This window comes from Lissotriton vulgaris, chromosome 7, assembly GCF_964263255.1.
Source record: "Lissotriton vulgaris chromosome 7, aLisVul1.2, whole genome shotgun sequence".
Taxonomy (NCBI): domain Eukaryota; kingdom Metazoa; phylum Chordata; class Amphibia; order Caudata; family Salamandridae; genus Lissotriton; species Lissotriton vulgaris.
The window spans coordinates 1,671,473,778-1,671,584,470 of record NC_141695.1 but is presented as its reverse complement, the minus strand read 5'-3'; the positions used below and the strand labels follow the sequence as shown (position 1 = coordinate 1,671,584,470).

Sequence of the window (110,693 nt, the reverse complement as noted above, 5' to 3'; positions counted from 1 at the left end):
AGCTGAATACTGACTACAGTGGACACTACTATAAAAATGTTATAATATTACAGCAATTACACTGCAACAACAAAGACCAAGCTGAAGGCTGACTAGAGTGGACTGTTAGACCTGGCACCATTGGCGTGGCTCTCCATTCCATTTTTTTGCTGTTGCCTTTTGTGTTTTTGCTATGTTTTGCTTGTTTAGATGCTTTGGGCACTTTGCCACTGCTATTCAGTGCCAAAGTGCAAGTGCTCCCTATTGTAAAGTGTTGTAATGGATTAGTGACTCCATGATTGGCTTATTTTATTTACTTGTCAGACCCTAGTACAGTATACCATGTGTGCCCAGGGCCTGTAAATCAAATGCTGCTGGTGGGCTTGCAGTACTGGCTGTGCCACCCACAGAAGCAACTTGTAAAGTGTAGCTCAGGCCTGCCATTGAAGAGCCTGTGTGCAACCTGGGGCTGACATGTTGACTTGGCAAGTGCACCCACTTGCCAGTCCCTAAACCTTCCCTTTTCTATGTTACTCACCCCTAAGGTAGGCCCATGGTACCCCCATAGGTAGGGTGCATTGTATGTCAAAGGTAGGACATGCCCTGATGTGTGTGGCATGTCCTGCTAGTGAATTACAGCCAATTTCGTTTTTCACTATTGCAAGGCTACCTATTCCCATGGGCCAGAATGGGCAGTTTGATTATAACATCTTGTAATCCTAACGGACTCTGGGAACTAGGTAGAAATTCGAGTTTAGTATGCCTGACCTCAGAATGTTAAACTACATCTTTTAGTGAAGGTGGTTTTTACATTCTGTGTTTGAAAATACCACTTTTGGAAAGTAGGTATTTTCTTGCCTAACCATCCAGCATGTCTCAGCTAGGTTTGTGTATTCCATGTCTGGTTTGTGAGTGACAGGGGGCTGGAGAGGGCCTTGGCTCCAGCAGTCTGATGGATCAGGGCTGGGCTGAATAGGACCTGCATTGAATAGAGAGTAGGGGCGGAGATTTCCTTTTACTGACCTGAGCCCTCATGGAATAGAGAGTAGAGGGGGAGATTTCCTTTCAGCTACCTGGCCCAAGTCTGCCCTCAAACAAAGCTGACTCCACCTCCTGCCAGGAAGCTGCACCCAGGAGGACAGAACTGGTTATGACTAGGTACAGACACTCTCTGCCTTCAGAGAACACAGGATTTTGCAGTATAAATATTGGGGCCCAGAACTTTAGATTCACTTCTGGGAATCAAGACAAACCTTTGCCAAGGAGAAGAATCGAGGAAGCTGAAGGAGGAGACTGCCCCTGTGCTGTTTTGTTATTTCAGGGGTATGCCTGCAGTGGTTATTTTATTGCCAAGGATAGGGGAAAAGGACTTTTGGGAACTTTTCATAATCTTGAGGAAGAATCTCCAAGGGCTTGAAGTGTGCTTGCCTCCTGCCTGTAGTCTCAGGAATACAAGACTTCACCACCAGCTTCCTTGAATCCCCTTGCTGGGAATTCTACCTGCAGAGAGGTGCCTACTATTGTTTGGGCCCTCTGAGAAAACTGCGTGTCTCTGGGAGCTGGAAGCACGACACAATAAGGAGAAGTGTGTCGCCGCCGCAGCAGTTGCCGTCGCATCGCCGAAAAAGCGCGCCGCCGCAGCTCTTCGCTGTCACATCTCCAACGAAGCGGGTTGCATCACCAGAGAATCGTGTCGCCGCTGCAGAGGTTGCTGTCGCGTCACCGGAGAAGAGTGTGGCAGGGCCTGTCGTGGCCCAGAAGTTACCAAGTTCACCGCACGTAGAAAATAATGCATTTGGAGCATGAGAGGATGTTGAGGGAATTGGAATTGGAATTGAAAGCTAAAAGTTAGAAATTTCTCCCTCTGGTGGCAGCGCACCGTCCATGCCTGTAGAAATAAGAGTGTTTATTCCCAAGGATGTCATTTAGGAGTTTCATAAGAGTGAAGATATTGGGCAACGGTTTAAGGCCTATGAGGTAGCTATGACCTCCTACCGGGTCCCTGAGAAGGATTAGGGAGCCGGGGTGTGGGGGCGATTCCTCAGTTATGTGTGGGATACCTTATTCGAATTGCCTTTCGAGGATCAGAATTCTAATGTGAAAATGAAGGAAGCCTTAATGACCAGGTATGGGTTGACCCCTGAAATTTATAGACAAAGGTTTAGGAATTGTAAGAACCTGGAGTCTAGCACTTGGGTAGAATATGTGACTTTTTTTTGCAGAGCATTAGATGGTTGGGTGAAGGGTAGCAAAGTGAATGGTTATCAGGGGCTCTATGATTTGTTTGCATGGGAGCAGTTGTCTAGTAATTGTTTTCCAGAGTTACGCCAGCACCTTTTGATAGCTAGCTGACCAACCCTAGGAAGCTTGCTGAGGAGTCGGACCGCTGGGTGAGTACCCGGGTCCACAAGGATCATGATACTTTGTCAAAGGTGGGCAGGAAAACAGCAGAAGAGTGGGGGGACAAGGGTAAACAGAGGGAGTTCCAGAAAGGGCCCCAAAGTAATCCCCAAGGGAACCAAGGGAAAGGTTCCCAGCCTCTCCCTGTGAAGAAGCCGAGTCAGCGATGCTGCGAGCGCAAAGTATGTGTAGTATTAGCTCGTGAGTGTTGGTTGAGTGTGCGGTATGCAGAATGTATGGGGGTGTGTGGAATGTTTGTGATTGAATGTGTGATCGAATGGATGTGTTAGTGGAACTGTAGCTAGTGGGAGCGGTGGAAGCTATCTCCGGTGTGCTGTACCTTTTTACTGAAATAAAGATCTGAGGACCACCTACTTCTTTTGGACTTCCTTCGTTTCTACAAGGGCGACAAGGATGGGATACTTTATCTGAAGAGTCTTGGCTGCATGAAATGGACAAGGACGTGGTTTTGAAACAAGGTGAAAAGTATATTGTGGAAGGTTGGCCAAGAGAATCTGTTTTGCGAGGAGAATGTTCTGCGTTTTGGAAAGTGAAAGAGGAGTTGTGCATATCAAAGGGTATTGTTCTGAGAGGGGATAAAATTGTACCACCATTTGGGTTGCGAGATAGTATCTTTGAGAGGAGTGACAAGGGTGATGGTAGTATGTCGAGCACCAAAAGGAGAATTAAGGAGTGTTTTTGGTGGCCAGGGGTTGACCCCATGGTGGATCATTGGGTTAGAAATTGTAAAATGTGTGGTGCTAGTGATAACGTTGTTAAACCTTTATGTGTGCCTTTGACCATGGTTGAGTTACCTGAGAATACATGGCAAAAGGTTGCCATTGACTTTATGGGTCCGTTTTCAGCGATGTCATCGAGGGATTGTTATGCTATAGTTTTAATTGATTATTTTTCCAAGTGGCCGGAGGTAAGGATGGTTAGTGGTGACTACAGATGTCGTTATTGAATTTTTGGAAGACGTGTTTTCAAGAGAAGGTGTACCTGAAACTTTAGTTTCAGACAATGGACCCCAATTGGTATCACAGAAGATGCAAGAGTTTTTAATGATGATGGGTATCAAACACATAAAGTCATCATTATATCATCCCAAGGGAAATGGACAAGTGGAACGCTTCAATAGAGTGGTTTAGCAAGTAATTCAGTTGGCTTTGAGTGCAGGATTGTCTTGGAGAAAGGCTTTACAAGAAAGACTTACGGCATATTGAGTTGCCCCTCACTTGGTTATGGGGAAGACGCCTTTTGAGGTGTTGAGAGGAAGAAAACCATCTACTGTGTTAGTTCCTTGGTGGTTGAGGAAAAGGAATGACAGGGAGATTTGTAAAAGGGATGGATTGAATGAGGAAAATAGGTCTAAGCTTAAGGAATTTCAGGAACGTACAGTGCGTTCTCGTGGGGGAAGTTACTGTTGGCCTGTTGTTCATGTAGGTCAAATGGTTCGAGTGAATAATCTGAGAGGTGTTTTGAAAGCTGGAAGTGTATGGTCCAAGCCTTTGAGAGTGAGGAAGGTGTTGGGTAGTGCGGTGGAATTGGAAGAGGAGGCGGTGTAATTTTTACCAATTAAGTTTCTGTGGTGATCGGAATAGTGTTCAGAAAGGTGTCCAGGGCAATGATGACGGGTGTAGCGGTTACATGTTTGGAAATGATTGTGGAGAAATTAGTGGTAGGAATGATGGTGAAATAGGTAACGTTAGTTTTGGTTCCAATGTGGATGTTCATGTGTCCGGTGCAAGTGTTACCGGTTCTGGTTACAATGTAGATTCTCATGTTCTGCTTCGTGGTAGTAGACCGAAGAGGTTGCCTGCTCGATTTGTTGATTTTAAGTTGGGATAGATGTTCAGGTCTATGGTGGTTGTCTCTTACCTTGTTTTTGTAGCTTATAGATTGCTGTTATTTTTTTTGTGTCTAGGTGATGTGTGTGTGTGGGGGGGTGGGTGTGTGTGTGTGTGTGTGTGTGTTTTTTTTTAAGGGGAAGGTGTGTGGTATTGGCTTGTGAGTGTTGGTTGAGAGTGCGAGCGTGAGATATGCAGAATGTATGGGGGAATGTGGAATGTTTGTGATTGAATGTGTGATCAGGTGGGTGCGTTAGTGGAACGGTAGCTGGTGGGAGCTGTGGGAGCGGAGGAAGCTATCTCCGGTGTCGCTGTACCATTTTACTAAAATTAAGATCTGTGGACCACCTACTTCTTTTGGACTTCCTTCATTTCTACAGTAAGAGTTTTTTTTATTTCTTTACTCTCCATTTTCCCGTTGTATGTCACAATCCACTACCCCACCCCCCCAGCCGCCCCACAGCGTTACCTGTGCGAGCTGCCACTGCTGTACCCTCACTGTGTGTGAATGTGTGCGTTCATTCCACTGTAGTGATTAGGCCGTGCATAGAGGGATACCCCAACTGCACTGGGTAGCCCTGCCGTATATTTCATCAAACGCTTCCCAGAACATGGCACCAGTAAACAACGTATTCCCTGCTGCAATTCATTCTACCTACATCTTGAACAATTGTAATTCTGTGACTTTGGTAATGATTTACTATTTTAAAATTCTGGAAATTAATAATAACGATATTTTAAACGTTATAACTTTATGTACTTTACATGTAACGACGTATGTCTATTGTAAAGTGCTTTAGTAACTTTGGGCAAAATACACACTGTACAAAAATGCATAAATAAACAAAAAATGTAAATAAACCTAGGGTTCAGGAGTAGAATGCTACCCTCCATAAAGCGCCTCAGGGGTAGTAATAAACGCCAGACATGTTGACTTTGTCAGCTCTTGTTTCTAACCCCATTCTTTCCCAGTACGTATGAAACTACACTGTTTGTGAGTGGGTACAGACGGCGGATCTCGAACCACAACTCGACAGCAAGTGATATATGCCAAGTCGGTACTAGGTTCGTAAAGACACAGATCTGTGTAAGAAGTCAGAACAGTCCAAGAAAATACTTAAGAATGGAAATCTTTTTCAACTGCTGGTGTGAGGCTGACGTACCTCGCCCTTCTCAAGATGGTCTCCTCGAAGGGCTGTGTTGTTCAATAACTTCCTGGATTGAAATGAACGAAGGACGACGCGTTGCCATGGGGACGTGCAAACTCTCCCTTTTTGGTCCAATCGGGGTAACTTAAGGCGTAACAATCAATTACCTACCAATAGAATGCTCCCAGAACCCGGAAGCTGGTGATGTTCGTCAGAGAGAGACTTGGAACGCATAGCTCCGCCTCCCGTGGCCAATGGGAGGAGTGTCCGCACGGTGGAAGGGCGAGGCGCTAGCTGCTGGGGGCCCCGCACTGCTGATGTTCCCGTTAGCGGAGTAGTGACGTCAGACTCCGGTAACTGGAGCATCTGACCCTTAACCTCGGCCCGGGATGTGCCGGCCCCCGGGAACATGAGGAAGTCTCGGAGCGCTGGTTCCGGCCCCCAGCTCACCGGCCACTGCAAGCGAGGTAATTATATAGCTGAGCGGAGTAGAGCTCAGTATTGTAGAACAGAAGGGAACTGAAGGTTCTAGAGTGGGAGGGGCGTGGGGGTCTTATTGAGCTTAGAAGAGAGCCTTTATGACGTGGAGATGTTGCATAGAGCGCTCCCTTCTCAATCTCCCAACCTAGTGATGACACTGGAGTGCAGGTGTATCTTAAAGTTTACCTCGACATGCTTCCGACTGGTGGGCGTGTTTGATACATGAAGGTAAGGTCTGGGTATTGCTGAGCTGCATTATGGACAAGGGATGTTGAGGAGGAAAGTCACAGATTCGGGAGATCTGCCAACAGAGCGAGTACAGCCCTCTTATACAAATTCTGCGTCTCTGGTAGAAGTACACAAGGGGTGACGCTGTAACATCAGATACTGTGGCCTAACCTGAGTCCTTGTTCAAGCTGGACTGTGCATTGAGGTCTGTAGACAAGTTTTGGTACTGGTATTGTACCCAAGAGTTGTACTTGCAAATGGTCCCATGTCATGTGTGGCACCTTCAAAGAGTACTCTGTTGGTTGCCTTAACGATGCTGCATCCAGTACTTGTAGTTTCACTTTTAACAATGTAAGTGTGGGTTCAGTAATACCAGCATGTAAAGTACTCTTTTCTTAAAAGGCAGCACAAGTGGCAACTATGTTTACCTATTTTTGCTCCATCTCCAGCTACTGGGACATCCTGCCCCAAGCTCAAGAGTTAACCCATGTTGCTAGATAATAGCTTTTCTATTAAAATTATCCTGCTACTGTAATTGATTATGTTGAGTGTTCAGGAAAAGGAAAACCAAGCAAATGGCGATTGTAAATAAGTTGTAGTTAGTTTCAAGCGAAGTCTGATATATTATTCTGATAGTTACATAGCGCCTTCTCATTCATAAGCGGCGTTCGAAAAGGTTATGTTGGCATGTTTTTACTTATCGTTAATTGACAATGATGTAATTTTATATACATAACGTGTTATTTTCCTGTTGTTAATGTCAACGACACTAACCTGCCTATTGCGTAAAAACATATTGCATTTAACGTAGATTATTTTCGTGATGTTTTCCATTTCAACCATTGTAAATTCTGTCTTTAAGCTAGACAATGTTAATATTATTTATAATGTGCATGTTTAGTTTAATATCGAAAAACATTTGGGGGATTTCAAAGTCAAATCAACTTTATTCAGTTTTAGGGAAAATACTATAAAAGCATTACAATACATAATTAGCAACATCAACAATCATGCAGTCAAAACGTATTCCACCGCATCATAAAATAAATAAAGTGCATAACATCCCAAAGCCCTAAAGAGAGGGCACTAAACTCCTACTTGGCCAATCCCTATTCCCAAAATCATGCAGAAATGGAAAAACAGACAGGTGCTCTGCAGTCAGCCAAAAGCTGCTTAAGTGCATACAAATATAGTATAACTTAGTGGTACTAGGAACCTAACGAAATCAAAACATTTTTTGCGGCCTAGCCATAAAAATATCACACATAAAAAGGGGAACAAAGCCCATATACACATCGTTATATCATGTTCTAAACACATGAGCACACGTATATTTAAATATGCTGACTAAAACCTGCAGTATAAAAATTAAAACAGACTGCTATTTATACTTAAAACTCACACAAAACAACAATTAATCCAGTACTCAACCCTCCATCGATTTTCCTACATTTAACTGCCTCTTTAAAAAAAAAAGAAGCTGACTGTAACCAATTTCAGAACTGCCTAGTAGCTGCAGATAGATTAGCGCATCTCTACTGTGTGGACACATCACGACAGCTCTACTCTAGATTAGACTAATTTAAAGTTTACTTAATTTTCTCCAATTACATGCTTTTACTTCCTCGTTTCTCTTTCTCTATATCTCAAAAATGTCTTTTATGATTATCTCCTATGGATTTTGCATTATCTTATGTTGTAATCTTATGATGTACCATTTTTTTAATGCTCAATAAAACTTTCTTAAACTGAAAAAAAAAAAAAAAAAAAGTTTACTTAATGTAGAATAAGAAGAGAGGGGGTGTAAAATCTGCAAAAAAACATAAAATGGAACAAAACTTGGGTAGATGACCCATCACAAGGGCAGACCAGGATGGAATCGTCCAGAAGACTGCAGAGGAGATCTCGGCATGAGTTGGTAAAGGTATATTCAACAAAAATATACAAGTTTTCTCAGAGTTCAGAAGCAGCGTAGCTGGTGATTAGCTCTTCATAATACTTCTTTAAAAAAAGAAATAAAATGGATACAGGGGCTAACAGAAGTAAAATACAGCAAACAAAGAGATAAAGAGAAAGAACATGACATACCCTCTAATGGGAGATACTGAGACATGACTTTTGACCACCGTGTTCTCCATCACAGGTGTAGTAAAGGAAGATACACAGTCCAGCTGTATAGTTAGATAATCCTTTATTGTAGATTCCTTCTAGAATAGATGAATAGGAGAAGATAGGAAGTATAGGTAAAAACCCCACCAGGAGCAAGCTCTAAGCAGCTCAGCCTGAGTTGATCAACTGACACTGTGAGCCAGAGAGAGGCACTGTGAACCAGAGAGTCACCCAGGCATTCTATGATGTCATGAACATTCTATTCAGCGAAGAACAGCAGAGAAGTAGTTTACTACAACAGGCAATGCACATTGTAAAGCAAAAGAATATATAAGAAAAATACAGCACGCCCGATATGCTACCTTCAAAAGGCAGTAAAAAGATGAAAGAAAATCAAATCCGTGACTTATGAGATTGGCTTTAACATGTAAGCCAGTTAAATAACTTCAGTTGGAAATCTAGTTCAAAACATCAACTTTAGAAATGCTTGTTACCTGGGTCATACCGATTTTTATATTTTTTGTTTAATTGTTTCGTCTGGTATGAATCACAATGAGTTTTTTATGTATCTTAACAATATATCTGCAAAATCTTGATGTATGTGTAGTCTTTGTGGCAACAAAGTAGCTACGTTGCTTGCTGCTTTACACATCTGAGCCACATGCAGGTGTCTCACAAGTTTAAAACTGACTGCATAGATTTAGAGCGATCGGGGAAACATCTTGACAATTTTTCTATGAGCAATGCTGATTAACAAGTATAAAGTTTTACTATAAGAAAGTCAGATAAAAAGTGCTTCAAACCAGGTATGCATTAATTTCATTCTGATCCTTCTGGTAGGCTAACACTTTCTAGTGATTTTTGTGTTCTAAGTCTGTAATGTATGTCCTCCGGAATAAGTCATGTCAACAATAAGTTTTCTTTCATTTATACAGTTTTTAATATTCTGGATTCTAATTTGAGACCATCATATTTAGATTAGCAGCGCTGTGCTCAGGGATTAAAGTTTGATGTTCACCAGTATGTTCCAGAATGGCCTTATTTTTGGGAGAATTGTCCAAAAGCAGGCACATCGGGATCTGTATGTTTTGTTGCGTGGCCTAATGACTAACATGATCGTTTTGTGATGTTTATGTCTGAGTTCATCCAAACTTTGTCACCTGAGCAAAAATTACCTGGGAAATTCACTTAATTGCATTGTGCCTATAAAATGTTTTAAATATGTAAATTGTAGAATAATTTTTTCCTCAGTTTGTTCTCATTCCCAGACTCAAGTTTAGGGCAGGATAGTGGAGTTGCCAAATTGACTCTCATCCCCACCATGGGTGGGTTACAGTTACTTGTAGAATAAAATGAAACTGAAAGCAAAAATATAACTTTACTGATCTACTTAAACTAATTTTCTTCGGGTTGCTGTGGGAATTGATCTTACCCTTTTGATACCTGGTCTAATTCCTCTTTAGAACTGAGACCTGCTCTAGGATTGTTTTATATAGCTCATGTGTGCTGCTAAATCCACCTCATCTAACACATTCTCCAAATTTCACAAACATTCTTTTACCCTATCTCGGGTATATGGTTTGCTTCTGACTGTGAATGTTCATCCCCTCGGGGAAAAAATGTGTGTAGTAATTGTCTACACTTCACCCTCACATTCCATTTAGTCTTCCTAGGCATACCCATAGTAGTTTCCATCCCTTCTCTTCCCAAAAAGCTCGAAACAGTCATGGAACTCAGCTGTGTCCCTGGTTACAGTTCCTGCCTCTTTTCTGCTTTGACTGCCTATAGAGTGCTTTAAGCCCCCCTCCTTGCTGTCCAAGGAAAGGGCCCTGGACATCTGTAGAGGTAGACCTGGTGGATGTGGCTTCAGATTGTCTTCGGTTGGGTTAGCAGTTGAAGCAGCTCTCACAAAGAAGTGCCTTGTTGCCCTCTCCTTGCTATCCAAGGAAAGGGCCCAGGACATCTGTAGAGATAGACCTGGTGCATGTGGCATCTGGCTGCGTTTGGTTGTGTTAGCTGTTGAAGCTACTCTCGGCTCTGAAAAAGAAGTGCCTGGGGTAGTCTCTTTGCTCTCCAAGGAAAGGACCCTGGACATCTGAAGAGACAGACCTGGTGCACGTGGCCTTTGACTGTCTATGGTCGTATTAGCAGTTGAAGCCTCTCTCAGCTCTGACAAGAACCCAGGGCCCTATCCATGCTGCTTAAGGAAAGTGCGCTGGACATCTGTAGAGATAGACCCGGTACATGTGGCTTCTTACTGTCTATGGCTATGTTAGCAGTTGAAGCTTCTCTCAGCTCCGACAGACAAGTGCTGCCTGGGACCCTCTCCATGCTGCCGAAGGAGAGTGCGCTTGATATCTTTAAAGAATGATCTTGCTTCTGATTGCCTTGGGTTGTGTTGGCAGCTGGTATTTGGTCTGAACATCGTGAGCAAGGTCGATAAACAGTGCCCCTTGTTATTTTGTTCTGGTCAGGCCTTCGCACCTAATCACAACATACCTACGCAGCTATTATTTGGGACAACGTACTTTGGTGTTATGTAAGTACACAAATAGGTGGCACACACTTGGAGAGGAACCTTTCCAGGGAGAAGAGCGAGACAGCACCTATGATGTAGACTTACTCTCTGTAGGCTAAGGTATGGGGTCTGCTGACAAAGCCCAGAGATCTTTTGATACATAATAATACTTATTCTTAGCAAGGGGAGGCAGGTTAGGCTCAATTGTCTTTTCTCCATCGTCTTTTCACGGTGACCTCTTCTTTCTTGATATATGGCCTAGTTGCTATGCTAACTGTATTTGTACTATGCATTTTCCTGCTTGGTGTGGCAGGTATACTGCATGTTAGGGCACGTTAGTTAAAATAAATATTTTAAACTGTTTTATGTCTCTGTCAGATCTTATTATGGACAAGTACAAGAGTGAGAGTGAAAGGGTGTGTCTTGTTACCGCGATTCCTGAGAGATCTGGGAGTGTTGTGTTCTGGGGCGTCTAATCACTTGTTTCTCTGTGAGTGAGTAGGAGAGCAAGTGAGACACTATAGCTAGTCGGTCCTGGGCTCATGGGTACTAAGGTGGTAGGATGACTCGGTCCCTATACACCAAGGTCCTATAATCCTGCGCATAGTTCTGTTCTTGGGCAGAATCCCTGCAACATCTCTCATTAGTCAATCGTTCTGTCTGTTATCCAGACAATTGCATTCTAAACATGCCCAGTCTGCATACATAACTCTCTAATGCAGCATCCTAACTTACAGACTAACTAGTCCATATGGTGACTATATTAAAACGATGAATACTTTCACTAGGAATTTAATGATCAATAAAGTGTCCATTACAGCCTTCTTCTGCTCATCCAACTGAGACTGAAATAGTCAGGCAGCTGTGTGAAGGTGATAAGTACAGGGCCATATCGCTTCACGTACACCATGTATTCAGTTCCTTTTCCAAATCATTGTTATCAGGTGTGGCAGTTCAGTTAGATCAGATGATTACAACAGCTCTGAGAATGTAGTGATTCATTAAATGGAAGCCCAGGGCAGGATAATGTGTGAAAAATGTACATCGAATGATCGCGTGAAGTAGGCAGGCTAAATAGTGGATGCAGTACGTCAAGGGGCTGACAGCATTGGAGAGGTCTTTAGTTTGGGCAAGAGGCACATATATTGGAATAAGTACATGTACATTATGGAATGAGTTATGGAGAAAAGGAGGTGCGTGATACAAGAGGGTATAGTATGCGGGGGAGGACGGAGAGCAGTGTTAATATGGTGCAAATAGAAATGTTTAAATTATTAAATGCTATTTTTTTTATTTTTACTATAAACAAGTTCAGTTTCCGCCTATGTCTTTTATTTGCCACTTTAATGTACCAGCTACAAAAAGAATACCTCGCGTAAAATATATTAAACTTGCATAACAGTGACTTACTGTTATCATTTTGCAGCTCAGCGGCACGAGTTTTTCAACAGATCCTTTCATAAAGCATTTGGTTTCCGCAATACAATGTATGCACTATTTGAATAGCGCAAACTTAGCTGGAGGGCAACAAAGCACTGTGAAGGAACAAAGGCGAAGATATATTCAGTACATAAAAAGCTAAGTTGAACATTTCAATGTCTTTCCAGTCTGCTTAAAGGCCTACTGTAATAAATTAACAGTAAGACTGGACTTGTCTGTTTAGCGTCTGGCCACTAACGTCACTGCAAAAAGCACGAGACACATTTTGGGGGATGACGGGGTTATACAGATGCAAATTATGAGCTTTCCAGTGGGAGTGAGCCTACAGAGCAAAGGGAGGTATGAAAGGCTGGAGATGATGTGTATACTGATCTGGAAATAAGATGGTGAGCAGTGGCTGCTGAGATCAGGTTTGCAACCTTCAGTCACAGGAAAGAATCCTGAAAGGACTATCTTAACACTTCCTTCTTGAGATCCTCTGGTTCATCAAGAAGAACAGCTGTTATAATATATAACCACAAATAGTTATCGTGTGGTGATACTCACACCACTGGCTATACACATGAAGATCTGTTTCATTCGCATAGAATTGTTCTTGACCCCCATTGCCATTGCAAAAACAATGCTCCCACCACTACTATGTCGTTTCTACCTTCAGGTCTTTGAGTCTCGGAGCGAAGGACATTTTGAAAATCTCTCAACTACGCACATCAGAAAAGGAGGTTTCCTTTGAGACTTTAGCACCTCTTCTCTTGCACATAATCGGTCTATTAAATTTAAGATCAGACTCCTCAGTGAATCTGAAATTTATGAACTCCCATCTGTCACGAGCCCTTGGTATTCGTGTCCCTTTCATACTTGTTCCACTATTCCAGAGGCTGGATCATGGTAAATAGTTTACACTACACTTGACAGTCTTTAAACCATTTCCTCAAATTAAAATCAAGAAATAGCTACAAAACCGAAGGCGGGTAGTCTTTTTCTTTCTTACCCAGATTAGAGTTTATCATTCATTTGTCCTTAAAATGGAAAACAAATCATTAATCGGGCTAAGAGACTTGGGGAAGCCACTGTATTTATATAATGAAGTCCTTGGGAGAAGGAGTAGCGGAGCTCCTCATGGAATACATACTATGCATACTTGTAGGAACTGGGTTACACGAGGCACACATGAATGTTTACAGAGCATATGGAGAGGGTATATATGATTGTTCACATAATGGTAAGTGAATGATGCACTTTAGTTGGGTTGTAGAGTCGGGTCGCTCGTGGATAATGTTGCGTAAACAGAAGTTTTGCATTCCAGCCACATTTGCCAGAAAGAGGGGTTGAGTATGGGAGATTGCTGCAGTGTATTGCAGGAGCTGACAGCGAAAATAGAGAATCCCGGTTTCTCTGCCCTCTGTGGTGCTCCAGCCCTGCAAAGGTTGTGCTGTTCAGTGGTGCCTGAGGAATCTTTTTTTTCCTGCAGCAGTTGTTTTATTTTACAGCCTTGACTGTTCTGCAATAACTATGTGCCGCTCGAACAGCGTGTGGATTGCTGTACTGTGCTTGTGGCCGCTCTGGGGTAAAGAACTGCAGCGGAGCCCTTTCGTTTGACTATCCTGCGACCTGGGAGCATTTCGGCTCGGTCACCTCGGCAGGGGGAGAGCCTGAATCGTCATCTGCTTTGGGAGCGGGACTGCGAGGTCCAGAAGTGCTTGCGCCGTCCATCGCGCGCACCTGGTTCCTCTTCCCGCCCCCTTCTCCCTCCGACCTGCCTGGAAAGCCTTTAAACTCCTCACGGCCCCCGCTGGCGCGGGTGCCGCCCGAACAGCGTGTGGATTGCTGTACTGTGCTTGTGGCCGCTCTGGGGTAAAGAACTGCAGCGGAGCCCTTTCATTTGACTATCCTGCGACCTGGGAGCATTTCGGCTCGGTCACCTCGGCAGGGGGAGAGCCTGAATCGTCATCTGCTTTGGGAGCGGGACTGCGAGGTCCAGAAGTGCTTGCGCCGTCCATCGCGCGCACCTGGTTCCTCTTCCCGCCCCCTTCTCTCCTCCTCTATTTTAACCACGCCTGGAACGCGTACGCGGGACACGCGCGGACGACGAAGCGGGCGAAGACCGGGCCAAGAGCGGGCCCGTTTGTGCCCGTTTGTGCCCGTTTGTGCCCGTTTGTGACCCGGAGTGACCGGACCGGGCCATCCCTCCAACCTGTGTGAGTCTCTTTTAAGGGCAATGGCTGGTAGAGACAACAGGATCAAATCCTCGTTAACCGGAAGCCTGTCAACCGCCGGAGGTATGGAGAAATTCCTCATAAGGGCCAATAATATCATTGACAAGGAGATAGTCATCCTGGAAAAGCGTCTGTCAACTGAACTCATATCTCTTAAACGCTCATCCATAGGACCCCTTGCTAACGCTCAAACGCCCAATAGAAATAGCGACCAGTCTGCTATTATGGAGGTAACATCCCCGCCTAGAGAAGACCCTGGCACTTTGGCTACCCTGGCTACCACAATCGACACTGTGGCTGATATTAACTGTGTCCCTGTAAGCAATAATGTTTCCCTTTCATCCCACTTTGAAGTGAGTATCACTGAAAATAAGAGCCAAGGGGAGAGAGAGGGTGCAGTTAGGAAACGGAAAAGAGTGTATAACAAGAAAGAAACCAAAATGGGAAGGTCTGTAAAATCAGCCAAGGTGCGGGGGGAGCCACCTCAGACCACTACTAACCCCCATGATGTCTCCCCCTCGGGTAGAGAAATATCTATGGAATGGGCTGTGGCCTTACTAAAATCAATTACATCCCCATTAGAGGCTAAACTGGATAGGTTTTATTCCAGAATATTCAACGTAGAGAAAACTACTGCCTCCATTTTAGCCACCCTTAGTAACCCCCAGTGCCAATATATCCCTCCCACTATCCCAACTCCTTCGATCCCTGCACCCCCTAACCCGAACCCGAACCAACTAAATATCCCCCCACTGAATACCTGCTTACCAACTCCCTCCATGCCCAGTAATTCAACCGCAGAGAACGTGGCGAGTCATCAACCAAGTCAATCTAATCCATCAGTCCCTATGGTTGAGGGAAACCAGGGTCCCCCGAATGAGGTACACAATACCCCTAGACCTAGACGGCCTGATCTTCCACCAGAGGCTAACCGGTTTACTGTCATCCTAGCTGGAGTACCACCACTAGAAACAGGGGAGTCAGAAACCTTTAGCACCCTGAAAAGCCGGGTAATCAAATGGCTTAACTGGAATAGACCCCTCCCGGCCCACCTACACAACGAAATTATTATGGTCAGGAGGGTTCCCTGGATAGGCAAGACCCCTAAAAACATCAATGGTGACTGCCTAATCGTTAGTTTCAGAGACCCCCGTACAGTGTCCCACATATGTGCAGGCTTCAACAGATCCTTCGATTCAACCATCCAGACCCTTCCAGTTTCTTATTTTTTCCCACCCACTAACCTTCGCCACCACCCGAGAAGAGGGGACTGGACCGTTGTGGAACGGAGGGGCAGGCAACGAGCATACGATGCCAGACCACCTAGACAACCCCAATACGCGCCCCCAATTCCATCCCTTTACGGATTACAACCGCTTTAGTTGTTTAGAAGGCCTAGAGGGAGTTGACTGACTCCACCCTGTCTCTTCCTCCCTGGAGCCGACCCATGTCCCAGCTAACACTGAAGCCCTACCTACGGTTAAATCACCAACCCAATGCTTGGAAACCCTTCCTACCCTTCCTATCCCAGCTATCTCCACCGAACCGGACCAGATTCCTCCCGTTATGGCCCATACTACACCTTCCATCCCATTTATCCACACCAATACAGTACAGGACCCAAGGTCAAAGGGATATTCAATGGCGAGCTGGAACATTGCTGGGTGGCGGCAAAAAGCTTCAGCCCTGGGTTGGAGGGAGCACATAATGGACTTTGACATCCTATGTCTGCAAGAAACGTGGTCAGTGGAAGATATTTTCTATGATGGTTTTGTTTCATACAACTGTAATGCGGTAGAATCTGTAATGGGGAGGGCTAAAGGTGGATTACTGATCTTATTATCTGTACACCTCCCTATACATGTAAGGAAGAGTCATATAGTGGGGTCCCATTCGCTAATCCTGGAAATATTGGTCGGTAGGGACAGAAATTTATTATTGATTAACCACTACAATAACATCTTTGACCCTTCCAGTACTACTGTTGTAGATGAACTTGAATCTGTTCTGGACTCAATTCTTTGTAAATCGGCTATATCCTATGATATTGTTTGGGGAGGAGACTTTAACATTAGAACTTGCCCTCTCTCCTACTCAACTACATGTGGATATGATGGGGACAACGGGGAGAATCTACTACACTTTCTACACTCTCCATACGGTACCTCCCTTAACAACTTGATGCTAAAGTCTGATGTATCAATTCACCAACATGCCCCTGATAATGAGGGTAACTTGGCCCCCACCTTCACGGGGAGAAATACTATCTCTATCATTGATTTTCTGCTCATTTCCAACTGGTTAGCTCCCCATTGTTCGGTCCCACAGATCCTAGACCTCGGTCTGAGTGACCACAATGCTCTTACTATGATCATATACTGTGAGCTCTCTAGGAATGTACTTTCCGGTAGGGTTGTTGATGGCATTATCCCATGTAGGCCAAATGGAACACGCATCAAGTGGTGTGGGGAAAAATCAGAGAATCTACACCGTAGTGTTGTGAAAGCTGGCCTTAATACGATACTTAGTTGCCTTGATACTGAAGCCCCACCAGAACAATCCGTAAATAACTTTGAGAAATTGGGTGCCATAATTAAGCAAACCCTTACCACCAAGAAGGCCCAAACTAAACGGGATACACAGGGTTGGTTTAACCAAGCATGCATAAGGGCACTAAAAGCCCTTAAACTTGCCCTCTCCACCACCCCTAGAGACAGGGAAGCAGTCACATCCCTGAGGGCTAACTACAAAAATGAGCTAAAACTCAGGAAACAAGAACTAAGAGAAATAGCCTGGGAAGATCTGAGCAAAGCTGCAGCCCTCCGGGACAGCAAGCTGTTTTGGAGTACCATCAATAGCCCATTCCTCCAAAAAGAGGAATTTCCAGTTCTTACCGCCCAAGTTAGCGAAGATGGCTGGGTGTTACACTTCACAGGGATCTTCGACCCAACTGGAGAACCTAATGATAATTCTCATGTTAATTATATTACCCCAGTTGAAATTCCGAGAATCACGATCCACGAGGTGGATATGGCAATAATGAATAGTAAAGGGGGAAAGGCTCCGGGCCCAGATGGGGTACCAATCGACCTATATAAATTCGATCCAGCCCTCTGGAGTCCATTATTGACCATAGCTTTTAACGCCGCTATGGATAACAGGGCCCCCTCTACCTGGGGTGAATCCATCATTATCCCAATCTATACGAACGGGGATAGAGGAGAGGCTAAGAACTACCGCCCTATCTCCCTTCTGGATTCCTCACTAAAAATCTTGAGCAGGGTCCTGTTAGCACGTTTGGAAGATTGGGCCTTAGATAATCACATCCTTGCTCCATCCCAATATGGCTTTAGAAAGGGCCTTGGTACGATTGAACAATGTATCAACCTGAACCTTTTAATAGGGAAATATACCAAGGCCAAACCGGGATCTCTATTTTTGTGTTTCGCGGATCTTTCAAGCGCATTTGATCTGGTTGACCATGCTTTGTTATGGTCAACTTTATTGGGTATGGGAGCCCCCCCTGACATTATTCATTTTTTAGCCACACTTTATTCTAATTTATCTGCCCAAATTCGCTATGGTCCAGCGGGGGAGTGCACACGAAAGATTAGAGTGAGATCTGGTATACGACAGGGATGTGTATTGGCACCGTTGCTATTTTCGCTCTTCATTAACTCGGTTGAGCAAGAATTAAAGCAAATCCATGCTGATGCCCCCCAAGTAGGAGGCACTCCCATACCGGTATTACTCTATGCCGACGATACTGTCCTACTCTCTAGGACTCCTATAGGCCTCCAAAAACTGATGGACGGGTTTTATGATTTTATACAGAGAAGGAAACTTAAAATCAATAATTCTAAAACCTTTGTCATGGTGTGTGGTAAAAAGCTGAAACTTTTTAAACCCTTTTGTTTTAAGGAAAACCATATTGAGACTGTTACCAATTTTTGTTATTTGGGTGTTACTTTCAATGACAGAGGATCATGGGCCCCAGAGGAGATAAATGTCAAAGCCAGAATGGGGAAAGCATCCCTAGGCGTCTTCCGCTTTGCATCTAAAGTAGGAAGCCGCCGTATTGTTGATATGCTGACTATATACAAGCACAGATGTACCTCGATAGCATTGTATGGTTCGGGGGTGTGGGGACACTGCAACGTAAGAGCCCTGCAAATTGTAGAAAACAAGTTCCTCAAACGGCTGCTTTGTCTCCCTTCCTCGGCATCCACTGTTTTAACCCATTCGGAACTAGACCTGGATTACCTGTCCGATCTAACCGGATTAAGGCCATTGTTGGTATGGAAATCCATCTTTACCAAGACTGAAACTGCCTTCACCAAAGACATTATCAAGGACTGCTTACTCTTGGATAAAGTTTTAAGTATCCCATGGTTAAAATATGTGATCTCAACTGTGAAGGATCTGTTTGACATGGATATTTGTAATGACCACACCTGTCTGAATTCTCTGAGCAAACAGGAACTAAAAAACGATTATCTGAGGGCGAAATCTGATGCACGAAGTAATGCTACCAGTGAATATTCTACACATACTTTTCATTACTCACTGAAAGATGATAGTCGTGGTATACCCATGTACCTTAATGTTATCCACAGACAGTCTCATCAGTTTGTTCTCTCAAGGTTGAGATTAGGTATAGCACATAACCTGGTGGCCTTCCCCACAATGAAATCTCACCCAGCTATTCCTTGTCCATGTGACGGTTTTACTACACAAAGCACACCGCACTTTTTACTACTCTGTCCTTTGTATAAAGCGCAGCGTATTTGTTATCTTAAGCCTATGTTCCTTAAATACTCCATGTATACTACTGGTAACGCTATGAGGCTTTTATTCTCACTTTCAAGTCCAGATATATGTTTTTTTACTGCCACTTTCATTTTGAAATCCATTAGAGCAAGACTTAGTATGGTTTTCCCGTAAATTATGTGCAGCAATTCTCACACCATATGCCAAAGCTCTCTTTGTTCTTCATTTTGCTTGTCATGTATATGTAACATTTTAACTGTATACTTTTATGATGTTTTTAAAACACTCGAATAAAGTTATAAACTGAACTGAACTGACTGTTCTGCAATAACTATTTAATTTGATGGAAGTATGTATGCAGACTATTACTACAAGCTAACTATTATACTCTAAATGTACCCACAACTGCCAGATACATTTCCTCAATGTGATTTGCGTTAGAACAGATCTGATGCATAAGGTGTGGAAGCATACATTAGTGGCTAGCTTATTATGGGAAACTGAAGTTAAAAGTTTGCAGCTGGTTGTGGAGAATTTGATTGATTGCACATTGGAACATTGTACTGCAAGCCTGCATCCTTGACTTAAGAAAGAAAACCGAGTTAGAGGTTTTTACGCTGTGCATGATTCTACCGCAGAGGTGTATTACAATGCACTGGTTGTAGTGGGATAGACCTGGAAGTGCGCAATGATGTATGTGAGTGGGTTCCGGCAGAGGAAGGAAGGAAAGCGCTGGACCCCACTGATGCTAAACTAGGGCAGACAAAAGTAAACAAGGTTTACCGGGCTTGAACGCATTTTTAAAAATTACTACACAGAATATTAATTTGGTTATCTAGAAAGAGTGATTTATTCCGAAGACAACTTTGCCCTACTCTAGTGGTGCATGTAATAAGGTATTATACCAATATCTAAATATGTTCGATTTAACTTGTAAGGCTTTAACACTAAGTATTTATGATCTATTGATTATTGCTTTGATATGACATTTTAAATTAGTAAAATATTTAAGAAACATTTAGGAATGAAGTGTGTAGATGCCACTTCAGATTTTGAAATTCCTAACTCCAGATTGTAGCAGCAGGTGCTCAACATGATGCGCTATATTACTTGCCATCTATGGCATACACATTTGGATTCAGAACGCTTTTAAAATTAACATGTGTTATCTGCCTCAAACTGAATTGATAGAATGCTTTATTAAACTTGATGTGGGATTTTTCTGCTGAGAGCGCAATAAAGTGTATTTCTAACTACCCAATGGTGGTGGTAGGGGTTTTTAGGTCTCATTGAGCCAGCACATGCGCTGCTCTTCGAGAAATTTAGTGTGTGGGTTTTTTAAATTACTGCCACAGGCTTTTGATGGCCTAGCGCTTACGTTCACGCGAGCGTGCACGCGCGCAGCCGCCATGTGGGTTTCCATCAAGGCTCATTAAGCCTTGCGTGCCTCAATGAGCTTTCACTTTCGTGCTTGTTTTCCATCTAATTGTTTTGGATTTGATTAAATTCAAGTCCTAAAGCTGCGATTAAACTCTCTGTTGCCTTTTCTCCTGTCCGTCTCTCTGTCAACAGCGGCGCTGTTTGTTGAAGGCTGCTCAAATAATGTTATTTACACCTTTACAGGCTCAGAACAATGTCGCTTTTTGATTAGTGAAAGATGCGGCCCCATTCCTCATAACCACTTAAAAATCCAATGCATTTGTAAATAGCCATTTGTTCGTGATTGCAACCTGAAAACTTGTCTTTTTTCCATTAATCCAGCCACGCCGTTAAGTCAGGGATGCGGGCTGAATCCGGTATCGGGGAGCGAATGTGGGTGTCCTTGTAAATAGTTCCGTGCAACGGCAGGGCACTCGCTGGTATGTAAATCCTGCAGTTGTCTCTCCGTTGCCTTTTCTCCTGTCCGTCTCTGTCAACAGCGGCGCTGATTGTTCTGGACAATTGAGGTAGGACGTGATAAATGCACCCTTTTTAAAACACAAGGTCGCCTTCCTGCTTCATCTTGCATCGACAGTGTTGCTCGTGTTCCATTTTCCAAGACTCCAGCCAGCTGTTTACGTAAACATCCAAGCATCATTGCTGCACTACACATCAATAGCCAGTAACCAACCAAATGCTTTTGTTTGCCAACTCCTGTGCTTGACATAGCGTGCCACATTGTGGCTGGTGTTCATGTGTCTCTATCTGTGTTAGTGCAGCCAAATACAGCACACCACACCAAACGCATGCGTCGAAAACAAGCCATACCGATTGGCTTTACGAATGCTTGGTAACACTGATTTTTATTCAACATTAAATCAGTAAGTAATCTATCCCATTCTTCTTTTCACATTACTTTCCTCTAGTCTACAATCTCTCTCTGTTACCCCCTTTCTGTCACACATCTCATTCTAAGTCCCTTGACTGCATGCCTCACGCGTCATATCCTTCCTCTCCAGCGCTGCTGTTTCACTTTCTCCTTCTGCATGTGCATTGCTTTCACCTCCTACACTTCTCCATGCCCTCTCACTATCTCTTACAAACACACACACACGCACGCTTGTGCGCTGCATTGTATTTTCCAAGGTGCTGTTAATATTTCAACAGTTGTGTACCACCTTCATTCACTTCTTCATAGAATGCAATTGACACATATGTGGCCATACCCCTGTGCGCTCTGCAGAGAGGCCAAAGATTGGATGAGCATATAGTTTCAACACGTCTATTACACAGTAACAGATACTGTGGGAAATCAACTGTCTTCAACCTTGGCAGCTGAGTCCACAATCATGTCCTGTCATGAACGTTTGTTCAAACCATATACACACCCAGACACCTAGATGTGACTCCGTTTGCTGTACGCTCTATTGTAAGCTCACCTGCTACATGGAAACAAACATTGGCATAGCCAATAGGTCTCGCTTTTGGGACCTCATAAGTATTTAGTTATGCATCACCAATTCCTTGGTGCAACAACATCAACTGTTGCAGGGCTAAACACTTATAAGGTCCCAAAGGCGAGACCTATTGGCTATGACAATGCTTGTTAACAGTGTGATAGACAAGATCTTGGATCAATTGCACAACAGACTCCTGCCCTCTGAGCTAGTAATAACAAGTGCTCTGGCACTCGCCGATAGTTGCACCATTGGGGACTAAGAGATTCATGGTATGACATTCAACCTTATCGATAGAAAGTACTCCTTTTACTCACCAACACTCAATTTACAAGTTGGGCTAGACAGAATAATCTGCACTGGCCGCTCAACTCCACAGTGACCTAAGTAGACTACTTATGTAAGACTCAGTCGGATCGCAAACCCTGTTGCTAGCCATACAGTGGGTTCAAACAGAGGGTGGTGATTGCTACATGGCTAATTCAGGTCACTGAATTATAGCGCCCCGTTTTCGGGGATACAACCGTATTTTAGCAATAGTGAGGGATTGGTCTCCAGTGCATTGGTAGAACGGAGTGCCTTCAAGACAATAGTACATGGGCTCTATGTAAAAACTTTCATGGAGCTAGACTGATTCTGTTAACGGGACTAAAAGATCAGGAGTGAAAAGTTTGTGAGCTTGAGATACAGCCTGTAACTACTTATGTGTGTTGAACTTCTAGATGAAAGGGATGTACTCCAACTTACCGAAAAGCTTGCATGTTTTGACTACAGGGCACATCAAACCAGATCACAAAGTGAGGGGAGCAAGGAGGGATGCTTGTTGGCCTGGCTATTGAAATCTGACTCAGGCGGGGCTTAAGCAGCTGGAGTACGCATGATCAAGGGTGCTATGATCCATTTACAGGTAGAAAATAATAGTGCATTTGTAGAGTATTATTCAAACCTATATAAATCGCACAAGGTGGTGGCTGAGAGGGAGATGGAGAAATACATTGCGAGATCGAGACTTGAGGCACTTCCACTGGATACAGCTGAAGATGAAAATGGCTTTTACAGGAATGGCCATGGACAAAGCCACAGGGTTTGACAGCTGCCTGGCAGAATCCTACCCACCCTTATAGAGTTTCTGGTGCAGAACTTAGTTATTCTGAACAATACTGCAAGAGCATGCTCTTGAAGCACTAATAGTGCCCATTCTTAACCCTGGTTGAGACCCGATGGAGTACATGCGGTTATCAATACGGACTACAAAATTCTAAGTAAAGTATTGGCTAGCTGATTACTCCAGCTAGTCTCGATTAAGACATCCAGATCAATGTGGGTTTATGCCATGTAGTAACAGGATGGTGAATATAAGAGATGTGATCTGAATGTTAGATGAGTCAGCAACCCTACTCCGAGAGCCTTGGTATTGGCTATAGATGTCTTAAAAGCATTTGATGCACAGAGCTAGACATTTCTATTTTCTGATTTGGAGAAATTGGATTTGCCTCTGTTATGCTGCTGGTCCTCCATGAAATTAGGTATGAAGCAGGCAGAATCATAAAGATACTAGAAGAATTTGGCAGGCTCCAATACATCTAGACTTTAGTTGAGTAAATGTCCCCATGGCTTGCCAGGGTTCAAGATGGGCCGCAACCTTGTTTAACCCCTTGCATGCTGATGACGGCCCCCATCCATCATGCACTATGGTGCTCGTGTGCTGATGACGGCTGGGGGCCGTCATAAACCCGCCCACTTGCGATTTTGCCGCACAGGTGCAGAATCGCGGCAGCATGCAAGGGGTTAAATATCTGAGCACGAATGTACCACAACGAGACTGATATTCCAGACGAGAATATCAGATCACCACTAGCAGCAACAAGGGGAAACGTATCCTTTTGTAGAACCCTGCCACTATCGATTATGCCTTTATCCATAGCCAGTAGGGTAGCACTCTACCTGATACTACCATGTGTTCTTTTTTATTACTTTGAAACCATGCTGATTTGCATTGCTTGTTTTTTCCAGAGAATTGTATGCAATGCTGGTAGACTTGATGTGGGGCCCCTCTGCACTGACAAAGTTGAGACTACCAACAGAGGAGGGTGGTTTAGTTGCACCAGACTATGATCTGTATTATCTAGCTGCAAATTTGTAGGGCTGAGTGGCTTAAAGTACAACCTAGGAGAGTAGTTCAGAGTAGTTCAGATGACCCATCAACAGAGAACATGCTCAACATCCTTCTTACCTCCAAGGTCAAAAAGAGGACTTTACTTTAATCGAAAGCTATTTTTACGAACTATTAGGCATGCTGCATTAGGCGTACACAACCTGATCTAAGCCCACCAATATAGCACTAGGGAGAGAAGGGTTTGGGAAAGGTGGTGACATACACAAAGGTGGGACTCTCAAACGATATTAGGACCAGATAAGGGCCACATATGATGTGTACTTTGGCCTGAGGGACCAGGATCGTGTCTTTGCTATACTGGGTGTTCATTGATATCTTTAAATGCTCTCTAGAAAGCTTAGAGTAAAATATGAGGCTGATTGGGCAACCATATAGAAGATCAGGAATGAGCTAGTATTCGGAACACTGCAAAAAGGGTTTCAAAGAACAGCCATTTAAAATTGTTGTTTATTTTCATACATTGAACCCACATTACTTATCGAAAAATTAATAAACCTTACAAAGTTGGCAGTCAGGGGCATCAGTATGGCCTAATTTAATTGTGCTTTTTTCCAAGTGGCATACGTGATGCTTAAGTAAACACAAGGACTAGTAACATTGCCTATAAATAGCAAGAGTGAGCTTGGCATTTCCCTGCTTAGATCCTTGGAATTATTAGATTTCTTCTGAACACATATGAATTAAACGCACACAAAGCCAATGCCAGGTCACAGGCATCTGGCTGCCAACATTTCGTGGCCTGCAGAATTTGTATACGTTTAAAGGGACACTGACCAGCAAATGAATTTGCTCACCAGTTGGCTCCAGTAAATCCGTCAACGCACTAGCCCTAAGTAAATCTTCCTCGACTTTGTGAGCGAGCAAGAAGACCTTTCAAGGTCTACCTTACCCTGCCATACGGGCCTCTTGGCGTGTGAGAGATTATTCCTCAGTTCGGCTTGCTTTTCTGGGTAATGCTGAGATTCGATCAACTGATCCAAATCTGCCTGTCTTGTGATCCTGACATAAGACTATAATAGAGTTGCCAAGTTGCTGCATTGCACATGTGATGCCATGCTCGTGTCTTCAGGGACTTTTTTCTTTTTTTAATTTTGAGCCATTAATGCCTTTCTTTTAATCATGTGAAGATGAACCTAGAATCCCTCTGAACCACTGGACATTCTGTAAGGTTGGAGCCTTTGAAACCCAGCAGTCAGGGGCCTCGGTATGGCCAAATTTAATTGTGCTTTTTTCCAAGTTCAGATAATGAATCAAATTGTTCTATAAATTTAATATTTTATCATGGCACAACAAAGAATGGTTTCATCACACTAACAATAATTAATACATCAAAATTTGTATTGTGGTCAAAATATGTTTCAGCATGTATTCACAGTAAGCACATAAGACAATAAATGATCCAAATAGAGTCAACATTCTTTTTCCAAATCTTTTGTTCCTTTATTATTCAAGCTTAGACACTTCTTCTTTTGATAAAATCATCCAACACATAGCCATAGCCAACGCGTTTCGTCTCTTTTTTAGAGACTTCTTCAGGGCTTTTAGTAGTGTATATGATCCTCTGAGTAATATGGTATGGAAATGGTTTGTTTAAATAGTGTCTCTTCTGTAAGATCTGGTAATCCTCAGGTCATACTCATTGATTCACTTCCCAATTGTATGTTCAAACTAATATTTTAGCTCCAAACGGTGATGAAATAGTTTGCTTCAGCCTGATAACCACACACTCCTCCTCCGGTGTGAAGGGTATTTGTAGGTTGTTACTTACAAGTTGTGGGGGGTGGAGGGGGTAGCGCTCCCAGGTTTCGTGCACCTAGTCACTAAACGACACTACCGGTTAGGTAGAGTGCGGGTTTCATTGGTCTCTGCCCTTTGTAGCTTGTTAGTGTTAATATTTAATCATTTCTGTCTGAATTTAGTGGTGCAGGTATTTACTTAGTAAATACTTGTGTGCCTTTCTATTATATAGTGGTTCTGTTATGTGTCAACATGAGAAGTAATGTATGCAAAAACAAGTCTGATTGTGGGTATGCCCTTCACATGGAGCTACTTTACATGTATCTGACTGACCGCTCCTCAGTTTTAGCATCCTCTCAGGCGAGTTAGGGACAGGCAGTCCTATACTTGCACAATTTAGGAATTATTTTATTAATAAGAAAGTCATTTGGGTTGAAGAGAGAGGAGTCCAAACAAGTCTAGTTGCAGTTAATTAGATGGTAAAAAATATATGTCAATGCCGACCAAGAAGGCTATTAACGGAGCAAGTGAGAATTATTTGCTGGGAAAGATGCAGTGTGTACTTTGTTCAGTGGTAATAGAATGAGATGAGAATAGATTGGATTTAAATTTCTGGTGGGGGACAGTTTGACTAGAGGATGTTAAAAGTGAGAATGATCACTTGATGGCTTATTTAGTCCTGATTTTGTGAGTCTCCCATATTGCAATGCATTGACTTCTTAGAATTAACACATATGCATCTTTATTGTTTTATGCATAACATCAGCAAAAACTACCACCATTTCATAAATCACAATAAGTGTATCCAGCAATTCATCCAGGACATGCATCATCTGTATAACTCTTCAACAGCATTGGCTACATGACTGAGCAGCTGGGCCTCTCTCGCCCCTCTGTCCCCTTCACTACTGTAGTGTCTATATGCATTCCTGTTCCTGAGCCAGTGCTTTTTTTTTTTTTTTGGAAACATTTTTATTAGCATTTTGCCTCATGGAAACAAACATTACGCATGTCAATGTCGAGCAACACACCCATTCCCCCCGCTCCCTTATCCATTTTCCCTTCTTTTGAGCAACAACATTGTTCACTGTGTCACATGGTTCAGTTAAGAGTCTCACCCAAATCCGCCACATTCTCCACATCACATTCTGCACCCATAAGAATGAGGTCTCAAACCCTCCCTGCGTCTCATAACCCTCCATCCAGCCCATGATAATGCCTCCATTTACCCCATACCCTGCCAAATTTCTTGGGGCACCCCCTCGCCTTGTACGTAACTCTCTCGGCAGCCATATAAAGATCCATTCCCCTCCTCCACTCCTGTATTTGCGGCGTATCTGGTGCCCCCCACTTTCGGGCCACATCTCTCTTGGCCACCACCAAAGCCAGCACCAGAAAGATCAGCAGGGGTCTCGCCAAACCCACATCATTCGTCATTCCCAGTAGGGCAAGTTTGGTATCTGAGGGTATGGTGGTCTCTAGCACCTCCCCCAGCTCTGTCAGGACCGCCCCCTCAGAAGAGTTGAATATTCGGGCAAATCCAGAGAGTATGATAGAAGTCTCCTGTTCCTGGGCCAGTGTTGAGTGTTAGACTATGTCTGTCCAATGAGGAAGTGTGTTGGGTGAGTATGGGCTCCCAGTCGAGGCCGTAATAAGTTCTCCATGGTCCTCCCACTAGTGGAACTTCACCGAGCTGCCTCTTGTTTCATGGACCACTATGTCCGACTCCATACAATGCATCATTCCAGTTACCCATTGAGCCTTAGAAGGGCTTCTTAGACTTCTTGTTCCTCTAAAGGTATTCGAGAAAGCAGTGAAGATGTGGCTAGTAGGTGCTTTGGAAACTGCATTATCGTTTCCAGTGGGAGTCGGTGTTTTTCCTCAAACACTGGATTGATGTAGCTAACATCCAGATCCAAATATGAGGTGTGCTGTTGACTTAAGAGCTACAATTAGTGGAGCCTGAGGACTGACCGTGGCTCCAGTTAGGACGGTGTTGCATGAGAGAATGTGTGAGAAGGGTAGACATTATTCTACTCAGAATGTACCTTTATGGGGTAGAATGTGCTACATTTTTGTAGATTTAACAAGTCTCTTGAAAGAAGAGCCGCATGCGAGGTGAGAATTGAGCTGAAAAGAAAACGTTTGGCTCCTCTGAGATCATTGTTGGGGGAATTATCACTGGATCTTCAAGTTTGTGGAAATGTTTTGGAGTATGTTGGGATAAACATTAGAGTGATTTCTTCTTTGGGTCCAGCAAAATAGAGTTGTCTGTCATTCTGATTTGTACTTCAGATAGTCATTCTTTTCTGCAGTTTATTGTGTTTTGCTGATGATCTTGAATAGAGATGGCTTTGGACTGCATGTTTGTGAATGGCAGCCCAAAGGTCCTCCATTCGGGTTATGGGTTGCTTTGTGTCAGGCTAGTTATTCGTGGTCTGCACAATTTTGGGACAGATAGGAAATCCTAAGTATTGCTGCTGTTCCAGAAAAGGGGAAACCAGATACTACTGCAAGCACACTGAAATGCCATGAGCCTCCTTTTAAGCTGCCTTTCAGTGGTCAACATGGGTGAACAGTCGAAGCGTTGTCATGGAGGTTGGTGTGGGGTGTTTGTCTAGTTCTGGCTGCACATTTAAACCTTACAATAAATAGATTTGTTATTTTAAAAAAAAAATATTTTTATTCTGTTCGGTAAATATACTTAATAACTTGAATAAGTCGTGCAGCATCAACAGTTTTGTTTGACTTTGTTCCTTAAGGTACTCTGCAACTGAAGCGAGTTCTAGACATAACGTGTAGTAGAGTCTACATACTCCGATCTTATACCCTGAGTATGGTCATGTGCAGTCCAGGCCTACATGTGTTCTTTTTTTCCATTTGTGTGGGTGGTGCCATGCGGCTGGCTGAGGTTGCCGTGTCCTTTGTGCCACATGTGTTGCCAGAGGTGTTGTCTGGGCTTCATGAAGAAGGGGCAGGCAGGTACACAAGCCCATCCTTTGGACTGACCATCTGAGGTGGGTGCGGAAGCAGTGCACACTCGACTCTTACTTTAGGAAATGATGCTGTTTACAATGGCGGGGAATGCCACCCACACAGGATAATCAGCCAGTTGAATAAACAGCAATGCAGGAGTCAGGTGCACATGACTCCCATGATCATCTGATGAGGAAGGGGATGCAGCTATTCTGGGTGCAGGTGCAGAGGCCTCTTGGAGATATTGGGCTCAGAACATCATGTGGCAATGTAGGGTTCAGATACAGTGGCCGTTTATGGTAATCTGGTGCACAACAGGATGCTGACATCGGTGTGTTGCAGATTGGCCATAGCTCCTAGTCTTGCCAGGATCTGCTTTTCTCAATTAATCATGGCAAGAAGCTCACGCTGGACAGGTAGATTCTCTCTACTCCAGAATTTCTACAGTTAAATCCTTTTAGTGCAGCTGAGTTTCTTCTTAACAGTGGGATCTAATCCTTACTTCCAATAGGGAGATTGACAAAGTCGTACCTCCTGGTTCTCACCGTGCTCTACACTGTTGTCTAGAGCTCTGAGTAAAAAGGTGAATACTGGGATCACTTGAGCGGCCAGATTTCTTCCAATCCTAGAGACAGCTCATTTTCCCAAATGTCCAGTTAAGTGTAAAGTTCACAATAACCTTTTCGAAATAATGAATCATGGGGGAAATGCATTATCTGTTTGGAACTGAAAAACATCTATTGGAGTTGCTGTGGGCCACTCACACTCCTGGGACCCGGTGCCACAGCTCCCTCTGCATCATTGATTACAGTAATCCTGCGTTGCAACTGTTTGGTGGTAAAACGGGTACTTTCCCTTGTGTGGGTTCCATGTAGGCAGTTCCGCTCCGTGCACAAAGCATATCATATGGGGAAGGGGCAGGCAGACAATTTTTCTTTAAACGGTGTGCCCCAGGCCAGATTCCAGGCCACTATCTTCAAGGAGGTGCTCTCTGTCCAAATCACACCTTGACTTTTGGTGCTGGTTCAGTTTCAGTTATTTACAACAAATGATCTCTGCTGGAGAAAATGACTCTGAGATAGGCATTGAATTTTGCAGTGTCTTCATATGAGAGGTGGGAATCTTAATGAGCAGTGCAGGAGGGCATGCAGGTTCATGGAAGGCAGCTAACTTGGCTGCAATTAACCTGCTGGAACACCCTACAATTTATATATATATTCAGGGATGACTCCAACATTAATACACCACCTCATGTTACTCACGTTTATTCACGCACATCCAGTTAGACTTCAAATAGAATCGTACAGAATCCAGCTATAACACACTTTATGGATTTCCCAGGGAAAGGCATGCAGGCACATTCCTGACTGGAGTCAAGTAAAAATAAAAAAGCGTAAGTCTATTGCTAGGACCAACCACATCAATCATTAGTGTAACCGATTGATCATGGGGACAGTTGTACCCTACGCTGGGGAGTCTGCACTGCTTAATTTCTTTCGGTGTTTGCAGGTGGTGGGCAGCAGTACTCATTTGGGGACCAGGACTTTGTTTCTTGTATCTGACTTTGTCCCAGAGGAAGAGAGAGAAAGGAAGAAAAAGGAGGAAGAAAAAATAGAAAAACAGTATCAAAAAAAGGAACTTGCCTGAGTAGGTAAAGACTGGGAGTGTAGAGTGAAGATTAGGCAGTCTGTGTTCAGTAACACCATCAGTGTTTGGCATCTGTCTCTTAAGACTAACTTTGGGCTCCTGAACTTATTACAAACTAAGCACTCTTGATCCCCAAGTAACCCAACCCGGTTTAGCGCTCTGTTGGTGAGCAGCATGCATAATCTTGAGCACTAAGTAAGAGTCCTGTATACAGGGTTTCCAGAAATGTGAAATGAGCAGGTTGTCACACTGACACTGAGCCAATTGACTTTCAACTGTACTTTGCTCCCCCTTTTTTTACCATCTTCAGCAGGTGCAGTGATCCACAATGTTATCTCCGCTTAATTGCTATGATCAAGATAAAGTTTTAGTAACTTGCACCCTCTTTCTAGAATAAAGCAGTTGGGACTCATGGTAGTGTGCATTAGTCACGCTAATGTATGTATTGATGCCCCTAGTTTTGAAAAGGTAAACTTTATCCCTTTGTACTGCTGAGCACCTTTCATCTCTGCCTGGTTACTTCATGTGCCAGACCATCATAAGGAGGGATTTGGGGCTGTACCTTTTTAGGTCTCCTCGCCTGCGAGAGCTATTGTATATAAAAAAAAATCTAAAAGGGACTCTAAGCCCCGCCCCTCATTTCCATTGGGTAGTGTCAGCGTTTATGGTAAACGCTGGCTTCCCATTGGAAATTAGGGTTTTGGTTGCCACCCTGTCCGTTTTTTGGACGGCCCCTCCGGACACCATTGCCTGCTTTGCGGCTGCCGTGAAGAATTTTCTTATCTGCTTGTTTATTTAGCAAGCAGATAAGAGAAGTCTTCACCACAGCTGTGAAGCAGGCACAGAGCTCAGAGGAGCACAGGGTCACGGGGAGGACAGGGGGATCCCAGTAGACTCAGTGGTTTTTCTGCTGAGGCAGCATTTTCAGCACAATGCGTGCCTGCCGGGATAGGAGATGTGCCTGATCACGCTGCCTTCATGCCGCATTCTGCCTCTTCTCCCTCGGCATTGGTATGCACAGTGCCCTCTCTCCCCCAGTCCCTCCCCCGCCGCCTCTCTGCCTCCCTCCCATGACTCGGAGGAGCTCCCCAGCCCGCCGTAATAACCGCTGGGAGTCGTGGCTAGGAGACTTCAGGCTCTCAATAAAGAAGGTATTATATCTGTGATATACTCCGTGTCAGCCTGGTTGTTTATAGGGAAAACAGTTAACATAACCGGAGCTCGCTTAAAAATATACGGAAGTCCGGTTGCCTGTTTCGTTGCAAATAAGAAGTTGGGCTGATGCATTTTCAGGGTATATTTGTTAACAGTAAGGATTCCCCTTGCTTCACATCACCCTGTAAGTAGCTGTGAATAATGAAGTTTGATATGTGGACGTCATGGCTCCGAGAAGCATTGTAGCTCTGCACAGAAAACTTGAGTCATGTAGAAAAAGCATCTAACGCATTAGAGCTGCAAACATCATTTCTTGGGGGAGTTGGTGAAGCAAAACCGCACGACAAGTTGGCGCAGTGGTCGAATTACATACTCGTCCAGAATCATCATGGGTCAGTTGTCGAAGCGTTGGGGAAGAGGATGTGGCCTTACGGCAAGAGCTGCCGACTTTGAAGCTGGGGAACCGGGTTCGAGCCTCAGTGTCGGCTCAGCATTCTGTGATTACCTAATCTCCCTGCGCCTACCAAGAAATAAATGTGTCCTAGTGTAACATAACAGGTGCTCATGTGAAGCGCTCTGAGTTCACGCTATATAAAATTGCCCAAAAAAAACCCCGGGATTAGAACCCACGCTTTTAAATTCAAATGTGCGTTGTCTTTATTAAAAAACTTAAACAGGAGACGCAACATCGCTCTTCAATCTGTATGGATACGTATATTATTTATTTTAATACAGCCTCGATGCAATGACAAAAAAACAACAACATGCTAACGGCTTGTACCTTCACACCAGGAGGCGAGGGGTGTTTACGAGGGCGGTGGATGCAGAAATCTAGAAAGCCGCCCAGCAGATCAGGTAACTTTGAAACACAAATGTGTGAATGAAAGGCTTTGCCAAGGTCTGGTGACAGTTTAAAATTACTATTACTGTTTGATTGTGCTGGTACCTCTGCCCATAGCGCCATCCATCTGTGTGCCCCAATCTCGTCCTGCTGCAGGTCTGCTTGTTTTCGCAGCCATTTTGTTTGTTGTGCCTCGTGGACAGCCTCCCCGCCCCGCTAACGCCTCCCAGCTGCTCCTCCCTCGCCCCCTCCACCTTCTGTATATGACAGATGCCCTCCCGCGCAGCGTTCACACGCAGTGGTCGCGCCCCATGCGTGCCGAAGGTGCGCCAAAGGTAAGCCCGTCTAGGCCCATCCGCGCCTGGACCGTGCCCAGCGCCAGACCCCCTGTCCCCCGCAAAACCCACTCCCCCCGCATTACATACGACGCAGCCACCCTCTCAGCACTTAACCCTGGCCGACTCCTTAACTGCGTCCAAGCCGCCCCAGGACACACCCATGGACCATTCACCTGCAACTCCTGCAAGTTTGACTGCATCAGAACCCTCACCAAATCCACCAACACCAAACCGAGTCCCGACACCAACCACCTGAAATGTATCCTTCTTAACACCCGCTCAGTCCACAGGCACGCCATTCAACTTTGGAATCTTCTCGACTCCACATCGCCGGACGTCGCCTTTCTAACAGAAACCTGGATGAACGCCTCATCAACACCAGACATCGCCATAGCCATCCCCGACCGCTACAAGATTATCCATAAAGACCGCACCAACCAAATAGGTGGAGGCATTGCCATTGTTCATCAGAACACCATCCGCATCACGACCAGTTCCGACGACAACCTCGCAACCGCCGAACACCTCCACTTCCAGATCCACATCGACCCCAAGACCACTCTGAGGCACCCTTATCTACAGACCACCAGGACCACGCACACAATTTGGCGAAGACATCGCGGACTTCATCAGCCCACAGGCTGTCCGAGGACTACATTCTACTAGGAGACCTCAACTTCCACCTGGAAAAGGATAACGACAACAATACCACCACCCTCCTGGACAACCTCGCAAATCTCGGACTCCAACAACTGGTAAACACGCCCACCCACTGTGCCGGACACACGCTAGACCCAATCTTCACATCCAGCAAACACATTTCCTTCAATCATACCTCAGCTCTCCATTGGACAGACCACAGCTGTGTGCATTTCATCTACAAAAAGGCCACGACCCACAACCAACCACAACCTATTCCACGCAGAAACTGGAAGAAAATCACCACCGACCAGCTTTTCACATCACTACACCAATACCCTCCTGCCTACTCATGTAAATGTAAATGTACATGTATTTATATAGCGCAAATCGCCTACATCGCAGGCATCTATGCGCTTGCTTAGGGAACCCGTCCTGGTATTCCCCTGTGAGATACCCCAGCAGGGTATCCACAAGGTGAAAGCCAGGCATCCCGCCGCGAGGGGCCGTTGTGGAGATTAAGCAAGCTATTGCCCAGAGTCGCAGAGTGTGAACCCGTGAGTCGAGTAGGCACCGGAGCGAGAATTATCGAGTCCGTGGAATGGTTGAGCCCAACCCCCGTCGGGGCGGGAAATTGAACCCTGGTCCAGGGCCGATCTCAGCTTCCGGGTCTGCCGCCTCTAACCCCTGAGCCACACTTCTCCCCTCATCAGACCCAAACCAAGCAGCCACCAACCTTGCACAATGGATCACCTGCAGCGCCGACGAATTAGCGCCCTTGAAAAACAATCCCACCAAACAAGGTCACAAAAAAGCCCCCTGGTTCAATGATGAACTTAAGAAATCGAAAAAGACGTGCCGCACCCTCGAGAAAGCATGGGAAAAAAAACAACCACAGAAAACCTTGCCACTTTCAAGAACGCCACCCGTAAACACCATCAACTGATCCGATCCACCAAGAAAACAGCATTCAAGGATCGACTCGACGAAAACGCCCACAGCAGCAAGGAACTGTTCAACATCGTAAAAGAATTCACCAACCCCTCAGCAGGCACCAACGACATCTCTCCCTCCCAAAACTTCTGCGACTCCCTAGCCTCATTCTTCCACAACAAAATCGCCGACATACACAACAGCTTCGTTATCCAGTCCGGAGACCAGTCCTCCTCACCCACCTCTGAACCAAACCCCCCTCCCAACATCCTCTACACCTGGAACCCAGTCACCACTGAAGACACCATCCGCCTGATGAACTCCATCCACTCAGGATCACCAACGGACCCATGTCCCCACCACATCTTCAACAAAGCAGACTCCATCATCGCTCCCCACCTTCGAGACGTCATCAACTGCTCCTTCAACTCCACCACCTTCCCGGAAAGCTGGAAACACGCCGAACTCAGCGCCCTCCTGAAGAAACCCACAGCAGACCCCACTGAACTTAAAAACTACCGCCCTATCTCGCTCCTCCCATTCCCTGCCAAAGTCATTGAGAAAGCCGTCAACAGTCAACTCGCCGCATTCCTCGAATCCAACAAATCCCTCAACCCCTCACAGTCTGGCTTCCGAGCCAAACACAGCACAGAGACCGCCCTCAACGCAGCAACAGACGACATTCGAAAACTATTGGACAATGGTGAAACAGTTGCTCTCATCCTACTTGACCTCTCCGCAGCTTTCAACACTGTCTGTCATAGCACCCTTATACAACGACTCAGCAACATCGGAATTCAAGGATTAGCACTGAACTGGATCATCTCGTTCCTCGCCGGAAGAACGCAAAGAGTCCGCCCCCCCCCTTTCAAATCAGAGGCCACCGAAGTCATCTGCGGCGTACCTCAAGGATCATCACTCAGTCCTACCCTCTTCAACGTATACATGAGCCCCCTCGCGACCATCGCACGCCAACACAACCTCAATATCATCTCCTACGCAGACGACACCCAGCTAATCCTTTCCCTCACCAAAGACCCAAACACCGCCAAAACCAACCTACACGAAGGGATGAAAGAAGTGGCAGAATGGATGAGGAACAGCCGCCTAAAACTGAATTCGGAAAAAACGGAAGTCCTCATTTTAGGATCATCCCCCTCCGCCTGGGATAACTCATGGTGGTCACCGGCGCTAGGAAACGCCCCCACTCCTACGGACCACGCACGCAATCTGGGCTTCATCCTAGACTCTTCCCTATCGATGACCAGACAAGTCAACGCCCTCTCCTCTTCTTGCTTCAACATACTACGTATGCTCAAAAAGATCTTCCGCTGGATCCCCACCGAAACTAGAAAGACAGTCACCCACGCTCTGGTCACTAGCCGACTGGATTACGGAAACACCCTCTATGCCGGAACCACCGCCAAACTACAGAAAAAACTCCAACGTATCCAAAACGCCTCAGCCAGACTCATCCTAGATGTCCCCCGCAGAGCTCACATTTCCAGTCACTTGAAAGACCTCCACTGGCTGCCCGTCGGCAAGAGAATCACATTCCGACTCCTTACCCACGCACACAAAGCCCTATACGATATAGGACCCGAATGCCTCAACACGCGCCTTAACTTTTACACCCCCACCCGCAATCTTCGATCATCCGATCAAGCCCTCGCCGCGATTCCACGCATCCACAGGTCCACCATGGGGGGGAAGATCCTTCTCCTACTTAGCGGCCAAAACCTGGAACTCCCTCCCCTCCCACCTCCGACTCACTCAGAACCACCTCTCCTTCAGAAAACAACTCAAAACCTGGTTATTTGATTAGTAACTTCCCCCCTCCCTCAAGCGCCTTGAGACCCTATGGGTGAGTAGTGCGCTATATAAATGCCGAACTTGAACTTGAACTTGAACTTGGTGTGTGAGGTGCCAAGATAATAAATCGTTTACATCCCCCCTCCACCCAGGCCTCCTTTGGCCCTTGAAGTTGTTCCCGGAGGAGTCTTCGCACAGGCTGCAGGGGCCAAAGCCCACCGTGCAATGAGTAAGTCCTGCGCCGGTGCCACAGGTTCCTCTATAGAGAGGGTGGTGTGTGTCTGGAACAAAGATTCAATTCACAATTGTTTCAAACACCACCCCTGCCCACTCCACACACACGCAGATTTCAGCTCTTTGGATTTTTTAGGGCTGCACTGCCTTCAGTTTTTTGCTGATTCAGGATGCTGCTGACAGCCTAGTTCCCCACCTCCCCTCCCAAAAGAAAAATATATGTGCCCGAAGACAGGGAGCGAGAATAGACAGCCCCCTGGGGTTTGTCTGTGCTATATAATACAGCACTTTATTTATTTATATTGTGCCCCCCACCACCATATTTATTTATATTGTGCCCCCCACCACCATAATAGCCTTTTGGCGCTTGAAGAAGAATGTTACTTATAAGACCTCGATAGATCTACAAGACTTGACCATCATTATTAATATTTGCATCCTGTACTGTTTCTAAGCGCTACAAATAGCACATGTCAGTGTACACTAAGGCTTTGATTGCTATCTGTGGAGTCCACCATGTATACGCCATCCCGGAGTTTGGGGTCACCTACCCAAGGGCTCTTACAGATCTCCAAACTAATTAAAAACCGGGAGGAGTTCGAAGGTTCCAGGAGTTCCTAGCACTCTCACTTCCGTTGAGGCTCAAAGGACACCATGTATAACGCTCCAGCCCTAGAGGCCACTTGGCGCTTCATGGAGGACGGCTGGCCTCTCTTCCTCCCGGTAAAAGTCTCTGACAATGTCCTTTAGATTATCGGCTCCTATGTGATACTGTGCCTTGGCGCCAACTAAATGACTTTGTTCGCTGTGTGATCCTTGTATGATACTAACCAGGCGCGCAACACCCATTAGGCTCACCGTGTCTATCAGAAGCCAGGACACGCTGCAAAATTCTAAGCCAAAACACCTTGTATATATATATATTTTTTTTTAATAAAACCTATTTTATTTGTCAATTTGCATATATTGTGCAGGGCTTTGCACACCAGAGTCATCTGCCAAATCAGACCAAATATAAACTTGAAAGCAATCGACTTTTGCAGGATCAGCAATACAGTACAAGAGAACATTCAATTATATTGATCCCCTCTCCCAACCCCCTCCCTTCCTCTCCCCCTCCGCTAAAGATCGCACTGATTCTATACAGTCTCGTCCACAGTATTAATAGGAGATCAAATAGTCCTAATGAAGGCACGCACACCCTCCCTGCTCCCCCCCTCCCCCTCATCTATACTGGCCCAGAAACTTAATCCGGCATCGGACGCTCCACTATCACTGGCGGCTCCAGCCATAGGCCCCGATACTCCGCCCATCGTTTCCATATTTTATAGTGTTTGCGCGGGCAACCCTTGGCCACAAATATAGGTTGCTCCAGCCCCATGCAAACGTACAGACCATTTTTCCAGGCAGCCACAGAGGGGGCCCTTGTCGCCTTCCACGCCTTAGCGATGTCTCGTTTTGCCAGTGTAAGGAGCAAGAGATGCCATTTGTGGGCATTGCCACCCACCCCCTCCATGACATGAAGCAGAGCCAGCTGCAGTGTATGTGTAAGCTCCCAGCCCAGTACCTCGGAGAGACATGCAAATTCCCCCCTCCAGAAGTGATCCAGTGATGTGCACTGCCAAACCGTGTGTATAAACGTGCCCTCTTCCCGACAACAATGAAGACACTCCTGGGACGCAATCAGCTCCGCCCGCGATAGCCGTGTCCTAGTAAAGTAGACCCTGTGGAGGTATTTGAATTGGACTAGGCAGAGCCGTATCGCTATGGCCGCCCCCCACGGGGCTGCCAGGGCCTCAGCCCAATCCTCCTCCTCCAGCCCGCCCACATCCCCCTCCCAGTCCCCCTGGAGTTTCTGAAGTGTAGGGGAGCAGTGCGTAACCAGGGACTGATAGATTCGAGAAATCTTCTTTTCCCGTAGATCCCCCATCAAAACAGGTATGGACTCAAGACCCTGCAGGCTGGGGGGGGACAGTGCGTGGCGGAACTGCAAGTATCGATAGAATTGTGTCTGGAGCATATGAAACTCCCTCTGGAGGTCCCGGAAGGACTTTAGTACCGTGCCCTTCAGAACGTCTCCCAGGGTGGAGATACCAAGGGCATCCCATCCCCGAAAACCCGGAAGGGCCGCCAAGTGGGGCAGGCGCCCATTGTTTTACAATGGGGTCTCCTGAGTCAGGACATTCCACCAGCCCATGCGCCTCAGCGCCTGTCTCCAAACCATAAACACCAACCGCGTGGCTGATGGGAACGCACTACGCAACTGCGCCGAGTACAAAAGCGTATGTAATGTGTGATGTCCCATAAGGTAGCGTTCTAGTGCGTACACCCGGTCTCCCCTATCACCGTACCATCACTCATTGAGGACCATCAGATGCAAGGCCTGATAATATGAGAGGAGATCCGGGGACGCCAGACCTCCATAGTAGGTGGATAAGAAGCATGTACGCATAGCCACGCGCACTCCCCCCCCCCCCCCCCCCCCCCCCCCCCCCCCCCCCCACAGAAACTGCCCGAGCACAGAATTCACCAGCCGGAACCATCTTGGCAAAAACACCTTATAATTTAGCAACTTATCATCTGTCACTTTAACATAATTTGTCAGTCAAACTCCGATCCCTCTCAAATAAATGCAACAATCACAAATGCATACAATCCAGTTTTTTTTATCAGTATAATATGGATAACCAGTCCTATTGCTTTGTGTTTTTGTTATTTTCTTCACAAATTCATCTAAAGTCTGATGGTGCATAATTGCTAATATATACTGTATACTTTTTAGAAAAGAAAAACAATATAACAAAGAATATCATATACAATACTAAAAGCACTAAATGTCACTGCGAGACCTATTGCATTGTAAATGCTTGTTAATGCAGTCTGCCCTTTGTGGAACATGTTAATATTTTTTTGAAAATATCTGTATTTTATTTACAAATTGTGTAACTAAAACTGCTGGACAACATGCAATAATATTGAGGAGTGCCCAGTTCCATAGGCCTATTGGAACACCACAGTTGCAGATTGATATCAACTGGCAGGGCATGGATATTCTCTACACGGATGCTTACCGCAGATTGATCCCGAACCACACACAGCTCCCTTGCTAGTCTAGATCAGTCACTTCAATCTGACCCATCATAATGCAAGATCCAATTAGAAATGTTATTCCCCAACAAAAACTTTGTTGCTGTCTATAGAAGCAAGGAAACACCACTTTATTGACCCCTTTCCTTCTAACTCCAGGGAGTAAAACATTTAACATTCATACAGAAGAAAAGTTTTGTTTTCGAACTTGTATTCAGTTTTGATTTCTTGTGCTTTGCTGAACATTATTGTACAGTGCATATGTATATTGTAAGATTTTCACTAGGAGGCACTGTAAGATTCAAGACATCAGACCTTAAAAAGAAAAATAAGACATTTGGGATTTTTCTGCATCCCCAATGATCTTTAAAGAAAGCTCCTGCTTTGAGGCAGTGTTTCTTGTGTAACATATATTTGCACAAACAAAACATTTCATGACAAACAAGTATTCTTTGTTTTCACCCTAGTTAAATTAAATATAAATATTAATGGAATGTTTTAATGCTGAAGACCAAAGTTCCTCACCAGTCCCATTAGTTGGATACATTAGCACTGTCTCGACAAAGGGTGAACCTCATTACTACCAGTTTAATCCCTCAATTCTGCACTCTACAATTGATCAGATAACTTTTGAAAGAGTCTGCAACTGTGTTGCACCACGTGCACTGCATGTTTTTTTTTTTTTAGAAAAGTTTGATTTGTTTCAGCAAGAAAATGTATGTTTTAATTTTGCTAATTATGTAACAGGCAATGTAATATGTGGCAAAGGTGTCAAATTAAAAATTAAACGGTAGGAGTTCAGAATAACCTAATTCTACTTGCGAAGTCTAGAATTCTTAAGTCCACATCAATGCACCTTTAAGATATGCATACAAAAAGTACTTATATCAAGTTAAAATAGTATATCTGTACTTGTGGAGTTAAGAATAGTGAATCTATAATTCCGTTCATGATATTTTGGTAGTTGATATTACAGCTGCAATATTTTTGTAGAAAGTTATTTAAAATGTGATAGTCTGGTTGTTTACTGACCGTGGACTTTGGTGTAGCATTCTAAAGTAAGAAGTTTGGGAGATCGAAACATAGACCCAGAATTAGGCGTTGGTGAGCAGGTGTGTAGGATTAGACTCCTGGTAAAAAGGTTGGACAAAGACCATCATCTTCCTGTTCATTTTAATGCTCTCTTGGCTGAAATTTACTCCGCATCTTTGTTTGTACACCGTGCTCTTCTGGTGGTCTAAGACCAATTAAGTTCTTTGTGGACAGCATAGATGATGCCAATGGCAGAACGATTAAAGATAAGGCTACATAGCTGTTTAGAAAGTGTTTATAGATGGAAAGGGGGACATTTATGAAGGTTAGAGATGGAGGCAGAAGCTAGAAGACAACAAAATTATACTGTGATGAGGAGACATATCTTGCTTTTTGGACAACTCTGAATCTTTTGTCTGTTTTCTTCCTGAGAATTAAGCAGTAACCACTCTGGCCTTCTGGAGGAGTAAGAAGTTGTCCTCTCTGTGGCAGGAGGTGGGGCAATTAGCGCCTTTGCTTCTATTGAGTTTTATTGTGTTGTGCCTGATTTATTTTTACGATTTTACAGACCCTAATTTCAAGAGGAGAAGGAAGGAGGCAGAGATCCATCAAGCTATCCGCCGGGTGCCCAGCGACGTTGCGGTTCTCAGGCGTATGGCAATCAGTGAAGGCGGGCTTCTGACAGATGAGATCCGGTGCCAGGTTTGGCCAAAGCTCCTTAATGTGAACATACAAGATCTGCCTCCTACACCGGGTTAGTGAAAGATTTTCTCATGCAAATATGAGTGGAGGGGCAGGTGCTTGGAATTATCACAGTTTGGGAGAGGTAGATGAGAGTCTCTGTATGTACTAAATGGGCAAATACTTGGTGCTGCCATGTTTGTGAGGGATACGAATGGTTCCACAGGCGTGAGGGAATGTTTGGGTGCAACTGTACTGTGTGAGGGGACAGATTAGAGTTTGATGCCAGATCATTGTAAGATATGGTCTGTGTTTCCCCCCAGTACTTGAAGAGTGTGGATGGTAATTTGGTGCTAAGGTAATATTTGAGAGGGCAGGTTTTGATTCTTAAATGCACCCATGGGATCTGCCTCCGTGTGAAAGGAAGATGTACAGGTGTGCCTTGCTTTGGTATGTTAAAGGCATTTTCTATAGAATAATACAGGAAATGTGCTCAAACAATGCCCCTCTTGGCATAAAACTATTAGCAGCTAAGTTATTTTATTGCACTGTCAGGTGAGGACCTGCGAATGAATAACAAGGATTATGACCAGGTGTTAATGGATGTCCGCCGTTCGCTCCGCCGCTTTCCTCCAGGTGAGCTTTTCCAGGATCCCAGCATTCTCTTTTATGCTGTTTTTAATAATCTTTTGTACTGTTTTGCTATTGCTAACTTCCAGTTCCAACTCGTTTTTGGTGATGCCTAGAGGATAAGGACATTTTCTGGTTTAAAGGATGCTAGGCTGTATGGAACAATGTGGATACTTTTCATGTAAAATAAAAGTGACCATGAAAATGTGGATTTACTGATAGTCTTTGGTTAAGTCAGGGGTTTGCCTATTGATGTTTTCATGGTTTTGAAGTATTAAACTGCCTTTTAAGGGAGCACAACTCTCCATATTTAGTACACAGACAACATATTGCTTATGCTGAGGCTCACAGGGGCATGAGCATTCTGGGACTGCCTGGGATGTTTCTAGTTGAATCAAAAAGAACTTCCACCAAGGTCTGCTGCCCTACATGTAAAATCTCCTATGTGAAATTCAGATGAAGTTCTTTCTTTGAAAGAAAAAAAATGGGTGGCAAAAATGGTGTAGGCGTCGGAGTGACCGGTGAATGGAACAGAATTCTAATAGAATATGTTTTGATACAGTCCGTGCAGAGGATGGCTGTCACCTTTACAGAGCCTTGAACTGACTGCATGGGAGTAAAGATGCTACTACCACAAAGTCTTAAGGGATGGGTGGTGGTGAACCTGTTATAGACCAGTCTAAATAACATTAAACATGAATAGAATAAGTTGAGTTCAGACAAGAGTTACAGACACAACTGCGATCAATAATAAGCTTGCGTTGTATGGGCTAAGTTGAGGCCATATTCAGCGTTAGAGATGGAAGGAGACCTGCTTTAAGTCTTGATGTAAAGAACTTTATCTAGAAATCTGAGGATGCAGAGGGATTCCGCTAAGTCAAATGTGTTGTAGATGGTTTGTGAGGATGATACGTTTGTGGTAGTCGATGTGGGTTGTGGCTGCTGAGCGCTGAGGCGTAACTTTGTACGATGAAAACTCTTGTCTTGAGAAAGGGATGTGATCCTAGAGTCTCTCTGAAGATTCATTTTCCCCTCCCAAGGTAAATATGCCAGATTAGAAGTAACCGTGCAATGAGGTTTGGTTGTCTGTGGTAGAATTGAGATTGAAGAGTTGAAATCTTTGTTCCAAGGAATGAGAACCATACATAGGTCACTTTGATGCTTCTTCTAGGCATGCCAGATGAGCAGCGATCTGGACTTCAGGAAGAACTGATTGACATCATCCTGCAAGTGCTGCAACGTAACCCCCAACTGCACTACTACCAAGGGTACCACGACATTGTAGTGACATTCCTACTTGTGGTGGGAAAGACCATGGCAACGGCACTTGTAGAGAAGTTATCCACCCATCACCTCAGGTGGGCATCACTTATAACCCTACATGTGTGGGGAGTGGGTGTCGTGCAAGGTTAACAGGTCTCTTTACTCCTAAATGTGTAGTGAAACAGTCGGGTTGGGGAGAAAGGGCTAAACGATGCAAGGGAACCCACCAGAGAAGTCAGTACTATGAACACAGGAGTAGGGCAAGGCTAGAAGAGACCACAAGTGAAGGTTTGTCTGCAAGGGTTTGTGGGAAGAGTACAAGAAGGAACTTTAACTGATGTTTTTAGTGGCAGATTTGTTTAGGGTGCATTAAATCTAATAATTGGGTCTGACTGCAACTTCTGTGAGGAAAGCCTGTGATATGGATGTGTGAAATAGGTGCAAAGTACACAGCAGTCAGATCAGGAATTTCCACACGTTCTCAGCTTCACATCTGTTTGCTTGCAGGGATTTCATGGATCCAACAATGGACAACACCAAACACATTCTAAATTACTTGATGCCCATCATTGACCAAGTGAACCCAGAGCTGCACGACTTCATGCAACGGTGAGTGGATGTGCACTATTGTCCTAGTATTACTGTTGGGTTTGAGTGGCAGACAGAAGTGGTTTTTATGTGTGAAATGGTGTGCTGCTGTGTCATTGGTGCAGACGAACATGCTGCAGATCCCCACTTAGCTTTGTTAGACTGGTTGGCAGACCGGTGCACAACTCGTAACCTTGTTAGCAGTAGAACTTTTCTTTAACGTTCAACTCCCCACGTGTCCGAATCACTTCTCCCTTAGATGGAGGTCATGTGCCCCATAAACAACAAGTTTGAATTAATAGAAAATGTAGCATTACCCTTACATGGCCACCAGCAGTTTTAAGTCATTCAGATGACCTGCCTCATCCTTGTGAGTCAGTGTCATTGTCCAGATTCATCATGCACTTATGGCTAATAATGGGCCTACTTCTCTTTAATTCCATGATCAGTGACATGTCCTCCTGGCTTCTGTGTTAAGTCTGTGAGTTTAAAGGATGGGTGTGTTTACTTTCCACAACAGCCACTCCTTCGAGTTATGAGCAGATGATTATCAGTGCAGTGAGCTCTTCTTTGAACTATCCGTAGGGTGACTCCCTCTGGGTTCTCAAGCCTCTTCTGCAGTGAGAGCTACTTCTGCTCAAGGAAGTTCTCCAGAGCTAAGAGCCGATTGTATTACTGTAAAAGAGTGACCACAAATGTTAACATTTCACTATGAACAACCTAAGCAGGATTATCGTCAGTGGGCACCCAAGCTTTTCAGACTGGTATCAGCAGAAATGTCAGAAATCAGCAGAATTAGATTAGATTGGATTAGATTAGATTTAAATGTCTTCAACTGATAAATTATGGATGCTCACCGTAAGATTGAGGATGTCTGATAGGTCAGTAATGCCCACCATTATACCAGGAGCACTATTTTGCCAATCTTGGTCACCATAATGGCCACGATGCCCACCATATATCAGTCGTGGCCAATATGGAGGGGACAGGTGTATGCCACAGGATTCTCAAATTATACCTGTGGGGCCCTCCTGTGGATCAAGCCTGGCACTTCATTTGTCACAGAGGAATCGATTATAGACACCCAAGGCCATTCTGTATTGGTGAAGGGTCACCAGGATGGGCGCTCTATTCTGCTAGGATCTCTCTACGCACCAAACACGGACCAAGCCCTCTATCTACATGCACTTACACATACCCTTACATGGTGGGAAGGGATTCTGAGGCTGCTTGGGAGGGGGGGGGTTAATAGTGTAATGGACACTTACCTTGACCTCTCCTTACCTCCGTTGCCGCGTATGCTTTCCACCGCCAATGATTGCATGTTAACTAATTGGCTGCGACAATGGCATCTAGAAGACGCATGGCGCAGTCGCAAGCCACTGTTGAAGGTCTATTCCTTTTACTCTGCTCCTCATCCACTGCCCTCCTACCTAAATGTAGTGGTGGCTACACGCTAGCTCCTCCTGACTATCTAGGATGCACACACTCCGATCATAACCCCCAATTCTGTAGTAGGGGATCTCTGTGTATAGTCATAATCTAGTGAATAGTCCCGCCCATGTGCGTGGACCCCGGAGCAATCAAAAATAATCTCTTAAAGTGTCGAAAAAATGCAGAACTGCACAGACACTTAAGAGAGAATTTAAAGACAGATAATGCAGCCTATAACCAGGCTACACTGTCCAGTACTTCAACTAGAAATTCCACCAAAAATCCACAAACAGCAAAGTCTGTCCAGATTTCCCTTGCCTCAGCAGCAAAAACCCTCTGGAATGATAGAGAGGAAGACCTGGACAGACAAGCTCCATAGGCTGCCATTATGTGGCTCAAAACAGGATACTGTGCCTTTAAGAGAACTTTCCAGAACTTCACAGTATCCCAGAATGCACTGCAGGTCCCTTTTACTTTCAGTTCTTTTTTCCGGCTCCTGCAAGCAGGACCCTGGAGCATTGAGCTCTCCCTTTTCAAGGGTTTTTTTGGTGATTTTTCGCTGCTTTTTCAAAGTTAAGTGCTTTCTAAGTACTTTGGTGCCTTTCTCCTTGGTTTTTGCACTCTGTTTTTTGTCGAATATGCCTGCATTATTCGATAAATGCCCGGAGTGCTCCAGGAAGAAGGCCAAATCAGATCCCCATGAGGTTTGTATCCTCTGCCTTCCATCTTCCCACGTCCCAGAGGAGTGTGTGATCTGTCAAGGCTTCTCTGGCAGGACCCTGAAGGACAGAAAGAAGATCAGGCTTCAGGGCCTCGAAGAAAGAAGAATTAAGGCACAAGGTGGGTCTGGAGGGGCTTCATCTGCCCATGCTGAGGCCTCTGGGGGGCTTCCCAGGGGCAGGAAGACCAGCAAGCGTGCCCATTCTCCGTTTGAGTCGATTGCTCCGACTACGGCGTCAAGAGGATGACTACAGTCTGTTCCCCGTCGTCGGGGGCGAAACGACGTCGACGCTCGGCGTCGAAGGACCTTACAAGGCCACCATCGAAGTCTCCTGTGAATATTTCGTCGTCGTCGAGTGATCGACGTCGAAAGGCCCGGCGTCGGCGCTCGCCGTCAAGGCGACATCGCCGTTGGCGAAGAGGAGACGATCGTCGTCGAGGAGATCCTCGTCGTCGAGGAGTGGATCGCCGTCGAGGCACAGGTCGCCACCGAGACGCAGATCGCCGTCGAGGCGCAGAAGATCGCCGTCGAGGCGCAGAAGATCGCCGTCGAGGCACAGAAGATTGCAGTCGAGGCGCAGAAGATTGCAGTCGAGGCGCAGAAGATTGCAGTCGAGGCGCAGAAGGTCGCCGTCGAGGCGTACGAGGTCGCCGTCGTCAAGGGACCGACGCTCACCGCCTGGTCGCCGTTCTTCGACTACAAAGAATAGTGGAAGGAGACCTGACGCCATGGGAGGTTCTCCAACGTCCCAGGCTGGTAAAGAAGGCGGTTCACCGGGCTCGGTGTATTCCGAGGTGTATACCCCGTCACGGAAGGTGACACCACCGCCTCCATTGCAGAGGGGTCCCCCTCTGAGGAACCCTACTCCTCCTCCATTACCTCCACCTCAACCTGGACCTCGGTTGCCAGAAAAGCCGCCTCCGGTTCCTCCGATGTCGGTCTCGTTGCCTAATCTTCCGACCCCTCCCAAAGGGACACCTAAGCCGAAGGCCCCGGCCAAGCCTAAGTCACCTGCTCCGGTGGAACCGGCGGATCGCCCAAGGCCGAGGAAGTCACGATCACGCTCCGGACGGAGAGGAAGATCGAGGAGTCGACGCAGATCCTCCACCAGATCAAGGCGTCGCCATAGGAGAAGGGGATCTAGGTCCCGCACGGACTCCTCCGGACTCGCTCCTACTCACCGACTTTGTCGGGCTCCCCAGGGTCCAGAATGTCTCCGGTGGACGACATAAGCACATTCCAGGAGGTTCTCCTGAGGGGGGCTGCAAAATTGGGTATCACGGTGACGGCTCCAACACCTACGACGTCCGTGATATTCGAAACGCTTCACAAGAGGCATTTGTCTCGCCCTCTCCTACCACTAGTACCTGGACTGGTAGAACCTGCAGAGGAGCTGTTCCTCACACCAGCGGTAGTGAAGGCCGCTCCCTCCCGGCTTCTGAAGACGTACAGGGCCCCGGATTCGGACCCGGCCTTTCTGAGGATAGATCCGGTCCCTGATTCGGTGATAGTGACGGCGGCCAGGAAGTTACACTCTACCTCCCCGTCCTCCACTGTGCCTCCAGATAAAGAAAGTCGATGGATCGACTCGGCTGGAAGGAAGGCTTGTGGGACTGCGTCCACGGCCATGAAGGCATCCAGTGATCAGGAGCTGCTAGGCCGCTATGACCGGGCTCTGTGGGACTCCCTGCAACAGTTTGTGGAACTTCTGACAAGAGGGAGGACTTCCAAGAGATCCTCAAGGAAGGAATGCTGGTGTCAAACCAGGTCATCAGCGCAGCGGCGGATGTCTCCCTGTTGGCTGCCCATGGTTACTGTCATGGGATCAATCAGCGGCGCCATGCTTGGTTTAGGCTCACGTCACTCAAGCCAGAGGCCCAGCAGCGGGTGGCCAATCTGCCTTTTTCCCGGGAGACCTTGTTCGGAAAACACGCAGATGACGAGATGGCCCGCATGAAGGCGGAGGGGGAAACCCTTACGGCTGTGGGCTTGGAGAAGCCGAAAGAAAAGAAGTCCTACCGCCCATTCCAGAGACGGTTCGGTGCACAGGGAAGAGGACGAGGGCAGTCTTCGGGACAGCAGCAGCAACAACAACAACAGCAGCAGTTCCGGAGACCCTTCCAGAAGCGCCAGAAGGATAGAGGGGGACAGCAGTCCTCTACAGCGAACAAGGGCCCGGCCGGTTCGCGACCCTGAGCTGTTACTTCCCCTTCATACGTTACCCGCTCCGGTGGGGGGGAAGCGTTCAATTTTTTCTGGCAGAGTGGAGAAAAATTACTCAGGACAAGTGGGTGCTGAATATTGTTTGCAATGGTACAGTCTTCGGTTTATCAGCCCGCCTCCAGCGATCCCTCCGGTCAGCTCACAGTATCAACTACGCGAGCTCCAGGCGGAGGCAGATATCCTGTTAAGGAAAAGGGCAATAGAAGACGTACCTCTGTCTCAAAGAGGAAGAGGTCTGTACTCCTGGTTCTTCCTGGTTCGCAAGAAGGACAAGAACGAGCTCAAGCCCATTCTGGACTTTCGGCAGGCAAACAAGTTGATTTGCAGAGAAAAGTTTTGCATGCTGTCGTTGCATCAGATTTATCCTCAGTTGCAACAGGGAGACTGGCTTTGTGCAATAGACCTACAGGATGCGTACTTCCATGTGCCCATTACATGCAAACACAGGAAGTTTCTGCGATTTCAAGTCGGCACCAATCATTATCAGTACACAGTACTGCCATTCGGGCTGAAATCGGCGCCCAGAACATTCTCGAAGTGTATGGCAGTGGTAGCGGCACACCTAAGGAAGAACAAGGTGTTTGTCTACCCGTACCTGGACGATTGGTTGATCAAGGCCTCCTCCTTCTCGGAAGCTCAAGCACACTTCCAGAAGACGTGCGTTCTCTTGAACAAGTTGGGGTTGCACATCAACATGTCCAAGTCTGTCCCGACCCCGGTCCAGTGCATTCAGTACTTGGGAGCCACCATCAATACGCTGTCAGCAAGCGTGTCTCCTTCGGAGGAGCGACAGCAATCGATCCTCCGGAAGGCTCAGGCCCTTATGACCGCTCCATCTACAACAGTGAGGACGGTGTCTTCTCTACTGGTGTCGATAGCCTCTTGTAACTTCCTCACTCCTCATGCACGGCTGCACATGAGACCTCTGCAGAAGTGCTTGGAGGACCAGTGGGACCAGAGGAAAGGATCTTGGGACGACAAGATACGACTGTCTCTGCATGCTCTTCAGTCTCTGAAGTGGTGGTGTTCAGCAGAGAATCTCCTCAGAGGGGTTCCCTTCCACAAGGACATTCCCACGCAGACTATCGTGACGGATGCTTCTCTCCACGGCTGGGGAGCGCATTCGGGAGACTTACAGATTCAAGGAACGTGGTCCCCGATGGAGTCCACTTACCATATCAACTTCCTGGAACTCAGAGCTGTTCACTTGGCACTGAAGGCTTTTCATCCGTCCTTCCAGACCAACTCTCTGCTTGTACAGATGGACAATACGACCACAATGTATTACCTCAACAAGCAGGTGGGCTCGAGATCACGCACCCTGTCACAGGAGGCGCAGACGATCTGGCACTGGCTTCTGGCCAGAGGATTGACGATAACGGCTACCCATCTACCAGGTGTGAAGAATGTTCAGGCAGACGCACTGAGCAGACTGATTCAGGAAAACCACAAATGGGTCATAAACGACGAAGTACTAGGAGAAGTCTTCGAAAGGTGGGGGACTCCAGATGTGGATCTGTTCGCCACCGCCGAAAACAGCAAATGCCGAGACTTCGCCTCCAGGTACTACCAGCAAGGGACGCTGGGGAATGCGCTATGGATCAACTGGTCAAACAGCTTTATGTACGCTTTTCCACCCATTCCCCTGATTCCAGCGGTACTCATCAAGCTGTCCCAGTCCAGGGCACGGATGATCATGATTGCCCCGGAATGGCCCAGGCAGCGGTGGTTCACGGACCTACTTCACCGGTCTCTCCTTCCGCACATACGGCTGCCGTGCAGGCCGGACCTTCTCACGAAGTTCGGGGGCAGATGTTGCACCCCAACCTCTCGTCTTTGAGTTTGGCGGCATGGCTCCTGAATGCAATATGGCCATTTGAATCTGCCCGAAGATTGCATGGACATACTGAAGGAGTCTAAGCGACCTTCCACTCTGACTTCCTATGCTTACAAGTGGAAGAGGTTCTGTATCTGGTGCAAGTCCAAGAACTATGACCCGACGGCGTGCAAGGAAGACATCATCCTTCCTTACCTTCTACATTTGGCGCGGTCTGGCCTTAATGTTCATTCCATTAAGGTTCATCTCACTGCATTGACTGCCTACAGGAAATGCCCTTCACAGACTTCCTTCTTCCAGATCAAAGATTTCTTGGAAGGCTTGAAGAAAGTATTCCCTTCTGTCCGGCTTCCTTCGCCTTCATGGGAATTAAATGTGGTGCTGTCCAGATTGATGAAGGAGCCTTTTGAACCTATTCATAAGGCTTCGTTGCAGCACCTGTCCTGGAAGGCGGCGTTCCTCCTGGCCATTACATCGGCCCGCAGGGTGAGTGAAATTCAGGCGTTGTGTTGCCAAGAACCTTATACTGTATTTCATGCTGCTAAGGTTGTTATGCGTACTCACCCTAAATTTCTTCCCAAGGTTATTTCTGATTTTCATGTCAACCAGACTATAACTTTGCCTACGCTTTTTCAGAAACCTTCATCTCCAGCGGAAAGGTCCTTACATTCCCTGGATGTTAGGAGGGTGTTGAAATTTTATCTGGATAAGACCAAAGATATTCGTAGGTCAGACCAATTGTTCATCAATTATGGATCAGTCAGGACGGGTCTTGCTACCTCTAAGCAGTCCATCTCTAGGTGGATTGTGTCCTGCATTCAACTGTGTTACCAGAAAGCTAATAAGACCTTAGGGGGTAAACCTAAGACTCATTCCACCAGGGGCAAAGCTGCCACGGCGGCTTTGCTCCGTAATGTTCCTATTGCAGAAATCTGCAAGGCCGCCACTTGGAAGTCGGTCCATACCTTTGCTAACCATTACTGTCTGGACATGGATGCCAGGGCAGACGCTCAGGTTGGGCAGGCTTCTCTGCGAAATCTGTTCGCACAGTAGTGGTGTTATTTCTCGTTTCTCCAACGCCCCTTTGGTGTGGGGATGGGCTTGCCATTCTATTCACTAGATTATTTATGACTATACACAGAGATCCCCTACTACAGAAGGAGTCGTCTCTGTCCTGTAACTCCAGTTCTGTAGTAGGGCTATCTCTGTTATAGTCATAAGCGCCCGCCCTCTTCCCCGGTGGAGAGAGATATTCATGTAAGGAATGCTACAGGTCTGGCGTGTTACGCCTTCAAAAAGAACTGAAAGTAAAAGGGACCTGCAGTGCATTCTGGGATACTGTGAAGTTCTGGAAAGTTCTCTTAAAGGCACAGTATCCTGTTTGAGCCACATAATGGCAGCCTATGGGGCTTGTCTGTCCATGTCTTCCTCTCTATCATTCCAGAGGGTTTTTGCTGCTGAGGCAAGGGAAATCTGGACAGACTTTGCTGTCTGTGGATTTTTGGTGGAATTTCTAGTTGAAGTACTGGACAGTGTAGCCTGGTTATAGGCTGCAGTATCTGTCTTTAAATTCTCTCTTAAGTGTCTGTGCAGTTCTGCATTTCTTCGACACTTTAAGAGATTATTTTTGATTGCTCCGGGGTCCACGCACATGGGCGGGACTATTCACTAGATTGTGACTATAACAGAGATACCCCTACTACAGAACTGGAGTTACAGGACAGAAACTACTCCATCCTACTGATGCAGTGGGGAGCTATAATTCCTCCCATACCCACATGGTGGTTACAACCAGCACTCTTAGAGGACCCACATTTTCGAGCCTCATTAAGCTCCATGCTGGACTGCCACTTTCAGCACAACACAGGCACGGCCTCACATGGCCTGATCGAGTGGGACGCCTTCAAGGTGACATTAAAAGGCCACTGCCTAGGGGCACATTGGACTCACCAGAGACACCACAAATCTAGAATGCAAACTGCCGGAGAATCAAGCAGCTGGGAGGCTGGATGACTCGGACACATTGGCCAACGCAAGGCGCGAACGCATGATACTAGTAGAACGACTGCGTTGTCTCATTTATGCAGCACACTCTGCATGCACACATGACAAGGTGAAAAAATCTGGGTGTCTACTGGCTTGGCTGATCTGACAGGATCCTCCCCACAAACCTATAACAGTGCTGCTCTCCGAGGCTGGACCCCTCCTCTAGACAAACTGCATTTACTACAAACTTACCCGTCACTACACAGCTATATATCACTCACTCACAGACCCCTGACAAGTACAGGATGTTTTTATCTGACTTACCAGTACCTACTATTCATTTGGATACTTTGCTGGAACTAGACCAACCACTAACTATATCCAAAGTTTGAAATGCCATCAGAGCATTGGCCAATGGCAAGCACCGGGCCTAGACGGTTTGCCCTCCAAATTCTACAAAGCCTCCACCCCACACTTGCTTAAGATATATGATGAAGCTTTATCTTTGGGGACGCTTTCAAAGTCTCAGAGGACAGCGATCGTTATATTTTTGCCAAACCCCATAAAAACATTAAGTTCACTCACCAGAATAGACCGGTAGGTCTTGAAAATAGCTCGACCTGATAAAATCTGACTCACCATAGCGAGTGAGTGAGTAGATTTTTCGAGACCTGAAGTCGTTCTTATGGCAAAGCTCCAGAGTCTCCATCTCCCAAGCCTTTACCGGGACTACAGTCCTCAGAAGAAAGGCTTTCTGGCCCTCAGGAAAAACCTATCAGACAAAGGGTTTTGGCACCTCTTCATTGGTCCATCCAAATTGAAGATTACCTGCAAAGGCCAAACACATGGCTTCTCTGAACAATCTGATCTGCAGACTTTCCTAGTTAACATATTTGAATCTTGCATGGATTATAGCAACTACAATCCTAGATATGCTTATCACTGCTCCATTGTACAGTTATGTGATAGGCTGATAGCAGCTAATAGTACATCGTTCAACCTCGTACTCTCTCTGAGCATCTTCAGTTTTGTATAATGTAACCTTTTGTTCTCCACCTACCTGGGTTATGACCATATGACATATGATGTAATCATCTTCATCAAAACTGATATGTCATTTCTGAAGGTGTAACAGGGCTCCGTGTACCAGTGCCCACTAACAATTATTTCACTATATGTTGGTTATTTCATCAGTCTATGAACACTTTCAGCCCACCATATTACCTGGTCAAAATACTGAGTTGTTCCAACCACTTTGTCTCACCTCCTTGAATTCTGACTCTACTGTTCTGTTGCCAAAGTATTGCTCGCTCTTTTGCAGGTTTAAGGTGACAAAGCGGGGATTACCACTTATTGTCGCATATCTTTGAATAATGAAATGTTAAACTTCATACTTTTAGTTACCCTGCCTGCTGGGTTCACTTAGCTACTCAACTCGTAACCTAAGAGTTTTAGTTTATCTGCTGTCTGTGGTTCTATTGATGCTTTTTGTGTTATAAAGGGTATGTCGTATTTCTGATGTTCAGTATTCTATTTTGTCATTGAAACAGTAATTTCTTACAACCCAGATATCTTACCATACCTATATATGTAGGCTGTTTGCTACTCCTATTTATTTTACTTCAGGTGTAGAGGGTTTTCTAACCCCCCCCCCCTCCCTCCCTGCATGAAATCCCCACTGCTCGATTCACTGCACTTTGTCTCATCGAGGCTCATCTCCCTGCTTCAAGGGAGAACATTCATTTTTGGTTATTTAATGTTTGTCTCCTCCCTCTTCAATCTAACTAGGTATTTTCTATGTTTCCTCTGTAATATGTGGCACCCCTTCAACCTGCTGGGAAATTCTCTCCTGCACCTTACACCAAACAGTTGTTTCTCATTGCTATGCCCGTCCAACACATGGCTTCATTGAAAGTCATCTCAACATCAAAGGCCTTAACCACCCGGTGAAGCACAAAAAGGTTACTGACTCCTGCCACTCACTTAAAGGAGACTTTGTGTTTCTCCAAGAAATCAGCATTGGTTATAAAGAGGCATTATCCATGCGCAGTGGATGGGTGAATGATCTATCCTGCTCGGTGGCAATCGCTAAGAACAATGGTGTGCTCACCTTAATCTCAAATTCTGGGCAAAACCTTATTGCCTCTGGGGAGAATGATAATGGAAGGTGGCTGATTACTCTGCATCAATGCAGTGATGCTGAACTTTATGGTGTAAATATCTATGCTCTTAACTGTGATGACCCACAATTGTGTCCCACTCTGTCGGCTAAACCAGCACTAGTACCACCTAATGCATGAATTCTTCTTGGAGGTGATGTCCGTTTACTGATTGATGTTATCTTAGGCAGAAACTCCGTCTTCAAATATATATATATAGAGTCCCTAAAGCATACAAAGCAACGCGATCCCTACGTACATCTCATGGCCTCATAGTATGACGACAACCACCGGTAACAACGTCACTGTTTTTCTCACCCCCACACAACAGTTTTTCGAGAATTGACTACACACTAGTAGCCACTTCTCTCCTACAGGACACCTTATCCTCCATGATTGAACCATCACAATTTCTGACCATGCTTCCATTTTTATTTTTATTAAGGCTTCAACCCCTGCAAAGCTCCCCACCCACCTCAACTGAATTTCATATATGGCATATGATCGCAGAGGTTCTAGAGAACTAATCAGATGTGCAAGATCTACATAATAACTAGCATTGTTCATACCATATATAGAGCACATCAGTCTCTTCACCGTCAAGCTAAGGGACACTTTAAAATGTTTCTTTAGAGGCCAAGTGATCAATAAGTTACATGATAAGAAAAATATAAAAATAAAATCATCCTTGAACGGGTTAATGGCTGGCATTAAAGTCAATGAAATGTTATACAGGCACTCTAAAGAGTCCTCAGCCTTAGCAGCACTTAAAGACCTCAAATATGACTACAAAAAGAAAATTAGTAGTCGTGCCCACTTATGGGTTCACAGCCAGAAAGGTCAAAATAATATTATACCTGAATAAAGCTGGTAAATCACTAGCAGCCTGCTTAACATTTAAAATAAATTGCTCTTTTTTTTTTTTTTTTTAGTTTTATATAGCGCAAACTAGACCCGAGTCATAGGGTATCAGAGCGCTTTACATGAGCACCAGTTTCGTTACATATGGACACATGCATTTTGTTTTTATATGCACAGGGAGATTAAGTGATTTGCCCAGAATCAGGATGTTGAGCGTCATTGCCGAGACTCGAACCTGGTTCCCCAGCTCCGAGGTCGACCGCTCTAGCTGTAAGGCTACATCCTCTCCACTCAACCTTAATTTTGAGAATTAAAGACCAGCAGGGAGGAGTAAAAACAAATAGATTGATCTGCTCAAGATGTTTTAGACATTCTACTCTAAGCTATGAACTCCCTCGATAACCACTCCCAAAGAGGTATGCCTAAAATGCCTTCAGACTCTTCCAATGAAAACCATCACTGCCTCATATAATCTAACTCTAAACAAGCTGATAGAGAGAAGTGAGATTCAGGGTGCAATTAATCTCATTCAATCTGGCAATGACATGGGTGCGGGTGGTCTACCCATCAATTTCTATAAAACATTTGCCTCTATGATAATAAACCCGTTGGAATCTGTTCTGAACTACTTTGCCTCATCCAAGGAAGTCTTGGTACTACAGCTGAGGCCAAAATGTGGTCATACCAAAGGAGGGGAATGGTCATTCCGAACCACAGAATTTTAGACCAATCTGCTTAATTAGTATGGAGACCAAAATCTGTGCTAAAATTCGAGCTACATGCTTAGCATCCTTGATCACCAAGTTAGTCCATGTTACTCAGACGGATCTTATCAAGAGCAGGCCATCTCTTCTGCATTCTCTTGCAGCTGCCACTATAAAGATGGATGGAGAGAAAGCAAGGTTTCTTGGCTGTACCTGGAGGTTGCCTTATTTAGGTATAAACTAGGCAAACTCTACATTAAAGTGGTCATGTTCCTGTATTTTAACCTTTCTGCGAGAAGTCAAATCATTGGAGCTATGTCGGCTTCTTTTGCCTTCCAACAAAGCACCTATCAAGGCTGAACCGCTCTCCCCTCTGTAATGTCTTCTAGCCATAGATCCATTAACTGTTAATGCTAGACAAATCTATTGACATTGCAAACCTAAAATACGGGCATATGGACTTCAAAATGGCTGCCTATGCTAATGATATTTTAACCTTCACAGAATCCCCTGCTATCACTATGCCTATTATTGTAACCATTATTAATACATTCTCTGGCTTCTCTTGCTACTCCTGGAACAAGGATAACACTGAAGTCTTACCTCTAAATCTCCACTGTTACCCTTCCTTTGTTGGGAACCCACATTTCCAGGGCCAATCTAAATTAATCCAACACTTAGGGCCTGATTTAGATCTTGGCAGAAGGGTTCATCCGGCACAACGGTTCTGCATATCCCATTCGCCAAAATATAAATCCCTTGGGATATAATGGAATTTGTATTTCGGCGGACGGGATATCAGTCACAGTTGTGATGGAGTAACCTATTCGCCAAGATCAATATCGGGCTCTTTGGTATTTGGTTTTGTAACAACCTGGCAAAATCCATATCACAGAACGAACATGTAATAATTGATAGAATTAAGGATTCATTGACTCAGTGGTCACCTAAACATATCTTGGTGGGGCAGATTAGAAACGCTGAAGAGGTCGGTGACCCCAATTAGTCCATTTCTGGTAAGCATGCTCCCTGTCCACCTCTCCCACTCTTTTATCTTAAACATAAAAATTGACCTCTGATTTTCTCTGGTGCATGAAGAAACCCAGAATAAGTCTTTAAAAGCTCAGGTTTACTTTCAAAGAAGGTGACTGCAATCCACCTAACTGGTTCAATTGGAACTTGGGACCTTCAATGGAATGTTAAAAACATGGTTATTCAAACAGGTTTATGGTATTACGTTCTAATTAGGCCTTAATCGCTCCAGCTATTATTAAGAGCCAAGAAGCCTACTAATATTAATAACATAACATAATTGCCAGATGGTGTTCCTGACGGCGCAGGGCGCGATGGATTAAAGCGGATCCCAACCGGATGCCTGCTTGGATTAGTATCGAACGATATCAGCCACCCATTTCCACTAATTGTGAATTTGACTATGCTTCATCACACCTTTCCCCCACTCCAACATTATATTTAAAGACACAATTAAAGCTCTACTAATGGTGGATAAGGCTCTTTCCTTAACATCAACAAATCCTACTCCATTTCTCTATTAAATAAAAAGAAGCTTACTCGGAGGAGCTACGTCAGCAAGCAAGGTGGCTGCTTAGGCTCCCGGCTCCGTCGACCCTCGTAACCCGCCGCGATATCCTGCATGTTATCCTGACTTAACGCCTAGTCTCTGTGTGCATGAACTCTCCCGCACTCCGATGGTGAAATCCGGAAACTTTTATCCGCTTGTTTGACGGAGTTACATCAAGTGTAAGTTTGCGGCCTGCTCCAGCGGTGAAGCCGGGGCCTGGAGTACTTTCACAGCCGGGCTGTAGTGCAACAACATCGGCCAGGAGACTCAGGCTGGGCCCGGTCGACCAGAGTGGAGGCTTTGTTTCAGCCCGGATTTGGTGGCGGTCGTCTTCATTGCTCAGTATCGACGGAGGAGTGAGTCTGCGTGCTACTGGCTGCGGGTGGGGGCCCCCGTCCCGCGGCCCCGGTTTGCTCCCGCCAGGGTTCGGTGGTTCGGGGTCACTGGCCTGCGGCCTTAACTGGGTTGACCGTGGTTGCGAACAAAGACTGGTCACCCTTCGCATTTGCACGTTCGAGATCCTGTCTATCACCCCCGTGGGTGCCGGAATCACCCGGGGAGGTGATAGTGATTGATATCGAGCACGAGATTATGGATCGAACGGTGCATGAGCCATCGCTGCGGTTAATACTGGCAGAACTTTGGGCATTCCGCTCACATGTGGATACTTTGCTGAGCAGGTTGGACTCGCGCCTATCTGAAATTCTCCTGGTGGAACCGGGCCTGGCCTTATTGTTGAAACGGGATTCTGCAGCCATTCAAAACGCGGCCATTTTGACTCTGTGCGAGGACCCCGTGAAGAAACGAGTTATGGAATCATCGGATGGTGCCCGGGTGGACGCTGTTCCGGAGGATGGCATGGTATTGCTGAACTTTTCACAACTGCCGGCTTTGGAGATATCGTCGGGCGTTCCCCTCCCGGAGACTTTTGTCTGTGACTTTCCATCTCTTTTTTGGTCATCTTCTCCTTTCCTGGCGACGCTACGACTCCTGTTCAAGACACATTGGGACTGTTCATCTCGGAGGGAGAGTTCGTCTGCATCTACGGTTCCTGTGGACTCACTGCCTGCTGGTAGCCAAGGGCTGATTTCTATTGACTCTTCTGTTCTTTATTGCTTTGTGTGCCTCTGGGTCTCGCTGGAAGGGGTTCGTTTTTTTTTGTTCGGGAGGGCCAAGGTTAAGATCGGCTGGATCGGGATGGGTTGGCATGGCTTTTACAAGTGTTGGACCTGCAACTGTTTGCTCTAAGAGGCTGGGCGGTGTCTCACGGTACCCTCTAATTTCTCTACATTGCTGTCATAAGGTTATCTTATACGGATAGGGGGTGGCTGTTTCAGGCAGGGGGTCTAAAGGGGCTGGGAGCCCACATGGATATGCCCTCCTCCGCTCTTCGTTCTCCTACCTTTGGGGTTTTAGTTGTTAGGGGCGACAGGCACGCTGCTAGTGGGGTTAGGCTGTAGCCATTTGCAGGGGTGCAGGGTAGGGGGGGTTTATTTTGCCCTTTTTATTTTCTATGGCCTTTCTTCTTTCTTTTTCTTCTTGTAGGGTCAGTATAACTACGAATCATTCGGATTCTTATCGTATGCTTGTACTTTGTGCTTTCGCTTTTATGATATCTTGATTTGTGGGCGGGCAGGCTTTGAGTATTGGCGCAACATGGGAATGTATATTGTGTGTTCTTTTGTACCGACCTATATGCTCTGGCGCCAAATCTCCACTATAGTGGTCATTACATGTATATCCTGTTTTTACCCTGCCCCCGCTTCTCATGTTCGATTGTTTGATCCTCTCTTATATAATATAAAAATGAAACCTCTGTCTTATCCTGAACTCCGACTATGCATTCCAAATACACGCTTTACTCTTAATCTCTGCTGGACCTTTGGGTTGTCGGCTAATGAGCTGTGTCGTATTGTGCTATCAACAAATTTTAATTTGTCTAGCGGCCGCCCCCGCGGTTGTAGGCCCATGCTTGTATTTCTACTGAATGCTAAAATAAAGGTTTTTAAAAAAAAAATAATAAAAAAAAAATAAATAAAAAGAAGCTTCAAACAACAATTTCCTCCACAATTGGACCAAAATCAGCTAGCAAAGACATCTCCCTAGTGGCAAATCTCTTTGCAGAAGCCAAACCCATAAGCTTTGCTGCTCTCTAAGAGAAACATGCCCTTTCCAACTTGGATTTCTATGTTTTCCTAAACGCCAAAGTGCAGATTTCCAAATCAGGACCTGTTTAAAGGCATCCTTTCTCTCCGCTCTCTAACGTATGCATGCAGGAGACCATGTGGCATCCAAGATCTAAAATCACGTGCCCCCCAGCCAATTCAACCCCGACTTGCAGAGTAAATGGTCCACCTGCTTCTCTGGCATTGGTAAATCACCTCCTTCATATGGAACCTGGCTGAAAAGTAGCTCCCATTTACTTAAAAGCAAATGTATTCCATCGTTAACACAACCAAACTTTTTGCATCACCTCTAGTAGGCTCTTTAAACTAAAACGAATGGACTCCGACAATTGCTGGTCATGCAAATCAGAGCGTGGAGATCTAGAACCAATTCTTTTTTTACTTAATTTGCTAACTTCGTAGTGGGAAGATATTACCTCCCAATTGTGCAAATATTTTATCACGCCCATCTCATGTTTTCCAACTATTATTCTGGGTCCATATGCATCTGTCTCCAATTGTGCTCCCATACTTGGATTTGCTCTACTTATTACCACTGCCCTTAAGGTCATCTTCTTAGATTGGAAGTCCCATAACAACGTCTCGTCTGCCCCACCTACTTTAGAAGCACACACACGGTTCAGTTAAAATCCGCTGGTAATCTCATTACCTCACAATACATATGGAGAGAATTGGACACCTTCATACACAACACCCAGTAGACCCTATTGTCCTTTCAAAGCCCAGCATCTCTGGCTTGGATACATGTTTCTGGTTGGGCTTGAGATCCTCCTTCCTTGTTCACATAGCTCTCTCCTTTTCTTTCCTTCCTCTCTTTTCTTTCTTCTCCTACTCTTTTGTTAATCATCTTACATGGTTGGTGTATTAAGACTTTAGGATGTATGCATTCTCTTGGACTCTACCCGTCATTTTAGTCATCTTTCCTTTGAATGCATAGCGAGCCTAACAGCTATAGGGTGTTGTGCTATTTCTAATTATACTTATGTTACATTTATTTAATTGTCTTCCACCATTCTTAGCAGTTTCATTGTTTGTCTGGTTATTACTTTGTGATAGCCTGCTCTTCAAATCAAATCAAAAGGTTTATTGCATAATTAATTAAAATTATTACAATTTTCACATAATAAAATAATAATACGAAATTTAATACATTTTACTAAAATTCTTACTCCTCCACAGTTATGAAATATTATAAAAATGGTGTTTAAAAGACTTTTTTCCTGCGATACTCCTCCTATCTAGGATTCTCAGCGTGATTTTGCAAATTCTTAAGATCTTTTACAAACCCTCGCATTAAGGTGTCCATAATGTCCCGCTTCTTGGCCTGTTCAATTTGACTTAGGCGTTTTTTCACCTCAGCCAAAAATTTGGTTCCCCGGCATGCCATAATAATAGAATTCCCTCCCAACCAACATGTTACAGCTTGTCTGCAGGTACGGATCTTTAGTTCGTTAAAGGTGAATTTTAAAAGTCGTTGTCTCTGTTCCATAAGTGCTGGGCAGACACACAGAAAATGGGCTAAAGATTCTGTTTTGTAGCCACATAGTCGGCATTACTCCGTCTGGTGGACACCTTTCCAGGATGGTTGCAAGTCCTTCGAGATATGCATACCCATCCTATAGTCAATAAAAGCTGTTTTTAAATACTCGTTGAAGTGGGAAGTTAAATAAACTTGTGGTTTTCCTGCTATAGAAGAGTTGATAATGGTCCAGCCATGCCGCTGTTTTATGAATGTACTTTTATCTTCTTGAAAAGATTTAGTAAGTCAGCTTCCTTGCCACACCAGGTGACCAGACCGTAGGGCAGGGTGGGTAAAATTTGGGCCGACATGACTTTCAACAGGTGCTTATAATTTGGACAGTCAATTTTTGTTTTTAGTAAACAGTAAGCAAAAGTTAGAGTTTGGGCTTTTTGCTCGAATTGCGGTTTTATGCTCCATTTGTTTTGCTCCCTGGGATATTGTAATTCCAAGATACTTATAAGACCCTTGTTCGTCCACCTTTGCCCCATTCGCCATCCATGTGTACTTAAGTTTTTGGGGGTCTACCAGGCGGACCACTTTTGTTTTTTCTTTATTTAAGTCCAGGCCTTCCTGTTTCAAGTATGCTGCTAATTTATTTAATGCTCTTTGTAATCCAATTGGCGTTTTACTCAGCAATACTATGTCGTCTGCATATTGCAAACAAGGAATTCAATGATTAGACCGTGATGGTGGGTGAACTTCTTCCGACTCCAATACAATTGAAAGGTGGGAAAGGAAAAGATTGAAGAGAGTAGGAACTAAAACGCAGCCTTGTTTTAGTCCTTGGTGCATTGGTATACTCCTCGTTGTACAACCTCCATTTCCCAGTTTCACTCTTGCCAAGGTATTTTGGTATAGAGCTTTTGTTGCCTCTAAAAGTTTGGTCTTCATACCCCAGGTCTTTAATTTTCCGCTCTCTGTTAACCCAGTCGAATGTAGATTTGATGTCGACAAAACAGGCGTACAGCCGTGCTCCCTTTGCTACCGATCTGTCTATTAGTAATGACACGCATGTCAAATTGGTGATTGTTCCCATTTTCATAGCCTCTTAGGAACCGGGGAATTCTGTTTGTTTCTTCAATCCAATCTTGCAGGTTTGAAAGAATGCAAGAGGCATAGAGCTTTGCCTCCACATCTATCAAAGATGTAAGCCTGTAATTTGTTGGTTTACGATGGTCACCATGCTTATATATTGGGTGAATAATGTTGCCCTTCCACGACGCAGGGACCTGGTCTTCTTTGTAGGTGTGATTGAAGAGTGGCGTTAGAGTCTCTGCCCAAAAGGCCGGGTCATGTCTGAAGATATCATTTGGCAGCCCATTTAGGCCTGCTGCACCTTCTGCCTTTAGTCTTAATATTAATTTGCCCAGTTCCCCTTTGGTGGTTAATTCCGGAGTTATGGTCGCCTCTTTTAAAACCTCCTCCGACTCCAAGCCTTTGGTATCAGTGTTATTTGTATCAATTGGTTCTTCCTCGTTTGTGTTTATTGCCTGTAATCCATTTGTAAGGCCTGCAGCTGTTGTGCAATATAAGGTTTGTACGTGCAGGACCTAAGAATCCGCTCCCACACCTGCTTCCTGATGAAGTTTTGCTCCTTTATTTAGATCATTAATAATGCCCCAAAAGTCCCGACTGTTATCCTGCACTTAGAAGTTTATTCCACAACTTTTCATTAAAGGAAGACTTTGCAACACCCAGTGACTTTCTGTAGGAGCTTCTGGCTTCAATCTGGTTCCACTTGTTTGTCTGTAACCCCAGTTCTTTTTTGGAGGGCTAGTGCTCGAACCTCTTTAGCTACCCTTCTTTTTTTGTTCTTAATTCCGTATTAAACTAGGGCTCCGTCTTGAGGATAAACTTACTCTGTTTCCCTGGTGTTATGGGGAACTTGTGAAGCAAGTCCGAGATCAATTCCTCCCAGTTTCTTACGAGGTCTTCATCTTTTTGTGACCCCTGGTCAGATATTCGAGCTTTTGCGGCGGACTGAATTTTTTCCAACCCTTCTCCTCGCCATTTTAATTTCTTTAAATTGAATTTTGAAGCATAATGTAAAAGGCAGGGCGTATTCGGTGCCAGGGTGAGCACGGAATTCAAACTGGTTATTTGGGGGAAATGATCACTTTCTGACCGTTGAGCGATTTGAAATACCTCAATGCCTGGGATTAGCTCATCGCTTACTATGGTATAATCAATTGTGGAGTGGACCCTTCCACTCAGATATGTAGTACCTGCCGGCCTGTCCCCCCTTGTGTTGCCATTTAAAATCGCCAGACCTAGTTCTCTTATGTTGGTTGAAAGCCTGAGTCCACGGCTGGACGATGGCGCGTTCCTTTTGCCCTCTTTTTGCCAATTAGATCACAGTTGAAATCCTCAGAGATGAACAGTGGACGTCCTGAGTACGTTCTTTGCATCAATTTTATCAGAGATGTTAAGCTTGCATGTTTTTCTTGATGTAACTTCCTGTCTGGGTGAATGTAAACGTTGATAATTAAGATTTGCCACTGTTCGAGCCCAGCTGTCAAAGTTTCATAAATTCTAATCACTTGAGCCCAATTTAATCCCACATCCAGTTCTTCTGATTCCCAGTTGTATTTTAGGGCTATATAGGTTGATAAGCCCCCCCGTGGGTGCCCGAATTTTAAGAGTCTTTCTGCCAAGATATGGTGGTCCTTAAATCCTGATATTGCTGTGGGTGGTAATTTCCATGACTCCTGAATCATGATTACATCTTGTTGATAGAAAAAGGCTTGTGTGTCGTGGTCTATCTCCATTTCTTGGAAGCCGTGTACGTTCCAGGAACAAAATGAGTCTTATTGGTTTGTTTACACTCTGTATTTCCTTCCTTGTGCAGGATTCCCTAGAGGATTTTTGCTCTGGGTTAGGTAACCTTATTGCTCAGTACGGTGGGGATCCAAGACCAATCCATTCTTTCCCAGCTATGCTGACTAGTTCTTTGCTCATTTTCTTTCGGGGGTGCCCCATCCCTTGTACTTGATGCAACCAGTGAAATGGCACGAGCACCTAGTAAACAGGAAAAAGAAGGTCCTCTTTTTCCGTTCCCCTTTGTTTCGTTGCGGGAGTTGTTTTGTAAGGGATAAGGATATCTTAGATGTTTGTCGGGCAATTGATATACCCCATGTTTCGAAATGGGGTTTTGTGGAGAATATCTTATCTTCGATGGCCTTTGAGGCCCAAGTTGTTACTGTGTCTTCGTTGTCTGCATTATGTCAATTTTTTTGTAATTCGACGGCCAGGAGGTCCTGTGTTGTTATCTCTCTTAGTGTTGGAGTTGCGTAAAACAGTTTTAACAGGTTGCCACGATTGAGGGTGTCCTGTGGCCCCTTTGTGGATATTCTGGGATAAACATTAATTTGTGATCTGGTGATTCAGGATGGTAGAGGAGTTCTTTGGACGATTGTGAAAAGCCTGCTTTTAACGATACAGACTTGATGGATTCATTAACAAGGCTTCTTTTGTGGGAGGCTTCTCGTTCCTGGTCCGTTTTCACTACCTTCGTTGAGTTTATTGTATTTTGGTTTTGTAAGGAATTATGTTGCTCGTTTGGAAAAGGTATAGGTTCCCTTTGAAATAGCGCGCAGCTACGTTCGTTTTCTGAAACTGTAACGCACATGCGGGATTGTACCAATTTAGACTTTGGTTCTGATAATCCTCCTTGTTTTTCGTTTAAGATTATACCCAATTTTGCAGGTGTTTTCTGCATGCTGGTAAACACTGGGCCTTGGTTGATGTCTGTTTTGGGCAAACTTTGTGTGCCGATATTTTCTCCCACAGCTCGTTTTAACTTTGTTTGATCAGAGCCTCCGTTATCAATAATATTGGTAGGGTAGGGCGGTTTATGAACTTCCGTTGAGGCTGATCTCGTTTCTCTTTTATGACTAACGACTGTAGTCGATGAGAAGCTTGTGATACTGTGTTGTTTGGAGGGTATTGTTATGGCTCCCTGACTTGGTTCTCCATCCCTCTGGGAGATTTGAATGCCCATCTTGTCTGGCGAATGAATTAATCCCTCCTTTCCGCCCTGTGGCGTGATCAGCAATGAAGCGTTGGATTCCTGCGAGGTATTTGTTTTGAAAATCGGGAAAAGTTGGCTAGGTCTGTGTTTTGTTGCTTTTTGTACTTTAATCTGGCTTTCCTGGCTTTTTTCTTTTGTCTCTTGGTTGGTTTTTCCTCCCTGAAGGATTTTTGAGTGGGCTGTGTTGCTTCCAGGTCTAATGCTGACTTTTCTTGCCCCGCTTCCCTCAGGTTGTATTCTGTGACCATTTGCGGATTACTACTTATGAGCTCGTTTCTGCTCGTCGTGTTAACTGAAGGCGACATTCCCAATATAAAGTCAGTTTCTTTTTTAACCGGTTTGCGGGACTGTTTTACCTCCCCTAAGATGTCCGACAGGATGGCCGGCAAACTTGCTAACTTTTCGATTATAATTCCGCATCCACAGTTGCACTGTAGTTTGTTAAAGCAGGTGTTGGCATCTGATTTCCCCTGATTTATTACTAGTGACGAAATTGAGTCCAATTTTGAGTTTATGCCCGCAATGTGGCCCGCCACTAAAGTAATAAGGTCAATCTGCACCTCCATTTTGTTCGATTGGTAGTTCAGTACCTTAATGGCTTGATCTAAGGAGCTTATAATGTCCTGGTCCATGATGTAGATGGCTGATCTCCTTGGGTCTTGCTTAAATCTTTAAGATCTGCCTGATAGCCTGCTCTTAAGCACCTGACATTACCATGCATTAATATTTTGTCTGGTTGCCTTTTTATATAACCCTAAAACTCAATAAAATCACTGGAACACAAAAAGGGCAACATGGGTGGAATGGAAGTATCTTGAGGTTGAATTGCATTGCAGTTACCTATACCTGAGTACTAGTGACAACAGGAATGCCCAGTTTTGGCTGTTTGCTTGACTCATACTGCCACTGGCAACAAGGATGCCTTGTGGCCTTCACTGGTCTCTACAGGAAGTGCATAAGGGGTAGTAGAGGTCAAACTGATACTCCTTCCACACTCCTGACTCATCTGAAGGAGCAGCAACACAGACTCACCAGCCTGATCTGCTGTCTGATTTGATCTTCTTCTACAAATTTAAAAGAGCCCTATTTTCAAAATGTGATTTCCTTTAGTTTGCCCCATCTAAGAGATGAAGAAAATGCCTGAAATAGAAAAAGCTACTAACACTTGTTTTGTTGTATGGCACAGGGCAGAGGTTGGCACCATCTTTGCGCTCAGCTGGCTGATCACATGGTTTGGACACGTGCTGTCAGACTTCCGACATGTCTTGCGGTTATATGACTTCTTCCTGGCTTGCCATCCACTGATGCCCATTTACTTTGCAGCTGTGGTAAGTAGTTAATCTTTTGTTGCAAGAAACATAAAAGTTAGTGCAGGGAAGGAAAGGAGTTGGGAAGTATGTTCATGGGATGAGAAGCGACTCCCAGGCACATGGAATTGATGTGTAACCAGGCTTAACACCACATTCATGTCTTATATTGCCCTCAATTCTGTGTTGCAGGATTCCAGATTAAACTTCAAAAGCCCTATTGTTTAATGGATTTAAATATCTATTGTGCGGTCGCTAAAACACTTTAAAATTAGTTAATGAAATAGTACAATAAATGTACACAAATTTGAAGAGAATTGAAAGAGTAATATATAACTGAGAACCATGATAACTGGAAAGAAAGAAAATCATATGCTTATGACAAAAAATATGGAGCCGGCATTAAACTGCAAAATAAAGTAATCCGTGTTTCAAATCCTACAATCCTCCTTGTAGTGAAGAAGGGAGATGAATAACAACGACAATTTCAAATGCAGTAATAAGAGAAGTGAATGTTTCATTTTTCTGTACGGCAGTGTGCCTTGTAACAAACTATGAGCCATATTTTTCAAAAAGTAGTAAATCTGCGTCCCTGCCCACTATCATCGAGCTCACGCCAACTCTGCCAAAATCGATGGCAGCCTGTGAATCCTTAAGCCTTGCTGCTTGGCCACAGTCGGCTTTGCCATCTTTTTTTCTTTCTGCCCTGCTACCACCACTGCCTGTCCTGTTGCTTCTCTGTGAGGGGCTAGGGATGCGGAATTATTTAACCACAGGGGGCGTGACTGAACCCCACTGACCCTGTTGCGCGCCACCTGCTGAGCCACTATCTTTTTCAATCAAATTTAACAGACTAACGTGTTCACTTTTCAAATTCCATATTCAACTATACTAATTCACCACTAATCCTTTATGGGATTTCGGAGTGACGTGCTTCAACACCCCATCAGGGGTAACAAGAGCTATATGAATGCAAACCGTTCTTCCCCTTTTATCCCTTCGCTATCCTTCTCACTCCAAATATCTGACTAATATCCACCACTGAGATTACTTTCATATTTCACCATACTAATTCACTACTAATCCTTTATGGGCTTCCAGAGTAGCGTGCTTCAACACCCCATTAGGGGTAACAAGCGCTATATAAATACAAACCTTTTTTCCTCCTCAATCCTTCTGCTATCATTCCAAATCCAAATAACTGACTAACCTATCCACCACTTCAAATGTACTTGCATGTTTCACTATACTAATTCAACACTAATCCTCTATGGGTCCCGGAGTAGCCTGCTACTCGCCGAAAATGCGCTTTGACGCCTCGTCAGGTGTAGTAAGCGATATATAAATGCAATTACAATCCTATTCATTATTACTTGCATTAGCTGCCAATGCAGCCGTGAACCTGGTAGCCACCAATGTTTCACCTTGCATTTCAGCTACATTTATTGAACTCCCACCAGCAAATACAGTTTCATTAGCAGAATTGAGAAAATATGGCAGAAGGACAAGGAGGCACTCACAAAAAAACACCAAAAAAAAAGAAGAATAAACAAGACCATAACCAAGAAGTCATTTTCAAACCCAGCCATATTTAAGGGAACGGTATGACATCCTTAACATGGGAAACATTTTCACATATTTGAAGGCCGTTCTGCAAACATATTACTTAAGAGGAAATTGTATCTTTGCCCTCTCTGACAAAAGGTGATGATGAGGGTGAACCCTCACTGGTAACCTGATCAATAGGTTGTACCGCAAAACTAATGTTACACTGCTCAAGGGCTTTTAAACACTTAGGGAATAGAAGTGATCCACAAAGAATAGTCCATACTGCTCTATTCTGATGACCATGGCTTGTCCAACCAAACAAGGTGCCCAAAACGCCAACAACATATAATTTAGAAATAGGACGGGTGCCAGGCTTAAGTCTATTATAATTCATGAAAACATCAGTAACTTGCTTATCAAAATGTCCCTTTTTAGAGGTAAAAAGATGATTGACCGCAGAGACAACGGTGAAAGATAGGCCCCATGTGACACAAAGGCGTCCAATTGGTTGGCAACAACCCTAGCAAGCCCTGGGTAAGGTTTACTGTAGGACCTTGCAGATATTCCTGGAGCTGCAAACCTGTCCACAGGAGCAAAATCAAAGCAAATTAGTTCACCCTCCGGGGTATGAACGGGAACATTGCAGGCCTAGACCAAAACAAATTGAAATATCGAATGGCTATGGTTTTTCAGGCAGCATTTTTGTTGTTTTCAGGAGAAATAGGAACTTCATGAATCCACTAGCAATTGTTTTTGGTCCCTCCATTAGTCTGCTTTAAAGAATAAGTGAGGTATGCAATTGGGAGGCCTGGAAATGTGGATGTCGACAGACCTGTTCTGAGACACTTCACTTCAAAGATCAGTTGGTAGGGTGGTTGGGTGTGTAAAAGACTCACTAGAAGCAGAGTTCGAGCAACTAAGAAGGAACTTCAGTATCAGGGTCAAGTATATTATTGTAGTGTGCAGTTATTTTAACATTCATTCAGGGACCTACTATACATTTAAATTGGAGAGGGTGCATGGGGCATCCCAGAGGCTGATATTCTATGGGCCATATACAGCAGGAAGGGAGTGCAATTCTTGCTTTGATGTGTAGGAGCAACCTTCACTCATTGAATGGTCCAATACGATCCAGGTAGCTGCACTTACAGAAAGGTGCGGAGATGTGCCCATATGGACTATGTGTTTATTGATGTAGAGGCCTGACCTCTACCTGCAGCTCAAACCTAGGCCGGCGAGTGATCACAACCTGCTTGTATATAATGCAACTAATCCTCCAGTGATGCACTCATCCACCCATCATTGACCCCCAGATTTCCTCTGAATGTGACAAATGGCCCAAAAATGATCAGGTGAAAGCCAGAGAACTATACTCATCTAGTTCCAGCATGATTGCATTATACTGAGCGAGAACCTGGGGGGATTCTTGAGGGGAGCCTTCACAGGTGAGTATTACTTGTTTCAGTCCTTTAGGAAATAAAGAACAATTATTTACACTCATAACCATTCCGGGTTCTGCCCTAAACCCAGAAAAAAGGACAAGTTGTATTCGTTTCATGGAGAGTGCTAGACCAGGAAAGCACTTTTTGTACGGTAAACTGGTACTGGGCTTAAGGAAAAAAATATAAGAAACTGCCCGAGAAAAAAGAGATGTAGAAAAGAGTATGCAATGTTCTGATACTGACATCTAGGGATAGGAAACACAAAATATGTGCAGTGCAGGTACCAGGGGCTGGGTGGGCAGTCCAGAGAACCTCTGCATTAATGTTGAAGCTACAGAGTGGGTTGAGCATTTTACTGCCCTGTACTGCCATGGGGTCAACCCTGGCGTACGCCCGACCCATCTGAACATTGCCTGCGGGGGCCATATCCCAGTTACAATGTTAGACGAATGTCATTACCCACCGATCTTGAGGTAGCAGCAATGTGAAGTCAGAAACCAAACAAAACAGAAGAACCGGTCATGGGTTTGTGTGATCAGTTTAACAAGGAAACAAACATATGCGCCCCGCTGCTTGCCTCAGTCTTTAACGCCTTTCTATGCCGTTGGTACAGCTCAGATTCCTGGAGATCAGCAGTTAATATTATAACCAAGCAGTGGCGAAGTCAAAAGGTTCTGTTTTATGTTTTGAAAGAGCATCTTTAATTACTAATGAACTGGGATATTCCCAATCCTGTGAATTCATCTACCGATAACCTAGTTAAGGATCGCATCTGGGGGTCATTAGAACAGCGACATCAAAACACATTCCTTTTTAGGACAGCTGTATGTTGTTCATTTGGATAGCATGATTACAAACGAGGGGCAAATCTGGGTTATGCAGAGCAAACTAAAAGTAGGAATATGTCTCAATGCTCACCTTTGTTCGGCATGACTGTATTTTTGGAAAGCACTATTATATAAAAGGGATTTATTTCAAGGTTAGACCTGACAATTCACAGGCTGTTGATGCTCTGAATGGGCAATTTTCAGTTTTATTGATTGCTGCTAGAAATATTATGCTGAATTCATGTTTATTATTTTGTATCTTGACTCTCATTCGATACTTGATATTTTGGAGTTCTCCATAGTGGACCTGGAGAATAGAGCCTCCTGTGAAAATGCTTGTTTTTTCTGAGGGAAGAACATTTGTCTCTATGGCAAAAGCACCTCCAGGAAGCTTTGAGGTGATCTATCTACCCATTTTGGAGGAGGAGTTCCTGTTTCCCTTTGGCTGGAGAAAATCTTCAACCATGTACATGGTAGTAATGCATTAGAGAACAATTTGAGAATACCCGCAAACATACATGTTTGTGGGCGTTCCTGAACTGCAAGACAAACCATGCCATGGAAAGTTCTCCATATTTTCCTTTGCAGAATTAAATGGATTTATTCCCACCATGATTCCCTTCATGAATTCCAGGCTCCTCTAACAAAGGAAAAAATGTACAGCTCTATCCCATCCCTCTCCTTTCCATTGCCTCCATTCCATCCTCCCTTGGTTGCTATAGGACGTTGGCTCTTTGTGATATATCAATAAGTTGATATACTGTGTATAGAGTCCAGGGGTTCCCTTATGAGTGGAACATGGGCTTGCTATGCAGTCCCAGAGTGCTCTACTAGGGGATAGTGCAGTTGAGCATCCTTGGGCTTAACACAGAGGAGTGCAAGACGTTTCCAAAATACACACTATGATTAATAAATGACAACACGACTTAAGGAGATTCACACCAATTTATGAAAATACCAGGTACCTTTATATATGATTTGGCATCAGAGAAAAATCGTTCAGGTAAGTACGTTTTTAAATCTAAATGCTTTTCACTTTAAAAAGTGTACGCTATGCAATTTCTGAATGTTACCTTATGGAAGGAAGAACAAGTTCTGCACACAGGTACAGTACATTGACTTACAGGACCAATCTCTCGGAGTTAAGGTGAGAGGTGGGCAAGGTCCAAGGCAGCACCAATTGTACACCACCAGTGGCACGGTGCAGGGTTCAAATAAGCATTGAAAGCCCAATGCGTTTCAATGGGGACCAGTCACTGTAAAAAGAGGCTGCAGGCTCTGGCTAGGAAGCCAGTTGGGCTGTACCAGCAAGTGGTCTCAGCTCTGCAGATGCTTGGGGACACCTTTGGTCCTCTTCGCCAAGGTCCAGGGGCGATGGGTGTAGGGGTGTCCTTAGGCATCGGGTTTTTCCTTATTGCTGTACTTGCAGGCAACATCGGGGAGTCCAGGAGGGATGAAACCACAAAAGACTCTAGCCCTGGGGGGATAGGGGGCTAGGGAACCTTGTTGGTACTGGTGACCCACTTTAACTTTGATCGAAGGCGACGGGTGCAGTGGTGTCTTTTTGAGTTGGGCTTTGGCAGTTCTGGAGGCCTTAAAGTCTTCTCGTTTGGAGATTCTTTAGAACATGTCCTCTGTTAATGAGAGATTTTGAGTTTTTTTCAAAGTTTTATTTTATTGCCATTAGAGCCCAGTAGCACAGGGCTCTAATGGCAATAAGTCTTAGCAGCAAAGCTGACAATATGATGTATTTGGTTCAACATGTGAATAACGTAAAGGAGGACAGTCCAGACAAGCCATTCAGGCTTCGGCTCCAATTCTGCAGGAAAAAGGAACTCGTATGGCAGGCTGTGATTCCCCGTTGACGATTCTCATTAAGGGATGTTTTGAGTCTGTATTGGGACAAAAGTGACTACTTGCAACTGAATGAATGAATGAATAATCGACTTGTAGAGCGCAAACAATGCCCCAAAGGGATCAAGGCGCTGATGGGGGAAGCCGGGTCAGGGAAAGATTAGTGGGCAAAAAAGCCAGGTGTTTAATGATTTATGAAAGAGGGGATGTGACTCTAGACAAGAGATTGATATAGGTAGGGTGTTCCAGAGTCTGGATGTGGCCACAGAAAAGGCTGTTCCTCCCCACTTTGCCTTTCTGAACCTGGGTACTACCAGTTCTTGTTGGCAGAAGGCAGCTGCCTGACAGGGACATGGTGCTGGAACTGATGTTTTATGCCTTCTGGGCCAAGGTTAAAAAGTGCCTTATGAAGAATACATAGGGCCTTAAACAGAATTAGTTTTTCAACAGAAAGCCAATGCAATTTTCGAATGGTAGGGGAGATCGAACTAAATTTCTGAAGATCTCAAATCAGTCTTGCTGCAGCATCCAGGACAAGCTGCAACTTATGAATGGATCTCTTGTAAATGTCTAGATAAAGGGCATTGCAATGATGTAATCTGGGCAGGATCAGGGCAACTGCTGCATGTTTCTGCGATGGAAGAGCTGAAGAGGGAAAGATCTTCCTCAGGTCCTTGTAACTCAAAAACGGGATGATACCGTTCTGTTCACCTGAGGGTCGAAAGAAAGCTTGTTGTCAATTATGACCCCAAGATTCTTTGCTGAAGCAACAGGATGAGGGCATGATACAAGCATTTCTGGCCACCATCAGTGGGTCCATATATTTTGTTGGTGGTGGAAGACCAGAACTACGTTTTTGTCCCCATTAAGTCAGAGAAAGTTGTTTGCCATCCAGGAGGCAACAACGTGCCTGCAGCTGTTGAAATTAGCTGCTGAATCCTATAAGTTTTTTGTAATGGACACAATTATTTGTGTGTCGTCCGCTTAAGATAGGGCCTCCAACCCAAAGGCTCAAATCACGTTAGCTAGGGGAGAACCATCTATATTGAACAGGGTGGGATTTAAGGAAATGCCTTACGGGACTCCACAGAAAGTAGATATAGGATCCGAATAGAATTTGCCATCTTTACTTTCTGTAACCGGTCTGTAAGGAATGAAAGCAAGAGCTTTAAGGCAGAGTCTGACATCACGATTTCCTGAAGATGATCAGTCAGCCTTGTTGAGGAGATGTTGTCGAAGGCTGCTGATCGGTCCAGCAGTATCAGCAATGTAGTGTGACCAGCATCAACCTGGGTACAAATGTTGTTTACTGCAGCTGTTAATGCAGTCTCAGATATGTGGCCTGCCCTAGATCCGTTTTGGGAGGGGTCAAGCAAATGCTGTTGCTCAATGTAGGTGCTTAGCTGAGTATTTAGGTCCTTTTCCAAAATCTTGGTGGGAACAGGTAGCAAGAAAATGGGTCAATACATTTTGGGCTCGGATGGGTCCAAGTTGGGTTTCTTGAGACCTGACATCAAGGCTGTCATCTTTGATGGTCGGAAAGTAGACTTATAGGCTAATTCTCCTGCATTGTAGTCTTCAAGAACCACACAGGTAAAATTAACCTCATGAAGGGGTATGTGTCCATGAATGGAAAGATAAGAATTTACTCCAAATTATCTTTAATCCCTGTACTTCGGAACCAGTAATAGCAGTTAACTAATCTGACCCAGGACTTCAGAACATCCAAGCACTTCCACAAGTTTTCAACCACAAAGTGGATGAGCCCAAAGGAGACTTTCACTGCTTTAAGCTCCGAGAAGGAAGCCAAGTAGTCAGGCAAAAGTTAAGGGGCTGTACCTCTTTCTGTGTAGGGTAATCTACAAAAACATTTATATGAGCTCAAGAAAGATATGCTCGTAGAGAAAACCAAATCTTTTGATTTGGTCTCCACTATAGTCTTGGCCAAAAAGGATGTCCGCTTGCATCTGTTGATTTTCGTGCCCGAGAAGCTTTATTTTTTAATGGTAGCCATCCCTTACCTAGAATAATAGAACTACTTGTGCTCCTGGAGAGCGGCATGGTATTTTCCACCTTTGATCTCAGACAAGCCTTTCATCAGGTTGAACATGCAGAGAGGTCTGTCTCTCGCTGCCTTCCTCCCGCCGTTTACACTATTTCAATACTGTAGGATGCCATTAGGACAAGCACCACTAGCATCCATGGTTCAGGGTCTCATGTTTCACTTCTTCTAAGACATGAACAAAATAGTAAAATGCTTCAAAGGTGACATTTTCGTCTTCACCAAAAAATTAAGAACAGCCTCAAGTTATGTATGAAGTTTGCTCAAGGTTACTGATGAAAGGATGACTTTGTATCTGAAAAATGTAAGTTATTCAAACAGGATGTAGAGTACTTATGACACAAGGTTTAGTAGCAAAATCATTCCTGGTTAAGGATATCCAGAATGTGCCACCGTCCGCAGACCAAGATTTTCACAGTGTTGTGTGAATACTACTATACATTTATGGAAAGCTTTGCCACTCTCATGTTACCCTTTTGCAAACTTCTAAGAAAAGATCAGCAAATAGTACTGAAAGCTGTAAAGATTAAAATTGGTATTGTTCCAGTTTTTAAATAGTTTTATATAAAAGACTCCACAGGTAGGAAGTAATACCCTGTGCCTCCAGGACTTTTAGTTTGATGGTGCAGATGGTGCAATGATATGCTGTCACAGAGAGGGAACATTTGTCCTGTGTTTGGGCACCCAATCATTCCAATTTTTCATCTGGATAAAATAAGTTCAAGTTTCTCACTGACTGTAAACCTCTTGTCCACATTTTGTTTCCAGCTGGAGGCTTAAAGTCCACTCCATGGTTTGCTAGACTGAGCTCTAAACTACATGCATACTGTTTCAAAGATCATTAGGTCCCTTTCCTCTTGCCACATTGGATATGTGGGATGTCAGCCCTCAAGGGATTGTGTAGGAAAATAGTTGATCAGGTCAATGATTAGCATTATTTTAAGAAAGGATTTGATAGACTTTGGGTCTTTAGCAAGGGTAAAAGGGCTTTTATCATTGTTCATTTGGGAAGTGTTCCCAATCCCATTTCATTACAGTAGGCTTATTTCAATTAAATATTTGCACAAATAATGTGGATTCAGTAGATCTCCACAATGTTGCTTTGTCACTGAAGAAGAAAGTTATCGTTTTTTTTACCTACTCAACAATATGGTATATATACAAGAACCAATTGTAAGTTAGTTGTATTAAATACAGTTTATTCACAGAGTCCACTAAAACCAAGACTAAACAATTGATATGATGTACTCTAGCTTGTGTATGAGTGGTCATGTGAATAATATGGGAAAAAGTGTATCAAAATAAGAAGAAAAGACGTATAATGATAGTCTCCTGGATTTATTCGTATCGGAGTCCTGGTGAAAGTCTATGGCGCCTTATAGTCTGCGTCCTTTCGACCGCAGATCATTTGGAGGTTTTCAGAGTAGTGGAGAATCTGTAGTAGGAGGGGGGTACAGTGGACCTTCCTACAGTCCAGCGGCCCCCATACCGGTGTGGTCAGTGTAGTCCGACAAGCTATGGCTGCCATAACACCATTCACTGATCTCAGTCTCCTGTTCCACCACACATCAAATGCACATATAACATATCACTGCACACCACCCACTGTGGGGAGTGCTTGGACCTCAATTATAGAGGACCAATTGTATTTTACTTGAGAAAGGTGGTGAATCCTAAACCAAACCTGAGTCTGTTTTAGAAGCCTGTGCATGCTGACTACATTCTTCTGCCACCATCTGTCAGACTTCCCTTATCTGGTATGAGGGGACAGTAGCCACTCTAGGCTTCGGGTGGCGGTACCCCCTCTGGATGCACTCTAACCACTAAAGCCTCACTGTACTGTCAAACGACATGGCAAAGGCATAGATCACCTCTGGAGGACTGACCGGTTGTCCAGTCAAGGGGTGGACAGTATAAAGTGAAAGCCTCTGCTCCTGAGAGAGCCTACAGTATAAAATTACAGCAGATCAACTCTATTAATATTATAGTTATGTTTTCTTGTCTCAAATTCTAATAGAGAAGGTGGGGCAAAGGGTGCCTCGGACTCCAAGCATTCCTTTTTTTTAAGATTGGTGATTAAATAGCGTACATAATGTAGGCTGATCTCAATCTTGAAATGACTGACATATTGGACTGAACTGAAAGAGAACTTTCGGTGATAAATATTTATTCCGTTTTTAAGGGCACCACTTCCTTCTTAAAGGTCGGACTTTAAAATTGTTTGTGCAGATTTTCTTGATTTATTTGTTTGATGCTGAAATTAATTTCTGATTTATGAAATTGTTCTGGCCTATATGTCTTCTGTTTAAAGTGTTTAAACAAATAGTATGGATTTCATAAAGCAATTCCGCAGCCTCTTTTAAATATTGTAAGTCCACTGTGGCCTTCATTGGTGCCGGCCCTGTTTTCCATCTTGTTCATTTATGTGGTACACGGCTTAAAGGTTTGATTGTGAAATGCTTGGGCCTGACTTTTTTTTCATGACCAGTTGTATAAATATTTGGTTTAGAAATGCTTCTTTGTGGTGTAGTGTGCCTTGTCTGTGGCTCGTATTATTCACAGTGTCCCTAAATGGTCTATGGCCTACATTAATAATGCATGGTGCTGGCAAACTTGTTCTTTATGCAGGGCACACCTTTTCGTGACAACCTAGTGACAGTTTGGACTAAAAAGTATTGTCCATGGTGTATTAACTTTCTTTGTATTATATATAACCGTTTTAGTTTAAGATGCATGAACCTGGAGCAATGATATTCCGGTCTATGGCCCACATCAATACCTGCTTGATTAATAGTTGCTTGTTCCTGGTGTAGAATAACTTTCTTTGGCCTACGCTTTTGAAGTCTGTTATAAGATGTTGATTTCTGATGTAGTCTGCCTTTCTTAGTGGGTTTCTTTATGAAGAGTCCCCTGTCAGCAGCCTGATATAGAGCACTTGGTTTTGAGTTTGATCATGGTGCTGTTCACCTGTTCTGTGGCTTAAGATGTCATGTTTTGGAGCTGAATGCTGCTCTTTTGTTGGAGTTCTGCACTAAGTTGTTTGCTCCTTTGGTTACCACAGATTGTCCTGTACCGGGAGGAGGAAGTTCTGGAAAGTGAATGTGACATGGCTTCAGTCCACCACCTTCTGTCGCAGATTCCACAGGACCTGCCCTACGAGACCCTCATCAGCCGAGCAGGAGACCTTTTTGTCCAGTTTCCACCATCAGAACTTGCAAGAGAGGCAGCCCAACAGCAACAGGCAGAGAGGTGAGTTTTTTAGGTCTCGCTGAATCAATGCGTAAGCATTGTTCGGCGAGATTATAGTAGGCTTCCGAAAAGTCTCCCCAAACTGCGGATTTAGTACAGTTCATGTGAGCCAGGCGCGCACACATCAAACACCATCGTCCCCAGCATCAGACTTCAAAGGAATGTGCTCCCCCGCCCCCCTCTTCAGACTTCAAAGAAATGCGCTCCCCCGCCCCCGCTTCAGACTTCAAAGGAATTCGCTCCTTCGCCACAGCAGTGCAGAGAGCTTGTTTCTTTATTGCTCTCACTTGAGGCCTTGTTCTGGCAAGTTTAAAATACCATTAAGAAAATAAAATCCATTTACTCCATTTGCGTCCCGTCCATGTTAAACACACAATTTTATTTTTCTAATTAAACGTTCTCCGCAGCCATATGCAAATCTGTATTGGTCCTGCTTCAGTATGAACAGCATAACATGAATTGTCAGGCCATGCCCACCCTGAGCTAGAAAACACCCATGGAAGGCTGATTTCCCCTCACTGGGCCGCCTTTAGGCCTCACCCACCCTCTCACCCTCATACACCTTCTCACCCTCACACACCCTTTCACCCTCACTCACCCTTACCCACCCTCTCACCCTCACCCACCCTCTCACCCACCCTCTCACCCACCCTCACACACCCTCTCACCCACCCTCACCCTCACAACCCCTCACACGCCCTCACCCTCACACACCCTCACACACTCACACCCCCTCACCCCCCTCACCCTCACACCCCCTCACACCCTCTCACCCTCACACACCCTAACTCACCCTCATACCCCCTCACTCACCCTCACCCTCCCTCGCCCTCACAACCCTCTCACCCTCACACACCCTCACCCTTACACCCCCTCACCCTTATACCCCCTCACCCTTACACCCCCTCACCCTTACACCCCCTCACCCTCACACACCCTCACCCTCACACATCCTCACCCTCACACACCCTCACTCACCCTCACCCACCCTCACACACCCTCACCAGCATAGCATAACAAAACATAGCACAGCATAACAAGACAACGGCATAGCATAACAAAACATAGCATAACAAAACCGCAAAACACAACAAAACTTAGCATAGCATAACACAACTCAACATAGCATAGCATAACACAACTCAACATAGCATAACAAAACAAAGCTTAGCAAAACATAGCATAGCAAAACATAGCATAGCAAAGCATAGCATAATAAAACACAACAAAACATAACAAAACATAGCATAGCATAACAAAGCATAGCAAAACAAAACACAACAAAACATAGCATAGCACAACAAAACATAGCATAGCACAACAAAACACAACAAAACATAGCATAGCATAACAAAGCACAACAAAACATAGCATAACAAAACATAGGATAGCAAAACAAAACATAGGATAGCATAACAAAACATAACATAGCATAACATAACACAACAACACATAGCATAACAAAACATAGCAAAACACAACAAAACATAACATAGCACAACAAAACATATAATAGCATAGCAAAACATAGCATACCAAACACAAAAAAACAATAGTAGCATAGCATAACAAAACATAGCATAGTAAAACAAAGGATAGCATAATAAGACAAAACATAGCATAACAAAGCATAGCAAAACATAGCATAGCGTAACAAAACATAGCATAGCATAACAAATCAAAGCATAGGATAGCAAAACATAGCATAGCGTAACAAAACTAAACATAGGATAGCAAAACAAAACATATCATAGCATACAGCATCATTCAGCACCACCACAGCATCACTCAGGGGCACCACAACATCACTATGCGCTACCACAGCATCACTGAACGCCACAGCATCACTCAGGGGCACCACAACATCACTCAGAGCCACCACAGCATCAATCTGTGCAACCATTCAACAACACCTGGTTCAAATATGTTCTCTCAATGATTCAAGCTTTATTACAAATGTAACAAAAAGATGTTAATATTTTACTTCTGTTCTTGGATTTTCGTCACAATAAAATACATTGAACATAAACTTGACACAAGTTATTTACTATAGTTTAAGCTATTGCAATTATAAATTACAATAACTTTTATTTAAGTAATAATTATTTTAAAAAAATTAAAAGCCATTGTTATTTGTAATATCAATACATGTAAGTCACATAAATACAACCCATATTGCATTACAAATGCTATTTGTCACATTTGCGAAAGTTAAAACTATTGGCATTGTAAATGACAAAGCTATTAATATCGTTATTTTCAAAAACAAAACATAAATAAAAAATGTCATTTACAATACCAATAGCTCAAACTTTCCTAATGCGAGACCTATTGCATTGCAAATGCTTGTTTGTTTTGTTATGCAGCTGTGTTGGAAATAATAGACACACTGAATCAAAAACAAAGGGACGGATGGCGCAGGGTGAAGGTGGAAACGGCTTTAGTCCCCAATCATAATTCCCCCCTTTCTCATTCTTCATTCTCACCACGAACTTGCCTCCTTTGAAGCTTTTTGTTTTCTCTCAGAAAAGGCACAGGTGATGGCTGGGGGCAGGTAGAGTGAATGCTTTTCTGGAATTTCTGTTGAATTCTTTTGATTGTTTTTGTTATTTTCATTTGCACAAAACCTCCTGTCGATGCTGGGTAGTTTTTTAATGCAGACCGAGTATTGTTCGTAAGGGCTACATCTCACCTTTTTTCAGCGTTTTCAAGTAGGACATATGGCAATGCTCTTATTTTTTTTACCTTTTTGTGTGTTTGTCATGTGTTCGGTGTTCAAGCATACTATGTATGGGGGAAAAATTCTATTAAAGATGTCAGGGGCCGTATTACACAAGGTGCCCCGGGGGCGCAGTGGGCGTTTGCGCCCACTTTGCGCGACACCCAGGCTGTATTACAGGAGGGGCTGCAGACGCTTGTGCAGGCCCTTCTGTATTACCGATAGCGCTAGTGGACAGGGGGCATTCCCTCATTTGCATGGGTGCGTGCCCCATGCAAATGAGGGAATCCCTTTGCCTCTGCACTGTGACATATTGCAGATGCGTGCGCAGGAGGCGCACTGACAGTGCTTCACCTGAGAGCAGCCCTCTGGCGGAGGGAAAGGGGGTCCCATAGACCCACGGACATGCCCTTGCTGCTCCCTACTGCAGGGGGCGCCTACACTGTGAAAACACAGAGCGGCTTTAAAGCAGCCGCTCCTTTTTTCACCTGAATGCGCTTCCCTGGGGGCAGCGCGCGTTTGCGGTTGCCCTGGGGGCAGCGCATTCACCATAATGTGGTGCATTTTGCTGGATTGTGCCCCATGCATAATATGGCCCCAGATGTTTCCTTCTACAACTGGCATGGCAATATTCAGTGGCAGTGTGGTCCATTCATGCCAGGCAATCAGACATTAGGTTTCTGGCTTTTATATCGGAGCAGTGTCACGCAGGTTTACAGGCCGCCTAAGTGTAACTTATCGCAGCAGGCAGGCAGTGTCATATCCACTCTGTCCCAGGCAAATCTATTTTAAACTCAGACTAAACAAGTATTGTTGGTATCTCTGTAGTTGAGCATCTCAAATCTTCAGTTTTCAGCATCAGTACCTCAAAACAGACATTCTCTCCATTGATACTGACAAGACGGGATTTATTCTGGTGCCTTCTTTAGTTAAATGGTAAATTCTCAGGGTATCGACACAAGAAGCCCAGGAATCTGTACCTAGCTCTGATATGCTTCACCCAAGTTCTTTTCTATGTACATTACACTGGCGTGGCCAGTGGACCATTGACCACTCTGGACTGTTCACTCGTGTGTTACTGATGTGCTACTCCTATTCTACTGGCCCTGATGCTCCACTGCACAAAGCCACTTTCCACATGTCCTGCGATGATCAAGAGGATCCTCACTCAACGACTGAGGGGTGTTGTTAAGAGATCAATAATTAATAGGGTTTCTGTTTTTCAGTTAAAACCGGTAATAAACCCTTTGAAACGAATGCTTAATTTTCTGTGGAAACTGGGTGACATTGAAGTTTGCTGCACTTATGTCGCTTGGGCACCATGTGTGGTATATCTGCAACCCCTATCTCCAAGCACTGTTATATGGTGGATGCTCTCTCTATGCCAAACTCACGGGCTGTGTGCATATGTCCTAGTGACCATCCCAAATGTCCCTGTGCCCTCGGGTCCTACTTCCAACTTATTGTCCATGTCATTTTTGGTAATATGGATCTCATCTAGAATCAGCTTGATGTTCTGTACACACTGCTGTACTGCATTTGCTGGCAACATATTTAACTGTACTTGTCTTTCTGCACAAGATGGAAAAAACACCAAAACATTGCATGGAAATAAAATTGCTTCACAGAATACAAAGATGAGTAGATGATTCAACCCTCATATATGCCTGGCTTGAGCACAACAGTCCAGGGTGAAACCTGTCTTGGGTTGCTTGTGTTTCGGTTCAGGGAGGACCTGGCCTGGCAGTTCAGGGGGTGTTTTTCCTTTTGGAGCAGAGTCAAGACTGATTTGCATATTATGGCTGGGCCCAAACTGAGGTGGAATATTGTACAAAATAACGATGGCCTGGGATGAGGCGCGAGTTGGGTATCAGTGGCTGAGATTCAAGCAGTCCGCACATCACTTATTTTGTACTCTTTTGTTCTAGGACTCTTTGTCACCTTTTGATACCTTTGGATAATGACCTTTTGTTATGCCATCTAACTGCCGTGTTGAGGATCTGCGAGTCATCCCTACCTTTGTTTAAATATTTCGTACATGCGCTGGCTCACCGAATTCTGGCAGGCACATTTTGCCTCCCAAATCAACTCATTGATGATTCCAGACAGGCTGCCACAATTTGACCTTTGCTACTTAATATTATCAATTTCCATCCACTGGGCAGTTATCGCATACTTATTCATTCATAGGCTAATGATATTGCTGGCTTTTTTTCTTGTCAGCAAACAGATGTATGTAATTTTTGTTTTTCACATCACCATTACCATGTACTCCAACAGAAATCATTGATGTTAGTTACCTAAGGCCACTGAAATTGAGCAGTTTTTAGCCACAGACAAGACCTTATATTTATCCATGTGCAACGTAATTCATATCATTTTTACTTAATTGTCTGGTTCCCGCCCCATGTACTTTCTACGTAAAATGAAACCAAATACAAAAATGCAGCATGCACGCAATAAAGGCCCTTACTATATAAGTGTCCTCCCCATCTTTTACCTCTTGAATTCTGTAGTCAGACTTTAAAGATGCAAGAATCTCTCACCTGATGCTGTTAATATCTATAATGCAGACCCCGACGGATGACTTAAACAATAGAAGTGAATATATTTGATGTAGATTGTATAAAAACACAATCCTGTCTCAGCGAACATTGAAAATATTGGGTAGATATAGCTACTTTGTTTTAATCATGCTTTATTGCATCTATAATTCACTCTCACTAAGACCAATTTATATTTACATCCGAGCGTCCTAAAAGTAGCAGGTGGTTCAAGAGTGTGTCAGCGTTTTTAAAAGGCAAATACTTTCCATAGAACCTATCCGGATTTATAAGATCCTCAGACGTTTCACAGCCCTGCAAGGCCTTTAGGTTTAGAGAATAATGCGTCCAGCAGTCCTATGATGAGAGTAGTAGTTGGTGGAACTCGTGGAGCTTCACTCTGCTGAATTCCGTTGTGTTGCACGAACACTCTGAGATTCCACAGAGTTCCGCAAGTGGGTGGAAACCGCACCGTGCACTGATTTGTAGCGCCAGGCTTGGTCTCTGCGCTTCAAAATTGGCCGAGCTGCACCATGCGGCACGCCAGGGTGGGCTGCTTCTTTGCTGCCGCGCTAATCGATTTTGTACTATAGTGGCAGCTTTCTCCGTGTGAACGGTTGTGAGCGGTCCACGTTGAGAAAATCTTGCCAGATGTCATCCTAGCGCCCGGAAATCGTGCTAGGGGACGCCAATTTTAGCTCGCCAACTTACTGTTGGCGAACCGCGCTTGTGAAATATCTGTCACTCAGCGGTTCGTGGCGTTTTGGCAGAATTCTGTGTTACAATCGTAACACAGAGTGTGCATAACTCCACTGGTGGAGCATAATTTACTGCCCACCCGTACATGTGAGCACAAAAACTCCCAGCTGTACTGCAGGAGAGTGGTACTAAAATACAGCTGCCTTGCATAAAGCCAGAGAGGTTATCCACAGTATTTTTAGTTAATTTATAACAAAAAAACACACTATTTTCCAAATAATTTGATCAATTATGAATCAATTCCTTGGAGTGATTAAATGCAATTAGGTAGGCAACAAAAGTTCATGCCGAAAAAATTCAATCAACCCTGGTATATAGCTCGGCCCTGCATTGCTGCATAGAACAGTTATACAGGATACCGTGGAAATTCTATCCAATGGTTTAGAATTGTAACTAGTGTCCATTTTCTCCCACTTGATTACTTTTTAGAACAGTTCTTAGCCACAGAAGAAAAGAGATGGGCGTCTGTGAAATAACTGTAGCTGTTCCGTGATGTAGCACGCATACCTGCCTGATGTAAATTAGTAGCAGTACCGCGAGAAGGCTGAAGAACGCAATCTGGGTTTATCCGTTCTACAGAGGGCCAGTCTCTGAGCACATTTCTAAGCAATATAGTGCTTTACAAAGTTAATAAGGACAACAATGCACGTCCATTCTCCTCTTATTTATCTTTGTACGCTTTTCTTTATTTTTTTATTTTTTTGTTATTTACACATGGGCAAATTGAATGTTCTTGTTTTATGATATTTTTTCACAAAATAAAATGGCATCTTAGGCAGCTCACAGAAAGTAGAACCTGTGTAGCCCGGATTTGTGCTATCCACTGCCTGATCATGAAAAAGTCATGCAATTTCTTTCATTTGTTGAAAGTAAAGACTCTCAGATGGGTGAATTAAAGCACCTACCACACAGCACCCACTACAATGTTGTACTAGGTTCCTAAACTTTTGGTTTTTGCAAAAGTCTGTCGTATGAATCTGTAGACTTAGTACAGGTCATTTGTCTAATTCTGTCCATGGGTATTTATCTCTGTGCTGCAAGGAATGGGGAAGCTCCCATATGCATGAGTTAAACAAAAGCATCCAGCTATGCACGCGAGGCAGAAGAACTGTCTTCTGCAAAAGTGGGGGTGAGCAGCCGACTGTAATATTTTCTGCATAAGTGGGGTGAGCTGCCTGCTGTAATGGTATGACGTCCTTGAATATTGCGTTTATTACTGTAAAGTTCTTCAGGAATTGGGAAGGGCGCTGCTGCTACAGGCCTGGAAGGGGGGCCTGGGTCTGCCTACTGGTGGGGGAGGGGGGATAGACACCCTATGCCTCCAGTAGGAGTCCTTAAGTTTTAAATGGCAGAAAGTGTGTGGTGGCGCTGCCTTCTATAAGAATAGTCGTAGGGACCTGCGGCTGACTACCGTACTACGGGGTCAGGGCTGGCTGATTAAAGTGAAGGGCAGGGAAACAGATTAGGCTGCCTACTATGATAGGTTGAGAATGGTTCTCCTTTTTCTGGTATGTGGAAGGTTTTGCCTGTTTGGTTTAGGGTTGAGACTGCCTGGGGTGAATATGGGGCACCACTATCTGCCACGAAGATTGTGCCATTCATTGAGAAATGGATGTGTCCTGTACACAGGAGCTTCCCATTGGATGGAGGGTGGAGTTCACATTCTGTGAAGGTAGGGGTGGGGGTCATTTGTGTTTGGGGAGGACATATGAGCTAATGTGGGAGAGGGAAGTCATGTTTGGAGAAATGTCATAATTCCTAATGTGTGGAAGGGTAGCCGTTGATCTAAGGAAGGTAGTCGTGTTCGGGTGGGGCATACTTTGTGTTGTGAGGGATGGAAGTCATTACTGTTTGGTGGTGGGGGCATACTTTGTGAGGGAGGGAAGCCATTAGTGTTTGGTGGTGGGGGGGTATTTTGTGATGTGGGTGAGGGTAGTCATTTGTTGGAGGAATGGACATACTTATTGTTGATCTGTGGAAGGTAGTCTGGGGAGGGGTATTCTTTGTGATAGTGCGGGTACTTTATGTGGCAGGATTATGTTTTCATACAATCTACATCGATTATCTTCACTTTTATTGTTTATTTAATCTTTTGGGGTCTGCATTATGGATATTAACAGCATCAGGTGAGAGATACTTGCATCTCTAAAGTCGGAATACAGAAATCAACAGATAAAAGATGTTGTCTTTTGTGTTTCGGGGTTGGTGCATACTTGCTGATACGGGGAAAGGTAGCAATTGCTGAGATCAAGAAGGCTGTCATTTGTTTTTGGAGAAGACATACTTGCTGATGTGGTGATGTGGGGGATCGTAGTAATGTTTTAATGTTTGGTTGATGGGTATATATTCTCATGAGGGAGGGTAGTTATTTCTGTTTGGCAGAGTGGCTTGTTTGCAAATGTGTGCCAATTCTGCGTAATGAGGAACTTTTGATGTGCCAGGGTTGGGGGGTGGCTGAGTATTTAGTTTGACCCATCTCCTTCTAACATTCCTGTTCCTCCTTGATATTTTCTCCTCCCCTCCCTGCAGGACAGCGGCTTCCACCTTTAAAGACTTTGAACTGGCTTCAGTCCAGCAACACCCAGACACTGTTCTGCGTAGGCGTTTCAAAGAACTGCTTCCAACAGACAACCATGCCAAGACTGTCATGACCAAACCGAAGAGCGCCCGCTTGGTGAAGCTGGCAGTGATGGGCCTCACAGTAGCACTAGGGGCAGCTGCCCTTGCTGTAATGAAGACTGCTTTGGGCTGGGCTCCTAAGTTTGAACTTCAGCTGTTCCCATGAGGAAATGTACTTTCACTTTGTATTAACCCACAGTGACCTAGGACAAAGCTCTGGTGTCATTTTTATCTTTGAAACCTGTGTGATGGAGTCCTGCTGACAGCTATCGCCTTGAAACTATGCACAATGACCGGATCTTATAGGGCACAGGAGTTTTCTAACCTCTTATACTTGAAGGTGCCCAATTATGCATTGAGAGCTATGGGCCAGGTGGTCTTAAGTATTTCAACAAAAGTGTGACTTCTCCCCAGACACTCCACATTTGTGTTAGCTCCTCATCAGTAGAGGGGCTGCAGTACACAATTCACAATGTGACCTTTTACAATGTGCCACCTCGTTTCTTCTGCCACTTTATAACTCAGTATTCCAGCGCCTTCACCTGCTGATTTTTGCACCTTAAACTAAAAGCTTTACATGTTCAGAGGAAGCGGAATTCTTTCCACATTTCAGAAGCGGTACACTAAACAAAGCCACACTGCCATGTCTACAAGGCTCTTCCTGTGCTTCCATCCCAGCCCTTGCTCCTTCCCTGCCCAATCTCTTCACCTCCCCCACCAAATCTCTCCTCCTTCCTTTTGTATAAATGTAAATAACTTCTTGCACAGAGCCCAAGGATGGAATCAATAAAAGGCCTGGTGATCTTGCCGGGGACGTGTTGTCTTCGTTGGTTTCTAGCCCAGTCCACATAACTGAGGCTCACATTATCCTATTGAGAAATCTGCTTCATCTTTGCTCCCTGATGTGTGTTTCTTAAATGTTCACCTGAATTGAGTGCATGCCTGCTAGAATTGTTTCATTCTCTAAAGGCTCTTGTTGGATTTACAATTATGCATTTTTGCTTAAAAAACACAACTTTTGTGAATTTGAACATTTGAAATTGGAGGGCAAACAGTAGTGTTGTAGAATTTAAACGTTTTGCCACAAAGTAGTGTTAGACCACACATATCCATTTGTTGTTGTGATTCTGAACTAAATTCAGAGTTCTTGGTCACAGCACCTTCACTGATATTCATGTAAACTGTACAGTACTGACTGTTTGCCGCATACTTAAAACATTTTTAAGATAAATACGTGCTTCCCTGAAGGCAACGTTTTTTGTATGGGCATCCAAGTAAACCTTTAAAAGTATGATCCTCTGAAGTCAATACTTCTATTAAAATGGAATATCATATATGGAGAGGTAGTACAGCTGTACAGATAGAAAAACTGTACTACACTTTTACGCCACTCCGGCTTATTTTCCATTTCCAGAGGACACTACATTGGCAATTGAAGGCCAGTCATTTTTCTGCACTATAAGCTGGAATCACTGAACATTTTGGTTAAAGCCTGTTCAGTTTAAATTCCACATCATTTGACATCTTTGATTGTAGGCCTTGTATTTTTTTTTTTATAGGTCTTCAGTTTGTTTGAAATTTGAGAGGTCCACATTGGTATTCATCTTGTGCCTCATTGGCAAATGTTCCGTTTGGACGTAGAAAGGCACAAGGAGTTTGGCTCAGAGGTAGGAAACATCCCAGAAGAATCTCCTCCTGCTCTGCTACTTTTAGTAGGGTTCCTACTACTTTCTCCACAATACTGTTTGAGACTATATTTCACTCTCTAGGAAATGTCAAAGAAGAGGAGAACACAGATTGCCATGTTTCTGCTGTTGCAGATACACTTCAAAGGGTATGACATCCAAGCCATCACCACTACAACCTTCAACAAAAAAAAAAACTCCCATTTGTTTAACATTGAAACACTATATGTTGTGGTCTTCACTGTCGGAGAAAACTCCCTTCCTTGATCACTCTTAAGAGCAAGTTCCGAGGGGACAGGATATATCTATACCTACTTCGCAGAGTATGCCACCCGAGAGTAAGATAACTGTCACTCATGAAATGCCTAGAAAAAAGAGGTGCAGTCAAGTCCGACTAACACCAATAGAACAGACACTGTACCGAGAACATGACAAACTCCTGGAAAGTAGGCAGTATAGTGGACATTATGAATGTCTTACTCTTCTACTTCTAAGAGGAGAAAACAGTCCAGAATATCCTCAGTGGCTGATATAATCTTTCATATGGCACTGCCAAGAGAAGTGATGAAAGAAAACATTATGTTCATTGTCCCTGTAACCGAATCCTCGTTCATACTTCAGATCTGTAAATATAGAGGTCCTGCAAGGCCTCTAATGCATTCGGTCCTCTGTTTGATTGAGCCAAGAATGGATCCAAGACTAATTGACTCTCACTGGTCAGCAAAGTATAAACAAAAGATCAATGGCACGTCAGACTCTGTTCTAAAGGTGGGAAGTTCTACTGTTTCCCTCAGAAAGACATAATTTATCCCTGTGTGAGGAAATGCTGAAATTCTCAGATTTAACATGCAGGGCGTGGAGGTCTTGTTAGGTGACCACATCAGACGGCTCCCTTAAATAAGTGAGTAATCTGGCCTAACGGAAGGAAGGGGTCTGGTTGACGCAATCTCTAGTGGCCGCACCATGTCAATATTTGAATTTTTCTATTTGTAGTGTGTCACTATAAGGTCCACCCGCCTCCACTGCATCCTATTGAGCAAAAAAGAGCCCCTTATAAATGTATCAACTGGTTTCATTATATATGTCACCAATTTTTATGTCTAAGCACAATCTTTCTTGTTATCCTTTCACTACCACTATATGAACTGACTGGTACTTAAAAAGGAGTCTAATTGCTAATATGACCATCAGTCCCAGATGGTAACGATTTGTACATCTACGTTCACTAGCTTTTCAAAATAGGCACCGTTGGGTCTTTTTAATAATACGAAAACAAACCATTTAACAACTGGTCTTTCCGATAAACAGAAACGATGAGGTGCACAAAGGGTGGCATGCACACCTGGTCTCGACATATGATATCAAGGGATACTCGGTGATCCTGGTGCTGTTGGATTTATCTGCAGCGTTCGATACTATATCCCACAACATCTTGCTCGGGCGCCTTGCAGAGATTGGGCTTGAGAGTATGGCACTGGCCTGGTTGAGGAGTTTCCTATCTGATCGCACTCAATGTGTCAACATGGGAGTATTCCGATCAGCGGAGGTAGAGATTACAAAGGGGGTGCCACAGGGCTCATGTTTAAGCCCTACCCTTTTTAACATCTATGTGGCCCCCCTGGCTAGGATTATGAGAGCTTTCGGCTTCATTCCAGTGTCATACGCTGATGACACTCAGCTCCTCTTCCCATTTAAATCTTACTTCTGAGGTTAAGAAATCAGTCTTCGAAGGCATGAAGGCGGTCTCCCAGTGGATGACCTCAAACTTCCTACAATGTAATGTTGGTAAGACGGAGGTTATGCTCTTTGGGGATGCCAAAATGCTATGGACACCTGATTGGTGGCCGTCCGATTTAGGCCCGGTTCCCGAACCCAAACAGGTGGTGAAGAACTTGGGGGTACGATTGGACCAGGAGTTATCTTTAAAGCAGCACGGAAACAACATAGTGGGACATGTTTTCATGTTATAGGACTCCTCCGTAGAGTGTTTACCTTACTCCCAGATACCACGAGAAAAACGTTGGTGCAGGCCCTGGTGCTTAGTCGTCTCGACTATTGCAACAGGCTATTGGCATCGGCCAACGATGGAGTACTTGGTAAGCTTCAAGTGGTACAGAACACCGCTGCGAGGCTGGTCCTAAATGCCCCTCCTAGACCCCCCTCTAAACCCCTCTTAGAAAAATTACACTGGCTTTGTGTTCGCCAAAGGGTAAAGTTTTTTGTAAACAAATGTTATTGTTGTCCACATTCGAAAAAAAATATGCAAGGCACAAACCGCCAACATGCCCACGCAGGGGCCCATAAGACAAGGAGCATTGCATTCAAAGCGTAGCCAGGTGAAGGGGCAACCATTAACCACGACTCAGGGCTCCCTTGGATCATGCACAGTAAGTCTATAACGGTCATCGCTCGGGTTGCCAGGGTCGAGTCTCAGCAAAGTCCAGACGGGAGAGTCCCCCAGCGCCATGGCACATCACAATACCCCTGCGTAGACCAGGCCCGCCCAACCATACCGCTCCAGCCGTATCAGTGAGAGCCTTAGTCCTGCTCATGTTCCCAGAGCGCCCAGACCGCTAAAGGTGGACATTTTAACCCCAACTCATGAACCCCAGAACCCTCAACTACCCTCCCCCCCTTCCCCCCAACTCCCTCTCCCACCCCCCCAGTGGTGAAAGTGCCCTAAAGAATAGCATCCTCCCTCGAGGCCTGTGTAGTATATCTAAAACTGGAACAGGTGTAAGGCCCTGATCGTAGAGGGGCATACCGCAGATGGGAGGCCCTTAGAGAGGAATGAGACCAGTGGCCCCCAACGTAAATCGAAGTTCTTGAAGTCCTCACGGGAAATGTCGGACATGCGTTCCAGGCTGAGCAGTTGCCACAGGCTGGAATGCCACAGCGACAACGCTGGTGCCTCCTTCTGTTTCCAGGCTTTTGCAATGGCTAGTTTAGCTGCCCCCAGACATAACCACAGAATCCTTTTATCTGCCCTAGTTTGGTGCTCTAACTGGGGGTCCCGAAGGCCCAGAAGTGCTTCTGCCATCGTGATCGGGACCGGATATCCTAAAATGGATTTTACCTGAGCAAGGATCTCCTCCCAGAACGGCCTAATGGTGGGGCAGTCCCACCATATGTGTTGGAAGTCGCCCAGTAGTCCGCACCCCCTCCAACACCTATCGGATGTCCCTGGGTAGATCTTGGCCAGTCTGGTCGGGTACAGGTACCAGTCTGCCATTACCTTTATGTGTGCCTCCCTCTGTTTCGTGGAGCGATTAAAGCGGAAGATATCTGCCCACAGGTGCTTCCAATCCTCCTCCCCAATGTCCCGCTGTGCCATACCCTCCCACCATGACATATAGCGCGGCCGTGGTGCCGTCTCGGTAGAGAGTAGGAGCTTATACAGTGTCGAGATTGCCCCCTTCATGGACTTGGCCTTGAGCAGGAATAACTCTAGCGCAGTAAGAGGTCTGGTGGCACCCTCCCGAATCTGCGGACTCAGGGCCCAGTGAAGGAGTTGTGTGTGGTGATATCGCTCCCCGTCCCCCACCCCATATTCCCTCTTGCAGTTGTCAAAAGTAAGTGGGTCATAGTTGTGGAACAGGTGCGTGAGTGCGAGACAGCCCCTCTCGGAGTGCCGGAGGAAAGGAAGAGGTGAAGTGGATCGGGGTGAGCGGTGACGGGAAGGACGTCCAGCCCTCCCTTCCAGCCACAGTGTCCCACACTTTGAGGGTGGTGCGTGTTGGGGTGCTGATGTACGCATTGAGGGGCCTGTCTTTCTTGGCGCGCCAAATCAGATCCCAGATTGTTCTGCCTGCTACGCTGCGGTCCATGTGGAGCCAGTGTTTTTCCGACTCCATCTGTGCCCATTCAACCAGGATGCGTAATTGTGCTGCCTTATAGTAGAGACGAAGGTCTGGAAGCCCTGCCCCCCCCTCACGCTGCGGACGCCTTAACATGTAGAAGGAGAAACGCACCCTTCCCCCCTGCCATACAAACCTCAGGAGCATGGTCTTGAGACGCGCGAAGAAATCCTCCTCCAGCTCTATAGGAAGTGCTTGGAACAAATGGAGTAATTTAGGTAAGAGGGTAATTTTGATGGCGTGTATGCGACCCAGCCAGGAGAGGAAGAGCGGCTTCCAGCGAGAGAGTTCTCGTTGGAGTCGGGTGATGAGCCCGGGGTAGTTGGCCGAATATAATTGGTTGAGCTTGGGAGTCAATTGGACCCCCAGGTACTGTAACGAGGAGGGCGCCCAGTGGAGTGGAGTTAGCGCTCTAAGCTGCGAGGCCTCAGTCGGAGAAAGAGTCAGGTTGAGAATGGAGGACTTGGTCAGGTTGACCCTGAAGCCTGCTACACCCTCGAAGGAGACGAGCACCTCCTGCAAATGTGGGAGGGAACACAGCGGATTGGACAGAGAAAGGAGGACATCATCCGCGAAGAGCGAGATTTTGTGGTCCTCACCAGTAAAGGGTAGCCCCTCTATTCCCTGGTGTTCCCGGATCGCTATAGCCAGAGGTTCTATGCTAAAGGCGAAGAGTAAGGGGGACAGGGGGCACCCCTGCCTCGTCCCCCTGGAGTGGCCAAAGGGGGCCAATTGCACCCCATTAACTGAGACCCTAGAGCGCGGGTGTCTATAGTTGGCCTGGAGCATAGTAATAAAGTGAGGGGAGAATCCAAACCGCTGCAGGGTGGACCACAGAAAGTTCCAATCGGCATCCAGACCGATCAACACCGCAGGGATTTTGAATCTATTGGCCTTCTCTATCAAATGGATGATGCGTCTAGTGTTGTCGTGGGTTTGCCTCCCCTTGATGAAGCCAGACTGGTCGGGGTGGATGATAAGGGGCATAAGGTCGCCCAGTCTCGTGGCCAGGATAGAGGAGTAAAGTTTGGCGTCCACGTTAAGGAGGGCAATTGGCCTATATGAGGCGCAGAGGGAGGGATCCTTGCCCGGCTTGGGGATGACCGAGACCGTCGCCTCGCTCATGGAGGCCGCTGACGTGCCCTCCGTGGCCATGCAATTGAACAGGCGGACCAGGTGGGGAGCAATCTCGGTGGTGAAGGCCTTATAGAAGACTGCCGTGTACCCATCCGTCCCCGGAGCTTTGTGAGCCTTCAGGGATTTGATCGCCGCTAGGACTTCCTCCAGGGTGATAGGGGCTACGAGGAGGTCATTCCACTCCGGGGACACTTGAGGGACGGGTAGGTCCCTCAGGAAGGCGCCCTGACGGTCCACGTCCAGGGCGTCCGCTATATACAGGGACGCATAGAACTCCCCAAAAAGATCAGCCTTATCCTCATCCCTGTGTTGTAGGTCCCCTGCACTATCCCGTATGCCCCCTATATATTCCCTCTCTCTCTTATCTTTTAATTGTCTGGCCAGATGTTTCCCCACCTTGTCCCCCTGTGTGTAGGCTAGGCTGCGCAATTTGAGGAGGGTGAACTCCGCCCTATTGTTGTATATGGCTCGTAATTTACCTCTAAGGGCCGTGAGCGCTCTCTGCGTCTGTCTGGTGGGGTTCTGCTTGTGTGTCTGTTCGGTCATCGATAGCTCCTGTTCCAGGCCTTCCCTCTCTTTAGCGCGCTGCTTATTAAGGGCCGAGTGAAGCGCGATGCATTTACCCCTAATAACCGCCTTGAACGTGTCCCACGTGTTAAATATCGATGTCTCCTCCGGGTCATTGAGGGAGAAGAACTCCCCGATGGCCTCCCTTAATTGCATGCACGATTCCTTATCTCTCACTAGCGCTTCTGGAAAGTACCACCGCGCTGGTTTTGGGGCGCAACCCAGCCAGGTCAAACAGACAGTGTACATCCCATGGTCCGAGACAGAGATGGGGAGAATCTTCGCGCCTTGTAAGGAACCCCGGGGGGACTGGCTAAAGAAGATTTAGTCTAGGCGGGAGTAGGTTTGGTGTACATGGGAGTAAAACGAAAGGTCTTGTGTGTTCGGGTGTGCCTCGCGCCAGCTGTCTAGGAGTCCCATCCGCGCCTGGATAGAGTTCGGGAATGTTCCCATGTCAGCCCTCCTAGTGTGTGTACTATCTAGTGTTGGGTGCCAAACCAGGTTGAAGTCCCCCAAAAGTAGAACAGGCCCCTCTGCAAAATCTGTCACTTTACCCAGAAGTGTGAGTAAAAACCTCTTTTGGCCAGTGTTGGGGGCATAGATTGACACTAGGGTGCACACTTTACCCCTCAAGCGGCCCTTGACCATGACCCACCTCCCTTCTTTGTCACTCTGAGTGCACATAGGTTCAAACTGTGCGGCCGGACTAAACATCAGCGCTACCCCTTTCTGCTTAGTGGACGCGGAGGCTTTATAAATAAGAGGGTATTTCCTGTGTTTGAGGCGATGGTCCTCCGATTTCAGGAGGTGTGTTTCCTGCAGCGCAACAATATCTAAGTGTTGGTCTAGCACATACTTCCATACTTTCTGGCGCTTCTGCGGGGAGTTCAGGCCCTTAACATTCCATGTCCCAATCGTTATAGGCATTTAGGGATAGAACCGGACCAATCCGCCATAGATGCCCTCCCCGGCCCCACCCCCCCCCAACCAGGGCACCTCCATCATCCTCATGTCCCATCTCCACAATCCACATCGGTCGGCAGAGGCGCCGGGACAGCCCTTCAAGGACACTCTATCAATACCGCACTGGCTCGAGCCCCTGGCTGACCCCCACTCCATAGATATCAGAAGGCCCCGAGAACCACCAGGCCTCAGCACCTCACCACATACTCCCCCCCCCCCCCCCAATCCCCCCCCCCCCCCCCCCCAACAAAGGAACAGAACAACTAACCCCAACTGGAGGTCCAAAGTCCGGGCCAGAACTGCCGACCCCAGCCTCCCAGTTCAGAACTGCAGTCAGAAAGTACTTGTAGTGGGTGTTGGGCAGTGGCGGCTCGACGGTTCGAGACTCCCCGTCCCTCGCGCTGCAGGTTTCTAAGTAAAACCCCCTTACCGGACCTCATGTCCCAGCGCCAGTGTCTCTGGAGACTTCTTGAATCGCCGCTGCTTTCTCCAGCTCCACAGTCTTTGGGTCAGGCTTGATCGGTTTCTTGGAGGAGCGGCCGCGCCGTACCCTCTGCCAGCCATCGCTCGTTGCTTGAGAGGATGTGGCTGGAGACCCCGTTGTGCCTCCAGCCCCCTCCTGGCCGAGTTGAAGCTCCTCGTACGGGATTCCCAGCACCGAGCAAGTGTCTTTCAAGGAACGCAGTTGATAGAGGGTTCCATTAGAGCGGAAGATCAGTCTAAAGGGGTGACCCCAGGAATATTGGACCCCTTCGTTGCGTAGGAACGTGGTGGCGGGTTTGAAGGCTCTTCTCTTTTGCAGTGTGATCACTGAGGGGTCCTGAAAGAGCTCCAGAGCGTGGCCCTGGTATTGAATGGGCTGTTTGAGGCGTGCCGCCTTCAATATGCGTTCCTTTAAGGCGTAGTCGGGCAGAAAAGCCAGGATGTCAGGGGGAGGCCCCTGTGATCTACGGGCCGGGCCCACCCGATGTGCCCTATCGATGCGGATCTCGCAGTCGTCACCCACCTCGAGGATCACTCGGAACAAACACTGGAGATAGCCTGCAACATCTCCCCCCTCCGCCGAGGAGGGCACGTTCTGAACCCTAATGTTGTTCCGCCTGGAATGATTCTCTAGGTCCTCCGTATGGGACTGGAGGTCGGTCTGCTGATCATTGAGTCGGACAATCTCCTGTCGGAGGAATTCCACTTATTCGCTCCTAGCTCGTCCAGAAAGCTCATTAGCCGCCACTCGTTCCCCCAGGTCATCCACGTCGCGGCGCAGCTCCCGGTACTCCCCCGCCATGTCCTGTCGGAGGGATTGAATATCCTCCTTGAGAGAGTTGAAGAGCGCCTCCATGAAGTCCTTCGTCGCCGGCGCTTCTCCCCCATCTCGATCTGCGCTCATAGCTGGGGGCCCTTGAGTCTGCTTGTCTGGGCTCTTCTCGGGTTTGGGATTCCCTTTCGACAATAGGTCCGTGATGGTGCGGTTCCCCTTGCGGTTGTTGGCCGCCATCTTCCCTCACTCCAGTCACCACCGCCCGGGACTCAGCCTGCTCGTCGGAAGTGCAAACGATCCTTCTGGGGCTAAGGTTGTGCCAGGAGACCAGCTCTCGGTGGGCCACGGCTTCCAATCCAGCTCCCTTCCCCGTAGCCCCTTCAGTAGTTCCTGGCCCGCTGCGACCCCCCGCCGCCCGCTCTCCTGAGGGCTGGAGGTTTCTCCTCAATGTGCGGAGCAGGGCCTGCCGGTGGCCCGAGGTTGCCCCTCTGTTCCGTTGTTCCGCTGCCGGCTCCCTCACCCCGATCTTTGGGGCCCAGGTCTCGCCGCTATCATCGGGGGTTGATTCAAGTCCCCCGTCCTCACACGAGGCCACCCAGAGGCCAGCCGCCCAGCTCAGTTATGCCACAGTGGTGGGGTGCCCGATGTCATCAAGGTGGGTCCCCTCCTGTTGCAGTGCCCGCAATGTCCTCTACCAGCCCTTCCAGCGTCTCTCCTCGGGCCGATGGGCAACAGCGGGGCCCAGCCTCCCTTTCACGCCCCTGGGGCCCTTGGCAGCGCAGCTCCCTCGCTCTCTCCGTCGAACTCCCGCAGGCCACCAGGCCACGCGTCCTGCGCTCCGCAGTCCTGGGCTTGTGGTCGCTCGGCGGGTAGGCCGCAGCCGGGGTCTTTCCTGGCGTCACCCGCCGGACCACATGGCGCTTCTTTCCGCCCTCAGCTCTCCTTGGGTCACGGAGCCGGGCTGGCCCCCTCCAATGCCTGCGCACTCCGCAAGCCCCCCACGGGCCGTAGGGGCTCCGCCGTACCTAAAGGTCACATCGAAGGGCGGAGGCGCGCCGCTCTCCCCTCCAGTCACAGGGCCGCAGCCGGGGCCTTTCCTAGGCACCCCCGGCCGGGTAGCCCGGCGCCTGCTTGCGAGGGCCGCTCAATCCCTTCACGGTCTCAGCTCCGATGCGCATTCACGGCGGGCCCCCCGGGGCACCCAAGGCAGCTCCGGCGTCCTCCGCAGGAGTTGTGGGGCCGCCGCCGACCTCTCTGTCCCGTTCGCTGCTTGGGAGTCGGGCCGCCCTCTGTCCCTCTCGGGCCGGCGCCGCTCGCCAGGTCATCCGAGGCTTCCCACAGTCGGCCGGCGGTCGCGCTGCCGTCCGTGAGCTGTCCCCTACTCTTGGGATAGACTCTCCGGGTCCAGCTTCAGGGTAACAAGCGGCTTAGGTAGGGCCTGGGGGCTCAGGACGGGGAGCCTCCGGATTACACGTCTACCCAAGCCGCCATCTTGGCCACGCCCCCCAAAGGGTAAAGTTTAAGAACTGTTGCGTGGTCCATTAGGGTTTACATGGACTAGGACCTTCATATCTGGCAGAAAAATGTATTCCATACAACCCCGTCTGTACTCTTAGGTCCAGCAATCAGCTTCTCCTTCGAGTGCCCACTGTGAAAAAGACAAGACAGGGCGGTAAAGCCCTGTCAGTGGTCTGTCCTGCACTATGGCATAAACTCCCTCTTCTGCTCAGGCAATGTTCGGACCATCTAACTTTCAGGAAAAGGCTGAAAAGTTTCCTTTTCCTGATTTAGCTCCCTCTTTTGGATTGTCCCCTTTCCTTTCATCAGCTACTGGCGGGTGAGCGCAGAGATACTCCTTCGGGAGTCGATTCAAGCGCGGTATAAACCCTTAAATAAATAAACAAATAAATAAATATCCAGTATAAAAGTGTTCTGTGCATTATCTTCATGTTTTCATACCTTCTTTCTCAGGTTGTGGGCAACAAAACCCCAGAGGAACTGTAAGTAATTGTGATTGAAAATAGTATAATATTGTCATCAAGACTTCATGAAATTGTCCTGATATTTAGATTGAGAATCTTTCTCTGAAGTCCTGACAAAAGCCACATGATTATTAAGCTGAAATGGTAGAAACATGTAGACCATGATTTTCATGGAATGTAAAGGATCATTGGCCCATCCCCAAATTTACCTCCTCCTTTGTTTTTATTCTTATCCCAACCCCTACAGTGTATTAAAAATAGAATATTAGGAATTGGTGGCAATTTTAACTTTATTTAACTTCGTATCCCACCTAATATATATAAGAGAATTTAGAAGAGCTCCCTCCTGTTGGAGGTTTAGCCCACCTGACACCCCCCCTGGATGACGGGCTACTAAGTGAGCCTCACTGCACATCACGTAGCGTCTGCTTTGAGTGTAGGCATATTGTATCTTGCTTTTCTGGTAGGCACTAGTGTGCCATTTTTCAGGAGGTGCCTGGCTCCTGGCGCCATATTGGAAAGACTGTTGCCCGTTATAAATCGTTTTGTGTGTTAACTTTCACCCCGCTTCTTTCAGTTTGTGTTTATTTACCAGTACTATTTGGCCGTAGGGTAGCCTGTGATAGGATAGAGGAGTTGTTGGGCCGCAGTTTAGATTTTAATTGACCTCCTTTTCCGACTCTCGCTGAGGAGCACTGATCCACCATGCCCCCTCACATGCTCCCTGGATAACACGCTACAAAGTGATCTTCACTATGTGTCTGCTGTGCGGACACGCCGCTGGTGCGCCAAAGGCAAGCCCAGACCACACCTAGCACCAGACACCCTGCTCGTTTTCAGTCCTATCCGCCTCCCCTTGTTAATTTATTCCAGGGAATCACTTTTAGCACTCAACACATCAAATTAAAACCCTTGATGCATTATTCTTGAACCTCACTGCATCCTAGACACCTTGAAATGCCAAGAATGCAGCTTCATGCTCACGAACTACACAATTGGCTCCAATAGTTCAAACAGTTTAGTTGAAACTAATTATCCAGCCAGACAAAGTATTAGGCCAGACAGAGTATTATTTCTTGTACATTACTCAATGCCAGATGCCTAATAAAGAATAAAGTTGAATACGCTGACTTTGTAGACTCCCACCAGCTAGCTATCGCATTTATAGCCGAAATACTGCTCATGGCTCTGACTCTGCTATACCAGCAGGGTACTCTATATTTAGAATGGACAGAGTCCGTAAGAGAAGCGGAGGGTATCGTGATCAGCTCCCGGGCTCCTTCTCCGCCGCGTCCACAAATCTCGAATGTGAAGCGCTCCTGTTTCAAGTAAAGCTAACCAAAAAAACACACACATTTAATGGCCTACTCCTTTATCGTCCCTGCTGCCCTAGATCATCTTGTTATTCAGACCTTCAGCCCGACACTTAAATCAAGTTTCAATTCACCAAATTTTACATTCCAAGGGGGACTTTAACTTTTATTTAGAGACCCCTGCTGATAGAGACTCAGAATTGTTATTTGAAACTGTAGCTTGTTTGGGATTATCTCAACTTGTAGAGACACCAACTCTTGTGGCGGGCCACATGTTGGATGGCATTTTCTCTAACAAACCTTCTCTTAAAGTACTGCCTTACTACCACTGACCTGGTCAGATTACAGAGCATTCATGCTTCTGCAGTTAACACTGTCCTCGCTGCCATGTGTATTTGTGAATCGCACGTTCAGCCCCAAAAGGGTATCTTGGCGCTGAATACAGATGTTTGTTACCCAACTCAATGGTACTCATTTTATCGACCTCAGAAACGATAAAAGGCTGAGTGGGCCCACCAGGTAATTGAACCTGGGACCACAAGGTCGAACAAAGGTCCCTGTGGGGATGCATTAGTCCTCCAAGCCACAAATCCCGGCCATAAAGGGTCAAGCCTGGCACAAAATTTACAAAACAATTTAATGTAGCTCTCCTCAACTCTGTATCCAGTGTTTCAAAAGATCTAGAGTCCGCCACATCAGATTAGTCTACATGGTTCGATGATAAATCATCTTGCTCTGGAAAAAATACATACCAACCGGAGAAATACTCTGTCAGAACCCTGGTTCTCTGGCAGACTTAGAGTTCAGAAACAACTCTGTCGGAGACAGGAACGTAAATGGAGAAAGAACTGCAATCCTCTTGAAAGAGACACTTACAAAGAAACTATTAGGGACTACAAATGCTTGAATTTTAAAGGAAAATACCTGTATTTCACTCATAAGATTGAAACATCTAAGAATTCTACCAAAGAATTATGAATGACCGTTAAGAAACTTGCCAATCTTCCTGAGATAAATAATATCAATTGTAATCAAGCTTTCTGCAACACTCTGTTTCTTCCAGGCTAAAGTGGGGAATGTGTATAACCTTTTCCTGCCAATAAGTTTCCAGACTTAGAACATCTAGAGCAGTGTTCTTCAAGCTTTTTAATGCCGTGCCCCCCAAGTGGGAAAAAAAAAATCATCGCCCCCCTCAGAATTATTCATAATTATTTTATTAAATTGGCAATGTATAAACATGTTTATACATATTTAAACACTGCAGTTACGTTCTGTTACTGTTTTAAAAATGCAATAAAATCCATGATTGCCACACATACTATTCTGGTCAGGCAGGCCTGACTAAAACCTGCAGGTATCCACAGTGTGACTATTATAAGTTGGGGTGGGGGAATGAAGAATATTTGGAGTCATTTCCCTTTTGACACCTTCTCCCAGCCTGAATATAAATAGCAAAAGATGTTAGTGATGGCCCATTACAGAGCGGCTTGGTGCTGCTCATTTTTTCTCACCTTAAAAAAAGAAAAAAAAGCACTCATCAGTACAATGCTTCTTTTGGCCAGGGCCTGGGGCTTCCCCCGGGATCACTTGAGGCTCCCAGTTTAAAGACCACTGGTCCATGGGATAACATCCCATTCAATAGCTCCGAAATACTGTGCTCTTTCTCTTCGCTTACCACCAAATAGGTGTTATGTTTGGCTAATTCCATTAAATCGGGCTCCTCTAAAGATTATAATACATAACAACAGTGGTCCAATTGGAGAGACCAATAAAAAGGACAAGACTAAACTAATTAACTTATCCTAATTTAATTTGTCTGTACCAACCTCCTCAATCTTGAGGTAGGGGGTAAGCAATTACTCTATCAATAAGGAAGAGAGTATACAATAATACCAATACCCATCACACACAAAGCAGTCCATGCATGAGGGTTTTTTTTATATGTGAAATTTGGCAGTGTAAGTTAAATTTTTTAACATACGGTAGCTCCTGATAGAAAGATAAAAGAGAGAAGGTGCTCAAAAAGAGAGGGCCTGTGTAGGAAATTTTGGTTTGAAAATGAAATGACATAACATAGCCATTACATAGAAGCACGTCAGTTACATTTATTTGTACATCCTTAATATGATCTCAAGGTATAGGGGTATTTGTTCCAATCGTAGTTGCCCTTTTTATGGAAGAATAATCCAATCCAGGCGTTATGAAATTGACATTCCGACCCAATAAATGGGAGCGGGGCCAGTTAGAGCCTCAACAGCGGGTCAATATCAATACATATACTTTATATGTGGTTTTTTTTTTACAATTAAAACCATAAAATTTGCAGTATCAAAACAGACATCAATAAAAAAAAACTCCAATAAAATACAATGAGCAGTGCAGTATGATCATTATAGGCCCATGATCACAAGGTTAAAAGTGAAGTCCCTAAGCCTAATAGCGGCCCTCAAGAAGAGAAGCGTATACTGTCCTGAGTCACCTGAAAGAAGCTGTACAAAGCATAAAAGCATCTAACCCCCTTAAAACATGCTTTCTTAAGAATAGGAACAATAAAAGACCTTCTAGTAAACTTGTAGAAACTACAAAACATTAGAAAGTGCATTATATCTGGTGGAGACTGGCCGTCTCAGCCACAGGGTATATGAGACTGGCCTCTATGGGCGCCGCATGGTTGGGCCAAAAGATAATGAAAATGATTGACCCTAAATCTAATCAATATAAAGCTATCATGATTACTTTCGACCCATAAAAGATATGATTCAATAAATGGCACTGTTTTCAATAGAATGTACGTACGCACATTTTGCTTTCTCAACTCTACTTCCTCTCTATCCCAGCTACGCCTTTTAAGAAAACACTCTTTCAGCCAGTTTAGATCCCTCCTTCAGATTGTTAGCGGGTTATCAAATAGGTCTACCCTTCCTAAAGTTCTGAAACACACACTAACATACTTGATCCAACCAACAGTTCTTCATCGGGACTCTGACACAGAACAGAAGGGAAGGCCCGAATACCAAAAATGTAAGTTTACATGGTATACTCCTTCCAGAGAGCTACACACTTCCAAAGCAAAGTATATTGTTGTTCCCAAGTTCAAACGGGCCTCTTGGGGTGTCACGAGCTTCATAACATGCACGGCCATACTATGGAACTCCCTTCCTTTCTAGCTGAAAATCAGACAAAAACATGGTGTGTATCTATTGTAAGTTGTGGCTGTATACTGAACTGAGATTTAACATACCACCTACATCTGCACAATACTCTCTCCTTCAGTTGCTCCCAGACGTTGTCTGTTGCAGCAGAATCAGGCGTTTGATAAGATTAGGTGCCTGGATCTCACACGAACAATGGTATCTACTTAAGGCACTGCTTCTTGGTCTGTAATAAAAACTTGAAGACAGTCTAGAGGCTCTTATTGAATCTTGGAAAGCAATGGGTTAAAATAAAATATGGATATCAATGATGCTAGAACTTCAGCAGATGTTCCAGACGATCCAACAAGAGAACTGGACCTGTGCCGTACATTTAATAGAGAAGAATTTCCACATCGCAGTTGCCTTGAAAACAAAGTTTATGAGGTTCATAGGGAAGAGTGACGACTTCCAATTCAGTGTTGTGTTGTTCAGTCTTGCGTCTGCACCAACAGCGTTCTCCAAATGTGTGACCGTTGTAGCGTCTTTCCTCACAGGAGGAGTGTTCTACCTTTTCTGGATCACTGGCCTCTAAAAGGAAACCCCCTACTACAAGGGTCTGTAGAACTTTCAGAGCTTAGACAATCATGCAAAGCCTGGGCTTCCACTCAAACCCGAGAAGCTTTCATCTTTCTCCATACAATGAATACATTATTTAGTAACTTTGTTAGATGCATATCAAGGAAAAGTGTGCCCTTCGTAGGAGAGTTTTTCATTAGCTGTCGCATGGATTTCTTCATGCAAATCCTCATCCCACAGCTCAACAGCCCTCCTCTTTCCTCAGCTCGATGCCATCATTTTAACTTAATAGTACTGATCAGGATACTTCATAAGAGACTTTTGTACGAGTGCACAAAAGACCTGTTGAATGAGTCAGAATGACTAACTTCTGCAGCTTGGTGGATCTATGTATCTTTTGGTGGCAGGTGAGGAAAGACCGCTTGATGAGTTCCAATAGATCAAATGCTCCTTCTTAGGGTGGGGAGCCCACATCAGCAAATCTAAGATTCGGGGAGGTGCTTGGTTGCAAAAGGACTCGTGCAGATAAACATTTTAGAACTCGAAGCTATTTGCCTACTTTTAAAATCCTTTTCACCAGCATTGAGGCAATTCAGTGGACAAAACAGTGTGCTACTTGAAAAAGCAACGAGGACAAGACCGAGGACCCTCAAGTGTTGTTGCATAGTCAAGATTCCTTTATTGCATAATAAATTAAAATCATTACAACGTATGTACAAAAGCTTAACTATAAATCAGGTTTTATCAGGAAAGAGAGTGGACTGTAAAAATTGCTATCATGGGCATAAGCATGCTCAGGGACATAGCACATGCTAGGCCACGTTTATATAGATGTCATAAAAACTGCAAGTTCGTGGACAGTGCCAAGGCTAAAACCAGATTCTTGGTGTGCAAAAGTGGCATGGCTGCTCAAACAGTACATGTAATGCATTTTGTCTTAGACGCAAGCATAGATTAAATCAATTATAATTAAGTGCCATGTTTGGGAGTCGTACATAATACCTGATGGCAGATATCCACTAAATCCTGTGCAAAGTAGTTTAAGTGTGCAAAACAGTGCGTTAAGGTGCATGCCATCTATAAGCCATCAAGCAGATTGTTGTCTAATCATGTACTGGGAGAGGGGCTAGTAAAAGCATTTAAAACATCTATCCAAACGGATATTAAAATCCTATCATACAAAATGTTAAAGTTCAGTTGTTTTCTATGATCTTAGAGTGATGACCAGTCTTGTTAATGTCTTTAAATAATACTTGTAACAGGCTAACGTATTTGCGGAATTTTGCTAAGACACATGGCTCCACTATGTTATGGTTCGTGTTCCATGTGTGAGGAACAAGGGTTTTTAGCAAGGTGCGGCGGGCATTCAAGAGTGCAGGGCAGCAGCACAAAAGGTGGTTAAACATTTCCTGTTGATATCCGCAGAGTCTGCCTGGACTATCATGGAAAGGGAGTGCCATTTTGGGTTCATCTCTTTGGTCTTTCGGCACATCAACCCTGCAGCCATAATTGGTTTTAAACATGTCTTTCCAATTGAGCGGTGGAGGTATGGCTGTGGTCTCGGATAAGGCTGTTCGTGGGTGTGGTATGATGTGACCACTGCTTCTAATACCAGAGTGCTCTTTGACTTTAATTTGGCCAAATCAGAGAGCATTGACTGCATTTTTATCTGCCTTTTAAGGATCTTTTTAAGTGATTAAAGTGAAAGCAGTTTGTTGTTTAGCACTGACCAGTCTATTTGGAGTGTATCCACTGATTTATTTAAATAATTCAACCAAGGATTCATTGCTTCTTTTAAAAGTTCATTATTCTTTAACGCATAAAAAAATTGGATAATTGTCTCTCTATCAAAGCATGAACAAGCATTTACAATGCAATAGGTCTCGCAGCATTAAAGTTTGAGTTATTGGCATTGTGTATGACAATGCATTGCATACATTTTTTAGCAAACTTTGAATTGGTGAGCAGTGAGAGTGTGTGCAAGAGTATTCTGTTGCTCACAGTTGTTGTTATTCACACAGCTCTGATGATGCACCACACGCACGGGCTCACAGCTGTTATTATTCACACAGCTCTGATGATGCACCTCAGGCACGGGCTCACAGCTGTTATTATTCACACAGCTCTGATGATGCACCTCAGGCACACGGGGCTCACAGCTGTTATTATTCACACAGCTCTGATGATGCACCTCACGCACGGGGCTGACGCAGTTATTATTCACACAGCTCTGATGATGCACCTCAGGCACGGGCTCACAGCTGTTATTATTCACACAGCTCTGATGATGCACCTCAGGCACACAACGCTCACAGCTGTTATTATTCACACAGCTCTGATGATGCACCTCAGGCACGGGCTCACAGCTGTTATTATTCACACAGCTCTGATGATGCACCTCAGCCACGTCTCATCTCACAACGGGACTCCGTTTTACATAGTTGTGCTGTAAAGAGCACTACTAGGTCAGCCCTCAGATTTGCCCTCGCTGAGTCCCTTTAAGCCTTGACACGCCCGCCCAATAAAGTCACCCAAGCGTGTCACCCCTGCCCCGCGATCTGCAAGATCTAACTCTGTTTACAAAACGCCACTTTTACTGGATTTTCAGAGGCGGGGATAATTAATCCAGTCAAAAGCTCTTGCACAAGTTGGATTCCTGGCTTATCAGCAGAGCCAGGCTGAGCAAACAGTGCCAGGCCCCGGGCAGCTGGTGGAAGCGCACCCTAGATACACAGGAACACATTCTCTCGGCGTCCCCTCGGGGCTCGATCTGTGCGGTCACGTTTCTTCTCTCTAAACCGATGACCTTGCACCAAGGCTTTTCACGTTTTCTGCCACTCACCCCCTGTGCCCGCCGTTGCTATTCCTAAAAGGGACCCAAAAGAGACAGGCTTGGGACAGGTAGGGACACGTGCAGACCTAACACTGACATGGCTCCAATCCTGCTGACGACCCTGAGACATTGAACGGGAAAAAGCACAAAGCCTGGTTTAATGGTTCTCTTAACCGTTCTGTGGTACAGCTTGTTACACTCCTCCCCATTCCATCTAGTACGGCATGCCTGCGTGCTTACAAGTGAGGTAACGATAAAAAGGGCGCCTGGCTACGCAACTGGTATGTTGGAAGGCACAGGTGGAATGGACAGTCGAGTCGTGCAAAAAGGGATCCATATAAGCCGAGGGCTTCCCTTTATATGTGCAGTTTTTGTTGTTATTTTTCAAAAATGCCGGGTGCGCAGAGCTCTTGTGTGCACAGGCATATTTGCGTTTTGCGCCTTTTGCTCATTTTCAATTGTATCTGTCAGTTTCTACGTACACCTTTACAGGAACCCCTCTAATTCTTTTTCATGTCAATGAAACGCACCTCCTCTCTCCAGCCCGTACTCTCACCCCAGCTCTCAGGAGGACCCTCATCGTGAGAACAGACTCGACAGGAGGCGGATGGAAATTGCCCAATCGTTGGCAAGTGCGAGGTGAAGCAGGCTTGTCGTTCTGATGGTCTCAGAAAGCCGGCCTAACAGATTGATATTTGCCAATAGAACAAAAATAATGCCATGTATCAGAGAGCTGTTTGTTAGCTACACATTTCGGGGCAAAAAAGGATCCTGCGCTTTCTAATGAACACGGGGATACCAGTACATACTCTTAATTGTTTGTTCCTTCAAGTTGTGTAAGTCCGTGCTGTGGACGCTTTATAACTCTTGCGGAGAGCATGTTTGAATCTGTCCGTTCCCTTTACAAAAACAGAACGAATTCCTGTGCTCTGTGGCATTAATGAAATAACACCGGATGTAAGTCTCCCCGGCTCATCAGGATCAGCGTTAAATATATTTTGACACAAACTCACTTCCTCCCAAAAAAAAAAAAATGTCAGGCAAGGGCGTCTGTGACGGGGGCGGGGCCCGGTCCGGACTGGAAGAGGAGGCAGGCGGAGTCAATGCGTCTCTCGGCCCGGGGCTCCTGTGAGCGGTGGAGAGCCCCGGAGCCACCAGCAGGAGGTTGCGCGACATTGGCCCGGTAAGTTCCCAAAGGGCTGGGGGGGCTTGGTGCACTTGTGTGTGTATGCTCATGTGTATGTATGTATGTGTGCGACGGTGGGGGCTCGGTGCACTTGTGTGTGTGTGTGTGCGCGTGTGTGTGTGTGTATGTGGGGGGGTGGTGTCTCTATATGTATGTGCGTGCGTGTGTGTGTTTCTGTTCATGAGTGTGTTGTATTAGAGTGGCGCGCATTGCAAGAAACTGGCAACAGCGCTAGTACTGGAGCAACGCGCGCATTGCAAGAAACTGGCAACAGCGCTTGTACATGAGCGCGTGTCAGTTTGAAATCGCCTCCAAGGCAATGCGCGCGGCCAGGATTGTCTCCTGGGAAGCACACACGCCGACAATAGGTTCTCGGCGAGAACGCTCTTCCGCGCGTTTAGCCGAGACCTAAAAAAGCAGTCAGTACAGTATGACCAGACGTGGGTCCTGTGCTCTCCATGCCACTGGAGTCAAGCTATCCTGGCTGATTAGGGCTGAAAGCCCGAAACCGGTCCTAGGATGCTTGTTTCCAGTCCAGGGAGGACCTGGCCTGGCAGTTCGGGCTGAACTGTTCCCTTTGGGTGCAGGGTCAAGACTGATTTGCATATGGCTGGGTCCAAACTGGAATGGCATGGTGAGCAAAAAAACGATGGATTTAGGCCCAGATCTCTGTAATGGGGTGAATGTATGACATTGTTCTGCATTCTGTCCATCAACTCTTCTTTGTCACCCAAATGGGACGGGTATGCCCAGACGTGGGTCCCGTGCTCTCCATGCCACTGGAGTCAAGCTATCCTGGCTGATTAGGGCTGAAAGCCCGAAACCGGTCCTAGGATGCTTGTTTCCAGTCCAGGGAGGACCTGGCCTGGCAGTTTGGGCTAAACTGTTCCCATTGGGTGCAGGGTCAAGACTGTTTTGCATATGGCTGGGTCCAAACTGGAATAGCATGGTGAGCAAAAAAAAACCGATGGATTTAGGCCCAAATCTCTATACTGGGGTGAATGTATGACATTGTTCTGCATTCTGTCCATCAATTGTTCTTTTTGCAATACACGGAAAGGCAGAATCTACCTGCCTTCCATTTTTCAAGCAAAAAAGTGGAAGGCGCACAGGATAATCAATATTTGTAAAAGTCACAAACTTGTCATAAGGAGAGGAGTAAGACGCATATGCCAGAATACTTCGAAGGCTCCACAGCTGGACATGCCATTTTGAATAAATAGTCTGACTTCTTGGATTCTGTTTTTTTAAAGTTCCTGTGCTTTTCTGGTCTTCTTAAAAGCATCCAAAGAGAAATCAATTAAACCTTCCCACCGTGATCTCTCTGGGGTCAGCCTCCTTGAGTCCAGATGGCCCTTGGAGAACATTACTCTTGGCTTTTGCCAGAGGTCCCCAAAGCATCATTACATCACTTGGCCTTTACAGTTTCTGGCTCAGAAGATGAGTGTGGGCCTATAAAGTGTACATTGCACACGCTCCTGGCTTGTTGACTAGGCGTCCTTGTAAGCTGGGGTTGTTTTGTGACTTGAACATGGCCTTACACCTGGCTTTGGAAGAATTGTGCTCTCTGAGCTCAGACATTTACACTGTTTCTCACTAAACTGTGCTTGTGTGACCAGAGTAACTATAGAAGGAATATCTATAGACCCTAAGAGGCAGACTTCCCAAATTCGGTAAAATGTGCTACCTTGGTGTCATTCTGTAATATCCCTAGAGGAATAGTAGACACATTGTATAGTCCAGGGTGAGGTGATGACAGAGGCTTCATCTAAAAGCTACATGAGCCCTGAAGCTTGGCCTAAAAAGCTCTTGACACACTTTCTTGGGCTAAGCAAAGGTGCTCCAAAGTCCTGAACCTACCGGTGACAAATCTAAGTGGGTTTCTGAAGACCCTGAGGGAAAGCTGGATCTGCTCTTCACAATTCGCTGCGGGGGTCAATATAAGGACAAACCGGAGGTACAAAGAATAGTTTGCGTGGTCCTCTTGCCTCACAACCACAAGGATGTTCCTGAAAGCTCCCAATCCGCGGCTAAGAAAGGCTATTCTGGATCAGACGACTTTAAAAACTTGTGTGTGGGCGAAGGGGAAATTTCTGAAAGAAGAGGTATTTCTTTAGGACACTGTTACCATAACTCTTGGAGGGAGGAAAATATGAATTTCTCCCCCTGAACAGTGACCAATTTGGCTTGAAATGTAATAAGAGGAGATTGCCTACCTTCTTGTTTAAATCTGAGGGGAACAGCATCTGTCTCAAAGGCTATGGTTTAGGTGATTTTGTTCAGAGGCTGGTCCAGTCTCCTTTGTGATCTCCTTCCTTAGAGGTGTCCTGGGTCACGCGTCACCTCTTTATCTCAGAGGAGGTTGGTTGTGCCCCCATTTTCTCCAGAGGATCTTCTGATCAGTACGTGTTAAAGATTGTATTCAGCGGTTATGCCTATTCCAATTTTTGCTCTGGGCTGCCACTCGGTACCTGTGCCCCTTGTAACCAGCGCCTATTCCCTTATGTGAAAGGTATTTTTCTTGCATGCCAGTCCCTTCTTGCCTATTTCCACTGGCTTTCTATTCCCTACCTATGGCCATTGGGATCAACGTGAGCCACGCTGGGAGAATAATGAGCAACAATTTGCAAGGCAGTGAATGTGAAGATATCAATGCAAGCTTAGTAATAAACCGGGCAGCCTGGTTCACACGGACATTGACCATTATCAAGTCTCTCCTGGTCAAGGAGGAGATCTAGGATGATTACAGCCCCACTCTGAAGCCCCCTATGCAGGAGGAATTTATTACAGTGATTACAATTTAGACAACCTTTTTTTCAAAGTCAGTCATGCGCAAATACTGTGGCAATTAAGTGGATGATGCTCAGACTACAGTGGTTTTCGCAACTTCATACACTTATCCACCCCAAGATTATTAAAGAGGTCGTCAATTTTGGCAGATAAAGGAAATAATTGAACCTCTGAAAAGTCAATACATAGGCGTGTTTGGCAGCAGCAAATTTGACATTTCGGATGAGAATTTGATATCTATGACCTCATTCCTGAATCATTCTGGCATTCTCAGGTACATTCCCAACTGGGTTTTTGCTTTTTGGATACTCAGCAAGACTTCCCTTTTTTTTTTTTGAAAACCTTTATTTAACATTTGCAATCAAATACAGACAAGGGCCTACAACCCCCAGGGCTGGCCGCTAAACATTTTAGTACGTTATCACCAGCAGACTGCAAATCCGCCTCCCTGGAGAGCATAGGATCTCAATGCACAGAGCGGATCGGTTGCAAAGGTAGTTCAATTTGGACACAGGATAGGAGGTTTTCATTTTAAAATAATAAGTAGGAAGAGTCAGGTGTCGCACAGTGTCTCGGATCACAAAAGGGGGGGCGAGCAAAGAAACAACGTGTCCAAAATAAACTCACTATAAAATAAGTCAACGGAGTTAAGACATAAGACATGAGGATAAACTAGCACATTATTATTCGTCTACTCCATCATTATTGTCCGCCCCAGAGCACCAAAACCTCAGAAAAGTCAAGGTACAGATATAGAAACAAGGATGTAAGAAAGCCGAACCCACTACACTAACCCGGAAAAGGAAAAAGAGAAGAAGACAAGGGAAGAGAAGGAAGAAAAGAGGCCATAGAACAAAAATAAAAACGAACACCCATCCCCACACACCCCCACCCTGCACCCCTGCTGATGACTACAGCCACCCCCCTCGCAGCGTGCCTGTCGCCCAGTAATCAGAACCCGAAATATAGAAGAAGAGAAAGAAAGAAAAGGCAAAGAACCCCACTCAGTGAGGGAAATCGGAGGAGGGCATAATTCTACAGACTCCCGGTTTCCTTCCCCCGTCGTAGCCAGCCCCGCCCCGGACTCCGTTAGGTCAAGAAAGCAATCCCGTTAAACCTAGTGCCACATTGAGAGACCCAGATAACAATCTCAACCCTGGCCCCGATCAAATTCTCTAAAGTCGTCAATTAAAGAAAGCCCCTTCCACAAATTACTGCAAGAGTCTACAGAACAGGAGTAAACAGATGAGAAAAGAACGGCAGTTCTCAATGTAGATGGTTGGTGCCAATGTTGCCCCTCCCTGTCTCCGAAGCCAAGCTTTACTCCATCCGCCATCTTGAAAGACCGACAGGGGAGGGGAGTCGACAAGGTCCGAAACAGCAAAAGATGAAAAGTAGAAAGTTTCAGAATGGGGACGACATGTAAATGTTCCAAGGGATACACAATCGGGGGTT

General features: G+C 45.3%; 1 protein-coding gene across 2 annotated transcripts; it reads left to right on the top strand.

Moving 5' to 3' along the window:
• The first annotated feature begins 5,615 nt into the window (after positions 1–5,615).
• TBC1D20 (TBC1 domain family member 20) lies at positions 5,616–86,765 on the top strand. Of its 2 annotated transcripts, XM_086932721.1 has the most exons (9): positions 5,616–5,844; positions 32,441–32,560; positions 41,190–41,375; positions 41,858–41,938; positions 43,104–43,290; positions 43,703–43,804; positions 66,215–66,356; positions 77,130–77,317; positions 85,868–86,765. In XM_086932721.1, the coding sequence occupies exons 2-9, from the start codon at positions 32,470–32,472 to the stop codon at positions 86,121–86,123; spliced, it is 1,233 nt and encodes a 410-aa protein (XP_086788847.1). In that variant the 5' UTR covers positions 5,616–5,844; positions 32,441–32,469; the 3' UTR covers positions 86,124–86,765. The 2 variants fall into 2 exon arrangements, with proteins under 2 accessions (XP_086788847.1, XP_086788846.1); XM_086932720.1 differs by lacking the exon at positions 32,441–32,560 and having other exon boundaries at positions 5,625–5,844.
• Positions 86,766–110,693: the final 23,928 nt, after the last annotated feature.

Bases quoted from the DNA above. Each gene is read 5' to 3' on its own strand.
- TBC1D20 (XM_086932721.1), top strand. From the start codon at position 32,470: ATGCTAACGGCTTGTACCTTCACACCAGGAGGCGAGGGGTGTTTACGA. The intron at 41,376-41,857 runs GTTAGTGAAAGA...TTGCACTGTCAG, and splicing joins AGATCTGCCTCCTACACCGG to GTGAGGACCTGCGAATGAAT. The intron at 66,357-77,129 runs GTAAGTAGTTAA...TGGTTACCACAG, and splicing joins CCATTTACTTTGCAGCTGTG to ATTGTCCTGTACCGGGAGGA.